Source organism: Rhinolophus sinicus, chromosome 5 (genome assembly GCF_057876585.1).
Source record: "Rhinolophus sinicus isolate RSI-liver-muscle chromosome 5, RSI-T2T, whole genome shotgun sequence".
Lineage (NCBI taxonomy): Eukaryota > Metazoa > Chordata > Mammalia > Chiroptera > Rhinolophidae > Rhinolophus > Rhinolophus sinicus.
This window is the reverse complement of record NC_142505.1, coordinates 9,768,510-9,897,616: the sequence shown is the minus strand read 5'-3', so window position 1 is coordinate 9,897,616 and position 129,107 is coordinate 9,768,510. Positions and strand designations below refer to the sequence as shown.

General features: G+C 42.8%; 6 protein-coding genes and 1 long non-coding RNA gene across 26 annotated transcripts; 4 read left to right on the top strand and 3 right to left on the bottom strand.

Moving 5' to 3' along the window:
- Nucleotides 1-8,527: 8,527 nt before the first annotated feature.
- ZNF445 (zinc finger protein 445) lies at nucleotides 8,528-46,707 on the bottom strand. 6 transcript variants are annotated; one of them, XM_074312530.2, is made up of 8 exons: nucleotides 46,610-46,707; nucleotides 43,622-43,732; nucleotides 18,534-19,099; nucleotides 16,076-16,244; nucleotides 15,653-15,729; nucleotides 15,230-15,356; nucleotides 14,650-14,760; nucleotides 8,528-13,903 (listed from the first exon to the last, which is right to left on the bottom strand). In XM_074312530.2, exons 3-8 carry the CDS (start codon nucleotides 18,957-18,959, stop codon nucleotides 11,688-11,690), a joined length of 3,126 nt encoding a protein of 1,041 aa, XP_074168631.2. In that variant the 5' UTR covers nucleotides 18,960-19,099; nucleotides 43,622-43,732; nucleotides 46,610-46,707; the 3' UTR covers nucleotides 8,528-11,687. The 6 variants fall into 6 exon arrangements, with proteins under 6 accessions (XP_074168631.2, XP_088654337.1, XP_074168630.2 ...); XM_088798211.1 differs by lacking the exons at nucleotides 43,622-43,732; nucleotides 46,610-46,707 and adding an exon at nucleotides 30,262-30,628 and having other exon boundaries at nucleotides 8,528-11,272; nucleotides 11,970-13,903; XM_074312529.2 differs by lacking the exons at nucleotides 43,622-43,732; nucleotides 46,610-46,707 and adding exons at nucleotides 27,395-27,505; nucleotides 30,262-30,626.
- Nucleotides 36,756-46,686, bottom strand: LOC109443559 (uncharacterized). Its single transcript, XM_019724100.3, has 2 exons — nucleotides 46,610-46,686; nucleotides 36,756-39,859 (listed from the first exon to the last, which is right to left on the bottom strand). Exons 1-2 carry the CDS (start codon nucleotides 46,635-46,637, stop codon nucleotides 38,403-38,405), a joined length of 1,485 nt encoding a protein of 494 aa, XP_019579659.3. The 5' UTR covers nucleotides 46,638-46,686; the 3' UTR covers nucleotides 36,756-38,402.
- Nucleotides 46,708-59,404: 12,697 nt separating the features above from the next.
- ZKSCAN7 (zinc finger with KRAB and SCAN domains 7) lies at nucleotides 59,405-75,575 on the top strand. Of its 2 annotated transcripts, none has more exons than XM_019724095.3 (6): nucleotides 59,405-59,742; nucleotides 61,199-61,749; nucleotides 65,446-65,614; nucleotides 67,086-67,177; nucleotides 67,476-67,602; nucleotides 69,562-74,074. In XM_019724095.3, the coding sequence occupies exons 2-6, from the start codon at nucleotides 61,327-61,329 to the stop codon at nucleotides 71,016-71,018; spliced, it is 2,268 nt and encodes a 755-aa protein (XP_019579654.3). In that variant the 5' UTR covers nucleotides 59,405-59,742; nucleotides 61,199-61,326; the 3' UTR covers nucleotides 71,019-74,074. The 2 variants fall into 2 exon arrangements, with proteins under 2 accessions (XP_019579654.3, XP_074168617.1); XM_074312516.2 differs by lacking the exon at nucleotides 69,562-74,074 and adding an exon at nucleotides 74,217-75,575 and having other exon boundaries at nucleotides 59,410-59,742.
- Nucleotides 75,576-82,736: 7,161 nt separating this feature from the next.
- On the top strand, nucleotides 82,737-91,359 carry ZNF660 (zinc finger protein 660). 8 transcript variants are annotated; one of them, XM_074312517.2, is made up of 4 exons: nucleotides 82,752-82,885; nucleotides 83,943-84,059; nucleotides 85,034-85,125; nucleotides 86,335-91,359. In XM_074312517.2, the coding sequence occupies exon 4, from the start codon at nucleotides 86,510-86,512 to the stop codon at nucleotides 87,503-87,505; it is 996 nt and encodes a 331-aa protein (XP_074168618.1). In that variant the 5' UTR covers nucleotides 82,752-82,885; nucleotides 83,943-84,059; nucleotides 85,034-85,125; nucleotides 86,335-86,509; the 3' UTR covers nucleotides 87,506-91,359. The 8 variants fall into 8 exon arrangements, with proteins under 8 accessions (XP_019579651.1, XP_074168618.1, XP_019579653.1 ...); XM_088798231.1 differs by lacking the exon at nucleotides 82,752-82,885 and adding an exon at nucleotides 82,899-83,388 and having other exon boundaries at nucleotides 83,943-84,040; XM_088798230.1 differs by lacking the exon at nucleotides 82,752-82,885 and adding an exon at nucleotides 82,899-83,388.
- Nucleotides 86,727-110,948, top strand: ZNF197 (zinc finger protein 197). Of its 6 annotated transcripts, none has more exons than XM_088798215.1 (6): nucleotides 86,727-86,858; nucleotides 96,970-97,449; nucleotides 98,656-98,809; nucleotides 99,192-99,283; nucleotides 99,557-99,683; nucleotides 104,824-110,948. In XM_088798215.1, exons 2-6 carry the CDS (start codon nucleotides 97,051-97,053, stop codon nucleotides 107,139-107,141), a joined length of 3,090 nt encoding a protein of 1,029 aa, XP_088654341.1. In that variant the 5' UTR covers nucleotides 86,727-86,858; nucleotides 96,970-97,050; the 3' UTR covers nucleotides 107,142-110,948. The 6 variants fall into 6 exon arrangements, with proteins under 6 accessions (XP_088654341.1, XP_088654340.1, XP_088654339.1 ...); XM_088798214.1 differs by lacking the exon at nucleotides 86,727-86,858 and adding an exon at nucleotides 92,821-92,955; XM_088798213.1 differs by lacking the exon at nucleotides 86,727-86,858 and adding an exon at nucleotides 92,822-92,955 and having other exon boundaries at nucleotides 96,979-97,449.
- Nucleotides 92,011-92,881, bottom strand: LOC141567167 (uncharacterized). The gene is made up of 2 exons (XR_012489596.2): nucleotides 92,745-92,881; nucleotides 92,011-92,219 (listed from the first exon to the last, which is right to left on the bottom strand). It is a non-coding gene; the product is annotated as an uncharacterized LOC141567167 (long non-coding RNA).
- Nucleotides 110,949-111,155: 207 nt separating the features above from the next.
- On the top strand, nucleotides 111,156-128,701 carry ZNF35 (zinc finger protein 35). 2 transcript variants are annotated; one of them, XM_074312521.2, is made up of 4 exons: nucleotides 111,156-111,309; nucleotides 113,274-113,588; nucleotides 114,545-114,689; nucleotides 119,555-128,701. In XM_074312521.2, exons 2-4 carry the CDS (start codon nucleotides 113,397-113,399, stop codon nucleotides 120,799-120,801), a joined length of 1,584 nt encoding a protein of 527 aa, XP_074168622.2. In that variant the 5' UTR covers nucleotides 111,156-111,309; nucleotides 113,274-113,396; the 3' UTR covers nucleotides 120,802-128,701. The 2 variants fall into 2 exon arrangements, with proteins under 2 accessions (XP_074168622.2, XP_074168623.2); XM_074312522.2 differs by having other exon boundaries at nucleotides 111,187-111,309; nucleotides 113,271-113,588.
- The last annotated feature ends 406 nt before the right edge of the window (nucleotides 128,702-129,107 follow it).

The window sequence follows — 129,107 nt, the reverse complement described above, 5'->3', positions numbered from 1 at the left end:
AAGAACTCACTGCAGTTTTCTCTCCTTTCCTTAGATGTCTAGAAGTCAGTTGGGGTCAAGGAACGGGCCTCTAGCTACAGTTATGTGGGTAAACGAAGTCACAGCACAAATCACCTACCCAGCGTGGGAAGTAGATCCTCCTGCACCATCTCCTGCTTCCCGGCTGAGCCTGAAGTATGGACCCCAATCTGGATGTGGGACTGGGGATGTGGCTCCTACCTGTCCCAGAGGCCCCCTTGTTCCTGCACAGACGTTGAGTGCACTGGTGCCCCCTGTTGCTGCCTCCCTGAGAGAAAATGGCCCAAGCAGCCCTGACTGCTCTCCACCAGGCACCAGCCGGCTGCTTGTAGCTGTCAGGAGCCCTCCGTGGCCGCCACACACGGGCACGCCACTCTCTCCAGTCCCAGGCCCACCCCCATTACGTAAGCTGCTGGCACCACCCCCTCAGCCACTGACCATCGCGTTTCCTTCCCCACAAGGCACCCTCCTGGCCCGAGGGCTTTCCTACTTTTACGATTTGTCCACGAAGGTGATATCCTTCAATCCCCCGGAAGCCGTCTTCCAGGCCTTGTGCGTTACTCACAGGAGCTTGCACAGGCTGCTCAGAGTCAGAGGCTTTCAGCCTGACACAAATCATGACCTCGTCTGACCTTTAAGTGTCTTAAAATCTAATATTGAAGGCTTTCTTGAATGTTTATTATATCATTTTACATCTATATGCAATATATACCTCATATATTAATATATTTTTCCATTTTAAAAATGAAAAAACTGTAAGTAAGAATAAGAAACCAATGGACAGATTAAACGTAATTCCACACATGGTGGAAGGGCTAAGTGAACTTGAACAAAACCTGAAGTGCCATTTTCCTTAAGGAGCACAGAGATAAGGAGATATGAAATTTGAAGAAGTGACAACACAGCACAGAGAAAGCTCGAACACAGAAAAGGGAGGTGGGAGGGCACATCAAAGGAAGAAGGCAGAAAATTCTCCAAAACTGATGAAAGACAGGAATTCTCAGTTAGGGATCCCAGTGAATCCCAAATAAGATAATTTAAAAACATCCACATTTAGTTACATTGTAGCAAAACCATGGAACACTGAGGACAGATCTGGGAAGTAGCTAAAGGAAATAAATGGTAATTGGCATCAACAGTGATGGAGTTTAGTGGAATAAGATCTGTAACGTGCTGAGAAAAAAGTCACCCTGGATTTGTGTGCTTAGCTAATTATTCAAGAATTCGGGAAACATAAAGACTTTCAAGATAAAAAGTTTACCACAGTCAGACCTAAACTAACGGAATGTCTCAAGCAGTGGTTCTTAACCTCAGTAGTCTTGATGTTTGGGCCAGATAATTCCTCCTTGTGGGGGACAGTGCTGTATTTTGTAGGATATTTAGCAGTACCTTTGTCCTCTACCCACTAGATGTCACCCTCTTCCCAGCTGTGACAATCAAAATTGTCTCCTGACATTGGCAAATGTCCCTTCGTTGAGAACCATTGGTCTAAAGGGTGTTGTTCAGGAAAAAAGAAAATGCCAGAGGCAGTTGTACTGGAGACCAGGTCAGGATTCTCCACGTCCATTCTCCACTTGTCCCTAATAATAGAAGCCTCGGTTTTTAGCTGGGCAGAAACTGGGAGGCTGATACTTCCAGCAAAACGTTTGGCCTGGCTGCAATCTGCTTTAATGTGGAGGGCAGACCACAATTTGACCAAATCTGTGGCATTAGAAAAAAACGGTAAAAAGAATCCAAAATGGTGATTTTGTGGGCTCATTCTTGGCTGCTGTAAGGAAGGTGGTCTCCAGCTGGAGTTAGCCGTATTCAGGAGACCCAGAAGGACCCCAAGTGGTGCTAATGTAGGTTACTGCTCCCCACTGTGGTCTGTCACACATGGACAGGTGAATCATTTGGTTCCTTGAAAGTCTGAAAAATGAACCACTTCTGTATGTTCTCACCAAAGAGCTGTGGCTATGAAGAGGCAGCCTTTGCAGTTTGCTAGCAAAGATGAGATTAAGCGTGTTGCTTTTCATAACAAATCGATCATATTGGCAAACGTGCAAAAACCTGGCAAATCAAGCTTTAACAAGAACAACTACAATTTGATATCACTACATAGCGTCGAACATAGGCGTTCCCAACGAGCCAGGACAAAAACTGGGACAAGCAGTGTCCACCGGGTGCGGACTGGACATCGTCCGTGGTGCATCACACATAATACCGCAACGGGGGAAAACTAAGCACAGGGACATGTGTAAAACTGACAAACATAATTCTGAGCAAAAGATACAAGACAGAAAATACTTTATGATTCCATTTATATAAAGTTAAAAAAGCAGGCGGAAGTAAGCTATATTTAAAGATGTCTACATCAGTAATAAACGTTGTATAAAGCAGTAAGAACAATGTCTGTGGATAAAACAAACAAAATATTAGACAATGAGATGGAGAGCGTCTATGTTATACTGACCTGGAAGGAAATCCAATGATATTAAATGAGAAAAGGAAGTGGGAGGGGTTCAAAAAGTTCTATCTCAGCATCTGATCATTTTTGCTTTTAAAACTTTGTATTATATAAGCAATAGTTGCTCATTTTAATTTTTTAATTGGATACAAATAAGCAATTTCAAAAAATAAAAATACATAAAGATGAAATGATTAGAGATAGTGTTTCAAAGTAACTGAGGTAGAGATATTAGCTTTGTAAGTTAATACAAATATAAGTATGCTTATATAGTATAAAAATGCATGATCTTTTCAAATAATAGAAGTAACATACAACTTCTAAAATGGTGTAGAGGAAAAATTGAATTTAAAGGCTTCAATAAATCAGTAAAACAAAATAAATTTTCAAAAAATAATAAAGGCTTCAATAAATCCAAAACAAAAGTAGAAAAAGAACATCTTAACGCAGGACAAATTAAAACACACACACACAGCAAGATTATATAAATGATTTGAAGAATATCAGTAAAAGTGAAAATGTAAGTGGAGTAAATTTGCCAGGTAAAAGCAGATATGATCAGGCTAGGAAAAATGCAACTAAAAGATGTTTTCAAAATACACACCAAAAACATAAGGGCACAGGCCGAAAGTAAAGGGAAGGAATAAGATCTACAATGCAAATACGAACCAAAAATGCTGGTGGAGCTCTGTATCAAAAAGACACAAAAAAGACTTTAGAGCAAAAGTTAGTAAACTTTCTGTAGAAGTTGTGGGCTACCTCTGACCTGCAGGGTGAAAGTAACCACAGACAACATGTAAATGAGTACTGATGTGTCCCAATGAAACTTCCTTTAGGAACACTGAAATTTGAATTTCATTTACATAACCTTCACGTGTCACAAGATATTCTTCCTTTGATTTGTTTTTCAACCATTTAAAAATGTAAAAAGCATTCTTAATTCACAAGCCATACGAAAACACGTGGCAGGCAGATTTGCTGAAGGACCATAGTTTGTCAATCCCTGCTCGAAGACAAAAAGAGTTTTGCCATATAATGATAAAAGATACAATTCTCCAGGAATGTTCAACAATTCTAAACGTATATTCAGCTATTAATGTGTCCTAAATATAGATGACATACTTACATGGAGAGGAGGGTAAGCCTGCCATCACATTGAGGGGTTTAAGAAATATGTATTTCTCAGTAACCAATAGATCAGGCAGAAAACAGTAAGGCTATTTTATTAATCATGTGAATAACACAATTCCTAACTCTGATCCAATTTAGAGAACTCTGATCTTGAAAGCCAGAAAAATCGTCTTTCATTCTCATGGTCTAAGGAGAAAACAAAGTGAAAATAAGAAAATCAGAGTTAAGTTATAATAAAAATACTCCAACTCAACAAAATGTGTAGAACACAGCTCAAATGGTACTTACAAGAAAGTTATAGCCTTAAATGCTTTCTATTAAAAAGAAAAGGTTAGACATGAATAGACTAAGTGTCTGACTTAAGACTTTTTTTTTACAAAAAGAATAACAATAAACTCAAAGAAAGGGGAAAGGATAATAAATAATAAAGTAAAAACAAACAAACTGTCAAAGGAATCAACAAAAGCAAACCTTGGTTCTCTGAACAGAGAAATGAAAGTGAGAAAATTGACAAGATTGCTCAATAAAAAAAAGAAAAATGAGAAAAATTAGCTCAATCGTGAAAATAATGCATAAATTCAGATATGGAAGAAATTAAAATGATAATGAACAAGTTTTTTGAACATCATGAAAAAACTTAGATGAAATGGTCAATTTCCTAAAAGAATCTCATTTTCCAAAATCTATATAAAGAAAAACATAAAACCTCAATAGTTCTATAATCACGGAAGTTTAATGAGAAGTTAAAAATGGCCTACCATGTTTCCCCGAAAATAAGACCTAGCCAGACAATCAGCTCTAATGCGTCATGTGGGGCAAAAATGAATGTAAGACCCAGTCTTATTTTATTATAAGACTGGGTCTTTAATATTAAAATAAATAAAATAAAATAAAATAAAAATATCAGGTCTTATATTCATTTTTGCTCTGAAAGACGCATTAGAGCTGATTGTCCGGCTAGGTCTTACTTTCGGGGAAACACAATACATACAGACACACACAAAGCAAGCTGCTCGCAACTTTCTAGGAAAACTCTAGCAAACATAAAAGACACGAAAAATTTCAATCACATTAAGATTTGGTTGGCCTACGAGTGGCGGTAAGCTAACAAAGATACAAGTTTATTTCACGCTCACATAAAAATCCAACAAAAATATGTGGTTCAGGTCTGGTTTGCTGTGTGAAATCCTTGGGCATTTCATGATCCTCCCAGCTCACCCTCTGCCATCCTCAGGGCCTCAACCTAGTCCTTCTGGTATAAGAAGGCGGCATTTGAATTCCAGGACACAGAGCAGAGGAAGAGATCAAGTAGGAGCTGAAATTTTATGTCTGCTAATTCTTAAGGAAGATCCCAGGAAACGCCCACGACACTCATGTTTACATCTCATGGCCATGCCTAGCTTCACAAAAGACTGGGACCTAGAATCTTTCATTTCGGTGGTCCTATAAACAGCTAATTATTCTATTATTGAAAAAGAAAAGGGACCAAAACATGGGGGACGTCTAGTGGTCTCTGCAACACTGATCATATATGAAATCTCCCAGAGAACTGGATTATTGTGTATAGCGAGTATATACTTGACACCCAATCCAGATAAGGAAACTAGAAAAAACAGGCCAATCTCCTTCATGATCATAAGATGCAAAATTATAAATACTAGCAAATCGATATATCAACAATATACAGATGCTTTACCAACAATATATAGATGCTTTAAGAAATGCATCTTTGGATTTATCTTAGTAATTCACAAATGTTTTAACATTAGGACATCCATTTACATCACCACATCTCAACAGAAGCGGGACAAGCCTGTGACGAAATAAGATACCCACTCATAGTTTTAAAAAATATTGGCTAACTAAAACTATAGGGAGCTTCCTTAACCCAATACAGCTAGTGTTTTAATCATACAACAAACATCATCCTTACGTGAGCATGAAATAGTGAAACCTTAAAATAATCCCCTTTAAAATCAGGAATCAGATGAGGATTCAACATTGTAAAACTAGCCAGTTCAGTAACACGTACAAAAGAAATAAAAGTATCAAGACGGGGAAGGAAGAAAGAAAACTGACATTGGTCATAGCTGGTAAGATTATCTGCATGGGAAAACCAAGGGAACCTACTGGACAATGGGAACTGCTCCCATTGATCTGGGATCCCTACGTGCAGTGGGGATAAGGCACGGACCTCGTGGTAACTAAGGCACCACAGACAAGGTGGGCGTGGTTACTATAATGCACAGGGCAGGCAGCAGTCATCTGAAGAGATCTTTGATGTTAGCTAGTCGGTCACTGTGTCCCTAGAATAGAATTGAAATGAAACAACTCAGAAAAGCTGTACCATTTTTTAGCTTATCTACTTCAAATCCACCCTTCTACAGATGCTGTGATGGAGTTGAAACTCTGCAATCCACATCTCTTGCTTTGCCAGCTGCTTCCCTGGTGGGTTCTGCCACTAGGAATGTATGAGGGAAGCAGCAAGGCTGGGAGTGTAAAGATGAATTTTGTGTCAACTTGCCTGGGCCAGGATGTGGAGGAGGGGCCACCCCAACATGTGACGGCTGTTTGACCTGCGAGCTAGACCTGGGCCATCAGGGAGACTGCCTCCTCCTGAATGACGTTCATTCTGACGTTAACCAGCACCCCTGCCTCCTGACATGTGATGGGTCTGGAAAACATTCCAGTCATCCTGACCTGGTCAAGCATGTAGAGCAATTCCAGCACCTGGGAACAGTCACAGATGCCAATGAGTACATGTGACTGTCCCCCCAGCCCCCTTCTTTTTGCTCTATGTAATTCTCTGGTGCCAACTGAACGGCACGGGGACTGATTTCATCTTGCAACCTCCCAAGACATGCTTCACATGCAAGTTTTGCTTAATGAACCTTACCAGCTATCACACTGCAGTGGCCTTTCTTTGGTCTTTCCCTGCCCTCCACTTACGGAGACAGGTTTTCAGTCTCAAGGCCCTTTCTTGGGCCTGTGTGTCCTAACACATGGGGTGCCCAGATATTTGGTGAAACATTATTCTAGGTTTTTCTTTGAGGGTGTTTCTGTGGTGAAATAACACTTAAACTGGTGGATTGTGGGTAAAGCAGATTACTCTCCACAAGGTGGGTGGGCCTCATCCAATCAGTTGAAGGCGTGAATAGAACAAAGACTGGCCTCCCCAAAGAAAGAAAGAATTCTCCAGCACACAGCCATCGGACTTCATCTGCAACATCGGCTCTTCCTGGCTGTACAGCAGCCAGCCTTTGGGCTCTCCTGGGTCTCCCGCCTGCGGGCCCACCCTGCAGATTATGGACTTGCCAGCCTCTATAATCATGAGCCAATTCCTTACTCTTTCTCTACACACACACACACACACAACCTATTGACTGTTTCTCTGGAGAATCTTCATACGAGGACGAGGGGGCCTTGTTCCTTCCTGTTGTATTGTGTGGACATTGCTTCCTGTTCCCAGCGCCACTTCACCCCACCAGGGGCAACTCCTTCTGGTAGCGGTTGAAGCCAGCTTCCCTTCCTGAGGTCGGACACTGGCCCAGCCCAGCAGTGTTCTCCTCATAGGTCTGAGTTCAACTTCAGGGGCTCTCTTCTAATGTCTTACCTTTAAACAATTCCAATTCCACACACTTCTCTTCGTCCCTGCTTCGTAGCTAGCCCTGTAGAGGTGGGAGCAATGCTATACCACCACCCCAAACTGGGTCAGAAGTCAGGACTAATGACATCGCATGCATAGGGGTTGTGAAAAATTTCTTATTCACATAACGAGGACAGGCACCCAAACCAGTTGATCTGTCTTGACTGAAAGGGGGGTGGAGTGGCTCTGGGTTTTGTTGTGGTTAGGGGTGAGGGTGCCAGTGCAACAAAAAACCCAGGTTTGCGTCAACTCCCCGTCCCGAGCTGAGAACGAGTGACTAGACTTTCTTATCAGTTTGACCGGGTGTAGGGTTTCCAGGCAGGAATTCCCACCCATTCTCAGGAATTTTTTCGCTTTACCGTTCCTGAATCCTGAGATAAATTATTTTCTGTTCTCCACGATGCATCGTTTCCACAAAGTGACAGCTGATACTACCAACCACCTCGGTTCAAGGAGCCGATTTTCCCAATTTCCCAACCAACTTTTCTCGGGATTCGGGAACAGGAAAGCGAAAAACATTCCTGAGAACGGGCGGGAATTCCTGCCTGGAAACCCTAACCAGGTGTGAGGCAAAATGGGGAGGGACAGCACTTGAATGTGAATCAGTGATCAAACATCAAAAATGGGGTCAGATTCGTATTACAGCTCACCCAGTCCTGCAGCGGTAGCTGCTTCTCGAGGTTACTACCTCCACACCTTTGCATTTTCTTTTTGCCTTTTTACTTAGACATAACTAATAAACAAGTCTATATAATTTTTTTGTTAAAATAATGTGGTTTCTGGTCCCTGACAAGAACCTGGCTGATACAAAACCTCTTTGTTTTTCTTAGCAGGGTTAGTTAGCATCAACTTAAAAGCTGTGGTAGTTGGTAGGCAAACATTTACGACCTTTCCTCACCTACCTAAAAAAACGGAATGGATGACCAAACATCTCCGTCCACGGATCCCATGTCTCCATTAAACTTATGAGTCCACAGCCTCTGGCTTTACTTGTTATTGTTAGGCAAGGGGGAACTCAAGGAAACAGAGCTCGTCATTTCTTACAAGCTGCACTTCTTGGAGGTCACGTGTCAACATGGGGAAACAGCCTCATCGTCTTTAACTGTTGCATGGTATTCCATGTACATGTATCAAACCTGATTAACCGTTCCTTTACTAAGAGCCATTTGTGTTGCTCTGGGTTTTTGCAGGTGAGGAACCTGAAAGCTGGAGAGATTGACTCATTCTAAGTAACATCATATAAATGGCAGAGCCAGGTTTTCTAAAAAATCGGAAGATGGCAGAGCCCATGCTTAAAAATGTTTTTATTTGTAAGTATTTTAAGCAGTTAAAAGAAGAACCCACCACACTATCTTGGTTAAATTCAACATGCTGACCCATCTACACCAATTTTAGAAAAGTAATAAAACACAACTGAAGCCTCCAGGCACATTCCCTGATTCCATCAGCAACTCCTGCCCTGGGAAGGCAGAGCATGACTTTCACATATCCCAATACATGACTTTATACTCTGACTTCATATAATTTGAACCCACAGAAAATATATTATTGCGCAAAACGATGACAACACTATTTATTATATGCCAACAACGCTTACATGCCAGCCACTATTCTAACCTTTACATACAGTATTTCACTAACCAGCCCCCCACCCCCAATAACACTGTGAGGTCAGCACTACTTGCTCATTTTACACAAGAAGTGAAACACAAATCGGTTTAAATAATGTACCCACAGATACACAGTATGTTTAACTTTACATGTACGGTATACGGTATGTGTCTCCTGCAACTTTCTCAGCATCACTTTTGATTTACGTATAAAAGATACGCTAGCTCTTTTATAGTCAGTTCCCAAAGTACCAAAAACAACCCACTTGTTCATCTGTTCTTCTGCTGATGGACATTTAGGCTTTTCCCCATCCTGCTAACAATACCACAACAAATAGTATTGCAATGAACAGTCTTTTACACATCTCTGTCTTCATGTGGAGTTATTCTGGGGTTTACTCAGAGGTTAGAGAAGCAATCACAGAATAACAGGGTGGTAGAGTACACACAACTTTACAAGATTTTGCAAATTGCTTGGCACAATCATTGTCGCAATTGCCACTCCCACGGCAGTGAGTTCCCACTGTTCCACACACTTACCCACACTAGGGCTTTTTAAAAAAGTGCCAACTTGCTGAGTGCAAGATGGTCTATATTAATTTCCATTTCCTCTGCTTTCTCCTCTGCGCATGCCTGTGTCTGGGCTGACAGTCTAGTCAGCAGGGTAGGGCCGACCACACCGAGCAGCTGACTGAATGAAAGGCCTTCTGATCCCCACTCCTGCCCGCACAGCCCCAGCCCATCCGCTCTCCCCAGCAGCAACTTTAGCTGCTCCTAGGAAGGGAGAGAAGGCAGGGCCGGGTTGGAAACAGGGGTGTGCTTCCCAGGCCAGATGGGGTACAAGATGAGAACTGGTGGCTGGGGCAGTCAGAAACTGTCAACTGGCGCCATATGGCTCGGAACCATGCACAGCTGGGCTCCTAATTAGCAGGAGTGCACTTGGGGCTGCCTCCATTCAACATTTCATTCAAGGACCCCTTCAAAAAACTCCAATCCTGACATACCGTGTTTCCCCGAAAATGGGATCTAGCCAGACCATCAGCGCTAATGCATCTTTTGGAGCAAAAATTAACGTAAGACCCGGTCTTATTTTACTATAATATAAGACCAGGTCTTATCTAACACAATATAATACCCAGTCTTATATTAATTTTTGCTCCAAAAGACGCATTAAAGCTGATGGTCCGGCTAGGTCTTATTTTCAGGGAAACACGGTAGCTGAACAAATTCCTTAACAGAGACGACTTTGTGAAAAATCTCTCCAACAGACAAACAAGTGCCCAACCCTGGCCTCCAGAGTGCCCAGTCTGGCTGCAATCGTGGGCAAAACTTTGGGAACCCAGATAACACCTAACACAGCAAGATACAGGCACCAGGGAGTGGGCTTAGAGGGACGAGGGTCCAGGAAAGCTGGGCCTTGACGAGTGAGGACCTGGGCCAGCAGGGATAGGGGTGTGGCACTGCAGGTGAAGGGGGAGAGCACAGAGTGTGCAGAGGTTAGCGATGTAGCACAGCAACTGCTTACGCCTGCGGAGAGCTAGCTGGCGGTCCCATACGATACTCAGACACATGGAAACTGGCAACAGGGATAACTGCACACAATTTTTCAGCTTTATTATTTTACTGAGTCCTTGGGTCTGAGGTTAACCCTTGTCAAATGTAATTCAGATTCAGACCCCATCACTCAACTCAAACTGTCCAAAAGCTCCCTGCCTGCCTTTGAGGCAGCCTCAGCCTGTGAGGACCCCTGATGCTCACACGTGGCCCCCCCACCTCCCGAGGCCCCTCTCTTCCAGCTGGCTCACTCCACTCGAGCCCCGGGATCTCCTTGTCCTTCCCTGAGGACACCAGACGAGACTCCGCCTCCTGCGCCTGGTTCTAGAGACCTACAGGGCTCCCTCGCTGACTTCCTTCAAGTCTCTGCTCCAACTTCACCTTCTCAGTTGAGGCCCTTGGTGATCAGCCCATTTGAAGTCGCAACCCACCTCCCAACCCAGCACTCCCTCCCACTCTTCTCTGAATTATTTTGTCCACAACACACATCACCATTCAAAATACTGTATGTATCTCACGTTTATTGTCCGTAAAGATCCAAGATGGCAGCTTTGTCTGTCTGTTCTGGTCACTGCTGGGTCTCTTGCAAAAACAACAGTGCCTGGCACGTGGGAGGAGCTCAGCACGTTTCTGTTTAACCGATGGACCACTGCTGCCCACCTGTGCATCACCTGTGGGTGGGGCACTGGGAGCGCTCCGTCCTCCATGCGATCGAGCCCAGTACCTTGCTCTCCTCCACTGGCCACTGAGACAACTCTACGGCCACAGCAGATATCCCGAGGCAGGTGTGAAGGCTGAAGCTGCAGCAGAACTGCCCAGGAGGCATCTGGGGAGACCAGAGCCAGTTCCTGCTGCCGCTGCTGCTGACTAAGGTCAAAGAGAACAGGTACCATAACAGGTCAGACGCAGAGGGAAACTGAGGAACCAAGTGGCCCCTGCCCAGCAGCCATAGCCCACCATGCCAGACATTCTGTCAAACCAGAAAGACAATGATCTCTCTCTCCAGAGTTACGGAAGACGACCTGGCTGGGAGCGCTCCAGGTCATTGTACCAAGGCCACCCCTGGGGGGCCTGAGTCTCCAGAAGGTCCCCAAAGATCTCATTTCCCAGTGGGTAGGATAGGGGACACCCTGAGTTTTTGAATTTTCAAGATTCTCTGTGACTAGCTTCCAAAACAGAAATGGTTGGGCCCCTTGGGAAGGTTTTCCCTGCACTGCCCACAATTAAGGGTTCTCTAGCAGGGTAGCCAGGAATCCCTCCCCTCCTACTGTCAGGCCCCAAGCTAATCACCAATATGCTTTTTCATATGCCGGGCCAGATTTGAACTCCACCGGAAGGTCTTCCCACACTGCTTGCATTTGAAGGGCCTCTCTCGAGTATGAAATCTCTTATGGCTAAGGAGCTGTGAGGTCTTACTGAAAGCTTTCCCACACGTACTACATCTGTGGCCCTTTTTCTTCATGGGTATGTCCTGGGGTCCAGTGAGCCTGGCACTCTGCTCACAAGCTTCCTCACAAGCTTCAAGGGGCTTCTCCCCACTTGGTTTTAATTCCTGTGAACTCACCCCTGTGTCCTGTGAGGAAGACTCGGCCAGGCTGCTTTCAGACTGTGTTATCCTTGTGTGTTTTCTCTGATGGATGCAGAGGGTATGTCTCCCGATGAAATCTTTTCCGCACCACTCACATTTAAAAGGTCTCTCTTTAGTGTGGATTCTTTGATGATTCACAAGGCGGTAATTTCTATCATAAGATTTTTCACACAGGTTACATTTATAGCGCTTCTCTCCACTGTGTATTCCCTTATGATCTAAAAGACTTCTTTTACGTGTAAAGGTTTTCCCGCATTCTTGGCACCAAAAAGGTTTCTCACCAGGGAGGATCTGTGGCTGCAGAATTGGAGGGTTTCTACTCTCGTGGTACTCGTACCGTTTTTCCAAAGGAGGGTTTCTCCTCTCGTGGTACTCGTACCGTTTTTCCAAAGAGTGACCCCTCTGATGTCGCGAGAGGTTAGAACTCCACCTGAAAGCTTTCCCACAGTCCCTGCACTTATAAGGCTTCTCTCTGGTGTGAACTCGCTGGTGTATGAGGAGAAACGAGTGGTTACGGAAGGCTTTGCCACACTGGCTGCATTTGAAGGGTTCCTCTGCAGTGTGACTGCTCTGAGGGGCTGGGAACACTCTGTCCTGACTAAAAGAGGGCCCAGCCTCAGGTTTTCTTTTCATGGCGTGCTGCTTCTTATGCACAATAAAGGCTGACCTGTGGATAAACTCTTTCGCACATTCGCTACATCGGTATCGTTTCTCGCTCTCGCCTGTGTGAATTCTCTGATGATTCATGAGAGATTTCTTTCCCGTAAAAGCTTTGCCACACTGCTGACACAGGAAAGCTTTCTCCACAATGGGGGTGGGTCTCTGGGGCTGACTGCACTTGGAGGTCTCCTTGAAGTCTTCTCTACACGTGTCTTGACTGTAGAACTTTTCTTCCTGGTGCATTCGCATATGACGAGAAAAGTTTGACCTCCACCTAAAGGTTTTCCTACACTTGGTACATTTATAGGGTTTCTCCTGGGTGTGGATCCTCTGATGCTGAAGAACATACGACTTACAGTGGAAGGATTTCCTACACTGGCTGCAGTCAAAGAGCTCCTCCCCACTCTGGGCTTGCAATTGATGCTCAAACCCTGAGCCGTGGGCGAGAGCTTCCTCACACTCATTAGATTCAAGACATTTCTGGTTAGCGTGGGTTTCCTGGTGCAGACGGTAGGCAAACATGCGCTGGAAAGCTTTGTCGCATAAACCGCATTTGTACGGTTTCAACCCAGTGTGGATTTTCTCATGCCGCGCCCGGTTGGAGCTCCACCTGAAGGCTTTCCCACACACCCTGCATTTAAACGGTTTCTCTTGAGTGTGAAGTCTCTGATGATATGCAAGATGGGAGCTATGGCTGAAGGTCCTCCCACAGTCACTGCACTTGTATGATGTCCCCAGTGGGTGAAGGTTCTGCCCATGTTGGTGATGAGCACTAAGGCTGAAGTCCTTCCCGTGTGCATCCTTTGCGGCCCCTTTGAGGCCGGCATGAATTCTCTGCTGCAGGCTGAACCCGCCCATCATGCGTCTGAGCCCCTTTGTGCATTCTTTGTAGTCGTAGTGGTATGAATTGCCTCTGAAGTGTCGGCCATAACCATGCTTAAGGGATCGCTTTCTTCTGGGAACTCTCAAACATGGAACATGTTTTAGGTTAAGACTATTACTGCCTTCTGATTCTTCAGGTTCTTTTCCGGTCCCGTGACTGAAACTAGTCTCTTCTTTCTTAACGCTCACTTGCACGGGGTTTTCACATTGCTCCTGTAACCTGCTCTTCTGTTCAAAAGGTTCTCTGAGCCCTGTCTCCTCAGAAACACTCATCACCTGACTTCCTGACGGCACAGTTAAGGTTTCTGCTTCTTCCAAAGATTCATGTTTTAAGATGAACTTGTTTGTTTCAATCTGGAGCTCACCTCCTGACACAAAATAAAACACAACAGAATGTACTCTTTTCCCATACTTGGAATTGCCAAAAGCACCAAGGGACAAAAAAGTGCCATGAACTTGGGGGGAAAGGCTTTTGCCTGACTAAATACCTTTACGAAATTGCAGGGAAGGATAAGGCAGAACACGTCAGCGTATCCCAGATGACAGGGAAGGGAGGAGAAGCAAGATGAGCACAACAGCTAGACACATGCAGAAATCACACCCAGTTAAAAAAGAAAAAGGGTTGAGAGGGGAGTGGTAAGGAGCGAGAGACGGGACAAGAAACATGGCACAAGAAAGAGCACGATCGGAAGGTCCCCAAGAGCCGAGGGCTCCAAGGGGAGCTGGCTCAAAGGACCGGAGCTCAAGCCTACCACAGGGGGAAGGGCCACGCAAAGACAAGGAGCAGGAGTAGAATGACGGCTCCTGGGAGCAAGACGCGGACATTAGGGACTCAAGGAGAGTACACACAGAGCTGAGGAGCATCAGTGAACGGAAAAGGAGGAACGGTGAAGCCCTCCAGTGGGCAAGAACTGTTACTGAGAGGAATTCTGGGGAAGGGGCAGGGCCAGAAATGCACGAGAAGCCCGGGGACCAGCACTCCTTGGCAACACTGGTAAGGATCTTCCTTCTAGCAAACAGTGGAGTAAGTTCCCCATGATTTATTTGGTGTAAAAGACCTTAAGAGCAGAATGATGCTGGAGAAGCAGGACCTGGTAGAGTCTCGGGAACTCACCTGCAGGGGCAGCACCTGGATTCTCCTGGGGCTGAGCTTCCTGGACATTCAGGCCCCAAGGCTCCCGTGTCTCCAACCAGGAGATCAGAACAGGTTTGGTGAACGGCCCCACTGCAGAAGAGAAGAGAAGAGGATGGGATGGGACGGGCAGGCAGATAAATCATACAGCACTCCTCTCCAGGACCCTCTCAGGCCTACGCTTCTGGTAGGGATGGAGGAAGTTCAGGTGGAGGCCCAGACAGCCATTTCTAACAGGCTCGAGCAGAGACAAGAGAAGCTGCAAGAAGCCACAGCCGAAGGATCCCTAGGATTCCCTGGAGGTGGAAACCAGCCAACATTTGTGGGTGCCTAAATGGTTTAGGAACTTGATACATAAGACTTTTCATCTTCACAATAACCCAGCATGACAGGAATTATTATACTCGTTTTGCGAGAGGAATCTGAGGTGATAAATTAAGTGACGTGGTTAGCAGTTACAGAGCCGGGATCTAAAGCCAGGTCAGGCCCTCGTATGCACCATATGAAAACTAATCAGGCAGGAGGAAAGGTGGGAAGAAGCTTGGGGACGGGGATGCCTTACCGAGAGAAGCCAGGTTCCCATAGTTCTCCAGCATCACATCCCTGTATACGTTCCTCTGAGCAGGGGTCAGCCATCCCCACTCATCCTGAGAGAATGTCACCTCCACATCCTTGAAAGTCAGAACCTCCTAAAAAAACACAGCCCTACACCTTAAAGCCAGTCCACAGCTCTCAGCTTTTAGAAGGAGGCAGGGGAATGGGGTTGACTCCGCATGAGTACAGGATGGATCTCGTAAGGGTGACAAAGAAGACCATCACCCAGCAGAAGAGCTCTGGGCTCAAGGGGGCTAACCTGGTCTCTGGGACAGGGGCCTCTGGATGCGAGGGCACTGAACAGAGAGACCCAGGACAAGGCGGAACTGCAGCTACTCCCCTGGGCAGCAACAGCAGGACCTCACAAAGGACTGAAGGTCCTGTGGCTCACCTGAGGCTGGGCTGTCACCTGGTCTGCTGGGCACCCCGCTCTTTGGGGAAGGTCAGGCACCTGGGCAGCAGGAGGATCTGAAGAAGAAAGAACTATGAAGACGGCAGTCTAACTTCTCGGCACCCACTGAGAAGTCCACTCCTCCCCCACCAAGGACTCCTGGGCCCGTGAGCAGGTATGGACTGTTATTAAACACCCGTTTCACATTTCCCCAGGGTCACTAGAGGCCGGGAGTGAGAAGTGGGGGAGTACAACAGGAGGAGCCAGGCAGACATGGGTCACAGAAGGGGTAGAAAGGACACAGAGCTAAGGACCAGGAGAGAAAGGGATTCTCGTGAGAGGACAGATGGTGAAAAGATGACACTCGAGGAACTTGGGGACGTGTGGCATAAGGCTGGTGTCTTAGAGCCAGCTGGCGAGTACCGGATTGCCCCGCCAGGAGGTCAGGCTCTCCTGCTTCAGAGGGAGGCTCCAGGTTGTCCCCCAAAGCAGAGCCACTCCCGAGAGGTGACGCTGAGGGCCATATCTGCGCGTCTCGCAGGGCTTCTGTACCCATCCAATGCACGTCTGGGCTCTGGGCAGGGGCTGGGTCCTGGCAAGAAAATGTGAGAGGATCCCCATGGGAATCAGAAAGCAAACTCAGAGAGGGGGCCACGTGGCCAATCTCTGCAGGGCAGAGGCCAGGGAAGGGTGACCAGGCCCTTTATTACCTTCAGGCAGAGGGGAACAGAGGAGGAGAAAGTCCAGGGAGGACCCCCTTACCCCTCAGCCTCCCTGGGCTCTATGGTGGGCCATGGGGTGACAGGTGGAGCCAGAGTCCAACTCGACATCAGAAAGTACCTGGCAAGTCAGTAACGGCACTGCTGTCAGCCTCAGTGTAGCAGTGACACCCTCCCCACCAGCCCTCAGCCCTCACCCCTGGCCTGGAACTTAGAAATGAAAGAAGAAATTCATCCCCGAGAGTTAAAACTGATAATGATTCACAGCGGAGACGCAGACAGATATGTCTACCAAGTATAGGACACTGCTCTAGGCTCTGATGTGCAAAGTGACCCCAAAGAGCCAGGACCAGCTCCCAGCCTGTAAACCTGACGGAAACAGCACCACCACCAGAGAGCAATGCTAACTGTCAGGGTCCGCCACGGAACCACACAAGAAAAAGTCTCAGGTGCAAAAAAACAGCAGTGCCCACCCAAGCAGAACGAGGTGGCGTTTGCCCTAGGCCTTCGAATAGTTCTGGGGTCTGAGGCAAGGCTATCCCTGATGGAGAAGTGAGTATAGAAAGCTACAGCCAAAAAAAAAAAAAAAAAAAAAAAAAAAAGAAAGCTACAGACAATGAACTTCACATTTTCTGGTCCTGTGGCCAAAACGTTCTCTACACTAATATGGATGCAACTTAGGCTGAAGCCATGAGACATCGGATGCCGAGCCACACACTACAGATGATAAACTCGTCACAGTAATTTATCTGCTGTTCCTCCCAAGCCCTACCAAAGGGAGACTAAAGAAACAATAAGAATATGCAAGCACAGCCAGATGGGTTTGAGGACAAACTGTCTCAGGCCCTGCTTTCTCACATTTTGGTAATTTTGATGAACCAAAGGGTGATTCTCTAACTTTATACGCATCTTCAGCATTTCTGCTCATTTTTCAGAATTTGAGAGGCTTTCTCCCAGACCGTTTTTTGTTTTCTAATTTTGAACTAGCTTTCAACCAGGCAGGCCCTTTCTGCTCACATGGCAATGTTTTCATGGATTTTTAAACGTTATATTTAGCTCTAAATGAGTTGACTATAACCAAGCCACAATTTTGTACCTGCTGTATACCTTATTTGCTTTAATAAATCATTTTTAGATCCTTTTGATCTCATGGTTTTGTTAAAGTGATAAATACTCTTTCGGAGTTTTAAAACTAGTACCCAACATTGAGCAAAGAGGTTTTCTTTTGTAATAGTCATACCTTGTGTTGATGTGTTGCCATTTACTGCTGGTAAACCATGTTCGGATGTGTTATTTGATTGATTTAATTTTTATATTAAATTTGGGGGAGAAGTGTGTCATATATGTTTCAGAAATCTTAAAAGTAACTTTTATTTATGCACGAATCACATATATAGAATTACACCTGTTTTTGTAGAAATAATCATTTTAAAGAAGCCTACAAAAATGATAAATGCACTTTTTTAAAAAGCTCCAAAGATACAGGAAATGCTGAGAAGCCCGACTGTGAGGCAGAAGGGGCAGCAGAGTATATTTGAACTGACCCGCTGCTCTACTGCTGGCACTGGGGGTGGCAGCTCTCTTTCCCCGTGCCAAGGCCAGGGCTGGGCGCAAGGAAGGTACTCAAATACATACTGAATGAATTCTCATTGTCAGACCAGTTTGGCGTTTTCTTTCCATTAAACTGAGGCTTTGAAAGGGACAATCAGCAGTGTGGGCAAGCACACTGAGGCGGTGAAATCTCAGCCCCGCACAGAACGTTTCCTCAACAAAATGGTACCCGCAGCCTGCTCTCCTAGGTCTTCACAGGTACGCAGAAGCCAAGAGTCCCCTTACAAGCCAGAGCCAGCACCCCCATTACACAGGTCAACATCAGGTCCAATGAGATAAAACGTGGAAATGGACTCTGCGTACTCTAAGTCACTGTGTCCAAAACCACTGTTACTATTATTTTTGGATACTTCCTGACCCTCTTCCTGGAGCTGACAGACCTCTGGGAAAGCGAGAAGGGCTTGGCTTACGGTCCAGTTCTCAGCTGCTCAGGTGCCATGGGAATGAGAGGGGAAGACTTGCCCTGCATTCCTCAGTGCTGAAGGTTTAGAGGCCAACCCCACCCCCAGATAAGCTGGCTCACTGGGCACTGCACACTTGCTCACACTCACCCTCCACGGTGTCCCACAGACGTCTCTCTGCAGCTCTTCTAGCAGGGCCGCAGCCTCCCCGCCACTCTCAGGGTGATGCAGCTGCACCCAGGTCCGGAGCTCTGCAGGCAGGATGCTCAGGAACTGCTCCAGCACCAGCAGCTCCAGCATCTGGGCCTTGGAGAGAGCATCAGGCCTCAGCCACCAGCGGCAGAGCTCCCGGAGCCGGCTCAAGGTCTCCAGGGGCCCAGAAGACTCATGGTAGCGAAGCTGTCTGAAGAGCTGACGGAACAGCTCCTGGCCAGGACGGTTGAGTGTCTGCGGCCTGGCAGCCTGCACTGAAGCGTAGCCTTCACCCTCTTCCTGCTTCACCATTGGAAGGCGTCCTCGCTCCCTGGAAGCCTGGGCCTGAGCTGGATGCACGGCATACCACCTGCCTGGAGGCATCACTCCTGTTCAGAGTCTGCGCAGCACAGTGCAAACCAAGCCTACATTAGCCGTGTCGCTGCTGGGACCTTGGTAGTATCTTTTCGGCACTGCAGTGGACAACGCCATTAGCTGGGACATCAGACGTCACTGGCAAGAGACTGAAATAACCAATATCACTGTTCAGAAGGGACGTGAGAACGACAGTGCTGCTTGGTCCTGTGATTTCGGATCACCTTTGGATGTATGAGAGGAGGGCACATGAGCATTTGCACAGTGGTGGCCGCCAGTATCAAGCCGACCAGGGCTAGATCGTTACATACAGTAAAATACGTACAGGACTTTAGATAAACAGATAGATAGATAGATAGATAGATAGATAGATAGATAGATAGATAGACAGACAGACAGACGGATAGATGGATAGATGACAGATAAAGATCTCAAATCAATTACCTAACCTTCCACCTAAAAACGCTGGAAAAAGAACTAACTAAACCTAAAGCAAGCAGAGGGAAAGAAATAATAAAGAATAGAGTGGAAATCAATGAAACAGAGATTTGAAAAACAACAGAGGAAAAAAATCAATGAAATCAAAAGTTGGTTCATTGAAAAGATCAACAAAATAATGAACCTTTAGCCAGACTTACAAAGAAAAAAGAGAAGGCTCAAATTACATAAATGAGAAATGAAATAGGGAACATATTACTGGCTTTACAGAAATAAAAAGAATTATTTTTGCCCATAAATTAAATATTTAGATGAAACTAACAAGCTACCATAAAACACAAACTGATGAAATTGACTCAAGAAACACACAATTTGAATAGACCTATAACAAGTAAAGAGATTGAACTGGTAATCAAACACTACCCATAAAGGAAAGCTAAGGCCCAAATGGCTTCACTGCTGAATTCTACCAAATATTTAAAGAAAAAGTAATTCCAATTCTTCACAAACTCTTCAGAAAAATAGAACAGAAGGGAACACCTCCCAATTCACTCTATGAGGCCAGCATTACCTCGATACAAAAACCCCATAGATCAGTATCTCTTATGAATATAAAGGCAAAAATTCTCAACAAAATACTAGCAAACTGAATCCAGCCACATCTTAGAAGAATTACACCCCATGACTGAGTGAGATTTATCCTAGGCATGCAAGATTAGTTTAACATATCAATAGAATGAAAAAACAAGTATCACATGATGATGTCCATAGGTGCAGAAAAAGCATTTGACAAAATCCAAACTTTTCATGATAAAAGTACTCACTAGGAATAGAAAGGAACTTCTCAATTTCATAGAAAGCATCTATAAAAACCTACAGCTAACTTCAGACTTCATAGTTAAAGACCAAATACTTTCACCCAAAGGGTAGGAACAAGACATTAAGGAAATCCACTCTCAAGTTTTCTATTTAACACTGCACAGAAGTTCTAACCAAGGCAATTAGGCAAGAAAAATAAAAGGCATCCATACTGGAAAGGAAGAAGTGAAACAATCTCTATTCACAAATGACATGCTCTGTACACAGAAAATCCTAAGACTTCCACTAAAAGCTATTAGAATGAATAAGAGTTTAGTAAGATTAAAGGATTTAAGATCAATATGCAAAAATCGATGGTATTTCTACATAGTAAAATAAACAAACCAATGAAGAAAACAATTCCATTTACATTCACATGAAGAATAAAATACATAGGAATGAATTTAACAAAAAGAACAAAACTAACACCCTCAAAACTACAAAACATTGTGTTAAAAAGTAAAGATTTAAATAAATGGAAATGCATTCTGTGTTCATGCCTCAAAAGACAAAATATTAAGATGACGATACTCCCCACATTTATCTATATATTCAAAACGCAATCCCTATCAGAGTCCCAACTGGCTTGTTTGTAGAAAGAGACCCACCATAGCCAACACAATCTTGAATAAGAATAACTGAAAAGACTCACACTACTAATTTCAAAACTTACTTTATAAAGCAGCAGTCATCAAGACAGTGTGGTGCTGGCCTAAGGATGGGCACATAGAACACTGAAACAGAATTAAGAGTCCAAAAACAAGTCTAAATATACCTATGATCAATTTATTTTTTCCCAATTTTATTAAGAAATAGGTCAATTTATTTTTGACAAGGGTGCCAAAGAGTGCCAGCACTCAAAGCAGGAAGAACAATCTTTTCAACAAATGGTGCTGGGACAATGGTATGTTTACATAAAAAAGAATGAAGTTGGACCCCTACATAAAGCAATGTACAAAAATTAACACAAAATGGATCAAAGACCTAAATGTAAGAGCTAAAGCTATAAAATTCTTACCAGAAAACACAGGTGTAATACTTTATGACACTGGAGTAGGCAATGCAATCTACCAAATGCACATCAAAAGCACATGTAAAAAAAGAAACATAGATAAATGGGATTTCATCAAAATGTAAAATTCTTATACTTCAAAGGACATACAAAGAAACTGAAAAGATAACCCACAGACTGGGAAAAAATATTTGCAAAATAAAAATCTCGTAAGGGACTTTTATCTAGAACATATAAAGAACTCTTACAATTCAATAATAGACAAATAACAATTAAAATTGAACAAGGCATCTGAATAGACATTTCTCAAAAAAATATATAAAAATGGCTGACAAATACACAGGATACTCAACATGAGACATCAGGGAAAAGCAGATCGAGACCACAGTGAGATACCACTTCATACCCACTAGACTGGCTAGAATCAAAAAGTCAGAAAAGTAATGTGTTGGTAAGATTGAAGGGATACTGGACCCCTAATGTGCTGATGGGAATGTAAATTGGGGCAGCCACTTTGTAAAACAGTCTGCCAATTCTTCAATAAGTTAAACATACAGTTACTACTTGCAATTCTTTATCCAAGAGAATGAAAATAGGTATCCACAAAAAACTTGTAAACAAATGTTCATAGCACCACTGTTCATAATGGTCGAAAGGAGGAAACAACCTGTGTTCACCAAGGACTTCAAATTGATTAGTATACAGTTCTTCACATACTGGTATTCTCTTAAAGTTAAAAAGAAAGGTCTACTAAAGTTATAGCTTTATCTCCTTTTGGTACACATTCTTAGCAATCCAGGAATAAAGGGAAACTCTTCCACCTGAGATGGGGAAAAACCAAGAGAAATTTACAGCAAATGTAACACTAAATAGAAAAGACATTAATAGCCTTCAATTAAAACCAGGAACAATCAGATAATGGAATCCTAGCCAACGCAATTAAACAAGAAAAAAGAGATACACAGAAAACTGTTAGAAAAGAAAGGGGCAAAGCTAATACTACTCATGAATGATCTGAACATCCATCTAAAAAAATCTAAGAGAATCAACCAAAAAACTGTTAGAACATGGAAGGTCATTAAGTGGGCTGAATATATAATATTTAATCAATAACTTTCCAATACACCAGCAATGACCAATTAGACAGAGAATCAACACAACAGCAGCCAACAAAAACCATAAAATATCCGGAAATAAGCTAATAAAAAATATACAAGACCTTAACAGTAAACTGCCACAAGACAAAATAGATCTGAATAAGTCTTAAGTATGGGAAGACTAATCTTTTCAAGATGTCAACTGTTTCTAAATTAACATGAAAAGTCTATAAAATCCCAAAAAAACCTCAAAATAATTTTTCTTCAGATATTCTAGAGTAAGCATATTCTACAATTCACACAAATGAGTAAAAGGACGGCAATACCCAAGACAACTTTTTAAAGATTTGTTTTACCAGATAATATGGCTTATTATAAAAGTACCGTAATTAAAACAGTGTGTATTATTGAAGGAATACACAAATAGATAAAAAGAACAGTACAGAATCCTGAAAAACTTATATACATGTACAGATCTGGCATGTGACAGAGGCAGCATTACAAGACAGTGGATAAATCAATTACAAGAATAGATAACTCAATGACTTGTGTAGGGACAACTGGCTAGGCCAATAAAAAATTGAAAGATCACATGCAAAATGAATTATAGTTGAAGATTTAACTTCAAAGAGAGAGAGAGAGAGAGAGAGAGAGAGAGAGAGAGAGAGAGAGAGAGAGAGAGAGAACCCTGGAATAAGCAAGGATTTTTTCAGAAAACAAAAGGAAAAGAGTGATATATGACTACATCAGTATTTAAAAACCTCTTGTGCCAAAAAAAAAACAACAAAAAACAAACAAACACAAACCACTGATACTCCTAGAAGTGTAAATTTATACAGCCACCAGGAAGGGTAGCTTGAAAGTCTGTGGTAAAACTAAAAAGTCACATTACTTAGGCCCCAGGAATTTCACTCATAGGAATCTCCCTGGAAAAATGCTTGTACAGGTATACAGACATTTACACAGGTGTTCCCTAGAGCCCTCTTTGTAATAATACAACATCAGAAATAACTTACTTGCCCATCAATATAGCTAAATAAAACGTAGCACTTTATAGGATGAAATACCACCCAACAGTTAAAAAGATCGTACTAGACCCTTAAGCATCAACATAACTGCTGCCCTGTTCCCTGGGTGTACGGCCAAGGTTAAAAAGCAGGTAACTACCACCTGCAGAAGAGACCAGAGCACGATATTAAGTTGTTGAGAACATAAAACAGACACACCAGGCTCAAGTGGTCCAGCGTCCACTTACAGCAAGAGAGAAGAGAAAGAGCACACCAGATTCAGCCCCTTGCAATCCCCTGGTCCCCCACTTCACAGCCATGGGGGTACCGGTGGGGTGGCTACAAACGCCACATTTCATGCTGCAGTAGAGAAGCTCAAGCCCTTGCCAGTGGGGATGTCACTGGAAAGGATGATTTTCCTTGCTTCTTGTCTTCTTGAAAGAAAGAATTCAGCCAAGAGACAGGAGTCAAGCAAGCAGCAGACAGCACAGTTTATCTGCAAAGCGTGTACACGCCAAGCTGGAGTGCGCTGACTCGAGAGTGGGTGCAGCCCCCCATCTCTGGGTCCCTGGCCCTATAATCCATAGATTGCGTTATCCTCCGAGTCCTCCCCTGCTCCTGCTTTCTCCTCCTTCTGCACGTCTCCTTCATCCTAGTGTGTTTGCACCAGCCCAGGTCTTTGCTCTGGCTCCGCACTTCTGTGGGTTTGTAATAGGAGGTTGATGGCGCCACCGGGTTACCTGTGGAGGCCTCCTCATTCCTCCTCCTCCTGCTCATGTCTCCCTCCCCACCTACTCCATCAAGGGCTGAAATACACAAAGCAGGAGTGGGCCTGAGTGCCACTGCCATAGGCACTCCAGCACAACAAAGGGCTCTACACGAAGCCTGACCAGGGAGCCAGAGTCCCTTCCGAGGCATAAGCCCAGCACAGGCTGAGCCGGCTCTGCAACCCTTTCCAGGGAAATGTTCCCCGCTCCGGGCCCCTCTTATGCTGCTACGCCAGAGACAAGAGACTGCGCTCGACTGCCTCTAACAACAACAAAAACACACGCTAAGTTACAAAGCACATCCTAGAAAACACTGCAGGAAAAAACCCTAAAATCATGTATATGTGTATGTAAGTGTGTATGTGTGTGAGGCACAGACAAGTTCTCAAAGGAATTTAAAATGGCCTGGAAGGATTCACAAAAACTCTTCTGGATTGTGAGGGCAAGGGTAGGGAATAGTAGTTAAAGGAGATTTCACTTTATTTGGAGCCATTTGATTTTTTAACACAACATTTATATCCTAGGTCTCTCCTTTTTTTTTTTTCTTCTAAGTGCACACAGAAAACGATGAATGCAAATACACCAAAATCTTAGAAGTGGTTAACCCTCGGTGTTGGAAATATGCCTGCCTATTATTTTCCTCTTTGTTTTTTTATCATTTCCCAATTTCTTCAAGTAAAAAGTAAATTAAAAAGCAAGCTTTAGAAATTATAATTATGAACTCACTCATGTCGTAAAACAAAATAAAAATAAAGCACAGTTTGCATGTGCACGAAAAACATCCTAAACCTTGCCACCAAAGTGTTTTCAGCATTATCTCCTCTGCCAGGTGGGATGAGAGAACTTTCCCTGCGAATTTACTTATGCTCCCTGAATTATTATGCACCACTTTTATAATCAGCAAAGCGGTAATTCTGCTTAGAAACCAAAGCAACTGAGTATCAGCTCCCAGGACTATAAAGAGGTGGGCACCCAACAAAAGAGGCAGCATGTCCTTGAAGGGAACGTGGGTGCAAATGGTGCCTACAGCTGAAGCAACTGGGGAAACACAACAGGTGATCTTAGTTCTGTTTTGGCATCTAGTCAGCAACCCAATCAGAGAAGGCTGGTTGAACAAAGAGAACAACGTAAGAAAAAACTGAGAAGTGAGATAAAGAATAAAAAGAAGGAAATGCTGCTCCCAAACTCAACCTGGAAAAGAAAAAAGAACAAACTTCTATAGGCAGACAACAGACTGGTGGTGACCAGAGAGGAAGCGGTCAACTGTATGGTGACAGCGGAACTTAGACGTACGGTGGTGAGCACGATGTAGTGCATACAGTGGTCGATTTATAATGTCACACACCAAAAACAGAATGTTACCAACCCATGCGACCGCAATAAAAAATGAATCAAAAAATAAACCAGAAAAGAGGGTGTTAAACAACACAAATCTACAAAGACGTGTGAGATGGCCAGCAGGCCCTGCCACCTACTCGTATAGCAAAGTGGCCCCATTCCTCTGTGCAACCAGTTACAGATGATGGTCGGCTCCCCGGAAACTACGGTCCCCTCCAGCCCCTAACAGTGTTAAGCAAATTTAAAGAAACCATTACCTTCAGCCATATTAAAACAAGAGCCAGCCTCTCCTCCATGTGTTATAAAACAACCCCTTTTCCACGACTCAGGGACTCAGCAGGTGCGGGCAGGACCCACAGAGATGAGGTGACTGACACTGAGACGGGAAGAAGGCTCCCACCAGAAAGCATGCCACCATCCAGCTACAAGAAGAAACTCCAGCCCTGCGCCAGGGGAGGACGAGTCAGGTAAAGAACTACCTTACTGGTCAGGCGCGTTGTGGGGGCTGATGAAGTTCAGCAGAGCAATGAAGACTTGCTCTAAAAAAAGGGGGAAAGGGGGTAAGAGGAACTGTTCAGAGAAAGCAAAAGGAAAATGAAAGAAGTGATCAAGTAAATAACTGAAGGCCTATGAAAAAGACTTGAAGACACAACAAAAGAAGGCAGAAGAGGAAAGGGTGCTTCAGGAGCAGAGGGGCAGGCTCACGCATCGCTGAGCTCCAGCGGCACAAAGAGAGCAGAAATACTGCTCCGAGGAGGCTGACAGTCAGAAAGAGAGACAGTGACTACCCAGCCAAACCCCCAGAACGGACTGGAGAAAAGGAAGAAAACTGAAGTATGAAAAGAACCAGAGGGTTAGCTCAGTTGGTTAGAGCGCGGTGCTCTTACAACAAGGTTGCCGGTTCGATCCCCACATGGGCCACTGTGAGCTGCGCCCTCCACAACTAGATTGAAACAACTCCTACTTGACTTGGAGCTGATGGGTCCTGCAAAAACACACTTAAAAAATAAAAAGTTAAAAAAAAAAAAAAAGAACTAGAGTGCTGCCGAGGGTGAAGAGAAATCTGGCACTCAGGCTAAAGACAATGAATTCGGGGTCAGAGAAGTATTTTGAATATTGCACCCACAGGAAATATACATGACAATGACCTGTCTCAGGAATTTGGGGCCCACAGTGAAATTTTCACCAAAAATAAGCCTCCAGGCTGTTGTATTCTGAAGCAGCTGTCAGAAATGTCCAAAGAGGTCAGTGAAGCATTTGGAAAGAGGTGAGAAGACTGACAAACAGGAAAATGAGGGTGACTGCCTGGGACTACAACCAAGGACGGCAGGTCTTCAAAGAAAGGGCCAGCCCAGCCTCTGCCACCATGAACATGGGTAAACCTAAATACCTCCTGGCCCTTTCAAACTCAGAATGAAAGACTCAGAGCACAGGAAAGAGGTGGGAGCCAGTGAGCGGAACCTGCCCTATTCAATTCAGGTATCCTAATGCAGCAGGGTCCTCCGTGTCCCAACTAGCTTTTGAGGACGGAAGAAAAGCTTCATTCATCAACTTGTTAACATTCTACCACAGATGTGAGCCCTGGGGCCCTGGAAACCTCAGCTGGGTCACACCTCTTCTCCCAGACCTTCATACCTTAACCCATTCTCATTCCACAATGAAAATGACTTTGAGAAGACCAGGGAAAATCCCAAGCAGTCCACTGGCCATTTTCCAGGGACACTTTCTTCTGTTTGTTATTTTGCTTCTTCAATTCATATGCAATGTCATTTTATTGTTTGCTTTCCTTTTCAAGTCCCCATTAAATAGTCCCTTATTCTCTGGTTTGTCCTACCAGTGTGAGGGTACATAGGTTTATTTTACACACTGATAATAAGCAAACAAGAAAGACTGCTTCCAGTACATATTATAAATGTTAAAATAATACACAAATATCTCAATTAAGAAATAATCTCAAACTCAGTGCCCAAAACTTGGCTTCTAAATACCATCTTGCAGTAAACAGAACCAGGGGTCTTTGGAGAAGTGGTTGCCAGCGCTGGGGAGAGAAGATACAAGATGAGTATTCTGCGGTGCCAGAGTGTCAGGGAGACACACAATAAATATGGGGGCACTTGAAGAGCAAGCAGGAGCCAACCGCAGAGAGCTCCCAATGCCCAAAGCTACAATGATGTAAGCAACAGAATAAACAACAGCAGCACTGCATTATAGGCCAAAGAATAAATGACACATACAACTCACACAGAGATATAATAAAAAAACAAAACAGGGAGAAGGCACAACTCTTCCTCACAAACAATTCCAGTTAATGAATGGAGAAAGAACCACAGAAATGAAAGTCACCATTTAATAACTGCTGCAGGCAAGATCCATCAAGGAATTGGTGGGTGAAAGTTAAGGAGAAACAGGATATTTCTATGCAAAATCTCAAAGTATAGTCCCCCAAATACTTACTAATTACAAGGGAAAGACAGTAAGTATCGTTACAGTGGTGAAACCTGGCAGGCACCATGGGATCAAGATCAGTATCACCAGTAATAAGACAGAACGGCATTATCCTCAATCAAGCAGAAGAAAACATAACAAAACCATATTGACGGTCATTCTAAAAACACTACTACGAAATACGTCAGAAGTATCGATGTCACGAAAAACAGGAAAAGCCTGAGTGAGGCACTGCCACAGATTGAAGGAGGTAAGGAGACACGACAACTAAAGGAAATGAAGAATTCTACATTGGATCCTGGAACACAAAAGGTCATTAGACAGAAACTGACGAACTCGGATTAAACTCAGAAGTTTAATCAATCACGTTGTACCACTGTAAATTTCTTAGGTTTGATGACTGTACTATAGTTATGCAAGGTATTAACTTTAGGCAACTGGCTAAAGAGTATAAGGGAACTCTGTACAGTTCTGAAACCCTCCCTATGTCTATACTTATTCAAAATAAAAAGGTTTGAAATTGAAAACGTTTCAGCTGTTATCCTTTTTTTCTGACTTATTTCCATCTTCACGATTTAGGATTAACTCAGCAATCAAGGACACTAAATACAGTCAGTTCTTATCTCCTCCAATTGGGATTCATTCTTTCATTAATATAACAGGTGGGTGAGAACAACTACTATGTCCCAGGCACTAAAGTCACAGCAGTGAATACAGCACACAAAACGCACTGCCTGGAGGACCTTATGGGAAGACAATGAAATAAAATACACAGTATGTCAGACCATGACAGGCGCTGTGTATGTAGTAAATAAAACAAGGAAAGAGGAGAAGAAAAAGTCTAAGATCAGGGAGGGAAAGTGTAAGCTCAAAAATTCAGTCCTATCGAGCGCGTCACCATGAAGGAGCTCTTTCCGAGTGTGTGATATAAAAACTCTGGAGCCTGCAGGATAGAGTTATGTTCACTATGCTTTCTTCATTTTCACTCACAAGCAACTCTCTGACATCACAGAAAGCTGATACACTAACACCCCCTGGGGATCAGGAGCCACAGAAAACTTAATGGTGCAACACAGTATTTTGGATGCTTTTGTCAGTTCCCTTTTTAAGCACATAGTGAGGTTTATCTTCAAAACATTCCCATCCTTTCAGCTTAAGTTAGGATTACTTATTTAACCAGAATTTGTCTGCCTTTCTTCAGCATTAACATAACAGCAAGAGCAGCTTCACTGGTCAGTCCCAGAGTATGCAGATACCCACGTGTCTATACCAGATGGAAGTTCCCTAAAACCCTTCATCAAAACTTGGCTAAAACCACTCGTCATTTCCTTGCAAAATAACCAACTAGTAGAATGAGTCGTCACTTTTGAACTACAAATGGTTTGAAACCGAATGGTGTTCTTTCCTGGCTACCACTTTTAACTTAGGAAGGAGACTATTTTTGATTTCTTAGGCCTGTGCAAGTCAGAAGACGGTACAGCGGCTTTAGGTTAGAGATGCACCTTATTTTTTAAAAACTCCATTTTACATACTCCTCTTTCATTTTGAAACCAGACAAGCACCGTAATAAATAAGATTTTCCTATTTTCTCCACAAACGTTGTTTGTTGAACATGTACAGCCTCATGTACTGTGTACTATGGGAAATTAACTGCAAACAAAATGTTTTCTTTTAATTATACTTGCAAAAATGTCGTAGTGGTTTCCTAAGGCTAGCACCAAAATTAACCAATGTATGACCAAATGCATTCTGCAAATTAAAATTATTAAATATAATTTTCAAACAGCAATGGTATAAATGTAGTTAATGCTAGAGTTATACACTCTAAAATGGTTAAAATAGTACATTTTTATGTATCATATGGAAAATGTTATGCGTATTTCATCACAGTATTGTTTTATCACAAGTTTTCAAAAGCAACAATATGATCCCGCTTCATAATAAAAATTGAGTTTGCATAATTATGCACAAATTTTAAAATGACAGGAAGATTCCTGATGGAAACATTTGCGGATTGCAGTTACTTTTACTTTTCTTACACACCCCCGTCACCTAATCGGCCGTAATGAGTACGCTTTGTTTGCATAATTGGGAGAAAAACGAAAGGCAGGGAACCATTACTCCCAACTCCCTCCCCCGGGCGCCCCAGGCGGGGAAGCGCTCCCAGACCCGCCCTCACGGCGGCGGGGAGGCGATCCCGGGCCAGCGCAGCCGCCCCCGGCGCAGCCTCCAGGCCGGGCCTCACCGCCACGCCACTCCCGGCAGGGCTGGCCGCCCCCGCCGCACTCCCGCAACCCCGCGCCAGCACACCGGCCCCCGACGCCCGCCGTCCCCGTTTGGGCTACTCACCGCCTCCCGCAGCACCGACAGTGGATCCTCCGGTCGCAACCGCCGGCCTCGCGCCTGTCTTAACTCCCGACCCGGTCGCGCACGCGCGTTGGCGCCCGGGGCCTCGGCAGACTCTCTAGGAACCTTGGAGGGTCAACGTCTCGACTCCTCCCCGGTTCCAGTGCAGTGATGGCCAGCCCCTGGACCACCCGGCGCTCGTCCCCACCTCTCCCGCTGGACGCCTGCCCTCCACTCTCTGATACCCATTGGAGTCCCAGAGCTCTATCATCCTTGGCCTGTTTCCCCACTTCCCTCCCAATTTGTGTGTGCCCTACTGCCCCGACCAGCGGGGCATTCAACAGAGACCGGAGACACCCTGAAAAGAGAAAATAGGAGGTGCGAAGAAATGGAGGCAAGACAGAATTCCGATCAAGCCTCAAATTTTTATTGTAATGGGGATAGATATATATGTGTGTGTAGAAAGGGGAAGTGGTACACGTCACTGAGGAGGTGCTGTGAGTTATGACCTTACATGGATAGGCAAACCAGAATTGTTACCACCAGGATCTATTTTTGGCTTCAGGCCAACGGTCTGACTTCCTGCTATGCAGGATTTTTCTGTGAAGGCAAGGTTCCTTTGCCTGGGTCCCAGCACCCTACTGCTCTTGGGTCTTCCCTATCCCCAGCGAAGTCTAGGATCCAAAGCCAGAGGTCAAAATAGAGACCAGCTGATAAGGTTCTGGCTGGAAGCAGCTGAAGGGGTCATTCATTACTCCCTGGGGCCCCCTTCAATGAGAGGAAAGAGATCCGAAGGGATAGTTGTTTCCAGGACGACTTGTTCCCCATCCTCACAAGCAGGGGTGCTTTTTCATTCCCAGCCACAGGCACATAAAACTGTAAGGGTGAAATTCAGGGAATCAGTAACGCAGTTAGACTTAGCTAGTTTGCAGTTTGACCCACCGCATAGCTTGCTATCTAGTCACCCGTAATTAAACCTAGTTTGTTTGCAGTTTGATCCATTCTGATATTCAGCTGTTTTCTCTTTGTTTCTCCCTTCACTGATTAACTGAAGAACTGTTTGTTCCCTTTCTCAAGTAAACCCATACCTCATTAATTAACAATATCCTAACCTGGGAAAGAGCAACTTCTTAATCCTCACCGACACCGGAATCCAATCTACAACTTCTTGCAGTTTTTATTGGTGGTGCATAATCCCAGGCCTCAATGGCCAAGTTCGAGTCCAGAGTCTGGAGATAATATTATCTTCAAACAGACGAGACCCCAGAAAGGATGTCAGCGCTCAGATCTGCCTGATTGACTCCCCCTTTCCTATATAAGCAAAAGCTAACCTGAAATTAGGTGCAGCGGTCCACTCTCAGCCTCTGGACTCTGCCGGCACGACCTCACAGGTGTTTCTCTCCTTGCTACTTGAGGTAGCCATCATCTTTGGACACTGCCATGGGCCTTCTCTCTCTGCCCTAACTTTAATAAAAACGTCCTTTGTACAGTCTGTGAATGCCTTCACCTTTTGCGAACGACCAGGGGTTAATTCGCCACAACGACAAAAACTTGACCTCCGCACACCTCCAGCCTTTTCTCCTGTTAATAACGAACAAAATTCAACTGAGTAGATGTTTTAAATCTTACAGGGGGTGGCGGGGGTTATTCAGGCAGATTACCTAACTAATGCTGATCAGGAAATTCTTGACTTATTAAAGACAATAGGCCCACAATGGAGTTGCTAATGCTAAGCCCCATGTCACGGACACTTAATTTAGTTTTGGCTCTCCCAGAAATTAAATTTTTAAATCAATCAGGAATTTCCTGGTCAGCATTAGTTAGATATTCTGCCTGATAAACATCTCCCGTCCATCTCCTATAAGGAAAGTGAAACAGGGCCCAGTTGGGACTCCCACAAAAGAGGCCTTGCAATGTCCCTGGCCTCGCCTCTCTCCGCCCTAGAGCTTAACAATGGAAAAACCCCCTCCTTGCAGTTTGAGCTTGGAATGTCCCCTGTCCAGTTTCTTGCTTTAGATAATTACGCTGAAACTTGTGCTGGCTTATGATTACAGTACCCCTTGCTGATGATCACAATACCCCTTGCCCACTGATCACAATCTCTATGGCCTGGCATTCTTTCCAGGTTACTGTCATCACCACTCCTGGGTTGATGACCACATTGGAGAGTCACATCACCTGCGGGAAGACTCCATGCAGACCTCTGGAACACAATGTGGCCCCTGAAGGAATGCCCAGATTTTCCCTGAAATATCCCAGGCTGGTCTGAGAATGTTAAGGCAGTTTTTGGAGGTGTTAACCCGCTGCCTTCTCAGACCACCGGTGCTCTGATAATAAACACTTAATTCTATGACCCAACTCCTGTGTCGGTCTATTGGCGGAGCGGCGCAGGCAGCAAGAGCCCCGGACTTGTCTGGCCTCTGGTTTCAAAAGTAACCTTATAATAACCAATCCACTTTTTTGCCTAGTGTAACTTGTTTCTGTTCCCTTCAGCTTGTAAATCTCTTGGCTTGTATAGCATTTCAGAGTTCCATTCTATCTGCTAGACTGGATGTTCCCCAATTCATGAATCGCTGAATTTTAAATTTTAAAATATGAATTTTGTGAAATCAGCAAGGTTTCAGTGAGTTTAGAGATTTTGGGTTTGATAATCCCATTAGTTCTTTCAACCTTGTCTGATAATGGAGGGTGATAAGAGACAGTGGTAATTCCAAGAAGTCTGCATGGTTTTAGTTAAACCTCATGATTGTCCCAATGAAGAGGGTGCTTCAGTAGCTAGATATTGTGGAGGGTATATCCCAAGTGGGAAACACACTTTCCAATAGTTCCTTTGCCACTGTGAGAGTGTCAGCCTTGAGGCAAGGGAAGGCTTCAACTGATCCAGAAAACATATATACAATAACAAGAACATATTGCTAACCCGTACTAGGTGGCAGTCGAATGAAGTCCATTTGCAGGTACTCAAATGGTCCAGAGGAAGGTTTGAGGCATCTGGAAACAAAAAGTTTCTCCAAGATTATGAACCTGCAAGGTCAGATTGGTGGCAAACAGCTTTCACAATTTTATAGAAGTCTCCCCACCAATATTTATTTAGTTTGAGTCAGCAATAGCATAGCTGGTGACTGAATGCAAGAACCAGAAGCTGGGATTTACCAGGAAGCTGGGGAGAACCAAGCGGCCATCCTGGGTCTTCCATAGCCCTGAATTTACAACCAGTTTGCCCACTGAGATTTCTCCAATTCACGAGCAGACTGTTGCCATGTCTCAAGGACTTCAGGATGACAAAAAGCAGCCTGGCAACAAGGGGTCATGTTTTCAAAAACAGAATGGACTTCATTTATATGTGCCACAACCCTGTGGACGGAAAAGGAGCCACATATTAAACCTGACAATCTCAGGAGACTGAAAATAACCACATAAGAAGGCGTGAGCATAAAAAATTTCATAATGGGGCGGCCGGTTGGCTCTGTTGGTTAGAGCACAGTGCTCATAACACCAAGGTTGCCAGTTCGATTCCTACCTGAGCCAATGAGCTGCACCCTCCACAACTAGATTGAAAACAATGGCTTCACTTAGAGCTGAGCTGCTGATAGGCAGCCGGTTGGCTCAGTTGGTTAGAGCACAGTGCTCAAAACACCAAGGTTGCCGGTTCAATTCCCACATGGGCCAGTGAGCTGCACCCTCCACACTGAAAACGATGACTTGACTTGGAGTTGACGGGTCCTGGAATAACACAGTTCTGCAATAAAAATTTATAAAAATTTCGTAACTAAGTGGGCCATGGCAGGAAGTTATATCTTTAACCAAAAGCGTCCTTCATAAAGTTAATCTGTGCCTCTAAGTGGGCCTGTCTATTGTCTTTTTGCACCTAAAATGACACCCTTGGAACGTCAGTAATCCCTTTTTCCAGACCAGAGCAAGACTGTACAGAATCCCTCATTATTATTCTTGTCCCTTGATTAAGATCTCTATGTGAACTATTAACTATCCTGTACCCATGTTGGGAAAGAAGTACCTGTCTCTCCAATTTACTTTTATCCAACCCCAGAGATTTCCGCACTTTGCTTTCTCCCACGTCCTTAATGTATCACCAATGCATTTCATGTAACCCTCCTCCTTTTATTCAATGTATAAAATAAGCTGCAAACCATTTCACTGAACATTTTCTCAATCTGTTGAGATTTTGCTTCCTGGCCATTGTCAGTTTGGCTCAAATAAACTCATACACCAGGGAGACTACAGTGATGGCTATGAGGAGAACACCAAGAGACTGAAGTATGCTTCTGCGCCAGGGACCCCATGGACCAAACCAGTTCATATCAAGTAATGTACCTGAAGAAAGTATCAGTCTGTTTTAGCCAATTGGCTTGGTTAATTTCTTATATTTGCAATAGTACTAGAGGTATTGATCCCGGTACACCAAGAGGTATTTGCTATGGCACAGGCTCCTTGTTCACCGAAAAGCAATTTTATTATCTAAAACCACATAAACAAGAAAGCCTCGCGACTTTTGTTGTGCAGCTATGGCCTTGGTGGTAAACTCGGCAACAATTGCCAGAGTAAGGAGCATTGTTACCTCATGCACTAACAGTTAAAGCAAGTAGGAAAAAGGCAAAAGGAATACAAGGTTTCCTATTGGAGATGAAGATTGATCAGTAATCTTGGGAGAGTTGTCCACCTCAAGACGTCCTCTGCTTCAGGGCAGGGAACTCCTGCCCAGATCTAAAGTCAATTTTAACTTTAGATCTCCAGCTGGTGTGCAGGTCCAAGAGTCTGTAGGAGCCCTTTTTAATTCAGAGATATGGACCCAAGGTTCAAGGCCCTGAAGTGTGGCTGTTATGAGGAGTGACGAGGATCTGGTATGGACACTTTCAATAAGGTTCAAGGACAGTTTACTTGTTAGCGATTCCAAGTCAGAAGAGTGGGAGAAAGTTGGCAAGATTAGTTTGGAGAGTTGTAGCCAGATACCCAGAAAAATTTAGGATACAGTCCAGTTTACAGGTAGATAAGAAAACCTCAAAGAACATGAATGAATAGGACTAGAATCTGATATTCACAAGGGTATGCTATAGCTTTTTACTAAAATATAATTTTTCTCTTTACAGTTACTCCCATGTTTAGCGAAGACGATCACAATAAGACTGATTTGTTAGCAAAATAACTCGTCTTATTAAACTTGGCTTGATTATTTACATAAGTGCAACAAGAATAGTGATTGACCATATAGTCATTTAAAAAGTCTGCTTTGTGAAATTTTTCATAAGGAATCTTAGATTGAACTTTTAAAAGCCTCTTGAGGCTAGGAAGCCATGCCAAGGACTTGCCAGACGTTGCTGAAATACCAATAGATTTGGGTTAATTCTTCATTTCTTGAAGTTCCAAAATATCTTGATTTCCCTGGGGCTGCCAGGAAGTCTAGGAACCCTACCAGCAAGACAGCAGATTTTTCCAAGGGACTTTATCAGCTCCATAAAATCAACCTTAGTATCTTAAAACTGTCTGGTCATATCTGATTTTATGCACATCATTTTAAAATATGACATTCCAAAGCCTTGGTTAATATAACACGTGTAGCCAATGTGTTCTGTTATAAGGAGAACAGATTTTAATGAATTTATGCAAACAACTAATCCATAAAAATAAAAATACTTACTAAGAGTTTCATAATTCTGGAGGGAATAAGGAGAAAAATAGAAATGTTTTAATTCAGTCTACAAAGGTATAATTTACGAAATTGCTGTAAATTACATATAACTTAAAAGAAAAAAAAATTTCCTTAAATCTAGAAAACAAAACCTTAAAGAACTAGCATGTTTCAAACAAAAAGTCATAAAAATTATAATTATCCTTATCAATTATTTATTCTTCTTCTTGAATCCAGTTTTTTCATTAGAGTTCTGGAGATTCATACCTAGTTTAGTTAAAGTGGCATTAAAGTTATCAGAAACCTGTATTCTAGAGTATGTGTCAGAGGCCTTTTCATAAATCTCTCTGAAGATAAAGCAGTTCTGCAAAAGCATCAGAGTAAAACAGTAACTGTCTGTAAATGACTACAACACTTTTTAAAATTGCCATGGTTAGAGAGATGATAAGAGCTCACTTGATAAGGAAATTTAGTTCTTTGCCTGGCATACAATACCAACTAGACAAAGATGATACTGACAAATTTCTATGAACTTTAAACAATTTTTGGATAGCCTATAATAGTAGTATTTATCCATACACATGTAACCTAATAATTATCATTTTTCATTTGACAATGCATCCCATGTAATTTAACATGCCAAATAAAGCTAGTTTCACATCTCTTTTATTTTAGACCCCAATATACATTCTAACCATGTCTGAGCTGTCTGTCCCAGAATCACATCTAATTCTTATTTTCTTGAGCCTCAACACTTTTCCCCCTTCCATTGTCTCCAAAACATAAATCACAGCTCACAAAATCCTCACTTCTCCAGGTTCATACTTGACATTGTCCCTCTAACTTCTTTCTCCTCCTTTATCACAGTTGATCCTATGGTCCTGCTAAGAGGAAGGGGGTGGACACCAGAGGCAAAGGTGCCCAACCCTGGGGCCCAACTGTAATGGTGAAATAAAAAAGTTGTTCAAGCTTATGTCTTATACATGACTGTAGAAAGAGAGGAAATCCTCGGAAAATAGTCCAGAAAATAATTACAGTAATTAAGGGTGCACGTCTCACCTTGAAGTTAGATGACAGTTGCAGGTAGACAGAACTAGTTGATAAGGAAATCAGACTATGTTGACTCTACTATCTTGCAACAAAACAGATCACTGTGAATTCCAATCTTCCAAGAATGCTTCTGAGACTTCTAATCTTCTTTACCACAGCCATGAAAGAAAGGTCTTCTTTGCAGTGAATTTTGAGGCAATTCTTAACTTGTTTACTTAGGCAGCAGGGTAGAGCCAGCTAGTTCAACACTGGAGTCAGTGTGCAGGGAAAAGTGCTTATCAATGGGACACGACTGCCAACTTCAATACCTAGATACACACACACACACACACACACACCAAAACTTTTTTTCTTTTTTTTTTTTTTTTGTTATTTCTTCACACACACCAAAACTCAAACAAAAATCCAAGAGCTCTTTGAGGTGGTGATAACAGTAGTAAGACTCCCAGGGGGTACAAGTGAAAAATATGAATGTGGCATTTCTATGACATCCTATGGTATCCATCTTTAAAATTGTTGGTCCAGTGGTGGGAGGGGAATTCATGCCCAGTTTTAAAATGGTTCAGTTGGGGAGTTGAGTTTTTAAAAATTATTTAACTAGAACAAATTATTATCTATCTGCAAATGAAAAATATACCATACCCAACTTCAAAGAGCCTACATTAAATTGGTATGAATGTATACACATATGCATTAAGATGACAATAACAAGGCAACTTATTAGTTATTATCAAATTAATGCATATGTGTATACATTCACACCAACAGCTAACTGCAGTTTAAAAAGTAAAAAATTGTAAAAACTGCAATTACTTTTGCACCAACCTAATAATAACTGCAAATTGTAGTACAGACTAATTCAAAATTTGAGGTCAAATCAATAGAGGTTTAGAAGGAATGAAGAAGCATTGCGAGAACAAAGTTTTTCACAAATGAGCTGGATCTTAAAAGGTTCTGACGGACAGAGATTAGCAAGCAGGAAGAAGAAAAGGTTTTCTAGTAGGGAACACAAATAATGAGGGTCTACATTATTGAGGAGAATAATAATAATGAGGAGAAGTTTTAAAAGGGCCACAGCAAGGAGAAAGAAAATGAATCAGTCTTGGAGAATGCCTTTATGAAATTGATGAAAAGGAGGAGGAATAGAAAAGAAATAATCTCTATCCTTAAGAACTACACAATCTGATTACAGGATGAATAACTAAGAAATGAGATTGATTTTAAACAGAAAAATGAGAGAAAAAAAAAAAGGAAATCCTAGAAGGAGATGAAATGTGCAGTCCTTACTTCTCCAACACTGTTAGTCCCTCTCCCACCTCCATGACCCAGCAGACAGCATTTAGGGAATGGCCCACTTTGATTAAAGGTCCCAAAAAAACAGGTTGAGCATACGTCTTACAAAGAAAGCTTAATTCAAAGTTCCTTGCTCTCTGTCTTGAAAACATATGCATTAAGAAACTGAACGCGCCAGTCCTGAGTGGTTCTCTCCAGTGTGAGTTCGCTGGTGGTGATTAAAAGTGGAACGCTGACTGAAGGCTTTCCCACACTCAATACATTCATAGGGTTTTTCTCCGGTGTGCACTCTAAGGTGGACAGTGAGCTGTGAGCTGTCACTAAAGGCTTTCCCACAGTCATTACATTTATAGGGCTTCTCCCCAGTATGGGTTCTCTGATGTACCATAAGACTAGAATTGTGACTGAAGACCTTCCCACACTTATTACATTCATAAGGTTTCTCACCAGTATGAATTCTCTGGTGTATAATGAGGTATGAGTTTTGATTGAAGGATTTCCCACACTCATTACATTTATAGGGCTTTTCACCTGTGTGAAGTCTCTGATGTCGAATAAGACTTTTACTCAGGCTGAATGCCTTACCACACTCACTACATTCAAAAGGTTTTTCTCCAGTATGAATTCGCTCATGGTCAGCAAGCTGAGAGTTCTGATTGAAGGCTTTCCCACACTCCTGACATTTGTAAGGTTTTTCCCCACTATGGAGGCGCTGATGTCGAATAAGACTTTTATTCCGACTGAAAGCCTTGCCACAGTCATTACACTCATAAGGCTTCTCCCCAGTATGGATTCTCTGATGGTCAATAAGATTTCTATTAGAACAGAAAGCTTTCCCACACTCATTACACTTGTAGGGTTTCTTGCCAGTGTGAAGTACCTGATGTCGGACAAGATTTTTATTCCGAGTAAAGGTTGCTCCACACTCATTGCATTCATACGGTTTCTCCCCTGTATGGGTTCTTTGATGGTCATAGAGTTTGGAACTCTCATTGAAAGCTTTTCCACATTCGTTACATTTATATGGTTTCTCCCCATTGTGGAGTCGCTGGTGTTGAATGAGGTGGGAGCTGTGCCGATAGGTCTTCCCACACTTGCTGCATTCATAGGGCTTTTCCCCTGTGTGGATTCTGAGATGAACTATGAGCTGAGAGGTCTGCCTGAAGGTCTTACCACACTCATTACACTCATAGGGTTTCTCCCCAGTGTGGATTCTCTGATGGCCAATAAGGTGTGAACTCCAATTGAAAGCTTTGCCACATTCATTACATTGATAGAATTTCTGTGCCTTCAGAACTCCTTGACGTTCTGCAGGACTGGAGGGCAGATCTGGCCGTTCTTCAAGTTCCTTATATTCATCACATCCATCTTTGGTGGATTTATTTTTATCCTCACATGTTCTTTCCAAGAAACCACCTTCCGGTTGGCTCCCTTCCTCATCTGAGTGTTGCACTTCTAGCTTCTCTAAAGCATCTTCACAGGTACCTGCAGCCTCTGGTCCGCCAGGAGCCACCCCATAGAGGCCTCCTGATGTCCCATCAGAAGATGACTTTGATCCTTTAGAAATTTCCTGCTTCAGAGGCAACTCTGAACTCTCCATCCCAGTCTCCCTCGCTGCCAAGAGAAAGAAGAAAACAGCTTTAACTCATTTTTTGTTCTACTGAGGAAACAGAATCATCAGGAGTCCACACACCTCAAAAAAAAACTTCACATTACAGGTAAGGAATGAGGTGATATCAAGAACATGAGAGAAAATGAGAAATTACATTTCTTCATGAACAGAAAGACAAAGAGTGGGCAGATGGCCGTAGATGAGGGTGGACAAAGAGCAATCAGGACAGACAGAGGTGGATGTACCACAACCAAGTGAGAAGGATAATTGGAAGGCAAGTGTTTGAGAAGGATGTGATAGCCTGTTGACCCTAGAGCTGGACCCAGGCAATCAGAGGCCCCTTACCCCCCTCCCCTGTCCTTGGAATGTTCAATCTACTTGCCTTCCCCAGGCTAGAAGCTTCCCAAGTATGCAGCCTGGGGACAGTAATGTGATGTTGAACCATCTGAACAGTATATAAGGTGTGATTTTAAAATACAGTAAATAGTTAAATAAAAATTTTACAGTAAAAGACATTGCCATTAATCCACATCAAAATACTCCCCCTTGCTTTAAACATACTTATCCCATTGTGCTTTTCACTTTCTGAAGCAGTTCTGGAAGTCCTCTTTCGTGAGTGTCTTTAGTTGCACTGTCATGGCTGCTTTAACATCCTGAATCATTTTGACTTTGGGGAAGAGCCAGAAGTCACATGGTGCCACATAATGAATAAGGTAGAAGAGGACACACTATAATGTTTTTATTTGACAGAAATTGCCTATACCAGAAGCAGTGTATGACACGGAGCGTTGTCATAATAGAGGATGAAACCATTTGCCCATATGTTAATATGTTGTACGTGATCCATGATTTACGGCACACTTTAAAACACACCTTCTCTCAACCGCAGCTCATACCCAAATGACTGAACCGAACAAGTTGAAACTTGTCACACACTGCTCCTAAGGTTCGACATGCCACTTCCCGTATTGAAGATCCCTGCCTTTCCGTTGGATGGCACTCAGCAGCAGCATTCCCCATATTATTTTATCACAACGGAAAGGCTCCATGTCACACATCACTTCTGGTACGGCAATTTCTGTCAAATAAAAACATTACAGTGTGTCCTCATCCACCTTATTCACTGGATCTGGCACCGTGCAACTTCTGGCTCTTCCCCAAAGTCAAAATGACCATGAAAGGTAAACGTTTTGAATCGATTCAGGACATCACGGCAACCATTAAAGCGCAACTAAGATATTCACAAAAGAGGACATCCAGAACTGCTTCAGAAAATGGCAAGAACGATGGGATAAGGGTGTTCTAAGTGAGGGGGAGTATTTCGAGGGGGATTAATGGCAACGTGTCTTTTACTATAAAAATTTATTTTTTATTTAAACATTCACCGTATTGTGTGATCACACCTCATACGTGACTGGACCTAGTTAAGGCCTCTACTTAAACTTTTAGGATAATGGGGGGCAGATGCAAAGATCTACTCATGCTGAAGCCACCCAAGAAAAGCCTCCTATGTAAGTTCCTCTGCTTCTTAAACAGGCCACCTACCATCTGGAGTGGTCTGCCTCTTTCTTCAGTCATTTTTTCACCTCCGTGTATAGGGGCCAGTTTAGGATTTCACCCAGGAATCTCCTGAGGTTATAAACCAACACCAACAAACCAGATTGTAAATAATGGTAGGATCTTGCAGAAGTAACTTAGATGTTATTTCTCCTTAGTAAAATTATAAACTCTAAGGTCCTTTCGAACCATTACATTGTATGCTTCTGTGGTTCTCAGCAAAAATGTTGGATAAGAGTGAGCAATGCCAAATACCTCAAATCAAACATGACACACAGCATGGGCAAACATGAACGTTGAAGGGAGATTTACATTATGAAGGTATGATTAGGAAAAAAGTGTAAAAAAGAAGTGATTCTGGGACAACAGGAAAGTACCAGGATTTTCAGAAGCTATAGGTTTAGAAATTCTGGGGAAAGTAATGAAGAGGAGAACAGAGTTCTAAAAGTGGGGATCCTCTAGATCCTGGAGCTCTGGACTGGTAGGAGACAGTACTGCACTCCTGTAAAAATTAAGAAGGGCATCAATAATTTTAAATATAAATCAAAATACGTCTTTGGCATCTTGATAATCTGGAATTATAAGGACTGAGCAGTTGAATATGGGTTTTTGAATTCTAGAATTTTTTAATATCAAAGCTGGGAGAAGGCAGGGCAATCATGTGTATAGCTAAACACAAAAATCTTGGTTCCTTTCAATCACATCTAAACCAAGGCTACAAATCATCATGCTACTTTAGAATGTGGAAGTTGCAGATTTCTGAATCCCTGACTCCTGAGCCCACCCTCTCCAGAGTAGGCTACTGTCCTAGACTTGTCAATCGCACAACTATCCTCACAACAGCACCTTCAAGGAAGCTGCCCTGCTCCAGTCTTTCCTGAAGGGGAAGCTAAGGCAATCATGCTGTGTGCAAAGTACGCAGCCCATCCTATGATGGACTCACCTGGCTCAGGTGACTGGACCAGGGCCAGGCAATACACCCAAGTGTACATTTTCTGTACATTAGACATCGGCCCCTGCTGTGGCCAGAGCCAAAGTTCTGCCCAAACAAGACATGATATTTCACTGCTGAACCACCCTCGGAGTCCCTGTCTAAGGAAACTCAGAACAGGAAGTAGGGCAACGTGAAGGAAACTACAAGTAAAAGCTCGAGCTGAAATGATGCGTGGAGAGAAGTCAAGCCACTAGGAGCCACAGTGAGCAGGAAGCGTGAGGTACAGAAAGTCTAATCTAGTTCAATTCAGCTAGGAGCGGCCAAAAGATTCAGAGTAAAGAGAACGGGTAGCAGTGGGAGGACAAAACAGATATGCAGGGAGCAGCCGTGTGACATTCCCAGTACAAGGACGTGTAACATTCGTTTCCTTTTGTTGCTCACGCTCCCAGGCTCCCCAGTCTCAACAGGCCCTGCTTCTCCAAGTCTGGTCTAGCAATTGGTTTGTTCAGGGTTCCCACTCCTTTAGCCTTGTTGTAAGTAACATAGCTCATTACTTACGATACGGTGAGTGGCTCTGTTCCTTACAACCACAGATTCTAACTAAACCACCCTGCCTCAACAAACATGAAAATGAGGGTGACTGCCTAGGAATACGACCAAGGACTCCAGTCTTCAAAGAAAGGGCGAACCCAGCCTCTGTAACCATGAACATGGGTAAACCTAAATACCTCCTGGCCCTTTCAAACTCAGAATGAAAGACTCAGAGCACAGGAAAGAGGTGGGGGCCAGTGAGCGGAACCTGCCCAGTTCAATCCAGGTATCCTAATGCAGCAGGGTCCTCCGTGTCCCAACTAGCTTTTGAGGACGGAAGAAAAGCTTCATTCATCAACTTGTTAACATTCTACCACAGACGTGAGCCCTGGGGCCCTGGAAACAACCTCAGCTGGGTCAGACCTCTTCTCCCAGACCTTCATACCTTAACCCATTCTCATTCCACAATGAAAATGACTTTGAGAAGACCAGGGAAAATCCCAAGCAGTCCACTGGCCATTTTCCAGGGACACTTTCTTCTGTTTGTTATTTTGCTTCTTCAATTCATATGCAATGTCATTTTGTTTGTTTGCTTTCCTTTTCAAGTCCCCATTAAATAGTCCCTTATTCTCTGGTTTGTCCTACCAGTGTGAGGGTACATAGGTTTATTTTATACATTGATAATAAGCAAACAAGAAAGACTGCTTCCAGTACATATTTTAAATGTTAAAATAATACTTACACAAATATCTCAATTAAGAAATAAGCTCAAACTCTGTGCCCAAAACTTGGCTTCTAAATACCATCTTCCAGTAAACGGAACCAAGGGTCTTTGGAGAAGTGGTTGCCAGCGCTGGGGAGAGAAGATACAAGATGAGTATTCTGTGGTGCCAGAGTGTCAGGAAAGACACACAATAAACATGGGAGCACTTGAAGAGCAAGCAGGAGCCAACCACAGAGAGCTCCCAATGCCCAAAGCTACAATGATGTAAGCAACAGAATAAACAACAGCAGCACTGCATTATAGGCCAAAGAATAAATGACACATACAACTCACACAGAGATATAATAAAAAAACAAAACAGGGAGAAGGCACAACTCTTCCTCACAAACAATTCCAGTTAATGAATGGAGAAAGAACCACAGAAATGAAAGTCACCATTTAATAACTGCTGCAGGCAAGATCCATCAAGGAATGCTAATTGGTGGGTGAACATTAAGGAGAAACAGGATATTTCTATGCAAAATCTCAAAGTATAGTCCCCCAAATATTTACTAATTACAAGGGAAAGACAGTAAGTATCGTTACAGTGGTGAAACCTGGCAGGCACCATGGGATCAAGATCAGTATCACCAGTAATAAGACAGAACGGCATTATCCTCAATCAAGCAGAAGAAAACATAACAAAACCATATTGACGGTCATTCTAAAAACACTACTACGAAATACGTCAGAAGTATCGATGTCACGAAAAACAGGAAAAGCCTGAGTGAGGCACTGCCACAGATTGAAGGAGGTAAGGAGACACGACAACTAAAGGAAATGAAGAATTCTACATTGGATCCTGGAACACAAAAGGTCATTAGGCAGAAACTGACGAACTCGGATTAAACTCAGAAGTTTAATCAATCACGTTGTACCACTGTAAATTTCTTAGGTTTGATGACTGTACTATAGTTATGCAAGGTATTAACTTTAGGCAAACTGGCTAAAGAGTATAAGGGAACTCTGTACAGTTCTGAAACCCTCCCTATGTCTATACTTATTCAAAATAAAAAGGTTTGAAATTGAAAACGTTTCAGTTGTTATCCTTTTTTTCTGACTTATTTCCATCTTCGCGATTTAGGATCAACTCAGCAATCAAGGACACTAAATACAGTCAGTTCTTACCTCCTTCAATTGGGATTCATTCTTTCATTAATATAACAGGTGGGTGAGGACAACTACTATGTCCCAGGCACTAAAGTCACAGCAGTGAATACAGCACACAAAACGCACTGCCTGGAGGACCTTATGGGAAGACAATGAAATAAAATACACAGTATGTCAGACCATGACAGGCGCTGTGTATGTAGTAAACAAAACAAGGAGGAGAAGAAGAGGTCTAAGATCAGGGAGGGAAAGTGTAAGCTCAAAAATTCAGTCCTATAGAGCGCGTCACCATGAAGGAGCTCTTTCCGAGTGTGTGATATAAAAACTCTGGAGCCTGCAGGATAGAGTTATGTTTACTATGCTTTCTTCATTTTCACTCACAAGCAACTCTCTGACATCACAGAAAGCTGATACACTAACACCCCCTGGGGATCAGGAGCCACAGAAAACTTAATGGTGCAACACAGTATTTTGGATGCTTTTGTCAGTTCCCTTTTTAAGCACATAGTGAGGTTTATCTTCAAAACATTCCCATCCTTTCAGCTTAAGTTAGGATTACTTATTTAACCAGAATTTGTCTGCCTTTCTTCAGCATTAACGTAACAGCAAGAGCAGCTTCACTGGTCAGTCCCAGAATATGCAGATACCCACGTGTCTATACCAGATGGAAGTTCCCTAAAACCCTTCATCAAAACTTGGCTAAAACCACTCCTTGTCATTTCCTTGCAAAATAACCAACTAGTAGAATGAGTCGTCACTTTTGAACTACAAATGGTTTGAAACCGAATGGTGATCTTTCCTGGCTACCACTTTTAACTTAGGAAGGAGACTATTTTTGATTTCTTAGGCCTGTGCAAGTCAGAAGACGGTACAGCGGCTTTAGGTTAGAGACGCACCTTATGTTTAAAAAACTGCATTTTTCATACTACTCTCATTTTGATACCAGACAAGCACCGTAATAAACAAGACTTTGCTATTTTTCTTCACAAACTTTGCTTGTTGAGCATTTACAGCCTCATGTACTGTGTACTACGGGAAATAAAGTGCAAACAAAATGTTTTCTTTTAATTGTACTTTCAAAAATGTCTTGGTGGTGTCCTAAGGCTAGCACTAAAATTAACCAGTGTATGAACAAATACATTCTGCAAATTAAAAGTATTATAATTTTCAAAACAGCATGGTATAAATGTACTTAATGCCACTGAATTAGACACTTTAAAATGGATAAAATGATAAAATGTTTAGTTATCTACGATAAATGTTATGTGCATTTTATCACAATACCCAAAAATTTTCTAAAAGCATTATACGAATATCAGATCATTATGTTGTAGATCTGAAACTGTTATATGTCGATTATACCTCAATAAGAAATGAATTTAAAAATAAATAAAATGTGTGAAATACATGTTTATAAAACAATATGATCCCGTTCGTATAAACATGTATATAAGTTTGCATACTTACACACAAACTTTAAAATTTTAGCAAGACTCCTGAGGAAAACGTTTGCTGATTGCAGTTACTTTTACTTTTCTTACACTCACCGGAGTCACCTAATCGTCCGTAATGAGTACCGTTTGTTTGCATAATCCGGAAAAGAGCGAAAGCAAGGAAACTATTGCCCCAGATTCCCTCCGCCGAGCGTCCCAGGCGGAGAAGCGCTCCCAGACCCGCCCTCACCGCCGCGGGAGGCGATCCCGGGCCAGCGCAGCCGCCCCCGGGGCAGCCTCCTGGCCCGGCCTCACCGCCGCCCCCACCCCGACTAGGCCAGGCGCTGTCGCTCCCTCCCGCAACCCTGCGCCCGCACAGCAGCCTTCGGCCCACCCACCCCCAGTGCCCCGCAGGACTGCTCACCACGCTCCAGGCGCCGACGGTCAGACATTCAGCTGCCCCATCCGTCCCGCGCCTCTTTCCACACGACCCGGTTGCGCATGCGCGTTGCCTCCCGGGCCTCGGCGGCCTCTCTAGGAACTTTGGAGGGCCCACGTCTTGACTTGTTCCGGGTTCCAGTGCGGTGCGGGCCAGCCCGGGGCCACCCGCGGGCACTTCCCCAATACACACTCCCTCTCCCGCTGGACGCCTGCCCTCCACTCTCTGATACCCATTCGAGCCCCAGAGCTCTATCAGCCTTGGCCAGTTTTCCCATTTCCCTCCCAATTTGTGTGTGCCCTATTGCCCTTGGGTCTTCCCTACCCCCAGCGAAGACTAGGATCCAAAGCCGGGGGTCAAAATAGACACCAGTAATATCTAGCTGATGGGTTTTGCCTGGGAGGAGTTGTTAAGGGGTCACTCATTACTTTCTGGTGACCCCCTTCAATGAGGGGAACCAAACCTTAAGGGAGGCTGGTTTCCAGGACTTTTTTCCCCATCATCACCACAACTCGCGTTACTTGCTCATTCCCAGTCACAGGCACACAAAACTTGACCTTCCCACACCTGCAGTTGTTTACTCCTATGCGTGAGGTTTAACCAGGCTCCCGTAGTGAGTAAACAGCGGTGCTGCTGGCTAATACAGGTTATCCTAAAGCAGCAGGTTTGTGGATGGATAGGCTTGAAGAAGAGCTGAAGCAGCATCAGGACGCTTCCCAGCCTCTAGGAACAAATGTCTTTTAGCAACTGGCACCAAAGAACCTGGAGGATGTGGAGCCAATGCCATAAAGTGTGCCTGTTGTCATTGCAAAAGCATGCTACAAGCTGCTGTGCAAAGGGCCAGGTCGCCATTCTGGTTACCCTCTGGTATATGTTTTCTAGTGGCAGGCCCCAGCATCTTGCCAACTGATCTTTCAGTAGGAAGGATGCCCTTCTGTTCCCTGAGGTTCTCTGCTCCACCCATCTGAACCACCCCAATGCCCCACCACCAAAGATGGAAACAGAGACTAGAGCCTGGCAACAGAGTGATGGTGATGAGGTGGAGGAGAAACCAATGGCACATTCAAACAGGGTGACTGAGAAGGATTCAAGGGGCGATTTACAAAAGGCATCAGCGTTAAAGAAACATGACGCGTGGTGGTAGAGAACCCCAGAGCTAGCTATAGCTACTGGAAGCTAACAGACAGAAGTCAGGGCCTTCAGTTGAGGGATACAGCCAACCCATAGTGCAGTATAGAGGGAGCTGGTGTAACTGCAGAACCAGCTCAAAATGGTCCTATCCTATTTAACAAGCGACTTAGTTGCTTTTCAGCGACAGCAGGCCAAAACCACAAGTCATGCAGCCAAAGCATACAGGGGGCCCTCCAGCTGCGCCAAGAACCAAAGTCTCTTCTCCCTCCCAACCCCCACAACAGAACTAAAGGACCAGGATAAATGGGAACTTGAACACAGGAACCCTTTCAGAAGCAAAGGTCCAGGAAGATCTGTTGCTGGACGCCCCGTACCATAAATAGCTACGCTCCAACAGCCTCCAATTAAAACTTGTCCCACCAGTGCTTCTGCATACCTGTCCCCCCTAAACCCTTAAAACCTGCCCTGATGCCTGGGTAGACAAGTTCAAGTTCTTCCAGCACAAGTCGCCAGTTCTCTGTCATGTAGCGCTATACAATAAATGCCACTTTCTTTCACTGCACCCCGTAACTGGCTATCCCAGCGCTGGGTGGATGAATTCTTTGCTTGGTTACACCAGGGGAATAGTACCATGAACCTGACTCTCCTGATCTCCTGCCAGGGCCTGCCACTGGCTGGACCCAACTGAAAGCTGGTCGGTATTAGGCATGGCCAAAGGAATGAGTCGTAGGAGACCAAGATTGGTCTATTAGAATTTCTTTGGCGTGTTTGAGCTGTGGGAGGTCAGGCTAGAGCAGAGGGAAAAGATTGTAACCTCTCTGAGCAAAGAGGGGTATGGAGTTTTATAGGAGGGGGTAAACGAGGCTGTTTTCGTTGACAAAGGGTTTCAGGGCATGACCAAGCCCCCACAGCTCCACACCCTGGCCCCAGGTCGCCATCCAGCCTGCCCAGGCCCACTGATCACAGGCCCTTAAACAAGACATGATCAAGATAAGATGGCTTTTAAGATAAGGTTTATATGGCTTAACAGTGGGCAGTCCAAGGTCAGCCTCCCAAATCTCAGGGCAGGGTTGGGAAGGACAGAGACTGAATCTGCAGTGTGTGCACGAAAAGGGGCTCTATGGAAAGTCACCTCACAGGGTGATCTGATCAAAAATTCCTAACTGGGCAGGTCATGGTGGGTACTCACACCCCAGGCATATAACTTCTGTAGTGAAAAGTTTTTAAGCAAGCCCTGACCATTGATGGTTTTTGTGCATCTAATCTAACAAACCTTTGAGATGCCAGAAGTAATATCCCTGGAAGGCATAATCGCCCTTAAGAAAGCATGTAATCCTGTAATCCAATCCCCACCTTACTTTCTCCAGCCCTCATGTAATCTTCCTTATAGTCCCTCCTTAATTTCAAGTACATAAAAGAAATTGCAAAACTATTATTCTCTAGAGTGTTTGAACTCTTCCTCCCGGCATCTGTAGTCAGTTTGGCTCAAATAAATTACAAAAATTCTGTGCGGATTTGGACATTTCTTATGTCAACAGGGTCAACTGGAAAATATCCAACATACCCCAAAAGGAAAATGGGAACTGCTTGTCTTTGCCTCATGTGTCCATTAATTTCCATTTGAAATAATGTTCTTAGGTCATTAGACTCAGGAGGAGGGAGGTGTGAACATTCATAACCCCCCCTCCATAGGAAAGAGTATTGAGTTTTATCTGATTTTAAACAAAAATTTCCCTTTGCGGGAGAGCTTGAGCAAGTTCTCTGTGTTTGGGTGTGCTTACCAGATGTTTCTCAGCATGAAGGCAGCTAATATATATAGCACCCAGATTGGTGTGATCAAACAGATCTATCAGATCACACCTACCAGAATTTACAAAGCTGCAAGAGCAGCCACTAGGAGCGCAGCTCTGTTTTGAACTGTTGAACAGCTTCTTGAAGCTCAGCCCACCTTTGCAAATACCTGATTTCTCTGAGAGCCTCAGCACCAACATGGTAGCAATGAGGTTTCTTCCCTTCTGTTGGGAGGCCTATTCTTTTACATTGGGCCAGTTTGCTTGGTATGAGTTCAAGGCAGAGCAACTCCAACTTTAATAATGCATATGAATACGAATCATGTGGCGTGAAACTGGCTTAACTGGTTAAACTGCAGATTCTAACTCAGGAGGTCTGGGGAGGGGCCAAAGAGCATTTCTGACAAATTCCCAGCTGTGCCCATGCTGTGTTCCTGTAGGAGGCTTTGTGTAGCAAAGACCTGTGAATGTAAATCACTAGCTCTTAACTTGCTGCAGGTTATAACCCCTTGGAGAGCTTTTAAAGAATCCACACCTCATATCAATTAAATTCAAAACTTTGCTGATGGGACCCAGGTATCCCTAGTTCTTTAACTCCCCAGGGTGATTCCAATGTGTAGCCAAGGTGTGATCCTAGCAATACAGGATTCTTCCTTAAGCCTGATTCCCTGCTGCAAGCAAAAGCCATATGCTGAAGGTTTTTTGTTAGTTTGCCTGTTTTAAAATTTAAAATGAATCTGGTTTCTGCCTCTAAAAGGAAGAGGGAATGTCCCCCCTTCATTTTTTCCCTCCTATATTGAAATGTGGGAGAAATAAGTTTGGGTATGGGTGTGGGTGGGGGTAGGGGTCTGGAATGTGACCAAAGGCAAAAAGAAAAGAATGTTATGGACAGAAAAAAGAGGTCCACCCACTAAACCTGACAAACTCAGGGGAGGCCAGTGTGGTGGGCACTAGAGACTGAAAGTAACCACATAGGGACGGTCTGAACATGAAAATTCCTAACTAAAAGCGGGTCATGGCAGGTAGTCACATCCTTGGCGTGTAGCTTCCTAGGCAAAGGTCATTCTTTACTGCAGGTGAGACTGTTTACTTTCTTTTTGCATCTAAGATAACATACTCTTGGAATGTCAGAGTAATCCTTTTTTCCGGCCCCTTAGGGCACAGCCCAGCCCACCAGACCACAGAATCCCTCTTGTTATTTTGTTCCCTAAATACCATCTCTATGTGCTGTATATGTTAATTATTAACCAATGTAAAAGAAGTATGTGTCTGTTTTACTTTTTATCCTATCCTTGCTTTGCTTTCTTCCCACTCCTTTAATCACCAATGGATTTCATGTAACCTTCCTTACATCTCCTCCTTTGTTTCCAATGTATAGAATAAGCTGCAAAACCCATTCTCCAGAGCATTGTTGAGATTTTGCTTCCCAGCAATTGTCGTCAGTTTGGCTCAAATAAACTCATTAAAATTCTCTACAGGTTTGGACGTTTCTTATGTCAACAATGTAAAACTGAGACTCAGCTGTGGGCAAATGACAGAAAGCAAATTGTCCTGGTAGAATTTTCACTCCTCTTCTGGCCATCAGTCGTGTCTTTGAAGGCTATCTGCCTTTCCCAACACCAAGACACTACATTATCTACTATGGATACAGACTGCAGCCTAGTGGGGAAACTAAGCCATTACACTAATAACTTAATTTTAATTGGCTACAAACGCTGTTAAAAATGTAGCAGGGTTATTTAATTGAGAGTGTCAACAAAAATTCCAAAATAAATTAAAAGAGAGTTTTATTCGTATACGATTTGCAAATCAGAGAATGTAGCCCTCGGTATGAACAGAAGACACGCTAGGTTTTTAAAGGCAGAAGTTGCAGGGAGCTCCTGATCAAACAGATGGTTGTTAGGGGAAACAAGACCACAAACTTACATTATTTATTTTCTGATTGGTGGGGGCAACTGGACTTTTCAAAGGTAGGCTGACTCAATGGTCAGTAAGTGGAGCTGTGATACTAAAACAATGGGTAACATATGATTAGGCATTTGTCAACGTCCTAATTCCAGTCTGGGCTTGTAGCACAAAAGCTCTTGGGTTACTTATCAATAGAAATCAAACAGCTCAAAAGACTGTTTGTTCTGCAGTTTGTTTCCAGGTCCAGAAAATAGTCATGCTCTGTAAGCAGCCTCAGAGTTCAAACTGCAAAAATCCAAATGTTTGGGCCACAAATTATATTATGAAAGTTCTTATCAGTCCTCAAGAGTGAGTGATTATAATGCCTGTATGTTTTCTTGTACACCGCACACTTCCTATAGCTCTTAGCACACTGCCTGCCACAGGTTGGTTTGGGTTACCCTAGAAAATAGAGTTGGTAATCCCGTCCACCACGTGACAACAAACAGAGAAGAACCAGGTTCTCACCAGACACCAAATCTGCCAGCACCTTGATCTTCAACTTCCCAACCTCCAGAACTGTGAGAAATTAATGTCTGCTGTTTGTGAGTTAAGAAAGAGAAGAGAAGAGAGGAGAAGAAAAGAGAAGAGAAGAGAAGAGAAGAGAAGAGAAGAGAAGAGAAGAGAAGAGAAGAGAAGAGAAGAGAAGAGAAGAGAAGAGAAAATCGGGTTGGTAAGTGGAACAGCCACTGGGAACAAATCCTTTGGTCTTTTCACTATAGTTCTCCATCATTTCTCTCCTGTCCCACCTCCATCTCCAGGAAGAGTAGCGGGCAGCATGGCTTTGAGCTGGGATCCCAGACCTGGGGGAGTGGGTTGTGGGCAAAGTAGAACTAGATAGACTGAAGGACATGATTCCAGTGAAACCAAAGGCCCTCTCTGAGAATAGGCACCCCCAGGGAAGCAGGGGTGATCCAAAGCACCAGGCCAACAGTGTACTCAAAGATCAAGAACACAGCCAAGACTAAGGTCAAAACTCACACCAAGAGGTCAGAGCAGGCTGCTTCCTGGGCTGTAACCTGAAGAAACTTTGAGGCATTATGAACCAGAGAAGGAGATACAAAGCACTATAAGCTTTAGTTTTTACATATGGTTATGGCTACTCCGGTTCTTATCGTTTTTTTAAAGTTTCTATATAACAGTTGGTAAATAGTAGCTGCTCTGAACCCCATAGGGGCTCCCCCAAAGGCCTCCTGAATCATCCACATGATCCAATCACTAAAGGGTTAATGCCTGGCCCTTCAGACCTGCTCTCCTCCAATCAGGCTGGTACAAATTGTTAATATTTTAAATATCCCCACTGAGGGGAGGAGAGACCTAAACAGCACTTTCAGTTCTGTGTGTGGCCAAATACCCCTCCTTATCTGCAACTCCTCACAGGTAGAATGAGACCAGGTGGAAAGAGAGCTTTTTCAGCAATTCTCCTGATCCCCTAATTAACCCATTAGTTGCTGTATCATATGAATCATTCAGGGTTGGAATAATTGTAAAACAATGAAAGATGAAGTGGATTCACAAGGTAGGGACAACTAGTATCAGAGGGCCGTGGGGCTAGGGACCTCTTCTATTCTTAACAATCCTGGATGATTGTTCTCTACATGGGGGAAGATGGCATGGTGATTGCTAGAAGGAGAACTGGATGTGCTCCATCCATGCTCATGGCCTCCCATATGGCTTCGCTCTGGTTACCAGCAGAAGGTATACATTCTTCTGTGTGGTCTGGCTGCCAGGGTGTTAGTGGAGCTGGGCGTAAACAGAATCCGCGATATGGAGAAGCCATAATTGTCCTGTTAGGGATGTTGGAGTGTAACAAGTTGGATGCAGATTTACAGAAGGCAAGACGAGAGGACCAGGGGAGTTATTAGATGTTCTTGAGTATACAGTTAACAATTGATGTGTGGTCATCAATCACTGGAAAGTGGGCAGAAAATGGGTAAATACAGAGTCAGAATGCATCAACTGTTCCTTCCAAAATCAGGAGACAGACTGGAAACAGTCATCAGAAATCCAGTGGCTGGGTAATCATAGGGGCAGGGCATCTCCTTGATGAACAGGTAGGCCAGGACTGATATGGACAGGGGACTCAGGTGAAGTGTATCAATGCCACCATGTGAGGGATGTAGGTCAGTGATGAGGTATGGAATAACCCATATGAGTTTTGTTTGGATGTTTGGCATAAGTGTTACAATTCCTCAGGCCTCCCAGGCTTAGCTATGGTCAACGTATGGTTTCATGAGTGCCAAAACGTGGGTGTAATTCCCGAAATGAGGAGTAGCGGGTCCTAAAGCCTAACATCAAGATCGTCAAGAGAAGAAAGACTGTAAATTCAGGTGGAATAGTAGTCTGGTTGGAACACAGGGGCTAATGCTACATTTACAACCCATAGAGGAATGAGAAAATATAGTGTTTCTCAAATTTGTCCACAATTCTCTGCTACTCCTTCCTTCAAGAGATGGAGCTTAATTTCCCTCCGCTTGAATGTGGGCTGGATTTAGTGACTTGCTCCTTATAAATAGAATAAGGCAGAAGTGATGATGTGTCACTTCTAAAACTAAATCATAAAAAGACCTGTGGCTTCCTCTTTGTTCTCTGTCTTCCTGAGACCACTCACACGGAGGGAAGCTAGCTGCCATGTCTTGAGAACACTTGCACAACCTTATGGGAGGCCCACATGGTGAGAAACTGAGGACTCTTCCCAGCAGCTAGTGAAAAACTCAAGCTTCTTCTCAATAGTCGTGTGAGTGAGTCATCTTGGTAGTGGCTCCTCCAGCCCCAGTCAAACCTTCAGATGATTACAACCCTGGCCAACATCATGACTACAATCTCAGAAAATACCTTAACCCCGAATAGCACAAGCTACTCCTGAATGTCTTGTTCACAGAAACTGTGAGATAAGAAATGTTTGTTGTTTAAGCCATAAGTTTTGTGGTATGTAATAATAGATAGATATGTGATATGTAATAATAGATAGATAACAAATACACAAAGTTTTTAAAAACTCCCAAATTTCTCACGTTGTCCTTGGTCTGCAGTCCCTGACTCCCTGTCTGAAATGGCACTTGGAAATTTTGAAATAGTCTTATACCTTAGTTTGGACTTTCTTCAACACACATAAGAGACAGATCAAACAAGTTTAAGCAAAGGGGGAAATTACTGGAAAGATCTTATATCAACACTTGGAATGGTAGAGGTGCAGCAGGGTCTTAAAAGTCATTGGAAACAGACTAGAAAGTCTGTCAGAACACATCAAATGGCTTTGTCCTCAGTTCCAATTCAAAAAACTCAGGAAAAAATTTTAATTGACCCATTGAGGTTGCATGCTCATCCCTAGACCAATCTGCACTGGTGGGGCAAGATTTCTGATTCAAGAAATTTTGCATATTAGATTACCTGAAACAAACCCTCCTGTACAGAGACGTGGAAATTTGAAAATATGAAAGAGATTTTAAGAAACATAGAGGAAGGAATTAGAAGGAGTCGATTAGGAAGGAGTTCCAGCAAAGAATACAAAAATAACTGGACATGTTCAAAGATAGATGAAAAGGGTTCCTGGACCCAATTCCAATGTGTGTGTGGAGGTTTCCCCACACGAAGACTTCTGAATCCAAGAATTCACCTCAATTCTGGCACTATTTACCCAGAGATAGAATCAGATTCTTCAGGTAAAGGGTTCAATCCCATAAGACCACACTCCAGTTCAGATGCCAGGGGCTACAAATCAGAGCCCTACGATTCCCTCCTCAATTTTGATTAATTTGCTATAATGGCTCACCGAACTCAAGAAAACCCATTTACTCACTAGATTACCAATTTATTCAAAGGATATTAAAGGATACAAATCTACAGCCAGATGAAGAGATACATACAGCAAGGTCCCAAACAAAGGAGCTTCTCTCCTTATGGAGCTTGGGGCCCCACACAATGGCAAATGGAAGCTCCTGGTTCCCCAACAAGGAAGGTCTCCCAAAAAGGGGGGGGGCTAAAAGCTGTCCTTTGGGGATTTTATGGAGGCTTCATTACTTAGTCATGGGCAATTGATTCAACCTCAAGCCCCTCCCCTCCCTGGAAATTAGAGGGCAGACCTGAACGTTCCAATCCTCTAAGGACATGGTTGGCTTCTATTGGCAACCAGCCCTCCATCCTTAGGCTATTTGTAAAAGTCACCTTCATCAATATAAACCCAGGCACTGGATTTTTATAAAGCTCCCCAAGAGGTCCCTCTGTGCGTTAGAGTTGAGAAGCACTGGCCTAAACTTGTTTTGTTCCCTGTGGAAAGGCTCCACATTGATTTCTTATAAAAGGTTAATAGGCGCCTCCTCTATTTGTCCCAGTAAGGCTGGATACAGTCTGATTGGAGGGTGGGGTTGCGTAAAAATCTGCTCCACCCAAGTTGTCCTTGACCCCAAGGCTGGCCAATGATTCTAGCTTGCTCCCGCTCTATCCTCAGATTTGAGTCCACAGCTGTCAGCATGACCTGCTCATTGGTATTGGGTAGAAGGCCTTAATCTCATTTGTGCCCTTGGCTCCCAGCTTCTCCTCCTTGGGACTGCAGGGCTCCTAGAGATGGAGCAGGAATTGTAAACAAAAGGCTCCACCCAAACCAGTGCATTTCAGACTTTAAGGTACATACAAATCACACGGTACCTTGCTAAAGTGATTCTGATTCATCACATATTCTTCTGTTCTCACTTGGTACAGGGCTCCAGCTTCTCCTGCCTCTCTTGTAGTATGGTGTATGGCATATTTTTCTTGAATATTTTTAATATCTAACTTGCCTAGGTAAAAAATTTTTTTTTTTTGGTAAAAATATTTTTGCTGGCCCATTTCACTTTAGTGGATTTGGCACATGGTAAAGTGAGATATTGACTTTCTACATATACTCACACAGCTCTGAAAAACAGGAGCTCAGACTCTCCCCCCCAACACTTTTCCTTTTCATTGCTTGCTGGATATTTCACTTGGATCTTCTTCAGCACCATAAGTGTAATGTCTAAAAAAACTCATCTTTTTTTCCTATGAAACCAATTCTTTCCTCACACCACAGTTCAGATGTCGGCATTCTCACAGTTACTTCCCACAGCTGTAATGTCCCCTCTCCCTCCCACAGAGTATTCCTTGAGAAAGTCTCTCACATCCTTCTTTTGCTTCCCACCACTGCATTTCAGATAGTAACTGTCTCATACACGTATTTGCCCTATGTCACTAACTTCCTACTAAGCCGCCCTGTTTTCAGTTTTCCCCCTCAGTTTTTACTGTACCAAAGAGCAGGAGAGGAGGAATACAGGAGAGAATGCATGGGGTATAAATGATACTGTCAGGACACATCTAATAGCTTTGGCACAGAGTCCGAGGCTATGTTGACTAAAGACATCCAGATATTTCTCCAGCAAAAAACGAGTTTATTCAGAACAGCAAGAAATTGGGACATGCAGCCAGGTGAGCCACATGCAAATCTGCTAAAACAGACAAGAGAAAGCTCTTTTATAGAAAGGAAAAGGAAGTTGGGGAAGGGCTATTACAAGCGAAGAGTTTCACATTTTGTGCTTTGTGATGGACGTAAGGCATGAGAGCTTTCCCTTCTGGCCTCCTCACTTCATTTTAAATGAGGTTTTTGTTTATTTTTTTTTTACAGCTATCAGCTAATCTTCATGCATGTAAGCACATTGTATTCTCTTCTTAAAAGGGAGGGAGGGAGAGAGAGATTTATAGGAGATCCATCTTAAACCATAACAATAGAAAAGGTTGAAGAAAAAAAAAGGATGGAAAAAGATACACCAAACAAATTCTCACAAGAAAAGCTGGTGAAATATTAACATGTGACAAAACAGACTCCAAAGTTAACTATTTAAGAGGTACAAAACAGAACACTTCATACTGATATAAAGGAATGCAGGGGAGACAATATGCCTCCTCGATGTGCCACTTTGGCATGTGGACTGTTTTGAGGTAGAGGAGGTTAAAATGCAGCAGAATCTGGAAAAGCTTTTTAAGTCTTCCTTAGATAGGGGGGCTGTAATAGAAAGAGAGTTATTACCAGAGAGAAACTTTTGTTTTAGAAAAGTTATTTTTCATAAAAATATCTTGTAAATAATGTAAATATTAACATGTAATGGGCTTGTTATTATTTCTAAATAAATATATTTAAAGTGTCTCAGTTTGATTCCTAATAAGTAAATATCAGGAGACATAATCACACAAACAAAAGCTCTTTGGGGTCCTGAAGAATTTTTAAGAGTGTCAAAGTTCCTGAGACTAAAGAGTTTGAGAATTGCTGATCTAGAGGGATGGCAATGTGAAAGGAAAAAAAAAAATCCTGCACTTGAGTGAGAATGATGGAACCAAATAAAGACAGTTAAAGCTAGTTCAGTAGAGAATACCTACCTATTGCACCTGCTAAACTATAGGGACCAAAAGGACCCATGTCTAGCTTATTTGTGTCTTTATCCCTTATAGGTAACCCACTGTCTGGTATTCAATGGTTGCAAAACGAATATTTGTTTCATTGGTAACTACTGTGTTTCCCCAAAAATAAGATGTAGCTGGACAATCAGCTCTAATGAGTCTTCTGGAATGAGAGACGTAAGACCTCTGTTCCTAACCCTCTGTAAGCTGGTTTCCCCACTGGTGAAATAGGAAGGTGGTGGCTAGAGAAGTGACTCAAAAGCCAGAACTGTGGGACAACACATGGTCAGGGAAACCTGAAAACCAGAGCTGACAGTTAGCCTTGAGAGATTTCTTGCTCAAGAATCCTGAGTCTCTGAGGCCTTAATGAACCAACAGGACACACTCAATGGCAATGTCAGGCAGAGGATAGGACCAGATAGTCAGAACCTCCCTGTGAGGTTTCCAAATGTTGAGGGTGACCTTGGTATCAGAAAGTCACTCATTAGGCTCAGTGGGCAAGGACTGGTCTAAGAGATGTCCTTTGAGGCTGTGAAAACTCTGCCGTCGCCTTCTAATGCCTTTGTTTCTGTCCTGGCTTGTGCAGACATGAGTGACAGATGTCGGGTCCAGAGGTAGGCCCAGAACATACTTGGGATATTGCTGATACCTAGACAGCCCAGGAAAATGTTACTTTGGACCCTTTAAGGACCTACCTGCTGTGCTACAATGAGATACATAAAATACATGGTTAACTCTATTGGAAAGTGGTTCATCTTATCCTTTACCCTTCACCCATGGCCTTTAAACCCAAAGGTTGTGCCTCTCAGTCATATTAGCGGCAACGATCTGTTGACATCCTACTTCTGTGTGCAAATCATTCTTCAAGGTTAAGTCCAGCTGGGTGGCACCTACCTCCCAGATACTAGACTAGACAACTGCATCTACATTATGTTGTCCCACACCGTCACATTTTTTATTAGCTCCTTGGCCCTCCCTTGGGGCCTCTCCTTGTACAGCAAAGTGCCCGTGCTGTTTTAGGAAAGATTAACCACGTCTATGGGCCAAAATATCAGTCTTTGGGCCTGTTTCTTCATTAGTAAGGTGGAGATGCCTGCGGCTCACTTCATTGAGATTCAGATTGGTTGGCAATGCTCTGGGCATCACCTATCGTTTAATAACATCAGACTGAATGCTCAGGATATGCCAAGTCTTTTGCCGGGTAGGTGTGTTTATTACCCATTTCAGCGCTCATAGCCCTGCATTTTTCAGATGAGAAAACAGGCTCAGAGGTTGAGTATCTTCCCCAAGGCCACCCCGAGGGGAAAGGGCAGAGGTGAGGTGTGTTTGGTTGCCCAGCCCTTGAACGGTCTGAGAGCGGCAGTGTCTGGCCTGAAGCCTCAGAGGCCTCGCCCCCACTACGGTCGCAGGGGGGAGTCGGCACGGCGCCCAGGGTGCCTCCCGCAATCCAAGGTGCGGGGGCGGGCGCGGGCCTGCCTTGGATACCCACACTTCCGGGATCCTGGAGCGGCCGGAAGTGAAGCTTCTCTCACTTCCGGTTCGGCCATTGTTTTCGCTTCTGCCGGCCGCGGTGGTGACCGTCGCCCAGACATCGCCGCCGCGGTGCCCCAGTGAGAGGACCCGTGGCGGGGAGAGAGGCGCTGTCGCGGCCGAGGTCGTGAGGCTGGAGCCACAGCCGCCCACGGCCGACCCCACGCTTCGCCCCTCCGGCCAGCGGGCGCGGTCCCTGTGATGCTCCGAAGCCGCCCGATGCGGAGACTTCTCTTTGTCCCAGTCCCCTGACCAGCCGTGCCTGGCACGGAGCCGGACACCTGCGGGTACAGCGATGAACAGGGCGGACGTGGCCAGGTGAGCGGCGCCTCGGAAACCTGGTTGCAGGCGAAATGTAAATAAGATGTTTTCCCAGCCTCGCACTAGACACAATAGGAAGCGTCATAAGTGGGTGAGACGCTGCCGGAATTTCAAACGTGGAGTGTGACTTGGAGACGCGAAAATCCAGATGAGTTAAACTGCCGAGCATTCGAAACAGCAAAGGAAGTGGGAAAATAGCCTGAACTTCCTGCATGTGTGGTATCTCAGAGCAGAGTTTACAGGTTATTTTTAAGTCCACCTTTGTCTTTTTAAAGAAATGGAATCCTAGAGAGATGTAGCTTACCACGATGCACGGTGACTTGGAAGCATAGCACAGATGCTCTAGCTACCACTGAGGTGCTGATTTTTACCATCTATAAACTGAATAAAAGTTTTCCCCCCACTTCAGTATCAGCCAAGTGAACCAATTTATTCGTTTGTCAGATAATGTTTTTCTGTATGCAATGTACACACATATGTACAAAGATGACTGGGAACCAGCCCTGCCCTTTGAGTCCTCCCAGGAAGTGGAGAGGCAGCCATGTAAACCACAAGCGCAGTGTGAGAAGTACTTTATCGCTGACTCAATAACCGCACTTAAGCCTAGAGAGAGCAGAGAGGCTTTCTAGGGAAGCTGGGTTGAGTAGAAAAGGTCTTGCATTTTCTGACTCCATCAGGTTCCTTTCTGTTGGTGGCCGTCCAGCAGTTTGGAGGATGTGAGTGGTGAGTTGTGTATAAACTAGTTAAAATACAGTGTTACAGTGAGAGGTACAGAGAAGGAGTTTTCCAGCTCTCTCCTTGCATGGGGCAGTCAAGAAAGCTTTCAAGAGAAAATGGCATTTGTCTGGGTCTTGATAGATTAGTAGGAGTTAGAAGTTTAAAGGAAGAAGAAAATCCAAACAGGGAAAGAGTGTTCTAGCTTTGTCTCTCGAGCTTTAGTCCCAAACTTTCTTTGTTGTGCATCTGTATCACAGTGGAGAAGAGTAGAAGAGTGTTAAGCCTGCACTGGCAACATAGGTTGATTTGTAAATTAGAGATGTGGACTATTTTTATAAATTTAATGCACATTATAAAACATACACTAACTAGGAGTTAAATAACAATTTCGTATTATGCACCCTTTGGATCACCTTGCATATCGCACATATGGAGATCATAGGTGTCTTTCTAACCTGGATACCTGGGGAGAGTGGTAGGGGGTGTGGCTAGAACAGAGGCCTAAGGTGTGAAGGGCTGACAAAGCTAGGCATAGATATTTAGGTTCCATCCGGCAGGTGATGGGAGCCACTGAAAGTTTAAGAAGGGAAGTCACTTGGAGAGATGCTTACAGAAACTGCTTTGGTTGTGTTCTTTTTTTTCTGGAGCTTTGCTGTTTAACTGTGGAGGTTCTGTCATCAGTCTGGGACTGAACACCTTAGGGCCTCTGATTTCTTCTCTCTTGATGTTTCTGTAGGTGACACTCCCATCTGCCCACACCCCAACTCTGAGAAACAGCTCCTGAGACCTGAATTACAGACTATCATTGGACAAACTGCTTTTAATCCAACAAACTGCTTCAGGAACAAACTCTTTGGGGTCACAATGGCCACCCAAGGCAGGGGAACTTTAGGCTTCCTCCCCAGGGCTGCTGTTCTCCAGAAGCAGGAGGAGCGCCTGACTGTGAAGCAGGAGCCAGGGAGCCAGACCTGGGGGCAGGGCTGCAGTCTCCAAAAGAACCACCCTCCTGTCTGTGAAATTTTCCGGCTGCACTTCAGGCAGTTATGTTACCATGAGATGTCTGGGCCACAAGAGGCGCTGAGCAGGCTCCGGGAGCTCTGTCACTGGTGGCTGATGCCTGAGGTGCACACCAAGGAGCAGATCCTGGAGCTGCTGGTGCTGGAGCAGTTCCTGAGCATCCTGCCTGCGGAGCTCCGGACCTGGGTGCAGCTGCATCACCCTGAGAGTGGCGAGGAGGCCGTGGCTGTGGTAGAGGATTTCCAGAGACACCTCGGTGGACCAGGAGAGGTGAGCACTGAGTCTAGAATGGCATCTAGAACCATTCTCTAGTGCTTAGGTTAGCCTGGGAATAGGTGTTCTCCATTGCTTTGGCTCTAGGCTGGTTTGCCCTTAGGATTCTGGGCCAGTTCCATGGATAAAAGGGAAATAGTTTCGTGCTCCAAGCCATAAACAAAAATGCAGTTCATAGCCAACCTCCGTGAATCACTTCGTGAAATAGTGTTTCGTGAGCCCAGCTTCAGTGTGGAGGTCCACACTGCACTCCTGGCCGGTAGAGGATCTACACACTGGTCGGAATGGGGGAGCATGACGGGGAGAAGTAAACCTTTGTGTGCTGATAACATGGACCTCACTTGAGAAGTTCTTACTCACTTTCTCGGACTTCTCAGAGTCAGTTCTGTCTTTTCCTCTTCGTAGGTAACATTTCTGTCTTATGAGAGGTAACATTTCTGGGTCTCATAATCATTTGTTCCTTTTCTAGCTTTTCAGACCCCACTGGGGTCTTTTTGCCTCTTTAATTCCAAATTCAGTTCTTCCTATTTCCCTGGGTTCTCTGAAATTTAAAGCAAGGTAACTCAAATTAGAGGACACGTTGGAGAGTGGTAACAGTGGGAAATCTGGCTTCTAGGACAACAGAGCTAACTAGCTTGGTGACCGTGTGTATCAGTCAGGGTTCAGCCAAAGAAAAACCATTAGCAAATTATATATAAATATGTAAATACTTTTATTTATATTATTGCTAGAAAGTGCTTGTATGATTGTGGGAGCTGGCAAGGCAAATCTGAAATCTGTAGGGCAGGCCGTCAGGAAGGGCTGGCTGGAACTCTCAGGCACAGGCTGAAGCTGCTGTCCACAGGCAGAATTTCATCATGGAACTGTCAGCTCTGATTTTTAGGCCCTGCAACTGATTGAATCAGTCCGATCCAGATTATCTAGGATAATCTCCTTTATTTAAATTAAACTGATTATGGATTTTAATCACATGTACAAAATACCTTCACAGCAACACCTAGGTGAGTGCTAATGACATATCAACCAGACCATCACAACATGGATAAGTCATTTGCTCCAGATGAATCAAATTGCTCCATTGTAACTGAGCAGGGTGTATTAGGGTCCTTTCTATGTTTATTCCTTTGCACTTTACCAGGGTGTATTAGGGTCCTTTCTACGTTTATTCCTTTGCACTTTACCAGGGTGTATTAGGGTCCTTTCTACGTTTATTCCTTTGCACTTTACCAGGGAAAACCAGTATATGAAATTTCCTGAGTATTCATCACATAATTTTATTCAGTTCTTTAAAAAAAGTGATCACATATCTCGGGAATCAATTCCAGTAGATGGGCGTCCTAGGGCTAGACCTTTTCATAGGTGAACTAGCCAGTGCCCATTTGGAGTTACCAAATCCATTGTTAACCGTTATTTCCTTGTGAATCACCTTGTAAAATAGTAAACAAGTAAACACACAGGAACAAATCAGCCATTGCTAAGATCTAGAGAGCTACTAGGCCCAACCATGGGCAAAGACAAGTGGCTGAAGTATTTAGAGTGCCGTTTAGTGAGGAAGGTGGAAGACAAATTTTCCTATTTCCTACCTTCTTTTGCTTAAGCAGAAGAGAATGCTCCCTCCATTAAAGCTCAGTGTTTTTTTATCCAGGAAGCCTCAGAAAAAAGTAACTAAGTCACAAACCCAAGAGACTAACAGTTGACAGTCAGGGCAGCTGAACACTCATGGCTCCAGCTGAGGAGTGGCTCTCAATTTCTTATTCTGCCGCTATTGTCAGCTTAACTCTTCCGACATGAAGACATGAGAACAAGACTCTCTTCGAGCATGGGCTCATAAAATATATTTATGGCTAAATGAATAAACAAGCTTTGTCATGGCAGTTTGCCAGGAAATTAAGTAATATCAGGGCAGATCAGTGTCAGTTTGCTTAGCAGGAGTGAGCATGTACATGTGTGCACATTGGAGCTGGAGAGGATTATAGAGTACTCCCTGCTGGGCTGCGGGATCATGCAGCTTACAGAATGCTTTTATACCCTGTATCTTATTTCTGTTCCTAGCAGGCTTACAAAAGACGCAAAGAGTAATCATTGTCTCCATGTGACAAGCGCTGCCAGCACAGAATGGTTAATTGACTCATCTAAGATTACAGAGCTAGTAAGCATTCCCTTTGTCCATGAGACGCGACCGAAGTGTTGGGTTCCTGCTGAGCGCCACCCAGTGTGGGAACCAGGATTTTCCAGCTTCTTTGGTTCTAAGCCCCTAGCTTTCCCCTAGTGTCTTGCTGTGGAGTGCCATCTGAGACTGAAAACTGGAACGAGGATTTCATGCCTGTGAGGAAAGGAAACCTGTTTGAGTCCTAGATAATGAATAGGAACTGTACCAGGATTTAATTGCTGATGAAGTACAAGGTTGTGTTGTCACAGTGCAGTTAAGTTCTATTTTCTGTCAGTGCCCACAGCTGCTGTATTTGAGAACTGTAACTCGCATTTATAAGAACTGTCCAGTAGAGAGCCTGGAACCACAGACCCCAGGCAGACTTCTGCTCCCACACCACACTGGAGAGATACACACTAAAGGAGTGAGTCCCCTTCCATCTCAGCAGCTGTAACCCAATCCGGCAAATCCAGTATGGTTTATTGAAGGAGCAGTTATTTTTACAATATGCCGTACTATGTACATGCCAGAGCAAGTGAGCTTATACATGTGATTTATTTAGATAATGTTTTAGGTTTTCTGCTCCAAATGCTGGTAAAAATAGTAGCCATGAGATTATGAGGAGCTAATTTGAGGACAGTAAGCAATGGTTAGAAATAAAAGGTCTGTGCTCTGAGGTATTCTCAAGGTCTCTAAAGACTGGAGTTATCTCGTTTTATTTGACTTTTTAAATATAAATTATTGGGGAAAGGTAGTACTGAATTTGCAGATAACCCTAAAAAGTTTTAGCAAAATATCGAGAGGATGTCAGTGAGCATATATTAATTGAGCACCAGTGTTGGGCCAAACGTAGTTCTAGTTGCTAGTGATCCAGACAAAGCTCTTACCCTCAAAAAGCTTATATTCATTGGGGGCACAATAGATAATAAAGGTATGCATCAGATCATATAAAGGTTCATTTAATACTTGCTATAGAAAATGTAATCAGGTAATTTGAGAGCGTGATTATCCTCGCTTTGTCACTATGGTCAGGGGTGGTGGTTCTGAAGAGGAGACACTTTTGCTGAGAGAAATTGGAAAAGCTCTTTTGAGGATTGTCGGCTACTATTCTGGGATGTTGCCTCAGAAGCATTATTTGTGCACACATAGGCAGACACAATTGTCAGTTTTCATTTCCTTGGTACTTCTGATTGGTCTCTTCTGCAGGCTAAGGCCTTAGGGAGTGTACTGAATTGCTCTCCTGGCTCTTTTTCTGGATGGTTCTTAAAGTGAATTTGTGTCTGAAGAACTGACACAGTGGAAGTCCATATAATCTGGTCTTCAAGCTCCTAACAGGAAGGTCAACAGAGGGATGGCCAGTAGGACTGCAAGCGGCAGACCCCGCTCTGACAGTTTTCCCCCCAATGGGCTGCACTGGTGGGGCTGGAAGGACACTCTGGCTCTTCTTTACCCTGGCTTTCTTACTAGGGGTACTTCTTAGAGGTTTGGGGTTCTGTACCTTCAAGGATGCTCTTTTGAACCCAATTGTATTTCCTTGCCTCTAGGTTTCAGCTCCAGCACAGGAACAGGAAATGCATTTGGAGGAGAGGACAACCCTCGGTGCAACAGAGGAATCTCCTCCTACCTCACCCCTCAGTGAGGGTTCAGCCCCTGGAGCCCACCTTGAGCCTCCTCCTGTCCCAGGGGCACACCACCTCCCCAATGGGCACTCTGGTATCACCTCTCCAATTCTGGCTTGAAGTCACGCCTCCCTTCTCTCTTCTAGAGTCTCGTTTCCTTCATCTCCCCATCTCCTACCCTATTAAAATCCCTCATTGCCCTGCCCTCTGTCTTCCTTCCCTAGTGACTTTGTTCCTTTTGCTTATTTTTCAATCATTTGTGTATTTAGCAAATTTTTGTCAAGCACATGTCATGGGAAAGGCACTGTTGGGGACCAGAGAGATGCAGTACCCCGCCACTGCTTTCAAAGAGCTTGTTACCTAGTTAGCAGAGAGTCAGCCATAGTGCAAGAAGAGGCAACCTCAGAAGATAGGTATGAGTGAGATCTGTGCCCAGGCATTTGATGCCATCACAAATGAGCAATGTGGATATTGTTAATGGTGAGCTAGAGTGGGTAGGGGATGCTTCATAGGGGAGGTAACAGTGAAAAATCGGGGAGGAATTTAAAGGGTAGAAAAAATTGGGAGGTGCCAGAGCAGAGGACATTAGGGGCCAGAGCAGAGGATGTAAGCAAAGACTCTTAGTGGGAGTTCCTCGGACCCCATTGAGGTGGGGTCAAGGAGGAGTATATTTAGGAGCTTGAGGTCTATTTGTACAGGACCTTAGAGGTGAGGCCAGGAAGGTTTCTGGGGACAGGGGATGGTGTGTTAGAAACAATATTTTAGGATGATTACTCTGGTACATGTGAGCCCTGTGGATCAAATGGGGAGACCAGGAGCCTCAGTAGAGGCTAGTGTAGGACAGTAGATGTGAGGCAATTACTGCCTGAGAGGGGTTGAGTGGAACGGAAAGTGATAGATATGACAGACATTGTGAAGGAAGGATCCAGCGGGCAATAGAGAGACGGGGGGAATCAGAGGAGTTGGGCCAATGTCTGGGGTCATTGACAGAACTTGAGAAGTCAGGAAAGGAAAGTGGTAAGAGCATGCATTTTAGACACTGAACTTAAGGTGCTGTGGGACACCACATGGAGTGTCCAGTAGACAACTGGAAGCCTGTGATGGGTGGAGAAGAGCCAGGAACTCTGAGAGCAGCATTAGAGCAGTGACAGTCAGTGAGTCTCACAGACAGAAAAAAGAAGCTCTGAGGCCTGAACGCCTGGAGTGAGCAAGCGAGAGGGCAGGAGAAGGAAGAGAAACCAGGGAATGAGAGCCAGAGATCTGAGGGGAAATCAGGTGAGGCTGATGCTAGGGAAGCTATGGGAGAGAGCAGTCAGAAGACAGCTTCCTTCAGAGAGGTGAAAGATGAGGGTTGGGAGAAGCCAGTTCTGTTTGAGCAGGGACCTCGTACTGTGTCCTCCATGGAAAACTCACAGCATAGTTAGGACAACACCTGTATGGAAGGGGCATGAGAGTGAGTGTGTGTGGATCTGCCTGCGTTCTCTTGAATCCACTCACTGGGATACAGACCTGATTGGAGCCAACGGCAGGCCTTGTCCCACTCATGGCTTTCTTTCCTCCCTCAGCTCATGGTGCTTCCCGGGTGTCTGCCCTTCCCCAAGCAAGGCACTTAGGAGACCAAGCAGTGGCACCTGTGCTTCGGATGGTCAGGCCCCAGGTGAGCGTGGTTCTCTGTCTTTCTGGCGTTCCTGAGTCTGTGGCCCAGGAATAGGTAGAGCTCACCTCTGGGCGCTGGCCATTCTGAGACTGCGCCTGTGGCTTCCCCAGGGCTGGCCCCACCTGCTGAGTTCATGAACTCTCTCGTGCCCTGGACTTGTCCTTTTAGATGTGTCATCCCCGCTTGTCCCTCTCCCACCCCTTTGCCCACCAGGGCCTTTACCCTGTGCTCTTGGTACCCGTGATGACTGCCATTCAGTCTGGGAATGTCCCTGAGCAGTAGAAGCTTGTCATTCCAGGGGTCGGCAGCATATGGGTTCCCATCTGTGGACTGTACTGAGAAGAAGGGCAGAGGTCTAGCACGGAGTCGGAGAAGCCTGAACCGGAACGTCAGGCCGGAAACGTACCGCAGCATGGCCTCGTTGGGTAATGATTCTGAGCCCCAGCGCCTTCACTTCTGCATCCCTCACATGTCCTTTTCTATATTCTTGTTCTTGATGACCTTTTATTATGAAAAATGGGAAACACACAAAGTGGAGAGAACAGTATAATGAACCTGTTTGCGCCCTTCACCGAGCTTTAACAGTTACCAACTTTCTCTTCATTATGGATTGAGCCAGGGTGGTTTAGATAGTAAAAGCCGAAAGATTTATACGATCTGAAGAGAAACCAGAGTGTAGGGTGGTTTAGTTAGAATCTGTGGTTGTAAGGAACAGAGCCACTTACCGTATCGTAAGTAATGAGCTATGTTACTTACAACAAGGCTAAAGGAGTGGGAACCCCGAACAAACCAATTGCTAGACCAGACTTGGAGAAGCAGGGCCTGTTGAGACTGGGAGCGTGAGCGACAAAAGGAAACGAATGTTACACGTCCTTGTACTGGGAATGTCACACGGCTGCTCCCTGCATATCTGTTTTGTCCTCCCACTGCTACCCGTTCTCTTTACTCTAAATCTTTTGGCCGCTCCTAGCTGAATTGAACTAGATTAGACTTTCTGTACCTCACGCTTCCTGCTCGCTGTGGCTCCTAGTGGCTTGACTTCTCTCCACGCATCATTTCAGCTCGAGCTTTTACTTGTAGTTTCCTTCACGTTGCCCTACTTCCTGTTCTGAGTTTCCTTAGACAGGGACTCCGAGGGTGGTTCAGCAGTGAAATATCATGTCTGTTTGGGCAGAACTTTGGCTCTGGCCACAGCAGGGGCCGATGTCTAATGTACAGAAAACATACACTTGGGTGTATTGCCTGGCCCTGGTCCAGTCACCTGAGCCAGGCATGAGTCCATCATAGGATGGGCTGCGTACTTTGCACACAGCATGGTTGCCTTAGCTTCCCCTTCAGGAAAGACTGGAGCAGGGCAGCTTCCTTGAAGGTGCTGTTGTCAGGATACGTTGTGTGATTGACAAGTCTAGGACAGTAGCCTACTCTGGAGAGGGTGGGCTCAGGAGTCAGGGATTCAGAAATCTGCAACTTCCACATTCTAAAGTAGCATGATGATTTGTAGTCTTGGTTTAGATGTGATTGAAAGGAACCAAGATTTTTGTGTTTAGCTATACACATGATTGCCCTGCCTTCTCCCAGCTTTGGTATTAAAAAATTCTAGAATTCAAAAACCCATATTCAACTGCTCAGTCCTTATAATTGCAGATTATCAAGATGCCAAAGACGTATTTTGATTTATATTTAAAATAATTGATGCCCTTCTTAATTTTCACAGGCGTGCCCCACTGTATCCTACCAGCCCAGAGCTCCAGGGTCTAGGCGATCCCACTTTTCGAGCTCTGTTCTTCCCTTCAGTACTTAGCCCAGCATTTCTGAACCTATAGCTTCTCAAAATCTTGGTACTTTCCTGTTATACCAGCAGCAGTTCTTTTTTACACTTTTTTCCTAATCATACCTTCATAATGTAAATCTCCCTTCAACGTTCGTGTTTGCCCACACTGTTTCTCATATTTGATTTGAGGTATTTGCCATCACACTCTCCCCATCATCTTTGCTGAGAATCATGGAACCATACAATGTCATGGTTGGAGAAGATCTTAGAGTTTATAATCAACTAAGGAGACATAGCATCTAAGTGACTTCTGGAAGATCAAACATGCTTTACATCTGGTCTGTAGCCTTTCAGTTACCCTGCTCACTTGTCTGTGCTGACTCAACATCTGTCTGTCCTGATGGCTCTTCATCCACAGCCATCTTCCCCCTCTTTGTCTTTCTGGTAATTAGAAAAATTTGAGCTGTTTCTCATTTTCTGTCCTGTTCTCAATGTGCCACCTCACTCCTTACCCATAATGTGAAGTGTTTTCAGGTGCATAGACTCCTGATGATTCTGTTTCCTCAGTAGAACAAAAAATGAGTAAAAGCTGTTTTCTTCTTTCTCTTGGCAGCAGGGGAGTCTGGGGTGGAGAGTTCAGAGTTGCCTCCAAAGCAGGAAATTTCTAAAGGATCAGAGTCATCTTCTGATGGGACATCAGGAGGCCTCTATGGGGTGGTTCCTGGGGGACCAGAGGCTGCAGGTACCTGTAAAGATGCTTTAGAGAAGCTAGAAGTGCAACACTCAGATGAGGAAGGGAGCCGACTGGAAAGCGGTTTCTTGGAAAGAACTTGTGAGGATAAAAACAAATCCACCAAAAATGGATGTGATGAATATAAGGAATTTGGGGAATGTCCAGATCTGCCCTCCAGTCCTGCAGAAAGTCAAGGAGTTCTGAAGGCACAGAAATTCTATCAATGTTATGAATGTGGCAAAACTTTTAATCGGAGTTCACACCTTATTGGCCATCAGAGAATCCACACAGGAGAGAAACCCTATGAGTGTAATGAGTGTGGTAAGACCTTCAGGCAGACCTCTCAGCTCATAGTTCATCTCAGAATCCACACAGGAGAAAAGCCCTATGAATGCAGCAAGTGTGGGAAGACCTATCGGCACAGCTCCCACCTCATTCAACACCAGCGACTCCACAATGGGGAGAAACCGTATAAATGTAACAAATGTGGAAAAGCCTTTACTCAGAGTTCCCAACTCATTGATCACCAGAGAACCCATACAGGGGAGAAACCTTATGAATGCAATGAATGTGGGGAGACCTTCATTAGGAATAAAAGTCTCGTCCGACATCAGGTACTTCACACTGGCAAGAAACCTTACAAGTGTAGCGAGTGTGAGAAAGCTTTCTGTTCTAATAGAAATCTTATTGACCATCAGAGAATCCATACTGGGGAGAAGCCTTATGAGTGTATTGAATGTGGCAGGGCCTTCAGTCGGAGTAAATGTCTTATTCGACATCAAAGTCTCCATACTGGGGAAAAACCTTACAAATGTAAGGAGTGTGGGAAAGCCTTTAGTCAGAACTCTCAACTTGTTGACCATGAGCGAATTCATACTGGAGAAAAACCTTTTGAATGTAGTGAGTGTGGTAAGGCATTCAGCCTGAGTAAATGTCTCATTCGACATCAGAGACTTCACACAGGTGAAAAGCCCTATAAATGTAATGAGTGTGGAAAATCCTTCAATCAAAACTCACACCTCATTATACACCAGAGAATTCACACTGGCGAGAAACCTTACGAATGTAATGAGTGTGGGAAGGTCTTCAGTTACAGCTCCAGTCTCATGGTACATCAGAGAACTCACACTGGGGAGAAACCCTATAAATGCAATGACTGTGGGAAAGCTTTTAGTGACAGCTCACAACTCATCGTGCACCAAAGAGTTCATACTGGTGAGAAACCCTATGAATGTATTGAGTGTGGGAAAGCCTTCAGTCAGCGTTCCACCTTTAATCACCACCAGCGAACTCACACTGGAGAGAAGCACTCAGTTCTGACTCGGTCAGTTTCATAAAGCATAAGTTCCCAAGACAGAGAGCAAGGATCTTTGAATTAAGTTTTCTTTATAAGAAGTATGCTCAACCTGTTCTCCTCTTGGAACACATAATCAAAGTGGGCCATTCCCTAAATGCTGTCTGCTGGGTCATAGAGTTGGGAGAGGAAGTAACAGTACAGTCCTTCCCCACTATTGGGGAAGTAAGGACTGCACATGTCATGTACTTGTAGGGTTTCTGTTTCCTTCCTTCTACCTTTCCTTCCTTCCTTCCTTCCTTCTTTCCTTCCTTCCTAATTGCCCTCCTTCCCTCCTACTTGCCCTCCTTCCCTCCTTCCTTCCCTTCTTCCCTCCCTCCCTCCCTTTTCTCTCTCTTTCTGTCTCTCTCCTGTTTAAAAATGTATTTCATTTCTTAGTTATGCATCCTAATCAGACTGTGTTTCTCAAGGACAGAGATTATACCTTCCTTATTCTGTTTGACCTCTGTTTCACTATTTACATAAAGTCATTCTCTAAGACTCTGATTTTTTTCTCTTGGCTGTGACCCTCTTACTTTTTAAACTTCTACTCTGATCTAGACCCTCATCATTTGTGTTCCCTACCCAGAAAACATTTTCTTCCTGTTGGCTAATCTGTGTTCCTCAGAACCTTCCACATCCATCTCATCTCTGGAAGACTGTCTTCTTCAAATGCTTCTTCATTCTTCTTAAACTTCTGTTTATATGACCTCAGTGCTTTGAGTTAGCTGGTGCTACAATGTGCAACTGTTGCTAAATGGCTGTGTAAATTATTCTCAACTTAATGCATATGTGTTTACATTCATCCCAACTTATTGTAGGCTCTTTGAGGTTGGGTATGGTATCTATTTCTTTTAGCATATAGATAATAATTTTTACATAGTAGTTGTTAATAAATAATTTTTAAAAAACAATTCTATTGAATCTTTCTTAAATTGGGTATAGTCTCCCTCCCCATTTCCCCAACCAGACCAGAAACTTATAAATATGAAAGTGGCATTTCATCATAGGATATCACATACAAACACCTCATTGATGCCTTCTGCATGTATTTCTGGATGTCTCACTACCTTTACTTCATTGTTGGTTTCTGATATATGTTCTATTGTATGTAGGAAGTTTCCTTCTAGTCCCATTTTTCGAAGAAGCAACGTGGTATCATAGTTAAGGACACAGATTTTGTGCTTAGAAGTCTAGGTTCAATCCTGACTGCATACTTTCTTAGGTGTGTGATCCTGGGCAAGTCAGTTGGCTTCCTGGTGTCACAGTTCTTCCATCTCTAATCCGGAGCTGCCTTATAGGGATGTTAGGATAATATTAGTTCACTGTGTAAGGCACTTAAAACAATGCTTGGCACATAGTACACTAGCAGTTATTCTTAGAATTTTTATTAAGATGGTTGCTAAATTCTTTCAAGTTTTAAAAGAAATCTATTGTTGTAATTTTATTGGCCATGTCTCTTTTTTTTGGACAACTTTCCAAATAATTGAAATTTCTTTGTGTACCTGATATAAATTTATTTGTGGTGAGTTTTTTGAAGTACAGAAGTGGATTGAATTTACTAAGGTTTTGCAGGCTTTGCAAAATGTATTTGGAAAAAAATTTTTTGTGTGTATTACTCTGGAGGAATTTGCATAATATGGGAATTAGTTTTTGAAGGGTAAAAATAACTGAGCCTGATGTATTCTGGGGGAGGAGGGTATTAGGACAGATAAATACTTAGCAAAATTTTGATTAATGGTTGCCTTTTTAGGTTTCTCTCTCTGTGCAAATTTTGGTAATATGTATCTGGAAATCATTTTTACTGGGCTCTCAGTTGCATAAAGTTTTACCTATTCTATAAAATTAATATACTTTCTTCTGAGTATGTAGTTAGAGCTCTATTTTCATATATAATGTTTTACATTTTCGTTTCCTTTCAATTTTTCTGTCATGATTATCAATTTTAGTTGGTTTTGTTTCTCTTTGGAACTCCAGTTTTTGTTGAATATATTTTTTTTATGTTTTTTTTTTTTTTTTACTGCATCAGGTTACAGAGGTTTTTCATTCATCCTATATTTCATTTGTTTTTTCCCCCATTAGTCACTTATGAGGTCTTTCCGGTCATGATATTTGCCGCAAAATAGGGAAAGTGGGTTTTCCTTGAATCCTTTTAGAGTCCAATTGGATGCCGTTAAAAATGTCAGTTTGGATCTGAATCTAGGTTAGTTGTAGATTGACTTTATTGATATTTACTTCAGCAGTAAAGAAGTAAAGGATCAGCTCAATGTTTTGGTAATCTGATTGAAAACCTTCCACCTAGAGCCAGTTTTTTGTATCTAGCTTTCTTTTTGCCCCTGCCTTCATATCGTATTTCCCTGAAAATAAGACCTGACCGGAAAATATGCCCTAGTATGATTTTTCAGGATGCTCGTAATATAAGCCTTACCCCAACAATAAGCCCCAGTTAAGATCATCAGCCAGACGGACACATTTAGTACGTCCGTTGCAACACACGACAGATGTATTGAATTATAAAATACCATGTTTCCCCGAAAATAAGACCTAACCAGAAAATAAGCCCTAGCGTGATTTTTCAAGATGCTCGTAATATAAAATAAGCCCTACTGTATTTAACCAAAAATAAGACCGGGTCTTATATTAATTTTTGCTCCAAAAGACACATTAGGGCTTATTTTATATTATGAGCATCCTGAAAAATCATGCTAGGGCTTATTTTCTGGTTAGGTCTTATTTTCGGGAAAACACGGTAATAATATATAATTAAATATAAATAATATTGACATTAATACTTGAATGATAACATAAATTATAATTAAGTATTTGTGCATACCCAAGTGGGCACCTTTGGACAAGAGGTAAATGCCTATGTAAACAGATGAACTTGAGACTTATTGCCAAATGACCAATCGGAGTACAGACACAATGCATGAATAACGTGTGTACTTGATAACAAAAAGACGTGGTTGTGTCTAATATGAATCTTCATAATTCAATACGTTGTGTGTTGTAAAGGACGTACTTAATGCACTTGTATGAAATAAAGAAACGTTTTCTGAATTTTGATGCCTGCAATTTTTCGTCACTTTTGTGTGGACCATCATTCTTAACTGTCATTTTTGTTGCTACTCCTGTTTTGTAAGCCTTCAAATAACATTTGATTTAATGGTAGATTTAAAGGGAATAATATTTTGACCCCCAGACAAGATGAGTGCAAAAAGAAAGAGCTATTCCGTCGAGTACAAGAAAGGAATCGTGGAGGACTCCCGGGGCAAGAATCTTACGGCTTTCTGCAAAGAGAAGAAGTTGGATCTCCGAATGGTCCGAAAATGGCGAGCAGAGTACGATAACCTCAGTCAACAGGTAGACGAGGGAAATGCTAAGAAGCGCAAGTGTGGATCAGGTCGGCAACCATTGTTTGTTGAGCTGGAAGACATCATCTGTGAGTAGATTGCTGACAGGAGAGCAAAGGCTTTGGTTGTGCACAGGGCTGATATTCAAGCATTTGTCCTTGCAATGGCACCACAGTTAGAAATATCCCCAGAAGAATTCAAAGCATCAGAACACTGGCTGGATGGCTTCCTTCCACAATATGAACTGTCTCTAAGAAGATCTATCACACTGTTCGAGCTGGAAGATACTGAAGTTATTAAACATGCACTTGCATTCAAGTCCTTCGTTGATGGCCTCGACTTTTCTAAATACCAACTCTCCAACATGATTGCTATGGATGAAACTACAGTGTTTATGGGCCAAGGATCTCAAATGACAATGATCAGAGGGGTGCCTCATCAATCTATTATATCCCCTCCACGGGTTATGAAAGTGCACGTGTTACCTGTATTTTGGCCATTCATCTGGATGGAAAGAGAGCCCCACCTCTAATCATCACTAAGGGCAAGAAAGATAAGGTTGAACATGTTTCAGGCATTTATGTTCTTGAAACTGAAAAAGCCTGGTGCACACAAGCAGTTATAAGGAAGTGGGTCGATTTAATACCGCCACTTGTTTTGCGAGGTGGCCAAAGAGGTCTGCTAGTCTGGGATTCAGCCAGCACTCACCTCGCTAAAGACATGAAGAACTTCCTTGCAGAGAAAATAATAGATCAAATAATGATTCCCTCAGGAATGACTGTCTCCAGACTCTTGATATTGCAATAAACAAGCCATTCAAGGACTTTTTGCGCATGGAAATCCATGACTACATTGAAAATAGAATGGAGAGAAATCAGTGTGGAAACTTTGTGAAGCCTAATCTGCAAGAGGTTATGACTTGGGTGAAGAATTCATGGGATAAAATCACTGACAGCTGTGTTGCCAATGCACTACGAGCAGGCTATGTGGACAAGAAGTGCTCATTTAAGGAGAGCTCTATTTCTGGACATGAGAGATTGGGGCCAATGGTTTTACAGGAAATGAAGTCCAAAGAAATTCAAGCCGGAATTCGGGGTTTGCAGAGTTATGACGATGTTCCAGAAGAAGATGACATGACTGTATTTGAGTAAATGTAGAATTTTGTACATGAATAAATGAATAAATGTGGGTTGTTGTACATGAATAAATGTAGATTGTTGTACCTGAAAGAATAAGACATCCCCTGAAAATAAGCCCTAAGGTGTCTTTTGGAGCAAAAGTTAATATAAGATATTAACCTTAATATAATACATTCCTTCTGGGGAAATACGGTGCTGTGGATCCAGTGGAGCCTCTGTCCATGTTTTCTATTGAGTCCGAGTAACTTGTAAAAACTGAGTGTGGAAAAGCCTTCAGTTACAATTCACACTTTAATTTACCTCACTGACTCCAAATTGGGAAAAGATCCTATTCTTAAGGTAAGTGTGAGAAACATTCACTTGTAGAAAAATAATCCACCAGTGACAATGCTTAAAAGAAATCCTACTCATTGTAAGTGGGAACACCTTAGTTATAGTTTTGTTTTTTACTTTTTTTAATTAAATTTTTTAATTAAAAAAATTCTTAATTGGGGAATATTGGGGAACAGTGTATTTTTCCAGGTCCCATCAGCTCCAAGTCATTGTCCTTCAATCTAGTTGTGGAGGGCACAGCTCAGCTCCAAGTCCCGTGGCCATTTTCAATCTTTGTTGCAGAGGGCATAGCCCACCATCCCATGTGGAAATTGAACTGTCAGCCTTGGTAAAGAGCTCACACTTTAACCAACTGAGCCATCTGGCCACCCCTCTGGCAGCTCAGCGGCAGCTCGTTGTCTTCAGTCTAGTAATGGAGGGTACAGCTCACCAGCCCATGTGGGAATCGAACCAGCAACCCCGTTGTTAAGAGCTCATGCTCTAACCAGCTGAGCCATCCAGCCGCCCTATAGTTTATTTCTTGTTTGACATCAGAAAATCCACGTGGGTTAAAGTCTTTTGGTTTTTGGCAGGCAAATCATTCATGCAGAACTATTATTTTGCACACATTTCTGAAAAATATTCCTGAAATAAGTGTGGAAATCTTTTAGTTTGAGCAAATAGCTTCTGCTGCATCCGTGAATCCACAATGCAGAAAGAGAGTATCAGTAAACAGTATAACAAAACACCCAGTTTATTTTTAAAAGTCAGAATTTATACCCGGTAGATGGATATGACCCAGGTGGCCAAATATGGAAAAGGTGCTAGGAGCTGAACACTTTTTTACTGCTCCAACACACAAAGAAAAGATTCCACAGCTGTAGTCTGCATCCCCAACCCTAATCTTTCAGCTTTTAAATCCATAGGGAAGGTCGGGAGATTTTGGGTGCTAACAAGTTATTTTGAGTACTGTTCCATGATGGGAGACATTTTTATCAAGGTCTTGACATCTTGGAGTGTTAGAAAAGATATATTCATGAAAACCTAATTGTTAGGGACAAATTGAATACCCACAGGGTGGCTTTTGCTCTATAGAAAATTAAAAACAAATCCTCTACCCCTGACATTAGGACATGTTCAAGCCTCATGGGGCCTTATAGAAGCACTTGCCCCAGCTCAATAAAGGGAAGGTGTTAGGATGTCAGCTGTTCCAGGCACCTAACAGTGCAAGTGTTTGACCCGGGATAGGACGTTGTAGACTTATTCTTCACTTAACCAGACCAGTTGCCCCACTAATACATGCACAGGGCCAAGGGCCTTGTACTTTACCCAAGTGGATGCTAAGTAGGATGAGTGCAGGTTCCATTTTAAGGCCTGTAAATGCTTTACATGAAAAGACAGAAGGAGGGACATGTATGATGCCTGGCCCCCTTTTCTTATCTGTGGGTATTCCTCAAGTGATACTTGGTTAGGAATTTACAGCTGAGACAATGTTTTTCCACCTTAGGTGAGCCAGTCCACAAACAAAATTTTCTAGGAATGAATATACAGGTGACATTTTTATGACGATACTAACAGGTTTTTCCACAAAGTCTCTTCAAGTTACATTGTCTTGAATATGGATGATGCACTTACAAGATAGTTACCCTACTGGGTGCCATATGGATTGTGGATGGACATGTAACAGAGCCAACAGTCACCCACGATTTGGGTATCATGCGAGTAATCACAGGACAATATATATGTACCCCTAAGACCGGATAAGGAGTGTCAACCATGGCTGCATGTTCAGGGTCACAGTACATGCCCAGGCACCAGGTTGTATACATTGATTAGATACTTTGATTCCCATTTGGGCAAGATTGAAAAATGTTGTATCTCCTCACCGAGACTGTGTTGCTCTCTGAGGGAGTAGCGACCAGAAAATTGCAATTACACCATACCTGAGGCAGCCCTGGCAAGTCAAAGAGCATGTCATGATGTGAGGAAGAGGCCACTAGTGGAACCTCTCTAGTCAGTATTCAGCCTACCTCAGCAATGAACAAAAGCTGATGATACTCGAGCTCTAACTGGAGAGCCAAACCACTGGTGCCCCTAGGGTTTGAGATTGTGTGGCCTATTATAGGGCCTATTTGTGGAGAAGGTGGTCATGGCAGCTACTACTGCTAAACTTAAAGCCACTGACAACTATATTTTCCAGTCTAAGCTGTACATTTACTATGGCTCTTCATTGTCAACACCTGTCCTAGTGAGGACCACTGGAACAATGAGACAGTTGTTCTTTAAAAGACTCAAAAGAGAACCATTTGAGGAACTCTATAGACAACTCACCTCTTCTCATAGGTTCCCTAAGGCTGCCATTGAGATTGGATATGTGGGATATTTGAACTATAGGACCAGCAACAACTAGATAATTCCCCAAAATCTGCAAGAACAAGAGAAGTTGCACATCTGGTTGGGGGCATCTGATTTGTTCAGAGCAATATGCTTGAGTAAGAGTTATGAATAGTTTATTGGGGCAGAGGTAAACGTGTGCTCCACCTGCCCTTTCTCAAATATGAAGCTAGAATATCCTGTCCTGTAATTAATACCAAGGGTCAAGCCATCCCCTGATACACCACTTGCTCTGCATCTCTAGGTTATAGAACATCCTTTTTCCTCTTGGGGTAATTACCACCAAAGATGTTGTTCCTCAAGAAGTCAGGTGTATTAGTCGTCAAGGGCCACCATAACAAATACCACAGACTGGGTGGCTTATACAACAGAAATTTATTTTCTCACAATTCTGGAGCTAAAAGGTCCAGGTCAAGGTGTCAGCAGGGTTGACTTCTTCTGAGGCTTCTTTTCTTGGCTTGTAGATGTCCACCTTCTCCTTCTATCTCCACATGGTCTTTCCTCTGTGCTAGTCTGTGTCCTAATTTCCTCTTATAAAGACACTAGTCATATTAGATTAAAACCCACCCTAATGACTTCATTTAATCTTTATTACCATTTTAAAGGCTCTATCTCTAAATATAATCACATTGTGAGGTCCTGAGGGTTAGGATTTCAACACATGAATTTGCAGGGGACCCAATTTAGCCCATAATATCAGGGGTTTTTTTGGGGGGCAGGTTTTGTTTTTGTTTGTTTTGGTATAAATTTAACTCAAGGGTAAGTCTGGATTGACCTGCCAATATGGGGAGTTGGCCTTATTCTTAGGTGAACAAATTATCCTTTAGGTTGAACACCATGGCTGCTGCCTCCTGGGTTGTATTCCAAATGGCTCCTCAATCTGTATTTTACTTCCAGTTTAAACCTGGACTTTTGAGCACTATGGCAGGCACATGAATGGTTCTTTGTTGTGGTTTCCTTAGTTTTTGTTGTTTTTCACACTTTTATTGAAATATAATTCACATACCATACAATTCATCCATGTAAAATGTACAGTTCAGTGGTTTTTTTCAAACTTTTTTTTTTTTTTAAGGAGGGTGCAGCTCACAGTGGCCCATGTAGGGATGGAACAAGCAACCTCGGTGTTATTAGCACCATGCTCTAACCAACTGAGCTAACTGGCCACCCCCCAGTTCAGTGATTTTGATATATTCACGTATATGTACAACCACCAGCAGTCAGTTTAGAACATTTTCAGCACCTCAAATAGAGCTCCCCTACACTTTATCCCTCTCCTTGATCCACCCCACACACACGCACACATACACCAGCCTTGATGTTGTTTTGTTACAACTTTTTATCATAGAGGATTTTTACTACACACACAAAATAGAAAGAAAGAAAGAAAGAAAGAAAGAAAGAAAGAAAGAAAGAAAGAAAGAAAGAAAGAAAGAAAAAAGGAAAGAAAGAAAGAAAAAGAAAAGAAATTAAGGGTTGCATGTAATGCAGTAAGTTCTAACACAACCTGTGAAGCAAAGATTTAACTTGAATCTAATTAAGCCTCTATTCTTACTTTCCAATTTATAGGAAATGTAGGGGGATATGATGATGAAACAATCAGAAAAATTCATGATTTGTGATTTATACAAATGAGACACTTTATGACACTATTGGCCTAGACTCTTCAAAAAAGTCAGTGAAATGAAAAAATGTCACTCAACTGTTCTAGATTAAAAGGTTCTTCAGAGACTCTACAACGAAATGCAGTGAGTGGACTTTGATTAGAAAATATGTCTAGAAGATATTTAGGGAATAATGGAGACATTGGAATATGGAATGGATATAACATTGAATAGTCCACTTACTGGCAGCATTATTTTTAAGTTTCTTAAGTATGACAGTTATATTTTGGTTATGTAGAAGAAATGTCCTTATTCTTAGGAGATGCATACTGCAATATTTAGGGTTGAAGGGTCGTAATCTCTTCAACATTTTCAAATGGCTCAATGATAACAACAAATACAATGTGTGGTGTGTGTGGAGAGGAAAAACTAGTGTGGCAAAATGTTAACAATTGTTGAATCTAGTTAGAGGGAATATGTATATTCAAAAGTTTCAAAATAAAGTTTGAAAAAGGTAAAGGGTATTATGGAGGGCTCATTATAACTCAATACCCTTTGGGAGAAATGCAATCTGTGGTTTGAGGCAGTGTGGCAGTAGATAAAAGAACATAGGATCTGTAGTCAGAAGACCCAGTCCACGTTTCAAATTGTCCATGTCTTGCTATGCAAAATAAGGATAATATTATGTCATAAAATTACTCAGGCTTAAGTTAGTTAATGCCAATGAAAGCCCTTTATAACTTGTGAATAAATATATGTATAGTAGTAAGTCCCATTCACTGTAAGTTTTGAAGTATCTTTTCATCTTTTCCTATAGCCTGAGAAACACAGCCTCAAATAGATCATGAATTCCCAAAGGGAAGTGCTGTGTTACCACCATTGTGATCAACAAAGTAAGATCTGACTAACCAGATACTGATTTCATTTACCCAAATATAAGTTGGAATTTCTTTGGCTGGCAGATGTCATGATAAAGATTGAAATTGCTGAATATTTAGGCAATGTGAACCCCCAAAATACCCTGATTCTGGACAGTGACCTCATTCTGGACTGAATGAATAGATTTTTGTCAGAAAAAATATATGCTTGTGGATAAAGGCAACAAGTTGGATTAGGGGCCCTGGAATTTGTGTTGTTAACATGTCCCCGTTATGCTCTCTAAAATTTGAGAACAACTGGGCTAGAATATTAATGAGTTATCATTATCCCCTGGGACCAGATGTGGAGTTAGCAGCTTGAATCAGAATTAATGACCCCTCCCCAAAATAAAAGGAAAACAAAAGCAAGTTAGTTATAACTGCCCAAATGTACATGAATATTTTTCTTCAGTGTTCCTAACGTAGTGGCAATAGCACTATGCTCCTGAGTTCTACTTCCAGCATCAACTGGGGGTATGAACTTGTATGGATCTTATCATTTCTCTGAATCTATGTTTCTCAGTTTCCTGTAGAAAATGAGGCAGAGTTATTATGCCACTTACATGACCTGATGGATATGAAAGCTCCTTGTATACTTAAAGTATTCAGTACATATTTGTTGATTGATGAGCTTCAAAGTCCAATTGTCGAGTGACTTCTTTACAATAATTCCCTAGATTATCCATCCTGCCCTATAGTGATACCTCCTAAATTTACATCTCTAGCTGTGATTTCTTCACCTGACTTCTATTCCAACTGCCCATTCGACATTTCCTCTTGGATGTTTAATTGGCATCTTTAACTTAACGCATTCAAAACAAAACTGTTGATCCCTCTCCTGAACCTCATTTTTCTTTCAGTCGACTCTATTTCCAAAAGGCAGTCTTATTCTAGTCACTCAGATCAGTAACCATGGAGTCACCCTTGACCAACATCCAATTCATTAGCAAGTCATGCTGGCCATGCCTTCAAAATATATGCAGAACCATTTTGCATCAGCTCCACTCCATTACTTCTAAGCTAGTCCATGCCAGTGTCATTTCTCATCTGGAATACTGCAGTAGTTTATTAATCTTTCTACCTCCACTCTTGCCCACCTTCAGACTTCTCAGTAGAGCAGCAAATAGAAGAAATATTTAAAATGTTATGTCATGGAATGTTATGTCATGGAAACTTTCATGCAAGGTTTATGTCAGAATGGATTGAGAGCAAGGATTGAGAGCAAGAAATTAAAAATGTATAGGAACAGGTTTCTTGGCTCCTTTCATATCTGATAGTTAATAAATCTTTGAACACGTGGCAGGGGAAAAAAGGTAAGATCATGTCACTCCTTTGTCCCCAAACCCTTCAATAGTATTCAGGATACATCCAAAGCCTGATCTGAAATGTGTGCCCTCCATTCCTCCTGTTTTAAGGTCATCGCTTCCTGATTTTCCCTCTGTCAGGAACACTCTTCCCCCAGATACCCACATGCCTGAATTGCTCACTTCCTGTCATTTGTAAAATAGTCCCACCACGATCTCTCTCTCTCTTTCTCCCCTTATTTACTACTACGTTCTACCTATTTATTATTGTCGCTCCTGACTTGAAGTTAAGCTTCAGGAGGTAGCGAGCGAGTTCACTTTCTTCACTACAGTATCCGCAGAGCCTGGTACAGTGACATAGTAGGCACCCCCAAGTTATTTTGTATGCTGCCGATAAACGATAGCTGATCCTAGCTTTGAGGCTGTAAGACACGGGATCTGTGGAACGAAACATGCCTTCCGCTCAGGAGCCAGACCTGGCGGTGTGACTTTAGGGAGCCTCAGTTCGAGCTGGCGGCCCAGTTGATTGGTTCCTCTTCCCGCCCTACCCAAGTCTCTGACCCAGGCTCCACCCCTTCCAAGGCCCTCCTCCTATTGGCTGAAATCTCCCAGCCCTGAGTCCTCCCAGCCAATGGTAGGACAAAAATTGGGCGGGAGGCGGGGTCACAGCGCTCGCGGACCGGGCTGGCGGCGAGGGGGAGGGAGGCCTCCAAGCACCTCGGCACATAGATGCACAAACCTCCTGAAGCCTAGAAGGGCCGGAGGGTTAGGATGGGAGTTAGCGGGGCGTCGGTGACGTAGTTCCTCCTGCGCTTTGTTCCAAGATGTGGGTCAGGCGCTTTCGGTGAGGGGTATGTGCAGCCTGGCGTGGGGGTTCGGGCCGGGTTCTGAGAGTGGGTGGGGGGTACAGGCCGGGAGCCAGGCCTCCTCCACTGCTGCCCGCTGCAGAAACGGGGATGCGGCAGCTCAAAGGGTCGTTGTGGGCCTCCCCCGCTCATCGTTCGGCGCTGCCCCTTTGTTTTGAGTCTCGTCTCCCACTCGGCGTAGCTGCCAGCTCGGACCGGGCTGGTGGTGTTGACAGAACTGTGTCATCCCCACACCTAGCCAGGGGACCGCCCTGGTAATAGCTGTTGAAGTCCAGCCCAGGCTCCCAAAGTACTCTACAACCCCCGAGTGTTTAATTCAGATCACCAGTCCAATCCCCGCTGTGTTCCCAGTGAGAAAACGGACCCAGAGAGCAAGGCAGCGTCTTGCCCAAGGTTATTCATTCATTCAACAAATACTTAATTGAGCACCCACCTGAGTGTGCTAGGTCCTGGGATTACAGTTGTGTACAAGGCGGATCTATATTCAGGTACGAGAAATGCAACAAGCTTGAAGGGTTAGAAGCAGGGTCTGGGAATCTGGGGGAGGAAACACAAAGCATGTCGAGGTCTAGTGATCCTAAGAGATGGGTAGTGATTTTAAAAAGTCTCCTTCTAGCATCCTTTGAATACTTTATCTCTTCCTGTTTCTCTAAAGACACTTGACTCGGCAAAATTCCCCTCTCATCTCTCTTCTGCAAATTTGCATTGGAAAGCTGAATTGCAGAGAGCTCAGTTGGATTGTATTTTGCAGGCAGAGAATATGGAGACTTCTAGATATAAAAGGACAGATTGAATGGGGGTGACTGTGGTGTGATGGAATAGGATTTCCTTCACACACACAGAGCTTGTCTCTCACTAGTCGTGTGGCCTTCGGCAAGTCATTCAACCTCTATGAGCTTCATTTCTTCGTCTTGAATGATCGCCCTTACTGCTCACAGTTCCATAGGAAGGGAAGTTACCCAGGGAGGGGACACTGCCTTGAGTGTCCACTGGGAATACAGTACTCAGCGGACTCAATCATTTCTGTTTGCACCGATTCAAGAACCCATTAGGAATTTCCTCACCAAACCCAAGGAAGGCATCAGGCAAGCTCTACTGGGCAGATCCTTTGGAGTGAGGCCACTGTGCACGAGGGAGAGAGTGAGTCCTATCTCTCCAGGTAGGTGAGATCTAGACTGTGAAATCAGCCTGGAGACAGGAATCCTGCCTGCTAGAGAATATGGGGACCAGGCCTGAAAGGGAGCATTTCTGGATGGTTATTTATCGAGGAGGAGAGAAACTGAGAAGTGGGAGGGGAGGCCTCTGGATCTTGAGGAGTCGAGTTTTGGGACGGGAGGGTGATATAGTAGAACTCAAATGTGGGTGTCAGGAGATTTGGAGTTGAATCCCAGCTCTCCTCTAATTTCCAGTTTCCTCATCTCTACATTATGACATAAGACTAGGTGGCCTGGGAGGTTCCTTCCAGCTCTGATGTTCTGAGAATCTTTGCATAGCTGGACTAGGTCAATCTCATAGGGAATTTAGGCCCTTCCATGGCCCTGTTGAGAAAGAATTGCCAAGAATGCAAATTCGCGGTCATGATGTTCAAACAATATGAAGCACAGAAGGGAAGAGCAGGTGGAGGAGTGATGAGGGTGGTGGTCACGTGTGGAGGGTGCACTTCTCACCATTCCTACACCCAGAGAGAGTTAGAGAGAGTCCTGAACTTGTGTGATTTAACACTTTAAATCACACAACATTTACACAGCTCCCTTTGGGCCAGGCACTGTGTGGGATCCACGTATGAATATTGTGAGCCCTGCTCTCTGGGGGCTGGGAGCTTAATGTGTACATGGGAGGAGGAGGGACACAGACACACATACACGTAGTCCTAGTAGGAGGCAACTCTAGTTTATATTAGATTTGTGATGGTGTTTTTTGAAGTACAGAAATTTTTATATGGTCAAATCAATCAGTTTTGCTGTGATGGTGTCCGTCTTTGTTTTATGCTTAAGGCTTGCTTAGGCCTTTCTCTCCCTGAGATCAACTAGTCCCCTGATATTTCTTTTCTCTTTTTCTTTTTTAACACATCACTCATTTGTCTCTCTGGAATTTATTTTCAGCTTTTGTCTCTTATTCCTCATTCCATTGCAGTTAATTAATAACCAAGGATCATGTGACCACTCCTCTGAGGGACCTGAACAGGCAGATGATGCTGGCGAATTAAAGGAATACAATCTCCCTAGGTAAAAAAAAAACAAAACAAAAAAACTTTTCTCTCTCTCTCTCTCTCTCTCTCTCTCTCTCTCTCTCTTTCTCTCTTTCTCTGTCTCTCTCTCTCTCTCAATAGGACTCTGTCCTTGATGGGTTCCTCACAGCCTGAAATGAATGGTGCTCCTGTGATGATCAGAACTGTCATCCATCAGTCTCAGGGATTTGTGGGGCCTCATTAGTCCTCATCCATTTGCCAGTTGTGCTTGTGTGCACAGTTCCCTGGATATCCCTAATGTCCTGCTGGCCCTATGGCCTCATCTGTCCCTCTTCCTACTTCTCTAGCCAACACCCCACCTCCCTAGTGCCTGGGAATTCTTCCAGAATTTCTGAGGGACTTCATATCCATTCAGGCAAAGGGCAAATAGTTAGGTTTCCTTTTGATAAAACTAGCCTCAAAACTAGCCCTCACTGATCTCTTGACAAGTCTTGCTTCCTCTTTAGGTCCCCCAGAACCACCCTGGTGTTCCTTAAAATACATCATTGTGCATTTCTCTGTCTCCCTACCTGTCCTTCTAACCCAAATCTCTATCTTAGCAAGCTTCTACATTTTGATCACTTCCTTTGTCTTATTTTCAAATTTGGAATAATTGTGTTACCACTTATGAAGACAGAGCCTGAGAACACAAATGTTGACAGGGGTCTAGTACCTGGAATAGAGCAAAAAACTGAAATCTTAGTTACACCGTACTATGGAATCCCAGTTGCTGTTCTATAAAACAATTCTTGAGCACCTATTTTGTGCCAGCCACTGTATCATAAGTACTAGGGGAATAGGTCAGCAAGAACTAAAAACCAAAGTAATCAGAAGATTAGTCATTTGAGCTACTGAACTAAGGGTCTTTCAGTTCATTTTTTCGAGGGACCAGATTAGGAGTTAGGTGGCTCCAATACTGGGAGTAGAGCAGAAGACAGGAAGAAACCAGGGTGGATTTGATACTACTCATTGCTCATTCTGATGCTGGCCCTGTTGGGCTACTGTTAGGTCCTGGCTTTTCCCTTTACCTTGGCCTTTATGTCTAACCTCATTTTTCTCATCTTTTTTGATCAGTTCCCACTGCCTCCGCACACTTTCTCTTCCATGTGAGACCCTGTGATCTACCACATCTTGGTATCTTTGGATAGTTCTCCTTCCTCTAGTATAGAGAACAGATGACATGTATAATTTCTGTTTCTTCTGTCAGATGGTGAAACTGGGACTGAGGAGGTGTTGATTCCAAAGTATTCCTGAAAAATCAGAATCTCGTAATTTCAAGAGAACGCCACAGAGGTGTTGCCAAGGAAGTGAAAATGTAGAAAGCTCCACTAAAGGGAAAGAGAAGACTCAAGAGGCCACTGGGATGCTCCCAGCAAGAGAAAATGAGGAGAAAGACGAGAAACTTCAAACATAAGACAGTTAAAGAAAATAAAACACTAACAGAAGTGAGTGACCAAGAATCTGAAAAAGATGGTAGTCAGTGCTCTGACCCTGCAAGAAATGAAAGAATTCAAGCTGAAAAGAGACAGTACATGTGTACTGAGTGTGGGAAAGCCTTTAGTCAGAGTGCAAACCTTACGGTACATGAGCGAATCCACACAGGAGAGAAACCCTATAAGTGTAAGGAGTGTGGGAAAGCCTTCAGTCATAGCTCCAACCTTGTTGTCCATCGGCGAATCCACACTGGACTGAAGCCCTACACATGCAGTGAATGTGGGAAATCTTTCAGTGGTAAGTCACACCTCATTCGACACCAGGGAATCCACAGTGGGGAGAAAACCTATGAATGTAAGGAGTGTGGGAAAGCTTTTAGTCGGAGTTCAGGGCTTATTTCACATCACCGAGTTCACACTGGGGAGAAGCCCTACACTTGTATCGAGTGTGGGAAAGCCTTTAGCCGTAGTTCAAACCTTACTCAACATCAGAGAATGCACAAAGGAAAAAAAGTTTACAAATGTAAGGAGTGTGGGAAAACATGTGTTTCGAATACAAAGATTATGGACCATCAGAGAATTCACACAGGGGAGAAGCCTTATGAATGTGATGAGTGTGGGAAAGCTTTCATCTTAAGGAAGACCCTTAATGAACATCAGAGACTTCATCGTAGAGAGAAACCTTACAAATGTAATGAGTGTGGGAAAGCTTTTACTTCTAATCGAAACCTTATTGATCATCAGAGAGTTCACACTGGAGAGAAACCCTATAAATGTAATGAATGTGGAAAAACCTTCAGGCAGACTTCTCAAGTTATTCTACATTTGAGAACCCACACTAAGGAGAAACCCTATAAGTGTAGTGAGTGTGGGAAAGCTTATCGTTATAGTTCACAGCTCATTCAACACCAGAGAAAACATAATGAGGAGAAAGAAACCTCATAAATCTATTATTGGTGGTGGCACTAACTGCTGTTTTTCAGAAAAGCAATTTTTCAGCATTATCAACCTTAATTCTATTTCTAAGAATCCATACAGGGAAAGTAGTCAGAAGTAGACACAGATTAACAGAAGAGATAGTCATGCAGCATGGTATATATCTGAAGGAAGAAAACTAGATTTTCAACAGTACAAAGTTTAATGAATGATGGTCTATCCATATAATGGTTTTGCAGCCATTATACGAGTAAAGATTTTCAAAGAATATTTAATTTCATGGAGGAAATGACTTGGATAAAATTGAAGATAAAAGAAAGAAAAAACAATGAAATCTGATCCAAATTAAAATATATATATATATATGTATAGGAAAAAAATGGGAATGAAATAATACGAAACCAAAATGTTAACAGTGATTATCTCTGGGTGATAGGATTATAGGTGATTTCTATTTTCTTCTTTATACTTTTTTATGTTTTTTAGATTTTTTTTACAATGAGAATCTACTAATTTTATATTCAGGAAAAAAGTACAGTATTTTTTGAAATGCAATGAGTACATGCTCATTTGTGCTCAGCAGTTTCAGGAAAGGCGCATAGACCACAGACCCTACAGTCCTGGAATTGCACCGTAATCCTGGCACTTGGTAGCGGGGGAACCGCGAGCCAGTCATTTCTGTTTAGAGCCTGTTTAGTAAAATCATGAACACTAGTCGTTGGTCTTTTTCAGTTTTAAGATAAGCTGACTTTATAGTTGTCAACAAAATGTATAATCCACTTACTTAATCACTCTTACTTAGATTAAAAGAACACGGAAAAAATTTCCTATGTCCTCCTCTCCCACAGCTATAGAAGGATCTGCAGATAAGAGCAAACTGCCTAGACTCCATCTTTCAATATACGTGTACTAGACAGAAAAAAGCGTCTTTATGAAATTGAAACAATTGCAAACTTGTAAAGAGAGAGAGTCAGCATAATCTAAAACTAGAGGAAGACTCTGCCTTCAAATGTTATGTAGTGCCCAGTAGCTAAAAGTGTAGACTTTGGGGTCAGAAATATGTGTTCTAATCCCAGATCTGCTACATACTATCTTGTCAGTTTTGGACAAGTCACTTAGCTGCTCTTAGCCTCAGATGTATCTGTAAAAAGGGATTAAATTACCTACCTCACAGGGTTGTTGTGAGGATTAAATAAGATAATGCATGTAATGTGTGACAAGCCTGGTACTTGGTAAATAACAATTGCTTATGTTTAGGACGTTGGAACAGTGTTTCTAAACACTTAGCAAGAGTGATTCAAGAAAAGTTTTACCCAAGGTAGCATTTAGGATATTTTCAGGTATAATGAACACAATGCCAAGTACTAGTAGCTTAAACTTTAAGAACATTGTTTACTTAAGGGGAAATCTAGAGGTAAGCAGTTCCAAATTTGGTTTGGCAATGCAGCAATCCATCCAACTTCCACCTGAACTCTATAATTTTCAGCATATTGGCTTTCATTTTTTGCAACCTCATTGCAAAATGGTGGCTACAGCTGCCAGCTCTTTCTTCACACAACTCCTTCAAAGTCAGGAAGTAAGGAAAGGAGCTGAGACGTTCTCATCTGGTTCCTTTCTCCTTTTATCATTGAGAAAAGCCTTTTCCAGAAGGGTGAAGGGATGCTGAGCCGTCCAGGTGCTCACTAGCTTCTGCCTTTCTTTATGTCCTGCCCTCTGAGAAGGCCTTATCCCATTTTCAAACAGTACTTTAAACTTTTAAATGTTTAGCTCAAAATCTGTCTGGGAACACTTAGAATGTTCCCATACTTAGCTAATGATTTGTTGTTTCAGGAATTATTGAGGATACGTTATCTCATTTAATCCTCATAACATTAGTACAAGAAAATTGAGTCTCAGTGAGGTTAGGCTAGTAAGTGGTTGGAGCCAGGATTTGAACTCAGATCTGACTTTGAAGTCCATGCTTTCTTCCTTATACTGAAGTGCCTCAGCCCTCCATGGTGGTTCTATATGTGAGTGGGAGACCAGTTGAGATTCTTCTGGGTAGCCACTTCTATGAAAGGTGAGTGTATCTGGATAATTATTTCATCATGATTTCATCAGGAAGATGTGATCAGTCTTTTCTGAGTTAGATTTATGGCCTTGTAATTTAGTTTTAAGGATTACATATTTCTTCCTTGCTGTTTAACTGGAAAGAAATGAAGAATGGAAGAATGAAAGGTGTATTTGAGTAAAAAGGGATTGTTTGGTTTTGTTCTATTTTCATAGGATAGTGGCTTACACATACTTTTGTGATGTAATAGTCCCTTTTTGCATAGTTATTCAAAGGAAGGTTTGGAGACTCTGGAACAGATTTGCTGCTTTCAGGGGCTAGAACTGAATCATTTCACTGTTAGGTCGAGAATTCCCCAAGAGTGGGTGCGCATGAGGGTAGTGTAACCCCCATGTGGCAGTGGCTAAACAGAACAGCAGTAAGGGCGCGTCCATCATCTTTCCCTTGTCACGTGTCCTTTTAAAATTAAAGGGGTTTGTAATTAATATTCCATGCCTTTTGTCATGACAGCCATCTTTACCTGCTGAGCAGCTGTGTGGAAATTCCCCATGGCTAATGTCTACTGGCCCTGCCAAAACTGCTTTAAGGAAACAGCTCTCTGTGTGCCTGTCAGGGGTCATTTTCTGATCATTAATTGTTGGTGAGTTAAATTGTTGACGCTTCCTGTATTGCTGAGCAGGTGTTGTCTGACCAAAACATTTTCCCATCACTGTGTCATAGTGTCTGGGTTTCTTTCTTCAAATAGGCTTTCTTTTTCATCTTAAAAGACTTTATGATTGATCTTGGAGAGTAAATACCTCTAGGAAGGGTACCATGTCATCTCAAACCCAGAAATCTGAATACAAATCTTCACATGTCTTGCCCCAGGAAAGCTAAGATAATAGACCCTTGAGGAGGCCCTCACCCAGCTAGGCTGATCCTTGTCTTGAGCTGCAGGAGTAAACCTTGTCAAGTAGTCTCTGTGCCCTTTCAGATAAATATTCTGCAATATATTTTGAACTAATCACCCCTCTTCCTCCAGGAGTCTACCAAAACCGCTAGCTGCTTAGTTCAGTCAGACAGAGTTTACGTAAGCAGTTCTTTCAAACCCTTTCATGATACCGTCTGGAATTCAGAGTATGTCTTTGAGTGTGTGGTTTCAACTTCCTGTTCTAATGGAAACCTGGTTGTTCCCTAATAGCAGAGCTTTCTCTGCAGTCCCTCAGTTGCTAGTTTTTGTTTCTCAATCCATTTATCTCTTTGTACTGCCATTTCTTTATTCCCCATCAAAAACCTAGCTCTTTTGAAATGTACATCACTAAACTACTGTGTCTTACTCTCCCTGTTCTTGTCATCTACTGGCTTCCTGTGCACTCACATTTATTCATTTATGTTTTTAGTATCTTGAATATTCCTGAGGAATACGAAGAGGCAACATTTTTAGCCACAGACATCCTGGTTGTATAGAATTGCTCTTGTGCGAAATAGAAATATATTTGTCTCTTTTTAGTTGAGAGAAGTGTGAATTAAAGTCTCTTTTTTATATAGCCTTGATAAAAGGGAAATATGAAAGACAAAGAATCAATGCATAGTGTCTCCCTAGGCTTAGAGATATTTTTCATTGATGGTGTGTACTGTGTTAGGTCTTACTTGGACCTGAGAAGAAAATTGGAACCAAAAAGAGCTTTACATAGCTGAGTGATTCCATTGAATCTAAATCCCACTGGACTAAATTTCATTTCAGCTCTGTATCTTCAGTGACAGACTTCCTTTTTTGATTTTTTTCCATTCAATAGAAATAAACTAGTATACTCATACTGTTAGTTTTTTTTTTTTTAAGAAAATAGACTGTCTTACCACTGATGTTATAAAACTGGAGTCATCAAGCTGTTTTTGAAGGAAATAGTTATAATTTTGCCAATAAATATCTGTTGTTATTTACTTGTTATAAATATCACTGATTTTTTTTCTTTTCACTTCCTTCCTTTGTTCAGTGTGGGGGAAAGAACAGTTCCATTTGCATTTTCTTTCAGAAAAATGTTGCCATATTTGCAATGTTGGTTTCACCACAGAACTGAGCGAAATTCATGGTTTTAAAAGCTATAATAGAACAGTATGGCAAGCTAGATAATCATAAAGCCCTTTGGCTACAAAACAACCTAGAAATGCTGGATAAAACTTAAACATCCTTTTAAAGGACTTTCAAGAAAGTGACATAAATCCTCAGAGCCTAAAACGATGAGTAAGGGAATTCAGAAAAGTAAGTGGGTGATGATGCCTTATGGCCGTGAGGCAGTTTGGTGATCTTGGTCCACGGGACTTAGATTTTTATGAGCTGCCAGGGCAGGATTTTCTTTTTACCCGCACTAGAAATGTAAGGTCCATGAAAGCAGGGACTTTACCTCTTCACTTATGTCCCTAGTGTCTAGAACAGTGTCTAGCACATGGTTAGTACTCAGTCGATAGTTGTTGAATGAGTAGAGGGTGAAATGTTTAAACGAGTGTTTAATGAGAGCCAGGAGAGAACATATAGAAATAAACAATAACACCTTGCTGATTCAACAGACGTTCATCTAGCACCGAATCCAGCTCCAGTTTTGTGCTAGGTGCTAAGTATTCATTCATACAGACATGGCCCTTGCCTCTTTCCAGTCTCAGTCCGGTATAAGGGATGACAATTCCCGAAGTGCCAACCTAAGAGATTGAGGACCAAAGAGAGCATCAGTGTTCAAGTTTCCTTTATGTAGACCTAACTTTCCCCAGAGTGATGGACAATTGGAATGACCACCTCCTTCCTGGGTGACAGGCCCCCCCTACACCCCCATCTGTGCATGACTCTGCAGTTTCAGCTTGAATACTATTTAATACCAGAGCTCCATTATCTCATCATTTGAGGGAGATGCAAGACAGAATCCACAAAGGGGTCATTTATAAGCCATGTTATTATTTATAGTGAGAACTGTTCAAGAACAAATGGGAAAAGTCACCCACGAGGCCATTCATTGTTGTGAGAAATTACTCCGAATCAACCTCGATTTAAATGCAAATTAAAACCAAAAGGTCCAACTCCTTCAGGAGACAACAAGCGTCCAGAGGGCCTGGGCAAAGTGATTCATCTCTTCATCCTTCTGCTCTGGAATTCATTTGTACCCCACGGTCCCCCCTCCTTCTCTGGGAGGAAGAAAGACCCAAGGGCCCCAAAGCTCCACAGCTCCTCACCTCCTCAGGGAAAACCAAGGAATCATAGAGATGTGGCTTCCTAGAGAGCCGGTGATGGGGTGGAGGAGTGAGGAGCCGGAAGTCGCGGTACCTGCAAGTCAGCCATTATTCTGGGCCTCGGCTACCGTAGCGTCCTGTTCCCGAGTTATCTCCTGGCGTCCCGGCGCCAAGGCGACGGTACCCAAAGCCGGAGCCGCAGCGGGAGCCCCCGGTGAGCGGGGTGGACTCGGGTCGGGTGGGCATGCGCGAAGAGCGGCCGGGGGCGCGGGCTTGAGCTCATTGGGGCGGCGCACCCCTCGCCGGCCCCTCCCCGCCCCTGACCCCCAGCACTGTCCCTCCTCAGCTCCGTGTTGAGGTGGTCACCCCGGCCTCGACTTAGGCAAACGGCCGGCTTGGGGGAGGTATTGAAGACAGCATCTTTGAGCCTGTGTGTCTGTGGACCAGAGCTCGAGTCAAATAGGATGTCCTGCCCCTATGGGAACAGCTGCCTCCGAAGCCAGGGCCCCCAGCCGAGGTGGTTCTGTTCTTCCTCAAGCTTCTCAGGCTGATGCCGAGAGAAACAGCTGGAGACTTCCCCGGAGCAGTGGCACCCATACTTCGGGGGACTTTTTTTTTTTCATCTTGAGGGATGGACCAGTTTCCATCTTTAAATTTTGTAATGTAACGGTAGTTGAAAAGCAAACTTTGACTACTACCTGTACCATTATTACTTAAGAGAATATGTTTTAACACTAAGTACTGAAACCCTACCACTCAGAATGAATACTGTCCTGTGCAAGAGAGGTCATTGCCAACCTGTCAGTGACTATGCATAGTTATTTTCGTTTTCCAGTTGGCCAGAGTACAGCTTTATGATGAACTATCGTCTGGAAATCATTGCTTTACAATAGCTTAGATGGAATTATTTTGAACTTTTGGAATTAGAATCCTTGAGTTCAGAATTTGCTCCCACAATTTGATTAGTTGAGTGGCCTTGAGTGAATCACTTAGCTCCTCTGAGCTTTCTTTTGTTCTTTTTAACTTATGGTTCTCAAACCTTTTATGAGAAGCAAACAAAATGTATGTTTAAGGATTTGTTATTTGTATTTGCAAAATAAGAGTAAATAAAGTTCCGATAATTTACTGTAGAGAATTTAGAAGTCCTTTTTTCCAGGTTAAGTGTATTTATTTACTTATTTATTAATTTATGTTAATAGACTTTTTGGAGCAGTTTTAGGTTCACAGAAAAAAATGCAGTGATTTCCCCTCCGCTCCCTTCTCCCACTAATGCACAGCCTCCCCCACTGTTAACATTCCCCACCAGAGTGGTGTGTATTTGTTAACAATTGATGAACCTGCATTGACACATCATTATTTTCCAAAGTCCAGAGGCTACATTAGGGTTCACTCTCTGTGTTGTACATTCTACAGGTTTGGATAAGTATATAATGACATGTATAATGTATCCACCATGATGCTATCATACAGAGTACATTCAGTGCCGTAAAAATCCTCTGTGCTCTGCCTATTCATTCCTCCTTCCCCCAACCCTTGGCAACCACTGATCTTTTTACTGTCTCCATAGTTTTGCCTTTTCGAGAATGCTGTATGTTGGAATTGTGCAGTGTATAGTCTTTTGAGATTGGCTTCTTTCACGTAGTATCATGCATTTAAGTTTCGTCTATCAGTTTTCATGGCTTAATAGCTTGTTTCTTTTTAGCGCTGAATAATATTCCATTGTCTAGAAGTACCACAGCTCATTCATGTGCTGAAGGATTTCTGGGTTGCTTCTAGGTGCCGGCAGTTAGGAATAAAGCTATTGTAAACATCCGTGTGCAAGTTTTTGTGTGGACATATGTTTTGAACTCTTTTGAGTAAATACCAAGGGGCACAATTGCTAGATCATATGGTAAGCGTATGTTTAGTTTTATAAGAAACTACCTAATTGTCTTTTAAAGTGGCTGTTCCATTTCGCATTCCCACCAGCAATGAATGAGAGTTCCTGTTGCTCCACGTCCTCACCAGCATTTGGTGGTGTCAGTGTTCAGAATTTAGGTGATTCTAATAAGTGTGTAGTGGCATCTCGTTGTTGTTTAAATTTATATTTCCTGATAACATATGATGTGGAGCATATTTTCATGTACTTATTTGGAATCTATATCTTCTTTGGTGAAGTGTCTGTTAAGGTCTTAGGGCAATTTTTTAATTGAGTTGTTTGTTTTCTTATTGTTGAGTTCTAAGAGTTCTTTGTATGAAATATACAAAGGTAACAGTTCTTTGTCAGATATGAGTGTCCTTTGCAAATGTTTTCTCTCAGTCTGTGGCTTGTCTTCTCATTCTCTTGACTTGCCTTTTGCAGAGCAGAAGTTTTTTGTTTTGCTTATGAATTGTTCATTTTGTGAATCAATGCTTGAGTTGGGTAAATGCATTCACAAAAAGAGGGAGGAGCTATGTGCTGAGAAGAAAGATCTCAGAGATACATGGTTAATTGAGAAAAGGAAGATATAGTACATGATTCATGGTGTTCTATCATTCCTGAGAAAAGGGAAGTACAAAACAATACCTGTACATACATAAATAGCTGGAAAAATACATAAACTAAGGAGGAACGGGAAGCTTTACACAGTATGCATTTTATAATATAAAATTTTGAACCAAGTGATTACCTGTTTTTTTAAAAAAACAGAAAAATGTAAAGTAAAACCTCTTTACTGATGCGTGTTACTTAGAGGACATGATTACCTTCTTGTTCTGCCTCTCAACAGCTTTTAGAATTTGACTTCTGTTTATCTACAACTTTACCTCCAAAATTTACTTCCCTTCTCTGGTCTGCAAAGCACATTTATAACAGAGCTATATGTGCTGTCACTCCTTTGCTTTTGAAATTATAGTTTCTTTCTTCCAGGAATGGCTTTCCTAATACTCCAATGGTCTTTTTATTTTTCATTTAAAGCCCAGTCCAAAATTACCTTCATGAATTTTTTCTGTGCTTGTATGTCCTCCTACTAATTATACTTAGACATTATATTGAAATTGTGTTTATATTTCTGCCTCCTCTGCTCCATTATAAGCATGAATCTTAAGGGTCCACGTGCTAAATAAAATTAATGAGGGTGCTTTCATATGTCACCTATATAATCATTATAACCTTAAAAGTTTACAACTATTTGTACCTTTTGTGGCCCAACAGTTTTTTCCGGGAATTTACTGAAGAAATAAACAGATATGTAACCAAAAATGACTAGTAAGGATTGTCATTGTGGCCTAATTTATAATAGGAAAAATTATAATTCTAAATGTCTAATAACAAGGGACTACTTAAATATGAATGTGCTCATATGCTCTTAAAAATAATGATGAATACTTAATGTTCACAGCATCTGTGAAAAGCACACTCCAGTTGGCTCCAATCTTGGGATCCCAATTGGTGCAGGGACCGGAAGAACCTCCTCTTGAACAATAATAGTGTTTATGCACTGATTTTCTATGTGTTTTCTGGTTTAGAAATTTTCTGTTTTGTAATAAGAAAATTAAATGTTATTTCTAAAAAACAAGATTTCTAGAGAACAACAAGCCTAAGTTCTGTATAATAAAATCTAACTCAAACGTATCCAAATGTTTTGATTAACAGAATGAACAATTTTCAAAGAATTTAAAGTACGTACAGTAAAGCTACACAGCCTTAAAACGTTGTTAATTGAGAAGGTGTTAGGATTTTATCTCATCTACATCAGGATTAAGTCCCTGATTACTTGTTGACTCTACAGAACATAGGAAAGAATGTAAATTACAGAAGGATAATAACTAATGTTTGAATCCATGTACCAGGCGCTGTTCAGAAACTTAAAATGTATTTAGATATCACATTTTTGCAACAAGACTGTAAGATAGGAACCATTATTACCCCTGTTTTACAGGTTAAGAAACTAAGATTCGGGAGTCAGATAACTTGTTCAGGATCACACAGGGTAGCCAGGATGCCCACTGTTAGAGCGGTGGATACAGGATGTATTGTAATTAGGTGGAGGAGATGCTGTGAGTAAAGACCAAAGGAACTTCATGTCTGGTTTCGGCAGTAGTCTGGGTAACGTGTGTCAGTGTCCCCAACACCTTGTGCAGGGGCTTCTGTCAGCGGAGCTAGAGCCTGGAACCCTGCATTCAGGGAGGTTCTTCGTCACTGGGAGCTGACTGGGTTCTGGAAACCGTGGCTGTTTCACTGGGTTGAATTTAACAATGGTTTCTTGAGGTCTTGTAGATGATGCTCTCCAAGGTCTAAGGGAGAAGTCAAGCAAGGATTGAGGGGGCCTGGAGGAGGAGCCTTCCTTAAATGACGACAATGACAAGAGAAAATTGGGCCCACAATGCTCTGAGACAAGAGGGTCTGGTTAAAGGGAAGGATGATACCTGGAAGTGGGGAACCAGCTTCCAAGGGAGCAGCTCCTCCGTTTGGGAGACTTCCCACCTGCACTTTAGACAGTTACGTTACCATGAGACATCTGGACCCCAGGAGGCCCTGAGCCGGCTCCGGGAGCTCTGCCGCCGGTGGCTGAGGCCAGAAGCTCGCACCAAGGCCCAGATGCTGGAGCTGCTGGTGCTGGAGCAGTTCCTGAGCATCCTGCCTGCGGAGATTCGGACCTGGGTGCAGATCCATCGCCCCGGGAGTGGTGAGGAGGCCGTGGCCCTGGTAGAGGAGCTGCAGAGAGACCTCGACGGACCAGCACTAAAAGTGAGAAGGGGGCAACTGGAAGAGTTTGGGAGGAAAGAGAACTGAGGCAGGGCAGGCTGGGCTGGAGGGTGATCCTGTGATTTTCATTAACAGTTAATAGCACCTTAGCAACTCTAATGCTATTTGAAACAGGTTCATGAGCCATTCAGACCACAGAATATGTTCACAGGGAAATGAATTTATGGTTGGGATCTTGGGCCCAGTTCAGAATCGGCACAAAAATATTGACTGCCCTTTGTCCCCTGGGTGATGCTTGCTAGTGCTGAGGTTGGTTCAGACCCTGAAGAACGTAATGTTTCTCAGTGTTCCCCTAAACAGAAGCATATGTGTTGTTTGTATAAGTCTGTTTGGCGTGATGACGTAAGCCTGAAGTGTAAAAGGCAGTGACAGCAAGAATGAAATTTTCTAGATCTGGCAAGACCTTCCCATGTGTGCCCCTACTTGGTTCTGTGAATCAAGAGATTGGGTTTTTGCTTTTGATAAGATTTTATATGCTATTAAATTGGGATCTTAATATAGTTTTTAGCATGTGTGAGATCTGTGTCAATCAGTGGAGCACTAGAAACATTTCTCTTACTGGAAGTCTGAAACATAACTTAAACTTGGGAGTGGCACCAACGGGGGGCGTGTCGTTTTAATCATAAAAGTGAAGAATTGTAGAGCTATATATTTCATTACAAATCACTAATCCATCCTCTTATTTGAGAGAGAAGAGAACGGAGGCAGGAAAGGGTTCTCTGGATTGCCTTAGGTCAGATATCTACTTAGCAGCAAAACCGTGTCTAGACTCTGAACTCTAGTGTTCCTTCTGTTGGAACAGGGCGGGATAAGTAAAGGGGCAAATAAGTAGAAGAGCATATTGAATCCTAGGTCTCATCTAGAGTAGGGCTGAACCTAAAACGCATGCTCTTAATTATTGCTTGTTACTTCCATTCCCTCCTTAACCCACACCCAGGTCTGGCTTGTTTCCACCGCTCTGTTCAGTCTCCTCTGGGAGAGGTCGCCAGTGCCATGAGTGGGGCTAGAGGGCAGCTCCATTGTTCTCAAGGCAGAGTTTTACTGCTGTTTTGATGCTCCACGCTGGAGGTGGGTCTCTCTGATCTCACAGTTGTAGCTTATGGGCAGAAAGAGGTCCACGGTGGTTAGGCGAGTCCGTTTTCTGGAGGTACAAGAAGAGTCCCCTTATTCTGTTTTGCTTGTTCCCAGGTTCCAGTCATTGTCCAGGACACTCTCCAGGAGGAGCTGAGCACGCCAGGAACAGCCCTTCCTCAGGCACCCACTGGGAGCCACATCCCAGCGGAAATGTGCCCCAGTCCTCTTTCTGACCCGGTGGTGGTCAGCCTCCACGACCCTCCGCATGGTACTTGTTCAGTGGCCCTGGCTGTGGGCTTCCTTTCTTTTTGGACCCGTGCTGTGGCTCGTCCCCCTACTCCCAGATAGTCGCTTCCTTTCCTGCCCTCTCCATGAATTCCTTATGGTACCAAGCCCTTCCTGTTGTTCCCCCTTTTCTCCTTTCCTGGGTCCCTTGACTCTTTATCCATTCTTATTAATGCTCTTTGTGTTAGTCCTGCCCTGCACAGGGGGGTCACTCATAAAAGGTCTGTAGGTCATTTTATAGCCATCATTGCCTAGTCACGAGAGTTTTGGGTCTTTCTGAGTTCCTTGTTTGTACAAGGTACTGGACATGGAGTAGTGGGCAGGAACAGCAGAAATCTCACATGCAGCTTTTCCTCCTTCCTCAGGTTCTCCTGCCCCTGAAGCTTCTGCCCTTTCCCAGGAAGAGAACCCAAGAAATCAATTAATGGCACTCATGCACCTGACAGCCCAGCCCCAGGTGAGGTTTGCATCATTTTTCCTTCCTAAGGCCCTACCTGTACCACCTAGTTGTGGCTGAAGTGCTAGTGCTTGGGTGTCCAGCTGGTTCCTGTCTCAAAATCAAGGTCCATGCTATTAGAAGGCAGACTCTACATGGGGTCTCCTTATATCTCCCTGATATGCCTTGCCCACCTCATGGTCTCACCATGTTTCCTTTCCCCGGAAGTGGAAGGGACCTTTCAGTAGGGGAGCCCCTGGGCGTGGATACTCTCACACGTACCTGTTATTCCAGGAGTTGGTGATGTTTGAGGAGGTATCAGTATGCTTCACTTCAGAGGAATGGGCATGTCTGGGCCCAATTCAGAGGGCCTTGTACTGGGATGTGATGCTGGAGAATTATGGAAATGTGACCTCCTTAGGTAAGGACCCTTTCTTCCCATAATTCTGACCTTTATTTCATCAGCCTTTGTTTCTTTTCTGATTATGAAAGTAATATACACTTATTTTGGAAAACAATATTAGAAAGAAGGAGAAAAACTTCCTTATATCCACTATTTGTAGACAACTACTATCAACTTTTTGATATATTACCTTTCTGTTTTTTTCCTGTGTATTTGAGGTCTTTTTCACATTGTTTTAAGCATGTGTTTGTACGAGTGTGCGTGTATATAGTTTTATAGCTTGCCTTCCTTGTGTTCTCCTCTCGTATTATTACAAATTCTTTGCAAAGATTATATATATTGGTTTGGTTACCTAATTTGTGCCATAATTCACAGTTAGCTATTTCCTTATTTTAAATAGCTGCTATAATAATCATCTATCTCTATGCCTTAGACCTTTCTTTATTTCTCATTATTTTTTTTGAAGTAGATTTAGTAGGCCTGAGAGTTTGAATTGTTTTAAGGCTCTTGCTTTGTACTGCCAAGTGGCTTTCCCTAGTGATCTCTGTCCCCCCGCTCTTACCCTTGGTACAGAAGAAAGCTCTTTTTGCTCTGTCTTCATTGGTACTGAGGAATCCCATTTTTTTCAATTGTTGCTAACATAATTTTTAAAGTTATATCTATTTAATCCTAATTTGATTTCTTTGACTAATAATAAAGTAAGTATTTAAAAAAATTTACTAGAATTTATTTGTGCTTCCAACAAACATTAAACACCTATCATGTGGTGGCAGCTGTGGGAATGATGTGATCCTGTCATTAAGTAGTTTACCATGGTTTGGGAGATAGACATAGAATAAATAAGTCAGAGTGAAATAATTGGTATGAGAATGGCATAAGCTTCTTGAGATGGAGATGGAGAGGACAAAGCAACCAGTTCCATCCTGGGGATTAGGAAAGGCCATAAAGAAGGTAGCTGTGTGCTGGACCTTAAAGAAAAAAAGTAGGATTTTGTTTGGAGAAATAGATATTAAAAACTGAGGAATCAGCTAATGGACTGATGTATTTGGACAGAAATACAGATTTATAGTATCAGTTTAAATGGCTGTATAGTTTTCCATTGTCTGTATATCATGCTTTACATTGACAGCTTTATGATATTGAATTTCTCTTCAAGAACATTACATGCCATTCCATTTGTTTAGTACCACCTTTGTATGTTTCAAGCCTGTTTTAAGATTACATTCATCTAGATCTTTTATATTTCTGGTTATATTGATTCTTTGGAATTGGAATGTTTTCTGATTGATTGTTTGCATATATGAAAATATTTTTGTATGTTAATTTTGTACCCAGCAACATTAATAAATTATTTTATTGTCAATAGTAATTTATACTGTATATTTTTATTTTTGAGAATGTATCTTTTAGTATCCTAGCTATGGTGATGGTGAGTCAAACATTCTGTAGATTTTATATTTTGATATGTATTACCAAACTGCTTTCTCTCAGTGATGGACCAATTTATACTCCCATTAAAAGAGCACAAAACATAAAAATAAATAAAAATAAATAAAAAACCAAAAAATAGGAGGAAAAAACACACAAAAAGAACAAAAACAAACAAAAATGGAAAAATAAATAAAGAACATAAGAGGGCCCATTTCCCCTGTAGATGCTTATGATTTGGTCAATGTAAAATCTTTGCTAGTAGATGAAGAATACTACCTTTTGTTTCTTTTTCATTTCTTTGATGAATTGTGTGGTTGAAATCTTCACATATTTATTGGTCATTTTACTCTTATTCATATCTTTCCTATGTATTTCTTTATTTTTAGAACCTCTAATCTTTTATCAAATGTTGCATGTTTTCTTGTTTATTTGCCATTCAATGTTATCTATGAATTGTTCTCTTTTTAAGCCTTGGAAAATCTTTTATGTAGTCCCACTTAGCAGTATTTTTCTTTATGATCTCCTTTTCTATGAAATTATATTTTAAAAAATCGCCTGTATTTTCTTTAAATACTTTTATTGTTTCATATTTGCATTTAAGCTTTAATCTATCTAAAGTTTATTTTGATATACAGAATGCTGTAGGAATCCAGTTTGTTTGCTTGTTTTTCAATCCAAGTGGCTTTTAGAAGTTCAGTGCTATTTGCTCAATAATCCACTTTTATAAGAATTTAAAAATATGATTAATTTTATGAAAAACACTCGCCATGGATACATACCTTATGATGTAAGCCAAAATAATTCCACATGGCTGTCAGAGTTAAACTTTTAAAAAAAGAAAATGGAATTGTTTATTCATTCTTTTGAGGGAAAAAGAAGTTTGAATCCACTTTAATAAGATAGGCTCTACTTGCAATGTTGTTGGGGCTTTGGGCAAGCAGATATCCAGGTATTTACACCCTTTGACCTAGTAATTCATAGTACATCTCTTAAGGAAAGGTTCAGAAAGAGGGGAAATAAATAATATGTCTAAAGATAGTCCTAGCAGAGTATTTATAATGGTTAAAAGTTGGGCACAACCAATTCTCCAAGATAGAGAAAGTGCTAAGCAGACCATGGACCTGGGGATATGCTATGACAGTTGTCAAATAAGACAACTTTGCCTTCCATATCTATGCACTGATAAACTGGTAGAAAAGCAGGCTCCCAGATAGCTTGTATACACTTCTTCAATATGTGAAAGACTTGTATATTTTCATTTAAGAGATTGAAATAGAATTTTGCCTAAAAGTACATTCAAGTTGGAGGGATAGACATTTACACTAGTAAATACAATACAGTATTTATTTGCCCACCATCCTTTGTGGGACTCGAGGAATTGAACTGGCAACCTGTGGTTGAGAGCCCACTGGCCCATGTGGGAATCGAACCGGCAGCCTTCGGAGTTAGGAGCATGGAGCTCTAACCACCTGAGCCACCGGGCTGGCCCCTGGTGACTTTTTTTAACAACAGCTTTATTGAGATACAATTCACATACCATACAATTCACCCATTTAAAGGCAACTGTTTATTAGTTGTTAGTATATTCATAGAGTAACCATCACCACACACAATTTTAGAACATTTTCATCACCCCAAAAAGAAAGCTGTACCCTTTAGCAGTCATCCGCATTTCACACAGCTCCACTCACCAACCTAACCCTAAGCAACTATTAATCTGCTTTCTGTCTCTAGATTTCCCTGTTCTGGACAGTTCATATAAATGGAATTATATAATATATGGTCTTTTGTGACTGAATTCTTTTACCTAGCACAAAGATTCCTCCATGTTGTAGCATATATTAATATTTCATTCCTTTTTATGGGCACATAATATTCCTTTGTATGGATGTGTCACATTTTATTGACCCATTTATTAGTTGATGGATATTTAGTTTTTTTCCACCTTTGGGCTATTATGAATAATGCTGCTGTGAACATTTGTATACAAGTTTTTGGTTGGACATATGTTTTTATTTCTCTCGGATGTATATCTAGGAGTGGACTTGCTGGGTTATATGGTAACTCTTATGTTTAAGTGTTTTTGGTACTGACAGACTGTTTTCCAAAGTTGCTGCCCCATTATACACTCTCACAACAGTGTATATGGTTTCCGATTTCTCTAAATCTTCGCCAACACTTGTTATTATCTGTCTTTCTGATTATAGACATGCTAGTGGGTCTGAAATATCTTATTGTGGTTTTGATTTGCATTTCCCTGACGGCTAATGATGTTAAGCAACTTTTCATGTGCTTATTGGCTATTTATATGTCTTTGAAGGAATGCCTATTCAGATTCTTTGCCTATTTTTTTTAAGGGGAACAGGACTTTATTGGGGAACAGTGTGTACTTCCAGGACTTTTTTCCAAGAAAAGTTGTTGTCCTTTCAGTCTTAGTTGTGGAGGGTGCCGTTCAGCTTCAAGTTGTTGTCCTTTCAGTCTTAGTTGTGTTGGGCGCAGCTCAGCTCCAAGTCCAGTTGCCGTTTTCTAGTTGCAGGGGGCACAGCCCACCATCCCTTAGCGGGAGTCGAGCCGGCAACCTTGTGGTTGAGAGGACACGCTCCAACCAACTGAGCCATCCGGGAGTTCAGCGGCAGCTCAGCTCAAGGTGCCGTGTTCAATCTAAGTTGCAGGGGGCGGAGCCCACCATCCCTTTCGGGACTCGAGGAGTTGAACCGGCAACCTTGTGGTTGAGAGCCCACTGGCCCATGTGGGAATTGAACTGGCAGCCTTCGGAGTTAGGAGCATGGAGCTCTAACCGCCTGAGCCATCGGGCCGGCCCCTACTGACATACTTTTCATTTATTAGATAGTTTGCAATTTTTCTCACATTCAGATGGTGATAGCAAGCCTCCAAAACATTTTCCAAAAAATAAATTATTTCACATTTTAAAATATTTTAGAATATGAGGATAGAAACAGACCTTGGAGTTTAACTAGTAAAGCCTTATCATTTTTAAGATGTTTTCATGTTTTTCAATCTCTGTATTTTTTGTTTTTATTCTATATTTCTTCTCTTACCTTTCAGGTCTAATTAGTGATGGAATCACCCAGACCTGATGTTTTTGTGAAATGAATTTAAAAATTTCCGCTTCTCAGTTTTTAAAAGAAATAGTGGGAGTTATAGATAAATTCTAAGCATTAAGTTGCTTTTTAATGGATTTTTTCCTGTAGGTTAATGCTTTCAAGTAATTAAAAAGTGTTTATATACTTGACTCTTCAAAATTAAATAGTGCCTTTCTGAATCTTTAGGCTCCTTTTCTTTCTTTTAGAGTTCCCTTCTTCCTAGCATGAATAAAATAAAAAGACAGTTCTTTATACGCCAAATGATTCTTCCTGTTCCATCCAACTTCCTGAGCCGCAGGTCTGAACCACATATATATTCATAAAATCCTGTGTTCTCTTTCTCCTTCTTCCTTGCATCTATTTTTCAACATTATTTATATATTTCCATCTGCTCCCTGAAGACAAAGAGCTTACAAGTGTCTCATAGTGAGTCTGTATTAATCCATTTACAACATCCCATCAGTGTAGCATTTTAGTTTGTACCTTCATTTAATGAAAAGTTTCTTCTTTTTGTATGCATATAAAAAGTGTATCCTTCTAGCTTGTTTTAAAGTCGGTTGAAGATCTTGTTCTCACTAACACGGGGACTTGGTAACATTTGCATTTTTAATTCCTTTTACCAGAATGGGAGACCATGACTGAGAATGTGGAGGTGACATCAAAGTCAAGCATATCTCAAAGAGCAGATTCTCAGAAAGCAACATCAAAAAGACTTCAAGGAGGTATTCCCCAGGACCTTGATTTTGAGAAAGAGTGTGAGTGGCAAGTTTTGGCAAGTCAGTGGGGAAATGAAACAAGGGAAAGAGATGCACTGAAGAAAGTTTCCCTCCATGAACGAGACAAGAAGAAAAGAACGCCACCAGAAAAACGAAACCAAAAGGCGAAGGAAGTTGGAGAATGCTTGCCTTTAGGTTCAGCTCTTTCTGAAAATTTAATGGGTACTGAAGGAAAGAAGTTTTATAAATGTGATGTATGTTGTAAACATTTCAATAAAATCTCCCATCTTATAAACCATCGGAGAATCCACACCGGTGAGAAACCTCATAAATGTAAGGAGTGTGGAAAAGGCTTTATTCAGCGCTCAAGCCTTCTAATGCATTTACGGAATCATTCTGGGGAGAAACCATATAAATGTAATGAATGCGGGAAAGCCTTTTCTCAAAGTGCTTACCTTCTAAACCATCAGAGAATCCACACTGGGGAGAAACCTTATAAATGTAAGGAGTGTGGAAAGGGCTTCTATAGGCACTCAGGCCTTATTATACATCTGAGGCGCCACTCTGGGGAGAGACCTTATAAATGTAATGAGTGTGGGAAAGTTTTCTCTCAGAATGCTTACCTCATTGACCATCAGAGGCTCCACAAAGGAGAAGAACCTTATAAATGTAACAAGTGTCAGAAAGCTTTCATCCTGAAGAAGAGCCTTATTCTGCACCAGAGAATCCACTCTGGGGAAAAACCCTATAAATGTGATGAATGTGGAAAAACCTTTGCTCAGACCACTTACCTTGCTGACCACCAGCGACTCCACAGTTCAGAGAACCCATACAAATGTAAAGAATGTGGAAAAGTTTTCATTCGAAGCAAAAGCCTCCTGTTACACCAGAGAGTACATACAGAAAAGAAGACCTTTGGTTGTAAAAAATGTGGGAAAATTTTCAATTGTAAGTCCAACCTCATTGACCATAAGAGGATGCATAGCAGAGAGAAGCCTTATAAATGTACTGAATGTGGGAAAGCCTTCACTCAGAGTGCTTACCTTTTTGACCATCAGAGACTCCACAATGGGGAAAAGCCCTATGAATGTAATGAGTGTGGGAAAGTTTTCATTCTGAAGAAAAGCCTCATTTTACATCAGAGGTTCCACACTGGAGAGAATCTCTATGAATGTAAAGATTGTGGCAAAGTCTTTGGCTCGAACAGAAACCTCATTGACCATGAGAGACTCCACAATGGGGAAAAGCCCTATGAATGCCGTGAGTGTGGGAAAACTTTCATTATGAGCAAGAGTTTCATGGTCCATCAGAAACTTCACACACAGGAGAAAGCCTACAAATGTGAGGATTGTGGGAAGGCTTTCAGTTATAATTCAAGCCTGCTGGTACATCGGAGAATCCATACTGGGGAAAAGCCCTTTGAATGCGGCGAGTGTGGAAGAGCTTTCAGTTCTAATAGAAACCTCATTGAACATAAGAGAATCCACAGTGGCGAGAAACCCTATGAATGTAATGAGTGTGGTAAATGCTTCATTCTGAAGAAAAGCCTCATTGGACATCAGAGGATTCACACAAGGGAAAAATCTTATAAATGCAGTGACTGTGGGAAAGTCTTCAGTTATCGCTCAAACCTTGTAGCCCATCAGAGAATCCACACTGGCGAGAAGCCCTATGCATGTAACGAGTGTGGGAAAGGCTTTACTTATAACAGAAACCTTATTGAACATCAAAGGATTCACAGTGGGGAAAAAACTTACGAATGTCATATTTGTAGAAAAGTCCTTACCTCCAGTAGAAATCTTATGGTACATCAGAGAATCCACACTGGAGAGAAACCCTATAAATGTAATGAGTGTGGAAAAGACTTTAGTCAGAATAAAAATCTTGTTGTACATCAGAGAATGCACACTGGGGAAAAACCATACGAGTGTGAGAAATGTAGAAAATCTTTTACTTCTAAGAGGAATTTAGTTGGCCACCAGAGAATCCACACAGGGGAGAAGCCATATGGGTGTAATGATTGTAGTAAAGTTTTTAGACAAAGAAAAAACCTTACTGTACATCAGAAAATTCATACAGATGAAAAACTCTGTGAATATGATGAGTCTGAAAAGGAATTCTCTCAGACTTCAAACCTTCATCTTCAACAAAAAATCCATACCCTAGAGGAATTCTCTTGGCTTCAAAATGCCAATGAGCCCAAGATACAGATTCAGAAAATCTAGTGTCATATGTGAAATTGGAATCAAATTCCTGCTTAATTAAGTAATTGTTGGAGAAATAGCAATATGTGGTTCTTATAAGGAAAAAAAGTCTTGATTGCCCCTTTTATAGACAAGTGAGTTGAATGTGGGAGACAGTTAATCTAGACTTTCAAGACGACAAAAACAAACCTAATTCTAGTTAAAGGAAGCTCTGTTTCAGACCATTTGTTCTGATCTAGAAAGAGACTTTGGAGCAATTGAGGACTCTAAAGAAACTGGGTTTATGTCTTATAAGATGTAATGATGTAGTTGTAAGCAGTAGAAAAAAACATTTTTGTTAAAAAGTGGGAGTTGTTTCTAAAAGTGTGTATATTGTACACTTTAAAGCTAGCATCGCTGCTGCAGAAAGTATATAGACAGAAAGATTGAGACATGTCAGACATGGTGTTGGGTGGGCAAGAAGCTGCTGTCTGAGGACCACTTAAGAAGAGCTTGGACTTGGACCTGGAATCAGAAGACCTAGGTTGTGATCCTGGCTCTTTCTCTTACTAGCTATGTGATGTCATTAAATCAGCCTCTGAGCCTTGGTATCTCTGTCAGTCAAATGTTGACCTAATGCCTACCTCACAGGATTGTTATGAGGATTAAATGAAAGGATCTTTGTGAAAGTACTTTATGAAATAATTTAGTTGTCAATAAAGTCGGATAAAAGAGGTATAGTTAAAATCTAGAACATGGTATAATGTAATGTCTGTTCATAAAGTCAGTATTAGGAATCTGTGAACCTCAAAAGGTATTCATTTGTATAGTAAGAGGAAGGCTGGTGTATAGCTAACTTTGGAATTTAGCACTCTAAGAAGACTTTTTTCAAAATATAGCTTTAAAAATGTTTAAGGGAGTTAATAGATAACATGCCTATTTTGTTTGTATGTAAAAATATTGGCTTATTATGGAAAATAATATGCCCAGCTTTTAACACTGATACATGGAAACCAATTTATCAACTTCAAATTTAAAACCCAGTGGGTGTAGAGTGTCAAAATGGAGGGACAGTCCTATGTGGTTTTCCTTGTTCATAGGGAAAAGTCCTTACCCCAACCCTTGAAATGAATATCCCTGCCACTGTCATTCTCAGTTCTAATTAACATTGCTTCATTGCTGACATGCGATAGCTTGTTACTTCAAAAAACATTCTGTTCCAGCACTCAACCTACTACATAAATTTTTCACACAGAGCCAAGCCCTACAAGCTCTGATTAAACCAATTCAGTATCCACCTCTGGGCATTATTCACTCTGAACCATTAATTCAGTGTGTGCCCTTTTGTACATTTGTAAATTTAATTCATCCTATATTCTTGAGTTGATAATTTCATGTTGTAATTCTCAAAACTCCAATTCTGCAGCTAGATTATAAATACCTTAATGTCAGGATTGTGTTTTCTAACAGTGGAAGTATCAAAGTGTTACGTTGATTATAATAAATATTATTAATTCAACCCCAGAGTTCCTTGGGGGCTGGTTCCTCGTTAGAATAAAAGGTACCCAAGAGTGAAAAATGGAAGGGGCCCAAGGTTAAAAGTGTTAGGACCTGGGTATGAGTCAGGTGCTACAACGTTCCTTGGACAAAGGCCTTCATTTCTTGGAGCCTTGATTTCCTCGTCTATTAAACAGGAGGAAGAATATCTACCTCACAGAGTTCTTATGAGGTAATGAGTGTGAAAATGCTTTATATCCATGCTGAAGAATCACTCCCAATTATATAATAATTACAAAGGGAAATATGTACTTTAACAAGCTGAAAGCTAGCATTTACCTCTTAACCAATTAAAATGTAACATAACTAAGACTGAGAAACCCATATAATGTGCCTCCTCATGATGCAGTAAACCAAAAGCATAACTGAATTTATCAAGCTTCTTGGGCCTGTTTGCCAGTTTACAGGAAATACAGGAGGCACAAGAACAAGACAAATTAACACCATGAGAAGCAAATTCAGAACGTGAGATGTTGTATAAGAAAACTCTACCGAATTCTTCAAAAAGATTATGATGAAGAAGGGAGGGGTGATAATCGTTGAAGCTGGATGAGTTGAGAGTTCATTGTAGTGTTACCTGCTTTTGTGCATGTATGAAGTTTTTCATAGTGAAAGGTATAAAATATAGGTGAGGTTGTTTTTAAAGGTTACTAAAGAGCCATACATAAGATAGTAAGCCAGGAATAGATTCACACAAATGCCCAAATGATTTTTGACAAAGGTGCAAAAGCAATTCAGTAGAGGAGGGATAGCCTTTTAAGAAAATGCTGCTGGAGCAAGTGGCTGGCCATAGGCAAAAAAAAATAAATTTTGGAAACTTAAGACTCAGCAAAGAACTTACACTTATATCAAAAGCATGCTCCATACAAGGAAAAAATGGTAACTTGGACCTCATCAAAATAATTTGCTCTTCAAAAGACTCCTTAACAGGATGAAAAAGACATGACAGACTGGGAGAAAATATTTACAAATCGTGTATCCAATACAGGATTTGTATCTAGATTATATAAAGAATTCTCAAAACTCATCAATAAATAGGTCTAATTAGAAAATGGCCAAAAGACACAAACAGACATTTCACCAAAGTATAGACAGCAAATAAGCAAATAAAAAGATGTTCAACATCATTATCCATTAGGGAAATGCAAGTTTCCTATCAGAATACTTTAAAACAAACGCAAACAAACTTTTAACACCAAATACTGGCAAGAATGTGGAGAAACTGGATTTCATGTTGCAATGTTAAGTGGCACAGCCATTCTGGAAAATGTTTGGCAGTTTCTTCTAAATTCCAGTATTTGCACTCCTGAGCATTTATCCCGGAAATGAAAATATATGTTAACATGAAAACCTGTACATGACTATTCGTAGCAGTTTATTCATAATCAAAACGCAAATACCCTTCAGCAGGTGGTTAAAACAAACTGGTATATCTATACGATGGAATGCTTATTACTTTGCAATAAAATGGAATGATCTATTGATACCTGCAGTGACTCAATGTTGAGTGAAAAAAATCCAATCTCAAAAGGTCATATACTATATGATTCCATTTATATAATGTTTAATGTTCTGAAATGTCAAAACTATAGACATGAGAAACACATTAGCGGTTGCCAGAGGTCGGGGATGGTGGGAGGGAGCAGGGGAACAGGGAGGGGTAGCACTAGGGAGATGGTGGTGTTGAAACAGTTGTGTATCTTGATTGTGGTGGTTACACAAATCTACACGTGATAAAGGATAGCACACACACATTGTACCAATGTTGATTTCCTGATTTTTATATTAAACTATAGTTATGTCAGGTGTACCTGTTGGGGGAAATTACGTGAAGGGTATTATCTTTTCAACTTCCTGTGAACCTATAAATTCAAAATGAAAAGTGGAAAAAAAAAAAAAAAAAGACTAAAGAGCCATAACCAGATGCAGTTGTGTGAAACTGATTTGGAAAAAAAAAATTATGAAATATATATTTTAGGACAGTTGGGAAAATTTGAATATGACTGGATATTAGGTGATATAGGGGAATTATTGTTCATTTTCTTACCTGTAATTATGGTGTTAGTTTGGAGAACATTCTTATTAAATAATAAATATTGAAGTATTTGGAATGAAGAGGTTTGATGTTTACAACTTTCAAGAAAAAAGTGTTTTTCAGTATGTATAGTAAAGGCAAACGTAGGAAAGTGTTGATTGTTGAGTCCAGATAGAGGATACAGGTATTCCTTGTACCTTTCAGACTTTTCTGTACCGTTTGATATTTTCAAAATAAAACGTTTGGAGCAAAACGAACAGGGCTTCCTGCAGATTCATGCATTGTAGCTTCAGTCTCCCGTTGCGCGCCTCGCTTAGTTGCCCCGGCCCAGCTTGGGAATGCTCCGCTCCCCGAGGCTCAGGGCCACAAGCCCACTGGCATCCTGCAAAGCGCTTTTGCTCTCGTGCCTCGTCCGGAGCGATGTTGGACACCCATCGAGAGGAAAACACCTCCAAGATTCCTAGAGAGGCCGGCCTGGAGACTTGGGGAGCCGGAAGCCCATCCCGAGGCACTTCCTGTCCGGTCATTGTTCTCGCGCCGGCAGGCGCAGAGGTGCCGGCCTGCGGGCCTTCTGCTCCGAAGCCCGCGAGCTGCGGCCGGGCCTCTCTGCGGCGCACGGTGAGCGGGGCTGGCGGGGTTGGTTGCGAACGTCGGCGGCGCGGGAGGGGCCATCACAGGGTCGGGCGGGCGTGTCCTCCCTTGGGGGACACCAGCCCTGTCTGTCCGAGGGTGGCTCCGCGTCCCACCACCTCGGAAACCCGGCTGTTGCCTACCGGGGGCCTGGCCTCGGGGGAGGTTGGACACGAACCTCCCCACGCCAGGCTTATCCCGAGAACAGGACTGCGTGGGGCTTGGAGGCAGATGAGATGGGTTGTCACATTTGGAGACAGGGAAAGGCCATTGAAAGGGAAGTCTTTGCGAGGGGCCTCTGTGGTGTCTGGGGCTGGAGGCCGATTTGAGTTTGATCAGCAGTCTGATGACAGTACAGTAGCCAGTCTTGCGTATACACAGGTGAAACGAGGGTTCAGGGCCTTCCTACCCGGTGGAATTCAGCTAATCAAGGAAAGATTAATTCTCCAGAATTAAATTTGTTGCAGAAATGAAAGTATTGCATTACTCAAGAAATTCAGTGTACGATATACAATAACTTGTCAGTTAGCACTTCAGAAAAAGCATATGATGACTTCAGTAGCAGCAAAAAGGGAGTTAGTAAAATTTAGCACTTTTTTTCTAATAAAGCATCTAAAGGGGAATAGAAAATTTTCATTCTCTTCATAATCAACAAGAATGGTAAGATGATTTTATTACAAACTCTAAAAAACAACCCAAACCTGCTGGCTTAGCTATGACAAAGGGGTACTGTTAAAGTTGGTAACGGTGTGATTTGGTGCCGTCCTTTTAGAAAGCAGTTGGGCAATATGTGTCAACCGTAAAATTCTTCAGCCAATAATCCTTCTATTCTGTTTACACAGAAAAATTTTAACGTTTAGTATTGTTAAGAAAGTAACTGGAAACAAAACTTCTTTTACTAAAGCAATGGTTCATAAATAAAGGGTGGTTAAGTAAATTACAGGTATCATTTAGAGTACTGTGCCAGAATGAGGTGGCTCTGTGTATATGTATGAAACATCTCCCTAAGACTATCAAGACTACTGTGAAATATAGAAATTGAGTTCAAAAAATAAACAATGCAGGGTGCTGAGCAGTGTACATGTGTGATCTAATGTGTATTTTGGAAAAATCAGCAATATGTGTGAATGTGAAGGTGTACATGTATGGAAGTGCAGAGAAAAGACTGGTAAGTACATTGATAGCTATTTGTGTGTGTGTAGGACATAGTCTATGTATTTCTGTATTACTGATCCTTTATCAATGAGAACGACACTTAATCAGCACCATGGGTTATTGTGTAGCTAGTAAAAATGGTAAGTGTGAAGAATGGCAATATGAAACAATCCTTTTATCTTCAGAGTAATACTTGGCTTCACAAGACATTTGGAAGAAATGGAACACATAAAAATCAAACAAAAAGAACCTCAAAAGTACTTGTCATTACATCACCCAGAGATAACCACTCCTAACATGTTGATTTCTTCAGATTCTTTTGTTCATTCTATTGTTTAACCTTAACACTAAAATTTTCTTTTAAAAAAAAAAGATGATAATTGTGAAAATATGTATCTGCGTAGTTAAAAACAAAAAGTTTAAGTTGTCCTAATTGTCAGTGTGGTTGGAAGTTTTCCCTTAAAAGCTATCATATTCCACAATATACAGTGCTTATCTCTGTGGAGGTGATTTTTCTTAATCATTTTCTGTATTTTTCAAGTTTTTACAATAAAGACACTAATAATCAGGAAAAAGTCAATAGACATTATATAAAGCTGTTTGGAATGTAACTATAATGGGGACAAATTACGTGTTTACAGTCCAACCCCTTCCATCCAATGAGGGAGGAGTAGAGCAGACCCTGTGCTGCACTGGCCGCTACCTACGCTAGGTGCTGGGGAAAGTGGCCAAGGGACGCAGTGGCATCCAGGCAAACCCCTGCTCGGTGCTAACAATGTTTTCTGATTTCTCAGTAGACAGTACTCATCCTGGCCCTGGGGAGAAACTCAAGAAGAAACTTTTCAACTTAAAGATTAGATGGGGCTTGACCTCTGCTGGGCAGCCCCCAGCTGTAGGAGTTCCGCTGCTGAGCAGAGAAGATGACTGCAGATTTGAGAGAAGCCATGGCCTTGGCCCCTTGGGGTCCAGTGACAGTGAAAAAGGAGGAGGAAGAGGAAGAAAACTTCCTAGGTCAGGCATCCAGCCAGCAGGTGCACTGTGGGAACATCAAAGTCTGGGCTCCTGGAGAGGGTCCCCAGACAGGCCTTGATGTAGCAGAACAGGAGGAAAAGGTAAATAATGGTGTTGGAGGAAGGAGGAGGAGAGACCTGGAAATCTCAGGTGGTTTCAGAGGGGACATGGTCTCTCTGCTTGCACATCTGGAGTCTTGTTGGTTAGCGATGGCGCTGAGCTTTAGTCCTTTGGAATATGACAGAAGCATCCTCTTTGGATTAAAGTGACATTTAGTACTTTCTACAAACCAATGGTCCTCAAACTGCTACACAGAATTACCTGGGGAGCTTTGTGTAAAATCGTGGTGCCCATGCCATGCCCCATTCCAGTGAGTCATTATCTCGGGGTGGGACCCAGACTTCGGTAGTTTTCAAAACTCTTCAAGTGATTCCAGTTAGGGTGTGATAACTCTAACCTGTGCTTCTCAAACCTTAACATGCATGGGAGTTGGCGGGGGGGCCCTCTTAAAATACTGATTCTGTTTCAGAAGGTCTGGGGTGTGGTCTGAGATTCTGCGTTTCTCACAAGTCCCAGGTGATCTGCAGACCACACTTCGAGTGGTGAGCCGGTGCTTTGTACCGTGGTCCTTAATGTTTTCAAATGCTCCCCTTACCATCTCTAGCCAGGTGAGGTTCCCCACAGCCTTTTTGTAATATGATCTTTGACCTTCAGACCTCCGAAAATTTGACTCTGGAAAATGTCCCCCTGTGCTGTCTTATCCTGTCATGCACCCTCTGGCAAGTTAGGTTCGGATGCTAGAGTGGGCAGTGAGGTGAAATCAAAGCGATGGGTGAGAAGCTGGCCGGCTTGCTGCTGTGCCCGACTCATCTTGGGGATCAGGAAGACTGGCTTCCTTTTCCTTGTTTTACATTTTCATTTTTTAATGTTTGGGGATTTGGGTTTGTTGGTTTTGTGGCCTCCAGGAATAGGTACTTACGTTCTCATCTTCAAAAGCTGACCCCCCCCCCCCCACGACAGTCCCCTTCTAAGCCCACCTCTGCCTGCTTGTCTCTAGGGTCAGAACGTGTCCTGGGACATGGCGGTAGTCTTGAAAGCAACGCAGGATGTGCCTGCTGCTTCAGCCCTTGGCAGCTGCTCAACACCAGGGACTGTGGCCAAGACCGAGATACTGGAGACTCATGGGAACATGACCTCTCCAGGTAAGGTTCAACCCCCTGATTCAGAATTGGACCACCGGGATTTCTCGAAATCTTTTCAGAGAACAGTGTTCTGGTCTAGCTTGAGCAACAGAGAATACTGAGGTGTATACTGAATACTGAGGGAGAGCCAGATAGAGGAATGCTGAAAGATGCCTGTGCATTTTTCTGGGAAATGGCTTCCTTTGCACACAGTCTCAGAATGCCCAAGAAACACGGGTGAACTCCAAAGTCACCTTTTAATCACATTTATTGTTCAGCAGTTTTCATATGTATTCACACATGTAGCTACATGTCCTTGTCATGTACTTTGTGTTTATCACAGGTTGCTGAGCCTGCAAGAGAAGCTAGCTAAGGTAGGAAGGCTCAACTTTTGTGGTAATTTTTGTGAAAATGCTCTGGAGATGTTCCGTTTTCATAGGTCTTTGTGCAAAATCTAGCAGATTTTGAGCAGTTGTGTCAGCTGTGATGATGTTCAAAACTGGGTCTTCATGGAGGGTAGTAGTGGCTTGTCACCTGGTTCTCTCTAAACTGGGACTCAGGAAAGGGAAGTTTGTTCTCTGTGTCTGACCAGCAGTGGCAGAAGCTTGCCTTTAGAGTGTTGTGTACCTGGGTCAAGAACGTGGTAGCCATGAGTCCTGTGCAATGGCAGCAACCCCTGGAGCACTGCCAAGGCCTGTTTGGCACTCAGGTTACGAGTCTAATCTGTACCTAATCTGCGCCTGAATATTTTGTACCCGCTCTCCTCTCTAGCCAACTCCTCAGGCATTTACGGACCGAGTCACTTTCTTAAACCAGTGTTGTGGGGAAGTTTAGGGTCTCTACCTTTTCATTTTCTTGTCCGTTTTGTACTTATTCCTCAATCTCTGCGCAGCTTCTGTTCCCCACTTTCTGCTTTCTGTTCCCGGTCTCTGGTGCATTCCCGTGTATCACTTCTTTTCTGTTTCCTTGCTTATTAGTCATTCATAGTCTTAAGTACAACGACTGGCCCCATCTACCAGGAATGGCCTGTTTCCCTTCTCTGCCTCTTCCCTCAAGACTCTGTTCCCAGCCAAGACTTACCTTTGTGTGCGGCCAGCCTTGTCCACAGTCGGTGATAGTGGGAACACCGGCTCTAAGAATGAAGAGAGACCTGAGTGTAGTTGCTGCCCTGCTGCTGATAGTTCTGTGACCTTGAGGAAACCCGTTCTGTCTCTGGATGTCCGTTTCCTGTTTTGTAAACTGGGGTGCATTCATTCAATAAAAGCAGAATTTGTGGGGGGCCGGCTTCCTGTATGCTAGGCAGCTTGATCAGTGCTGGGGATACTTAATAAGACAGACTTGCCCTTTTTTAGCTTCCACACCAGTAAAGGAGAACAGTTGCGTTTTGATGATGAAATCATATCCATGAAAGTACTTTGGAAATTTTGATGAGTTACTGGGAGTTTAAAGTCTGAGACCGTTTATCTGCAGTTTCCTATATATTAATTAATGTTGAATTTATTAAAGTTTATACATTTAGAACCAAGTTTTTAAGCCTTTAAGCATAACTTATTTTTATTTCATTTATACATCTAGAAATAGTTATATCCAAGTGAGAGCACTTGTACTTTTTCTTTAATTCATGTTTAGGTAAGCTTCAAGATTTATAGATTAAATTTTTAAAAAATTTTTAAACAGTTAATTCCACCTATGTGCCAATTTCCTTAAATAAAAAATATACAAATACATTAAATTGCAAGTTTAACATATCTCTAATTCTTTAAAACATTTCCAACACCTAAGTAGGCAGACTTACAAATCTTATATATAAAATCTTGATAAACACAACTCTTGTAAATCTAATGAGTTGGACTTACCAATTTACTGAATCAAATTACCCTTCATATCTCAGAATACAGTTACCAGGTAAGGTGGCAGACGTATATAGCATTTTAGATCTCTTTTAAATGAAAGAAGGTTTCTTTTGATTTTTCTTTTGAAATCAAAAGTATTGATTTCAGAACTTACTACTGTGTCTGTGCTGTAGTTTATCACAATGAGTTTTTACTTATTTCTGAACTTTCCTAAAGTTACAGTTATACTATAAGATCCAAAAAAGGAAAAAATACCATCTCAAAGAAGCCAAGGTGAACAGGTCCCAAGTAATTGGCTGATTAATCGCTCAAGTAGGTTTGAGTTTGTGGACACAGAATTGGCCTTGATTCCCTTGGGCACTTGCCAACACCCTAACTCTTACTTTATTCCAGTAATGAAACTGTTAAATAACCTTTCTTTTTTTTATATTGGGGAATAGTGTGTTTCTCCAGGGCCCATCAACTCCAAGTCTTTGTCCTTCAGTCTAGTTGTGGAGGGCGCAGCTCAGCTCCAAGTCCAGTTGCCGTTTTCAATCTTTAGTTGCAGGAGGCACAGCCCACCATCCCATGTGGGAATTGAACTGGCAACCCTGTTGTTCAGAGCTCATGTTCTAACCAACTGAGCCATCCGGCCCTCCCTAAATAACCTCTTATATTAAGACCCTTTACATTACGATTGTACCCGGTTCTGTAATAATTTTAACATAAACAGAAGGAATTGTTTCTGTGATGGGACCTAATTGATTCAGTAATACCCATGGTCTTCATCTCTCATGTCTTTCTGATATTCTCATCCTCACAGTAAGGAAGGTGGGAGTGAGGTCGGGAGGGAGTGGGGCTATGAACTAAAGTATTCCTGGGCTTTTTCTGTTGGAGAGATGCTTGGTGGGGGTGGGGGCCCCCAGTGTTAGTGGTGGGGAGCTAAAGGATAAGAAGAAGGAGGTGGAAAAAAAGAGAAGGAGACATTAGAAGGGAGAAGAGTAAGGTGAGATGTAGGTGATGAAGAATAGCAGAGAACATAAATGAGAAGAATGTAATGAAGAAAAGCCGAAGAGACATGAAACTACAAAGAAAAAAATCAGAATATTTCACTCGTTAAAAAAAAAAAAAAAAAATTTAAATAATCACTAGGAGAGGCAAGTGATAGAGAAGTAGAGTAGGGGAAAGAAGTACAAGGAAAAAGTACGTAGGACGAAAAGAAGATATGAGAGCAGTTAAATTACAGGGAGAAAAATGGAGTAAATTTAAAAAACAAAACAAAACAAAAACAAGACATCAGAACAATAGGAGTAGAAATAACCAGAAAAAGATTAACATTTCACTTTTTTTTTTACTGTCACATTCAGGTTCTACTACATCCAGTACTCAGGCATTTCCTTTCTCCAACATTGCCTTTTTTATCTGAATGATTGTGATGGAATTTCATGTTACTGTGGTCTTAGCCAGGCAACCAAACTGGGCTGTTTCCCTGCCCCCCATATTGGGTAGCACCCCGACATCCCTGTCCCACCCACTCACCTCCTTGGTTCACCCTGGCCTGAGCCAGGAGGATGTTTTGTGGATGCTGGGTTCCCCCTACCCCCACCCCACTGGCAGTTGCTGCTGAGGCCATGATCGGGCTGACAGCTTTACTGCTCATGTCTGAGCTGAGACCCCTGGGGGAAGACCCCCTCTCCTGCAGGCCTGCCTCCCACCCCTGCTGACCCTCATTCCACTTTCTATTTGAGTAGGTTTCCTGAGCTTGGTTTAATTCACACTTAGTAAGGGTTCCCTCTGCCAACACTGGTAGAGAGCAACACTGGCCACATGGGCGCACATGCCAGTGTCAAGGGTGGTGGGGGTGGATAGGAACTGTGATGTCACTGACTGCAGGACCCCTTTCTGACACTATTTGGGTTCTGAGGCAATGTAGTGCAGCTACAGTTTCAAAACTTCAAGAAGTTTCAAAACTTTCTGACTAGTCAGTTTCAAAACTTCGGGAAGTTTTGGTGTGCTCATATTGTTTGGCATTATGGAGCAGGCTACGCCGTGTCTCACCCTTAACTCAAAAAGGTCAGCGTTTCCTCGACACAAGAGGTAAGGTGTTGACTGTTCACATTCTTCTTTAGTCCCCTCTAGTGTTGCCATCTATCACCATAGCCACTTCCATCCCCTGAGGTTCAATTCCTGGCTCCTGGCTCCTGGCTCTGTGACCCAAAGCCCACTGGCCAGGCTGAAAGTCACTGCAGACACTCACAGAGCCACTTACTGTGCTCCATGGCTGCTCTCAGCAGTTGACAGAGAAACTCAGTTAATCATCTCATGTATCATGAAGTAGATACTATTATTGTCCCTGTTTTAGAGATAAGGAAACTGAGGCACAGAGAAGTTAAGTTACTAGTCCAAACTCATGCAGCTGGTAAGTACAGAGCAGGTATTTGAAACCAGGCAGACTGGCTCCAGAATTCATGTTCTTAACCTCTCTGCTCCACAGCCTCCGGATGTTTTGGATGCTTTTGGCCACTGTGGTCCTTTCTGTCCATGCGTAGCCTCTCTTTGCTAGCCAGCATCCTCATGCACAAAAGCCTGAGTTGCCTAGATTTTTGTTTACAGGTAGGGAATCTCCCTAATTAACTGGTGGGTTGTAAGTTAATCCACCCTAAGTGCCTATGGTAAGCGGCAAGCCTGGGGAGAGACTGGTGTCCTCCATAACCAGTCTTAATTGCAAGATCAGTCATCACACAGTCAGGAGGAGACTTGTCTGGAGACAGCTTTCCTGGCACGAGCAGGTGGATTAAGTGTCTAATGAAGTTAAGTGGAACAGAAGTTCTAGAAAGACCATGAGTCAGTGGCTCCTGCTCTAGGCGTGGGAGAGCTCACAGACAGGTAGAAGGACCCACAGAAGAGAGGTGACCTGGGAGGGGATTCTTTCTTCTGATGGAGCCATTTTACAGACGCTGAAGTCACATACTCCCTGACTTTTATAACTTCGTGATCCTATTCGTTTTCTAGGTCAGAAGACGCTAACAGTGTATTTTCTGTTTGTTGTCTCAGTTGCTGAAACCAAGAACCCACAGTTGTTGGTTCCCAAAACTGAGATATGTGATGGAGCAGAAGAACCCTTCCTGATACTCAGCAGAATCCAGAAAGCGGACCCTCGAGGATCTGAGTTAGGAGAAGCCTGTGAAAAGAGCACCCTGTTAAAGAGGCAGAGAATTAAGAGGGAAAAGAAAGACTTCAGACAAGTGACAGTGAAGGATTGTCATGTACCTGAAAGTTTCAAAGAAGAGGACGACCAGAAGTATCAGACATTTGGGGAAAGAGACAGCCTTAGTTCTGGCTCTGTTAAAAATCAGAGAAGCCAGCCTGGGCAGAAGCCTTTTACATGCAGTGTGTGTGGGAAAGGTTTTAGTCAGAGTGCTAACCTCGTAGTGCATCAGCGGATCCACACTGGGGAGAAACCCTTTGAATGTCGTGAGTGTGGGAAGGCTTTCATTCAGAGCGCAAACCTCGTAGTGCATCAGCGGATCCACACTGGCCAGAAACCCTATGTTTGTTCAAAATGTGGGAAAGCCTTCACTCAGAGTTCAAATCTGACTGTCCATCAAAAAATCCACTCCTTAGAGAAAACCTTTAAGTGCAGTGAATGTGAGAAAGCCTTCAGTTATAGCTCACAGCTTGCCCGGCACCAGAAAGTACACATTACAGAGAAATGCTATGAATGTAACGAGTGTGGGAAGACATTTACCCGGAGCTCAAACCTCATTGTACACCAGAGGATCCACACCGGGGAGAAGCCCTTTGCCTGTAACGACTGTGGCAAAGCCTTCACCCAGAGCGCAAACCTTATTGTGCATCAGCGAAGCCATACTGGTGAGAAGCCATATGAGTGTAAAGAGTGTGGGAAGGCCTTCAGCTGTTTTTCACACCTCATCGTGCACCAGAGAATTCACACTGCGGAGAAACCTTATGACTGCAGCGAGTGTGGAAAAGCCTTCAGCCAGCTCTCTTGCCTTATTGTGCACCAGAGGATTCACAGCGGGGATCTTCCTTACGTGTGTAATGAGTGTGGGAAGGCCTTCACCTGCAGCTCGTACCTGCTCATTCATCAGCGAATCCATAATGGGGAGAAACCTTACACATGCAGTGAGTGTGGCAAGGCCTTCAGGCAGAGGTCGAGCCTCACTGTGCACCAGAGAACCCACACTGGGGAGAAGCCCTACGAGTGTGAGAGGTGTGGTGCTGCTTTCATTTCTAACTCACACCTCATGCGCCACCACCGGACCCACCTTGTGGAGTAACAAGCCGAGGAAGAGGAAGGCCTCCAGGCATTGGTCATGCCTACTGCACCTCTAACGTACACCTCTTTGCTTCCTCCTTTGTAAAAGTGAGGCCTGCTATGTCCTTAAAATGAACAGTTTTCAGGAGTGCAGCCCAAAACAAGCGTTTCAGAGGCTAATTTAAAGAAAATGAAAACTAAGCACCTAAAGGCAAGGGCTTTGTTTTTAACTGTACCCTAAGTGGTCACATTGTCTGAAATAGAATGTGGCTTTCTTAGAAATGGGTCATACAAAGCTAAGTGATAAAGGTCCCATTTGGGGAAAGGTATTTTTAAATTTTTCCCCCTTTTTCTGCCTCCCCCTCCACTCCGGTTCGAGCCGTAGTTTCTTAGCCTGGTTGTGTATGACACAGCTCCCTGACCCATGCTGGTATTATGAGCCTTGCGCTCCCCTGCCTGAGGCAGTTGGTTGCTGGTCGGCTGCTCACAGAAGCTCATGGCTGGCTGTTGGCCGCTCACTCTAGCTGCCGGCCACTCACTCTGGCCACCGTAGCCCATGGCAGCCCAGCTTCAGGGAGAACTGTTGTTCACAATCTTAGCTGTAGAGGGCGCAGCTCCCTGGCTCATGTGGGAATCGAACCGGCGACCTCGGCGTCAGGAGCGCGGTGCTCCAACCACCTGAGCCACCAGGCTGGTCTCTAAATTTTGTTTTTCAAAACTGGTAATTCCTTGAGCAGCAGGCAGGTTACCGGTATAGGTCTGCCTAATGAAATTTGGGAGATTTGAACCTTGTGTCCTAGTATTTTGGGTTAAGCAGTGACCAGTAAAGGAAACCACTGAGGTAGCAATTCCCCAACTCACCTATGAACATTTATAAGCTTTCCATTACATAGGTCATTTAAAAAGTATTTTGGTAAACCTGATAACCATTTACTGCTCCTAAAATGGACAGAAGCAGGAAACAGCTGTCTCCCTCACTGTCTATACCTCATAAACCTTGGTGTGGTAAAGCCTTGGGGTCCTCAGACGAGCCTCGTGACCATTCCCCAGTCTACATGACCAAGCACTTGAGGACTGATGGAGACCACACACTGGGGCCGCCAAGTGCTGCTGGGCTGTGTTCGTTTGCTAAGATCAACAACTCTCCAAGTACCATGAGCCCCAGTTCCTACTGCATTCCGTTGAGTGAGATGCCCCTAACCTCCCCCTTCTCAGACAGTGGAGTCAAAAAATACAGCCTGCCTAGAGGTGTGCCCATGTTTTCTTGGCTCATTCTGCCTAGGCCCAGCCAGCGGGCTCAGTGTGTCAGTCTCACTTTCTGGATGGTCTTTAGAAGACAGAATGGAGCCCTTCTCATTCTGCGACGACCAAAGAGGGAAAGGAAGGGACAGGGAGGAGGCAGAGTGAGATTCCTAAGGTCTTAATTTGTTTTTTTGAGAAATTCAAAGGTATTGGAATATGAATACTTTTAGAAGGATGAAGAAACTGGCTAAGGTAAGATACCTTTGTTACCATTGAGCCTTTAGTCCTGGAAAATTATTTATAAAACTATGCAATAGGTAGAGTTATGTAATAATATTGCCTTGTATTTATATAGAACTTTATTCTTTGTGTACCTATGTGTGTGAAATCATGACACCCAGTACTTAGCTCATGCTTTCATGTAGCTCCTGACCTGAATCTTTATAACATTGAAAGAGGTGTTTGCCGCATTTACCTGAGAGTGGTCATTTAAAGCAAGGCTGTGTAACAAATGACAGCACCTGTATTGAAATCCACGAACCTAAATCCAGATTCTCTTTGTTCTGCCATGCTGCTTGTCTAACCACCTGTAATCCCCACCCAGATCTGTGGAGAGCCTGAGATGGGGTATGTACTCTCATTTTCAGATACGGAAGCTGAGGTGACAGATTTTGGGGTGTGCCTTAGGCAGTGTGACCAGCAAGCAGCAAATCTGAGAATGGAATTTAAGTCTGATTTCGGGGTCTGTCCACCACCATCCCCTCAGCACGCAAGAGCATTTATCATAAATGCCGTACCTGATGATACGCAGTGTGGTACAGCTCTCATGCAGAAGTCCCATGCGTTTATGCTCTCATTTCTACAAGACTAAATATTAATCAACAGTGTTTTGTAGTTTACAGAGCACTTTCACATGCCGAAAGCATACACAAGAAAGCTTATTAATTTCCTCTTTTTTCCCTTGAACTATTGTCTTTCATCAAAGCATGTGCAACTTCTTTTCCCAGTTTCACTCTAAATCATAAGGACACAAACACAAGAAATCAGTGGGATTCAAAAGTAAGAATCAAAAATGCTCATGCCCTCACTGACCCTAACAATGCCTGTTCCTGTCCCCCTGTCTGCGGGTGGAGAGACCCAAAGATAACACCACATGTCTCTGCTGAGAGTAGGAACAAGTTAGGGGTTTTCCCTGCATGATCAGGAAGCTGAAAAGGAGGGAGAGCAGGTCTGAAGATTTGGGGTAAATCTGTGACCTTGACCATGAGGCCAACCGTGTGTGTTCCTGAAAGTTACCAGCTGAGACTTAGGAGCATTAAGACAGTTAAACTGTTTTAGCTTCACATTGTATGTTCATTCTCAGTGTTGAATGTTCAATCATGGGTGATTGTGATTTGCTGGGTAAAGACTTCCATTCGTAGGTCGTTCAGAAAAGCCACCCAGGTGACTGTGATATAAAGCTAGTTTGAGAATCAGTGCCCCAACCTTGCAGTACAGCAGTGGTTTTCAACCTTGGCTGCAGGTCAGAATCGCCTAGGGCTCTTTAAAAGTTTTTTCGTATTCCCCAGGCCTCAGTATTTTTAAAACTCTGGAGGGGATCCAATGTGCAACCAAGGTAATAAGCCCCTGCAGTGACATAAAGCCTGCAGGGCAAGAATATGTGTGATCAGAGAGGTGGGGGGTATAAGGGTCTACGTGTATGTGCAGTGTTCTCTGTGGTTCCAGCAAAACAGGACGCTAACTACAGGGGCTTCCCTGGGGGTCCTGTGCCTCTGCCAACCCTTGGCTGTTAAGACTCTGTGACCTAACTTATTTGTATTTTAAGTGATTGTATCAACTATTTATGTGAGCAAACCGTTTTACATAGCATGCATTTGTGTTCCTCATTCAACGAAGTGACTTTACATTTCTGCTTGTGTTTCATCTCCAGATCTGGGATTCCACAAACCTGTACCCAGGGTCAGGACAAATCATGTGAGCCTAGTGGATTATCAGATCACATTCTTCCCCAACTAACTTTCCCTCCCAATTCCATTCCAGCCCTCAAAATGAATAACCACGCATCGTTTTCTGTACAGTTTCTGACAACAAGTGACTGCCCCTTGTTCAGAGTTGGCTTCGGTTCTCCTTTTCCTTGGGGTGACCTCTCCTTTGGCGGGTCTTGCTAGAAGTGGATGGGAGCTTTGAAGCCCTGTTTTCGTAAGTTACCAAGAGCTGTCAGTCAGGCCACGCCTAGTGGTCGTCATTTACATGATTTATTAAGCTCTTCATAGTCTCTTTCCAAACTCCTCTCTTCCTACGCACCTTTTACTGTAGCCTCGAGGCACGTGCTTGCTCTTCTGTGTGCCTTCGCTTACACAGTCTTAGGGGCCTGGAATCACTCCCTGCCACTCCCCACCCAGCCCCCGCCTCCTTAGCTTAACCTTCGGTTTCTTGTGAGATTTGGTTCAATCCCCATCCCTGGGAAACTCTAACTGCCCGATGGCCGAGGGCGTGTTTAGAAGTATATTTAGAAATATAGATGAGCACGACATATGTATCCAGAGTTTTATGCTTTAAAGTGAAAAACAATCTGGATTCAAAATTGTGTATATAGTACAGTTCTCATGTTGTTGTTACATATGCTATATACTATTAAAAAGTATATAGATAAATTACCTGAAGGAAATATAAGAAAATGTTATAAGTGGTTAAGTGACTTGGTCACTAGATGGTAAAATGCAGAGTTTAGGCTCAAATCCAGGTCCCATGGATAATAGAACTATGGGTGGTTAAAGCGGTTTTTTTTTTCTTTTTAATAATTACCATATTTCCTATAAGGAGCAAGAATTTTATAATCAGGAAAAAATAAATTATTATATTTACATACTTAGTTTTTCTTATATTAACTATACACAGTATCTCAGTTCTTCCTTTTGTAAGATGTGGGATGCACCCTGCCCTTTCTCCTTCCTTTTTCTACATCTCTGCCTCCGACAATGTCAAGTCTGGTCATTATTGAATTCTGTTCTGTAATCATAGTTGGTCTTTTATGCTTTGTTTATTGATTGGTTCTACAAGTTGAAAATAAATAGCGTCAATGTTGTTGTGACCGTGTAAATGTTCACAGCAGATCTGAGTAGCTGACTGATTGTATTTCCTTTTTGGAACAGCATTTTGTTCTTACTGGAGGTTCTCGTTGCCTTTCTTCCCCCTTGTCCTGGTTGCTTATTTCACATCCTCAGTTATTCTCAAGTTCCCCATCCAATTACTCTTGAGCTCCTTTTTCCTCTGTATCTCCCTTCCTGAGACCTCCAGCCGCCGGCTCTAGTCTGTCCTTGGTGGTCTTTCTGCCTACTGTTCTGTTCTCACACTGCGCTGTGTTGTGTCCTGAATTCCACATCTTCCTCTTTCTTCATTTATTCCTTCATTTTGCTACAGCACATGTTCAAGTCACTTGGCAAGAAAGAGTATGTGGAAAGCTAAGATGTTGAGTGCTTACGTATCAAAAACTCTCTGCCCTCACACTGGATTGGGAGTTTGACTGGCTCTGGAATTCTAGACTGAAACATTTCCCCAGCAGTTTGGGGTGTCTGATTCTAGTCGGATTCTTATTTTTATGACAATCAATAAATAGTATGTACATTACTGTGATCTGTTTCCCCACCCCCATGGCCAGAAGATTTTAACGTCTCCTCTTTATCCCTGGCACACTCAATTCCTTTGTGTACTCAGTGGAATTTCTCAATTTAGTGACTCAGGTACTTGTACTCGTGGAAATTTTCTTGTGTTATTTATGTGACAGTTTCCCCTTTCGATATGTTTTTTTTCTGTTCTCTTTCTGGAATTCCTGTCAATCAAATGTTGGAACTTCTGGATTGATCCTCAGCTACTTTCTCTGTTATTTCCATTTCCTTGTGTCATTTTCTGGGAGAGTATTTTGATTACTTTTCAACATTTCTAGTGATTTTTTTTTTGGTGGGGGCAGGGTGGTAATTAGTTTAATTTCTAAGAATCTTGTTTCCTGTTCCTTTTTTGTAGAATACTATTCTCATTTTAGAGAAACCTCTCAAATCTAAGTATCTAATTAAAAGAGTTGTCTTAAAAGTCTCTTCTGTCACCTAAATTATATCACCCCCTCCCCATGCCGCTGCCCCTGAGTTCTTTTTCCTCTTTGTTGACTTTCACTGGAGACTTTTCTCAGATGTGTTGTGATTCTTACAGACTTAGATCTGTGTGTATGTATTGAAAGCCCAAATGAGACCTCTGTATGGGAGTGGGATTTGCCTAGTAAAAGGCTTCCATCTAAAATGATTCGTAGAGAGCAAGCTATTTCTCTGGAAACCTCTAAATGCCGAAACTCAGAGACCTTTGGTCTGGTGCTCTGATACTTTTTTAGCAAAAAATTCTCTGATGTTTTTGTCTGGGGATTGGATGCTGTAAATGCTTCTCTAGGAGTGGGAGAGAAGGGAGTCATTGGTTAGTACAGACTTCCCTTAGTGCCCTTAGTTTGAGGCCCACCTCTCCCTCTTACCCTTCATTGTACCTGGGTTTCCCAGTGCCAAGTTGCTCTGAGGGTTGGCAGGGTAGCCCAGCCACCTCTTTCCATTGTATTGCCCTCAGCAAGTGTTCCAAGCTGTTATTCCCTCTATCCAACTTTCTCAGTTATCACCTCATCCCTTTTCCATCTTCTAGGAATTTTTTCCCCTTATCCTATCATTATTTATATATTTTAAACCATATTAACCCATTATCATGTTAGGGAAAGCTCAACCATTTTAAAAAGAATCTTGATATGCTTTGGTACAGTAATACCACTTTAGAAAGCTATCTTAAAGATGAGTATTTTGACAATGATTAACGAATTTATCAATGTTATTTTACATTGGAAATAACCGAAATGACTAACAATAGGGGAATGGTTGCATTACAATATGATGGAATATTATGTAACCACTAAAAATCATATTTTAAAGATTATTTAGTGAGATGATAAATGTTCAAAATATTAAACGAAATATGCAAAACTACAAAATTAAATGGTATGTACAGAGAGCCCAGTTTTCTTAAATGTACATGCACAGAAAAGCCTGGAAGGAAATAATAAGTACATCTGGTATTAGCAGTGGTTAAAGTTTTCTGCATTGTCTACATTTTCTACTATGAGCCTGAATCTCTTATGGTCAGGAGGGGGAAAGTTAATAAAAGAGAAAGATTGTGGCTTGTGCAAAGTGGTGAGACATTCTTGTGGAGTGTGGAATGGGTGGGGGGAGCAGTAGAATAAGGGACCAGAGAAAAAGTGTGCAGTTTCCAAGGACCTAACGCCAGGCGAAGGAGTTCAGTGCAGAATATATGTAACCCCAGTGTTGGTGCCACACAGTTGTGGCTGGAGCGTGGAGACTAGGCTGGTGAGGGGAGAAAGAAATCCTGGAGACCGCACAGACAGCTTTTGTCAGAGTCCAAGAGAGACCGTGGAATTCTCTTCCCGTCAGTCAGTGACAGGGAGGCAGAGAAGGGACAGATAGAATGAGCAGGCCTTGGGGGCAAGTGACAAAATTCCAAAGCCAGAAATCCAAGCCTCCACACCCTGGGGAGACGTGGCCCAGGCCTGAGAGGCCCTGGTTTCCTTGGGCCTCTCCGAGACCAGCCTGTGTTCTCAGTGACTCACATCTGTGGTGTTGGGAAGAGGGGGGAGGCAACCCAAGCCCTAGCTGGCCAATTGGAAGGTTGTAACCGCCCCATTAGTTGAGCGGGTCCTGTGTGCCGGGCACCGCGCTAAATGCCAAATGTTCTTTATCTTATTTAACCCTCACCTCAGGAGGGACGTTCTCATCCCATTTTCAAAGCCAGTAAAAACAGGATTAGAATAACTCAGGCCAAAGCCTGTGTCCCTTCTCCCAAGCTTGTCCCTCAGTGTGCCTCTGGGTACCCCGCTCATCTAACAGTTTGGGTACAAAAATAAACTGAAGAGTAAGTCTCCCTCCAAGGCCAGAGCACCCCGGTAGGAGGACCCCAGCGAGAACCATGGTAAAATTATTGCTAGCCCTTCCAGAGATAGCCCACACATTTATAATCTTATGTATCCCCCCCCCAACCACCCCCCATTGGAACTTAGGACACACACTGTCTACTTGCTTTTTCACTTGTGTCTTGGAGATGGTTCTATTTTAGCCTATGAGATCTACCTCATTTTTTTTTATGTTCCCTGCTGTGTGATCGTGCATTATGTGGGATGTACCGTGATTCATGTAGTGAGTGCCCTGTTGCTGGGCGCGTAGGTGCTTTTCTATCTTTTGCTACTACAAACAAGGCCATGCTGAATATCCCGGCACACTCTCCTCGGGATATGTGCAACTTTGCAGGATAAATTGATAAATCCAAGGGTAAGTGCATTAGATATTCTGATAGAAATTGCAAATGTGGTTCCCAGTGTGTGTATGAAAATAACAATTTCCCTGAATCCTCTATAAAACTAGTTTTCTGATCTGATAAATGAAAAATGCTCTCATGTTTCACATTCAGTTATGAGTGAAATTGGCTATTGTATCTCGTGTTTAAAAGCCATGTGTATTTCTTTTGTGTGTGTGTGTGTGTGTGTGTGTGTGAATTGCTTGTTCATGTTTAGCAGTTTTTCTGTTGGGTTGATCCTTTTAAGAATTGATTTGTACAAACCGTAGTAAAGAAAATACTCTTATCTGCCATATGTGTTGCAAATATTTTTCCCGATTTACAATTTGTCCTTTTTACTTTTGCTGTTCCGAAATTTACGATTTAATGTCTCAAAAGTTTCCCCTCTTCAAGACTATGCGTGCTGCCATGATTTCGTCTAGTCCTTTGAGATAGGTCCATTTGAAATTCATTTTGGAGTAAAGACCGAGTTGGGTCTTGGCTGCGCCTCCCGCCCCTTTTCCTCCGGGTCCAGCAGGAGGAACTGAATGGGAGGACCACCAAGATGAAGATAACCTCCCGGCTTCCTAGACCTGCCCAGCATGACCCTGCAGCCGGTTTCTTCACCTGGACAGGCTCACTGAGCCGCGCACAGGCTCCGAAGGTGGTGGTGCTTCCTCCTCGGGTTGGTGAGCTAGGGGGCCAAGTTGGGTTAGGGCC

What these genes read in the sequence shown, in the direction of transcription:
- ZNF660 (XM_019724092.3), top strand. Translation starts at nt 86,510, where the DNA reads ATGAGGAGAAAGACGAGAAACTTCAAACATAAGACAGTTAAAGAAAAT.
- ZNF445 (XM_074312530.2), bottom strand. Translation starts at nt 18,959, where the DNA reads ATGCCTCCAGGCAGGTGGTATGCCGTGCATCCAGCTCAGGCCCAGGCT. An exon ending in TCTGTGGGACACCGTGGAGG is followed by an intron (nt 16,245 to 18,533) that starts GTGAGTGTGAGC and finishes TTTTCTTGCCAG; the next exon opens with GACCCAGCCCCTGCCCAGAG. An exon ending in TGGGAACCTGGCTTCTCTCG is followed by an intron (nt 14,761 to 15,229) that starts GTAAGGCATCCC and finishes TCTCTTCTGCAG; the next exon opens with TGGGGCCGTTCACCAAACCT.
- ZNF35 (XM_074312521.2), top strand. Translation starts at nt 113,397, where the DNA reads ATGACTGCAGATTTGAGAGAAGCCATGGCCTTGGCCCCTTGGGGTCCA. An exon ending in TAGCAGAACAGGAGGAAAAG is followed by an intron (nt 113,589 to 114,544) that starts GTAAATAATGGT and finishes GCTTGTCTCTAG; the next exon opens with GGTCAGAACGTGTCCTGGGA. An exon ending in TGGGAACATGACCTCTCCAG is followed by an intron (nt 114,690 to 119,554) that starts GTAAGGTTCAAC and finishes TTGTTGTCTCAG; the next exon opens with TTGCTGAAACCAAGAACCCA.
- LOC109443559 (XM_019724100.3), bottom strand. Translation starts at nt 46,637, where the DNA reads ATGTCTGACCGTCGGCGCCTGGAGCGTG. An exon ending in CCGTCGGCGCCTGGAGCGTG is followed by an intron (nt 39,860 to 46,609) that starts GTGAGCAGTCCT and finishes TTCTCTTGGCAG; the next exon opens with CGAGGGAGACTGGGATGGAG.
- ZNF197 (XM_088798215.1), top strand. Translation starts at nt 97,051, where the DNA reads ATGACGACAATGACAAGAGAAAATTGGGCCCACAATGCTCTGAGACAA. An exon ending in TCGACGGACCAGCACTAAAA is followed by an intron (nt 97,450 to 98,655) that starts GTGAGAAGGGGG and finishes GCTTGTTCCCAG; the next exon opens with GTTCCAGTCATTGTCCAGGA. An exon ending in CCTCCACGACCCTCCGCATG is followed by an intron (nt 98,810 to 99,191) that starts GTACTTGTTCAG and finishes CTCCTTCCTCAG; the next exon opens with GTTCTCCTGCCCCTGAAGCT.
- ZKSCAN7 (XM_019724095.3), top strand. Translation starts at nt 61,327, where the DNA reads ATGGCCACCCAAGGCAGGGGAACTTTAGGCTTCCTCCCCAGGGCTGCT. An exon ending in TTCGGATGGTCAGGCCCCAG is followed by an intron (nt 67,178 to 67,475) that starts GTGAGCGTGGTT and finishes TTGTCATTCCAG; the next exon opens with GGGTCGGCAGCATATGGGTT. An exon ending in CCGCAGCATGGCCTCGTTGG is followed by an intron (nt 67,603 to 69,561) that starts GTAATGATTCTG and finishes TTCTCTTGGCAG; the next exon opens with CAGGGGAGTCTGGGGTGGAG.